Genomic DNA, 144,179 nt, shown 5'->3' on the forward strand with positions numbered 1-144,179 from the left:
TCATGCTACTAAACGCCCCACAGAAGAATGTTTTTTTGCTGAGGGAATTATTTGTGTGAATCAACATTGATTACTCTTGTTGCTAATTTCGCATATTCCCCGCACCCCGTGTCAATCAACACTGTTCGGTGCCTCAGTAGCCTGATCCAAGAAAAAGCCGGTTGGTTGTTGGCTAACGGCTTACGGAGCGCTTTTTTTCGAGTACACTCACGTTTGACAAACGCCGCATCAATATGGTTCTCCTCCAAAAACCTCAAGCTAATAAACGCCCTAAAGAAGAATTTTTTTTCTGAGGGCATTATTTGTGTGAATCAATATTGAATACTCTTGTTGCTCATTTTGCATATTTCGCGCACACCGTGTCATTCAACACACTGTTCGGTGCCTCAGTAGCGTGTTAGTTGTTTGCTAACGGCCTTCGGAGCGCTTTTGTTTTCTAGGACGCTTTCATGTTTGACAAACGCCGCATCATTATGGTTCTCCTCCAAAAACCTCAAGCTACTAAACGCCCTACAGAAGAATTTTTTTCTCAGGCCTTAATTTGTGTGAATCAATATTGAATACTCTTGTTGCTCATTTTGCATATTTCGCGCACCCCGTGTCATTCAACACACTGTTCGGTGCCTCAGTAGGGTGATCCAAGAAATAGCCTGTTAGTTGTTTGCTAACGGCCTTCGGAGCGCTTTTTTTTTCTAGAACACTTACGTGTTTGACAAACGCCGCATCATTATGGTTGTCCTGCAAAAACCTTAAGCTACTAAATGCCCTACAGAAGAATTTTTTTCGGAGGGCATTATTTCTGTGAATCAACATTGAATACTCTTGTTGCTCATTTTGCATATTTCGCGCACCCCGTGTCATTCATCACACTGTTCGGTGCCTCAGTAGCCTGATCCAAGACATAGCCTGTTAGTTGTTGGCTAGCGGCCTTCGGAGCGCTTTTTTTCGAGGACACTTACGTTATACAAACGCCGCATCATTATGGTACTCCTCCAAAAACCTTAAGCAACTAAACGCCCTACAGAAGAATTTTTTTCTGTGGGCATTATTTGTGTGAATAAACATTGATTACTCTTGTTGCTCATTTCGCATATTCCCCACACCCCGTGTCAATCAACACAGTTCGGTGCCTCCATAGCGTGATCCAAGAAGTAGCCTGTTAGTTGTTGGGTAGCGGCCTTCGGAGCGCTTTTTTTTTTCTAGGACACTTACGTTATTGACAAACGCCGCATCAATATGGTTCTTCTCCAAACACCTCAAGCTATTAAACACAATACAGAAGAATGTTTTTTTCTGAGGGAATTATTTGTGTGAATCAACTTTGAATACTCTTGTTGCTCATTTCGCATATTTCGCGCACCCCGTATCGTTCAACACACTGTTCGGTGCCTCAGTAGCGTGATCCAAGAAATACCCTGTTAGTTGTTGGCTAACGGCCTTCGGAGCGCTTTTTTTCGAGTACACTTACGTTATTGACAAACGCCGCATCAATATGGTTCTCCTCCAAAAACCTCATGCTACTAAACGCCCCACAGAAGAATGTTTTTTTTCTGTGGGCATTATTTGTGTGAATCAACATTGATTACTCTTGTTGCTCATTTCGCATATTCCCCGCACCCCGTGTCAATCAACACAGTTCGGTGCCTCCATAGCGTGATCCAAGAAGTAGCCTGTTAGTTGTTGGCTAGCGGCCTTCGGAGCGCTTTTTTTTTTCTAGGACCCTTACGTTATTGACAAACGCCGCATCAATATGGTTCTTCTCCAAACACCTCAAGCTATTAAACACAATACAGAAGAATGTTTTTTTCTGAGGGAATTATTTGTGTGAATCAACTTTGAATACTCTTGTTGCATATTTCGCATTTTTCGCGCACCCCGTATCATTCAACACACTGTTCGGTGCCTCAGTAGCGTGATCAAAGAAATAGCCTGTCAGTTGTTGGCTAACGGCCTTCGGAGCGCTTTTTTCGAGGACACTTACGTAATACAAACGCCGCATCATTATGGTTCTCCTCCAAAAACCTCAAGCTACTAAACGCCCTTCAGAAGAATTTTTTTTCTGAGGGAAATATTGGTGTGAATCAACTTTGAATACTCTTGTTGCTCATTTCGCATATTCCCCGCACCCCGTGTCAATCAACACTGTTCGGTGCCTCAGTAGCCTGATCCAAGAAAAAGCCTGTTGGTTGTTGGCTAACGGCTTACGGAGCGCTTTTTTTCGAGTACACTCACGTTTGACAAACGCCGCATCAATATGGTTCTCCTCCAAAAACCTCAAGCTACTAAACGCCCTACAGAAGAATTTTTTTTCTGAGGGCATTATTTGTGTGAATCAATATTGAATACTCTTGTTGCTCATTTTGCATATTTCGCGCACACCGTGTCATTCAACACACTGTTCGGTGCCTCAGTAGCGTGTTAGTTGTTTGCTAACGGCCTTCGGAGCGCTTTTGTTTTCTAGGACGCTTTCATGTTTGACAAACGCCGCATCATTATGGTTCTCCTCCAAAAACCTCAAGCTACTAAATGCCCTACAGAAGAATTTTTTTTCTGAGGGCATTATTTCTGTGAATCAACATTGAATACTCTTGTTGCTCATTTTGCATATTTCGCGCACCCCGTGTCATTCAACACACTGTTCGGTGCCTCAGTAGCGTGATCCAAGTAATAGCCAGATAGTTGTTGGGTAACGGCCTTCGGAGCGCTTCTTTCGATGAAACTGACGTTATCGACAAAAGCATCATCATTATGGTTCTCCTGCAAAAACCTGAAGCTATAAATGCCCTACAGAAGAATTTTTTTTTTCTAAGGGCATTATTTCTGTGAATCAACATTGAATACTCTTGTTGCTCATTTTGCATATTTCGCGCACCCCGTGTCATTCAACACACTGTTCGGTGCCTCAGTAGCCTGATCCAAGCCATAGCCAGATAGTTGTTGGCTAACGGCCTTCGGAGCGCTTCTTTCGAGGAAACTGACGTTATCGACAAAAGCATCATCATTATGGTTCTCCGCCAAAAACCTGAAGCTACTTAACAGCTTAAAGCAAATTTTTTTTTTCTGTGGGCAGTATTTGTGTCAATCGACGTTGATTACTGTTGTTCCTATTTTCGCATATTCCGCGCTCCCCATGTCATTCAACACACTGTTCGGTGCCTCCGTAGCGTGATCCAAGAAATATCATGGTAGTTGTTGGCTAACGGCTTTCGGAACGCTTCCATCGAGGACACTTACGTTATCGACAAAATCCGCATCCCTATGGTTCTCCTCCAAAAACCTGAAGCTACTAAACGGCCTAAAGCAGAATTTTCTTTTGTTGGCAGTATTTGTGTCAATCCACGTTGATTTCTCTTGGTGCAAATTTCGCAAATTCCGCGCACCCCATGTCATTCAACACACTGTTCGGTGCCTCCATTGCGTGATCCAAGACAAACCTGGTAGTTGTTGGCTAACGGCCTTCGGAGCGCTTCTTTCGAGGAAAGTGACATTATCGACATAAGCGTCATCATTATGGTTCACCTCCAAAAACCTCAAGCTACTAAACGCCCTACAGAAGAATTTTTTTTCTGAGGGCATTATTTGTGTGAATCAACATTGAATACTCTTATTGCTCATTTTGCATATTGCGCGCACCCCGTGTCATTCAACACACTGTTCGGTGCCTCCGTAGCGTGATCCAAGAAAAACCTGCTAGTTGTTGGCTAACGGCCTTCGGAGGGCTTCTTTCGAGGAAAGTGACGTTATCGACAAAAGCGACATCATTATGGTTCTCCTCCAAAAACCTCAAGCTACTAAACGCCCTACGGAAGAATTTTTTTTTCTGTGGGCATTATTTGTGTGGATCAACATTGAATACTCTTATTGCTCATTTTGCATATTTCGCGCACCCCGTGTCATTCAACACACTGTTCGGTGCCTTAGTAGCCTGATCCAAGAAATAGCCTGTTAGTTGTTGGCTAACGGCCTTCGGAGCACTTCTTTCGAGGAAACTGACGTTATCGACAAAAGCATCATCATTATGGTTCTCCGCCAAAAACCTGAAGCTACTAAACGGCTTAAAGCAAATTTTTTTTCTGTGGGCAGTATTTGTGTCAATCGACGTTGATTACTGTTGTTGCTCATTTCGCATATTTCGCGCACCCTGTGTCATTCAACACTGTTCGGTACCTCCGTAGCGTGATCCAAGAAATAGCCTGCTAGTTGTTGGCTAACGGCGTTCGGAACGCTTTTTTTCGAGTACACTTACGTTATTGACAAACGCCGCATCAATATGGTTCTCCTCCAAAAACCTCAAGCTATTAAACACAATACAGAAGAATGTTTTTTTCTGAGGGAATTATTTGTGTGAATCAACTTTGAATACTCTTGTTGCTCATTTCGCATTTTTCGCGCACCCCGTATCATTCAACACACTGTTCGGTGCCTCAGTAGCGTGATCAAAGAAATAGCCTGTCAGTTGTTGGCTAACGGCCTTCGGAGCGCTTTTTTCGAGGACTCTTACGTAATACAAACGCCGCATCATTATGGTTCTCCTCCAAAAACCTCAAGCTACTAAACGCCCTACAGAAGAATTTTTTTTCTGAGGGAAATTTTTGTGTGAATCAACTTTGAATACTCTTGTTGCTCATTTCGCATATTTCGCGCACCCCGTATCATTCAACACACTGTTCGGTGCCTCAGTAGCGTGATCCAAGAAATAGCCTGTTAGTTGTTGGCTAACGGCCTTCGGAGCGCTTTTTTTCGAGTACACTCACGTTATTGACAAACGCCGCATCAATATGGTTCTCCTCCAAAAACCTCATGCTACTAAACGCCCCACAGAAGAATGTTTTTTTTCTGTGGGCATTATTTGTGTGAATCAACATTGATTACTCTTGTTGCTCATTTCGCATATTCCCCGCACCCCGTGTCAATCAACACAGTTCGGTGCCTCCATAGCGTGATCCAAGAAGTAGCCTGTTAGTTGTTGGCTAGCGGCCTTCGGAGCGCTTTTTTTTTTCTAGGACCCTTACGTTATTGACAAACGCCGCATCAATATGGTTCTTCTCCAAACACCTCAAGCTATTAAACACAATACAGAAGAATGTTTTTTTCTGAGGGAATTATTTGTGTGAATCAACTTTGAATACTCTTGTTGCTCATTTCGCATTTTTCGCGCACCCGGTATCATTCAACACACTGTTCGGTGCCTCAGTAGCGTGATCAAAGAAATAGCCTGTCAGTTGTTGGCTAACGGCCTTCGGAGCGCTTTTTTCGAGGACACTTACGTAATACAAACGCCGCATCATTATGGTTCTCCTCCAAAAACCTCAAGCTACTAAACGCCCTTCAGAAGAATTTTTTTTCTGAGGGAAATATTGGTGTGAATCAACTTTGAATACTCTTGTTGCTCATTTCGCATATTCCCCGCACCCCGTGTCAATCAACACTGTTCGGTGCCTCAGTAGCCTGATCCAAGAAAAAGCCTGTTGGTTGTTGGCTAACGGCTTACGGAGCGCTTTTTTTCGAGTACACTCACGTTTGACAAACGCCGCATCAATATGGTTCTCCTCCAAAAACCTCAAGCTACTAAACGCCCTACAGAAGAATTTTTTTTCTGAGGGCATTATTTGTGTGAATCAATATTGAATACTCTTGTTGCTCATTTTGCATATTTCGCGCACACCGTGTCATTCAACACACTGTTCGGTGCCTCAGTAGCGTGTTAGTTGTTTGCTAACGGCCTTCGGAGCGCTTTTGTTTTCTAGGACGCTTTCATGTTTGACAAACGCCGCATCATTATGGTTCTCCTCCAAAAACCTCAAGCTACTAAACGCCCTACAGAAGAATTTTTTTCTAAGGGCATCATTCGTGTGAATCAATATTGAATACTCTTGTTGCTCATTTTGCATATTTCGCGCACCCCGTGTCATTCAACACACTGTTCGGTGCCTCAGTAGGGTGATCCAAGAAATAGCCTGTTAGTTGTTTGCTAACGGCCTTCGGAGCGCTTTTTTTTTCTAGAACACTTACGTGTTTGACAAACGCCGCATCATTATGGTTGTCCTGCAAAAACCTGAAGCTACTAAATGCCCTACAGAAGAATTTTTTTTCTGAGGGCATTATTTCTGTGAATCAACATTGAATACTCTTGTTGCTCATTTTGCATATTTCGCGCACCCCGTGTCATTCAACACACTGTTCGGTGCCTTAGTAGCCTGATCCAAGACATAGCCTGTTAGTTGTTGGCTAGCGGCCTTCGGAGCGCTTTTTTTCGAGGACACTTACGTTATACAAACGCCGCATCATTATGGTACTCCTCCAAAAACCTTAAGCAAGTAAACGCCCTACAGAAGAATTTTTTTCTGTGGGCATTATTTGTGTGAATCAACATTGATTACTCTTGTTGCTCATTTCGCATATTCCCCACACCCCGTGTCAATCAACACAGTTCAGTGCCTCCATAGCGTGATCCAAGAAATAGCCTGCTAGTTGTTGGCTAACGGCCTTCGGAACGCTTTTTTTCTAGTACACTTACGTTATTGACAAACGCCGCATCAATATGGTTCTCCTCCAAAAACCTCAAGCTACTAAACGCAATACAGAAGTATGTTTTTTTCGGAGGGAATTATTTTTGTGAATCAACTTTGAATACTCTTGTTGCTCATTTCGCATATTTCGCGCACCCCGTATCATTCAACACACTGTTCGGTGCCTCAGTAGCGTGATCCAAGAAATAGCCTGTTAGTTGTTGGCTAACGGCCTTCGGAGCGCTTTTTTTCGAGTACACTTACGTTATTGACAAACGCCGCATCAATATGGTTCTCCTCCAAAAACCTCATGCTACTAAACGCCCCACAGAAGAATGTTTTTTCGCTGAGGGAATTATTTGTGTGAATCAACATTGATTACTCTTGTTGCTAATTTCGCATATTCACCGCACCCCGTGTGAATCAACACTGTTCGGTGCACCAGTAACCTGATCCAAGATAAAGCCTGTTGGTTGTTGGCTAACGGCTTACGGAGCGCTTTTTTTCGAGTACACACACGTTATTGACAAACGCCGCATCAATATGGTTCTCCTCCAAAACCCTCAAGCTACTAAACACCCTACAGACGAATTTTTTTTTCTGAGGGCATTATTTGTGTGAATCAATATTGAATACTCTTGTTGCTCATTTTGCATATTTTGCGCACCCCGTGTCATTCAACACACTGTTCGGTGCCTCAGTAGCGTGTTAGTTGTTTGCTAACGGCCTTCGGAGCGCTTTTGTTTTCTAGGACGCTTTCATGTTTGACAAACGCCGCATCATTATGGTTCTCCTCCAAAAACCTCAAGCTACTAAACGCCCTACAGAAGAATTTTTTTCTGAGGGCATTATTCGTGTGAATCAATATTGAATACTCTTGTTGCTCATTTTGCATATTTCGCGCACCCCGTGTCATTCAACACACTGTTCGGTGCCTCAGTAGGGTGATCCAAGAAATAGCCTGTTAGTTGTTTGCTAACGGCCTTCGGAGCGCTTTTTTTTTCTAGAACACTTACGTGTTTGGCAAACGCCGCATCATTATGGTTGTCCTGCAAAAACCTGAAGCTACTAAATGCCCTACAGAAGAATTTTTTTTCTGAGGGCATTATTTCTGTGAATCAACATTGAATACTCTTGTTGCTCATTTTGCATATTTCGCGCACCCCGTGTCATTCAACACACTGTTCGGTGCCTCAGTAGCCTGATCCAAGACATAGCCTGTTAGTTGTTGGCTAGCGGCCTTCGGAGCGCTTTTTTTCGAGGACACTTACGTTATACAAACGCCGCATCATTATGGTACTCCTCCAAAAACCTTAAGCAACTAAACGCCCTACAGAAGAATTTTTTTCTGTGGGCATTATTTGTGTGAATCAACATTGATTACTCTTGTTGCTCATTTCGCATATTTCCCGCACCCCGTGTCAATCAACACAGTTCGGTGCCTCCATAGCGTGATCCAAGAAGTAGCCTGTTAGTTTTTGGCTAGCGGCCTTCGGAGCGCTTTTTTTTTTCTAGGACACTTACGTTATTGACAAACGCCGCATCAATATGGTTCTTCTCCAAACACCTCAAGCTATTAAACACAATACAGAAGAATGTTTTTTTCTGAGGGAATTACTTGTGTGAATCAACTTTGAATACTCTTGTTGCTCATTTGGCATTTTTGGCGCACCCCGTATCATTCAACACACTGTTCGGTGCCTCAGTAGCGTGATCAAAGAAATAGCCTGTCAGTTGTTGGCTAACGGCCTTCGGAGCGCTTTTTTTCGAGGACACTTACGTAATACAAACGCCGCATCATTATGGTTCTCCTCCAAAAACCTCAAGCTACTAAACGCCCTACAGAAGAATTTTTTTTCTGAGGGAAATATTTGTGTGAATCAACTTTGAATACTCTTGTTGCTCATTTCGCATATTCCCCGCACCCCGTGTCAATCAACACTGTTCGGTGCCTCAGTAGCCTGATCCAAGAAAAAGCCTGTTGGTTGTTGGCTAACGGCTTACGGAGCGCTTTTTTTCGAGTACACTCACGTTTGACAAACGCCGCATCAATATGGTTCTCCTCCAAAAACCTCAAGCTACTAAACGCCCTACAGAAGAATTTTTTTTTCTGAGGGCATTATTTGTGTGAATCAATATTGAATACTCTTGTTGCTCATTTTGCATATTTCGCGCACACCGTGTCATTCAACACACTGTTCGGTGCCTCAGTAGCGTGTTAGTTGTTTGCTAACGGCCTTCGGAGCGCTTTTGTTTTCTAGGACGCTTTCATGTTTGACAAACGCCGCATCATTATGGTTCTCCTCCAAAAACCTCAAGCTACTAAACGCCCTACAGAAGAATTTTTTTCTAAGGGCATCATTCGTGTGAATCAATATTGAATACTCTTGTTGCTCATTTTGCATATTTCGCGCACCCCGTGTCATTCAACACACTGTTCGGTGCCTCAGTAGGGTGATCCAAGAAATAGCCTGTTAGTTGTTTGCTAACGGCCTTCGGAGCGCTTTTTTTTTTCTAGAACACTTACGTGTTTGACAAACGCCGCATCATTATGGTTGTCCTGCAAAAACCTGAAGCTACTAAATGCCCTACAGAAGAATTTTTTTTCTGAGGTCATTATTTCTGTGAATCAACATTGAATACTCTTGTTGCTCATTTTGCATATTTCGCGCACCCCGTGTCATTCAACACACTGTTCGGTGCCTCAGTAGCCTGATCCAAGACATAGCCTGTTAGTTGTTGGCTAGCGGCCTTCGGAGCGCTTTTTTTCGAGGACACTTACGTTATACAAACGCCGCATCATTATGGTACTCCTCCAAAAACCTTAAGAAACTAAACGCCCTACAGAAGAATTTTTTTCTGTGGGCATCATTTCTGTGAATCAACATTGAATACTCTTGTTGCTCATTTTGCATATTTCGCGCACCCCGTGTCATTCAACACACTGTTCGGTGCCTCAGTAGCCTGATCCAAGATATAGCCTGTTAGTTGTTGGCTAACGGCCTTCGGAGCGCTTTTTTTCGAGTACACTTACGTTATTGACAAACGCCGCATCAATATGGTTCTCCTCCAAAAACCTGAAGCTACTAAACGCAATATAGAAGAATGTTTTTTTCTGAGGGAATTATTTGTGTGAATCAACCTTGAATACTCTTGTTGCTCATTTCGCATATTTCGCGCACCCCGTATCATTCAACACACTCTTCGATGCCTCAGTAGCGTGATCCAAGAAATAGCCTGTTAGTTGTTGGCTAACTGCCTTCGGAGCGCTTTTTTTCGAGGACACTTACGTCATACAAACGCCGCATCATTATGGTACTCCTCCAAAAACCTTAAGCAACTAAACGCCCTACAGAAGAATTTTTTTCTGTGGGCTTTATTTGTGTGAATCAACATTGATTACTCTTGTTGCTAATTTCGCATATTCCCCGCACCCCGTGTCAATCAACACTATTCGGTGCCTCAGTAGCCTGATCCAAGAAAAAGCCTGTTGGTTGTTGGCTAACGGCTTACGGAGCGCTTTTTTTCGAGTACACTCACGTTATTGACAAACGCCGCATCAATATGGTTCTCCTCCAAAACCCTCAAGCTTCTAAACGCCCTACAGAAGAATTTTTTTTTCTGAGGGCATTATTTGTGTGAATCAATATTGAATACTCTTGTTGCTCATTTTGCATAATTCGCGCACCCCGTGTCATTCAACACACTGTTCGGTGCCTCAGTAGCGTGTTAGTTGTTTGCTAACGGCCTTCGGAGCGCTTTTTTTTCTAGGACACTTTCATGTTTGACAAACGCCGCATCATTATGGTTCTCCTCCAAAAACCTCAAGCTACTAAACGCCCTACAGAAGAATTTTTTTCTGAGGGCATTATTCGTGTGAATCAATATTGAATACTCTTGTTGCTCATTTTGCATATTTCGCGCACCCCGTGTCATTCAACACACTGTTCGGTGCCTCAGTAGGGTGATCCAAGAAATAGCCTGTTAGTTTGCTAACTGCCTTCGGAGCGCTTTTTTTTTTCTAGGACACTTACGTGTTTGACAAACGCCGCATCATTATGGTTCTCCTGCAAAAACCTGAAGCTACAAAATGCCCTACAGAAGAATTTTTTTCCTAAGGGCATTACTTCTGTGAATCACATTGAATACTCTTGTTGCTCATTTTGCATATTTCGCGCACCCCGTGTCATTCAACACACTGTTCGGTGCCTCAGTAGCGTGATTCAAGAAATAGCCAGATAGTTGTTGGCTAACGGCCTTTGGAGCGCTTTTTTTCGAGGACACTTATGTTATTGACCAACGCCGCATCATTATTGTTCTCCTCCAAAAACGTCAAGCTACTGAACGGCCTACAGAAGAATTACTATTTTCTGTGGGCATTATTTGTGTGGGTCAACATTGAATACTCGTATTGCTCATTTTGCATATTTCGCGCACCCCGTGTCATTCAACACACTGTTCGGTGCCTCAGTAGCCTGATCCAAGAAATAGCCTGTTAGTTGTTGGCTAACGGCCTTCGCAGCGCTTTTTTTCGAGGACACTTACGTTATACAAACGCCGCATCATTATGGTACTCCTCCAAAAACCTTAAGCAACTAAACGCCCTACAGAAGAATTTTTTTCTGTGGGCATTATTTGTGTAAATCAACATTGATTACTCTTGTTGCTCATTTCGCATATTTCGCGCACCCCGTGTCATTCAACACATTGTTCGGTGCCTCAGTAGCGTGATCCAAGAAATAGACTGTTAGTTGTTGGCTAACGGCCTTCGGAGAGCGTTTTTTTTTCTAGGACACTGACGTGTTTGACAAACGCCGCATCATTATGGTACTCCTCCAAAAACCTTAAGCAACTAAACGCCCTACAGAAGAATTTTTTTCGGTGAGCATTATTTGTGTGAATCAACATTGATTACTCTTGTTGCTCATTTCGCATATTTCGCGCACCCCGTGTCATTCAACACACTGTTCGGTGCCTCAGTAGCCTGCTCCAAGAAATAGCCTGTTAGTTGTTGGCTAACGGCCTTCGGAGCGCTTCTTTCGAGGAAACTGACGTTATCGACAAAAGCATCATCATTATGGTTCTCCGCCAAAAACCTGAAGCTACTAAACGGCTTAAAGCAAAATTTTTTTCTGTGGGCAGTATTTGTGTCAATCGACGTTGATTACTGTTGTTGCTATTTTCGCATATTCCGCGCGTCCCGTGTCATTCAACACACTGTTCTGTGCCTCCGTAGCGTGATCCAAGAAATAGTCTGGGAGTTGTTGGCTAACGGCTTTCGGAACGCTTCCATCGAGGACACTTACGTTATTGACAAAAGCCGCATCCCTATGGTTCTCCTCCAAAAACCTGAAGCTACTAAACGGCCTAAAGCAGAATTTTTTTTTTGTTGGCAGTATTTGTGTCAATCCACGTTGATTTCTCTTGTTGCAAATTTCGCAAATTCCGCGCACCCCGTGTCATTCAACACACAGTTAGGTGCCTCCGTAGCGTGATCCAAAAAAAAACCTGGTAGTTGTTGGCTAACGGCCTTCGGAGCGCTTCTTTCGAGGAAAGTGACGTTATCGACAAAAGCGTCATCATTATGGTTCACCTCCAAAAACCTCAAGCTACTAAACGCCCTACAGAAGAATTTTTTTTTCTGGGGGCATTATTTGTGTGAATCAATATTGAATACTCTTGTTGCTCATTTTGCATATTTCGCGCCCCCCGTGTCATTCAACACACTGTTCGGTGCCTCAGTAGCGTGTTAGTTGTTTGCTAACGCCCTTCGGAGCGCTTTTTTTCTAGGACACTTTCATGTTTGACAAACGCCGCATCATTATGGTTCTCCTCCAAAAACCTCAAGCTACTAAACGCCCTACAGAAGAATTTTTTTCTGTGGGCATTATTCGTGTGAATCAATATTGAATACTCTTGTTGCTCATTTTGCATATTTCGCGCACCCCGTGTCATTCAACACACTGTTCGGTGCCTCAGTAGGGTGATCCAAGAAATAGCCTGTTAGTTGTTTGCTAACGGCCTTCGGAGCGCTTTTGTTTTCTATGACGCTTTCATGTTTGACAAACGCCGCATCATTATGGTTCTCCTCCAAAAACCTCAAGCTACTAAACGCCCTACAGAAGAATTTTTTTCTGAGGGCATTATTTCTGTGAATCAACATTGAATACTCTTGTTGCTCATTTTGCATATTTCGCGCACCCCGTGCAATTCAACACACTGTTCGGTGCCTCAGTAGCGTGATTCAAGAAATAGCCAGATAGTTGTTGGCTAACGGCCTTTGGAGCGCTTTTTTTCGAGGACACTTATGTTATTGACCAACGCCGCATCATTATTGTTCTCCTCCAAAAACGTCAAGCCACTGAACGGCCTACAGAAGAATTACTTTTTTCTGTGGGCATTATTTGTGTGGATCAACATTGAATACTCTTATTGCTCATTTTGCATATTTCGCGCACCCCGTGTCATTCAACACACTGTTCGGTGCCTCAGTAGTGTGATCCAAAAAAAACCTGGTAGTTGTTGGCTAATGGCCTTCGGAGCGCTTCTTTCGAGGAAAGTGACGTTATCGACAAAAGCGTCATCATTATGGTTCACCTCCAAAAACCTCAAGCTAATAAACGCCCTACAGAAGAATTTTCTTTTCTGAGGGCAATATTTGTGTGAATCAACATTGAATACTCTTATTGCTCATTTTGCATATTGCGCGCACCCCGTGTCATTCAACACACTGTTCGGTGCCTCAGTAACCTGATCCAAGAAATAGTCTGTTAGTTGGTGGCTCACGGCCTTCTGATCGCTTTTTTTCGAGGACACTTACGTTATTGACAAACGCCGCATCAATATGGTTCTCCTCCAAAAACCTTAAGCAACTAAACGCCCAACAGAATATTTTTTTGGGCATTATTTGTGTGAACGACATTAAATACTCTTGTTGCTCATTTCGCATATTCCCCTGACCCCGTGTCAATCAACCCTGTTCCGTGCCTCCGTAGCGTGATCCAAGAAATAGCCTGTTAATTGTTGGCTAACGGCCTTCGGAGCACTTTCTTTTCGAGGACACTAACGTTATACTAACGTCGCATCATCATGGTTCTCCTCCAAAAACCTCAAGCTACTAAATGAGTACAGAAGAATTTTTTTTCTGAGGGCATTGTTTGTGTGAATCAACATTCAAAACTCTTGTTGCTCATTTTACATAATTCGCGCCTCCCGTGTCATTCAACATACTGTTCGGTGCCTCAGTAACCTGATCCAAGAAATATCCTGTTAGTTGTTGGCTAACGGCCTTCGGAGCGCGTTTTTTCGAGGACACTTATGTTATTGACAAACACCGCATCAATATGGTTCTCCTCCAAAAATCTCAAGCTACTAAACGCCCTAAAGAAGAAATTTTTTTCTGATGTCATTATCTGTGTGAATCAAATTTAATACTCTTGTTGCTCCTTTCGCATATTTCGCGCACCCCGTTTCAGTCAACACAATGTTCGGTGCCTCAGTAGCGTGATCCAAGAAATAGCTTTTCAGTTGTTGGCTAACGGCCTTCGGAGCGCTTTTTTTCGAGGACACTTCCGTTATTGACAAACGCCGCGTCAATATGGTTCTCCTCCAAAAACTTCAAGCTACTCAACGCCCTACAGAAGAATTTTTTTTCTGTGGGCAGTTCTTGTGTGAATCAACATTGAATACTCTTGTTGCTCATTTCGCATATTCCCCGCACCCCATGTCAATCAACACTGTTCGGTGCCTCCGTAGCGTTATCCAAGAAATAACCTGTTAATTGTTGGCTAACGGCCTTCAGAGAGCTTTTTTTTTCGAGGACAGTTACGTTATTGACAAACGCCGCATCATTATGGTTCTCCAAAAACCGCAAGCAACTAAACGCCCTACAGAAAAATTTTTTTCTGTGGGCAATATTTTTGTGAATCAACATTGAATACTCTTGTTGCTCATTTTTGCATAATCCCCGCACCCCGTGTCAATCAACACTGATCGGTGCCTCCGTAGCGTGATCCAAGAAATAGCCTGTTAGTTGTTGGCTAACGGCCTTCGGAGCGCTTTTTTTCGAGGACACCTACGTTATACAAACGCCGCATCATTATGGTTCTCCTCCAAAAACCTCAAGCAACTAAACGCCCTACGGAAGAATTTTTTTCTGTGGGCAATTTTTGTGTGAATCAACATTGAATACCCTTGTTGCTCATTTCACATATTCCCCGCACAACGTGTCAATCAACACCCGTTCGGTGCCTCCGTAGCGTGATCCAAACAATAGCCTGTTAGTTGTTGGCTAACGGCCTTCGGAGCGCTTTTTTTCGAGGACACCTACGTTATACAAACGTCGCATCATCATGGTTCCCCTCCAAAAATCTGAAGTTACTAAATGAGTACAGAAGAATTTTTTTTTTTCTGAGGTCATTGTTGTGTCAATCAACATTGAATACTCTTGTTGCTCATTTCGCATATTTCGCGCACCCCGTGTCATTCAACACACTGTTCGGTGCCTCAGTAGCGTGATCCAAGAAATATACTGTTAGTTGTTGGCTAACTGCCTTCGGAGAGCTTTTTTTCGAGGACACTTAGGTCATGACAAACGCCGCATCATTATGGTTCTCCTCCAAAATCCTTAAGGTACTAAACGCCCTACAGAATTTTTTTTCTGAGCCCAATATTTGTGTGAATTTACATTGAAAACTTTTGTTGCTCATTTCGCATATTTCGCCCATCCCGTGTCATTCAACACACTGTTCGGTGCCTCAGTAGCGTGATCCAAGGAATAGCCTGTTAATTGTTGGCTAACGGCCTTCGGAGCGCTTTTTTTCGACGGCACTTACGTTATACAAACGCCGCATCATTATGGTTTTCCTCACAAACCTGAAGCTACTAAACGCCCTACAGAAGAATTTTTTTGTGTGTGGGCATTACTTGTGGGAAACAACATTGAATACTCTTGTTGCTCATTCCGCATATTCGCCGCCCCCCGTGTCAATCAACACACTGTTCGGGGCCTAAGTAGCGTGATCCAAGAAATAGACTATTAGTTGTTGGCTAACTGCCTTCGGAGCGCTTTTTTTCGAGGACACTTACGTTATACAAACGCCGCATCATTATGGTTCTCCACCAAAAACCTGAAGCTACTAAACGCCCTTCAGAAGAATTTTTTTTCTGTGGGCATTATTTGTGTGAATCAACATTGAATACTCTTGTTGCTCATTTCTCATATTCCCCGCACCCCGTGTCAATCAACTCTTTTCGGTGCCTCCGTACCGTGATCCAAGAAATAGCTTGTTAGTTGTTGGCTAACAGCCTTCGGAGCGCTTTTTTTCGAGGACACTTATGTTATTGACAAACGCCGCATCATTATCGTTCTCCTCCAAAAACCTCAAGCTACTAAACGGCCTACAGAAGAATTTGTTTTTTCTGTTTGCATTATTTGTGTGAATCAACATTGAATACTCTTGTTGCTTTTTTCGCATATTACCCGCACCCCGTGTCATTTAACACTGTTGGGTGCCTGCTTAGCGTAATCCAAGAAATAGCCTGTTAGTTGTTGGGTAGGGGCCTTCGGAGCGCTTTTTTTCGAGGACGCTTACGTGTTTGTCAAACGCCACATCATTATTGTTCTCATCCAAAAACCTCAAGCTACTAAACGCCCTACAGGAAAATTTTTTTTCTGTGGGCATCATTTGTGTGAATCAACATTGAATACTCTTGTTGCTCATTTCGCATATTCCCCGCACCCCGTGTCATTCAACACACTGTTCGGTGCCTCAGTAGCGTGATCCAAGAAATAGCCTGTTAGTTGTTACTAGCGGCCTTCGGAGCGCTATTTTTCGAGGATACTTACGTTATTGATGAACGTCGCATCAGTATGGTTCTCATCCAAAAAGCTCAAGCTACTAAACGCCCTACAGAAGAATTTTTTTTTCTGTGGGCATCATTTGTGTGAATCAACATTGAATACTCTTATTGCTCATTTCGTAAATATTCCCCGCACCCCGTGTCATTCAACACAATGTTCGGTGTCTCAGTAGCGTGATCCAAGCAATAGCCTGTTAGTTGTTGGCTAACGGCCTTCGGAGCGCTTTTTTTCGACGACACTTACGTTATACAAACGCCGCATCATTATGGTTTTCCTCACAAACCTGAAGCTACTAAACGCCCTACAGAAGAATTTCTTTGTGTGTGGGCATTACTTGTGTGAAACAACATTGAATACTCTTGTTGCTCATTCCGCATATTCGCCGCACCCCGTGTCAATCAACACACTGGTCGGGGCCTAAGTAGCGTGATCCAAGAAATAGACTTTTAGTTGTTAGCTAACTGCCTCCGGAGAGCTTTTTTTCGAGGACACTTATGTCATGACAAACGCCGCATCATTATGGTTCTCCTCCAAAAACCTCAAGCTACTAAACGGCCTACAGAATTTTTTTTCTGAGGCCAATATTTGTGTGAATCAACATTGAAAACTCTTGTTGCTCATTTTTTTTTCGAGGACACTTATGTTATTGACAAACGCCACATCATTATGGTTCTCCTCCTACAGAAGAATGTTTTTTTTTGTGGGCAATATTTGTGTGAAGAAGCATTGAATACTCTTGTTGCATATTTCGCATATTCCCCGCACCGAGTGTCATTCAACACTGTTTGGTGCCTCAGTATCGTGATCCAAGAAATAGCCTGTTAGTGGTTGGCTAATGGCCTTCGGAGCGCTTTTTTTCGAGGACACTTACGTTATTGATGAACGTCGCAACATTATGGTTCTCCTTCAAAAATCTCAAGCTACTAAACGCCCTACAGAAGATTTTTTTCTGTGGGCAAAATTTGTGTGAAGAAGCATTGAATACTCTTGTTGCATATTTCGCATATTCCCCGCACCGAGTGTCATTCAACACTGTTTGGTGCCTCAGTATCGTGATCCAAGAAATAGCTGTTAGTTGTTGGCTAATGGCCTTCGGAGCGCTTTTTTTCGAGGACACTTACGTTATACAAACGCCACATCATTATGGTTGTCCTCCAAAAACCTCAAGCTACTTAACGCCCTACAGACGAATTTTTTTTCTTTGGGCATTATTTGTGTAAATCAACATTGAATACTCTTATTGCTCATTTCGCATATTCCCCGCACCTCGTGTCATTCAACACTGTTCGGCATCTCCAAGCGTGATCCAAGAAATAGCCTGTTAGTTCTGTCTAACGGCCTTCGGAGCGCTTTTTTTCGAGGACACTTATGTTATTTACGAACGTCGCATCAATATGGTTCTCTTCCAAAAACCTCAAGCTACTAAACGCCCTACAGACGAATTTTTTTTCTTTTGGCATCATTTGTGTGAATCAACATTGAATACTCCTGTTGGTCATTGCGCATATTCACCGGACCCCGTGTCATTCAACACACTGTTCGGTGCCTCAGTAGCGTGATCGAAGAAATAGCCTGTTAGTTGTTGGCTAATGGCCTTCGGAGCGCTTTTTTTTTCGGGGACACTTACGTGTTTGACAAACGCCGCCTCATCATGGTTCTCCTCAAAAAACCTCAAGCTACCAAACGCCCTACAGATTAATTTTTTTTTCGGTGGGCATTATTTTTGTGAGTCAACATTGAATACTCTTGTTGCTTATTTCGCATATTCCCCGCACGCCGTGTCATTCAACACTGTTGGGTGCCTGCGTAGTGTGATCCAAGAAATAATGTAATAGTTGTTGGCTAAGGTCCTTCGGAACGCTTTTTTTAAAGGACACTTATGTTATTGACAAACGCCGCATCGTTATGGTTCTGGTCCATAAACCTTAAGCTACTAAAAGCCTACAGAAGAATTTTTTTTTCTTTGGGCAATTTTTGTGTTAATCAACATTGAATACTCTTGTTGCTTATTTCGCATATTCACCGCACCCCGTGTCATTCAACACTGTTGGGTGCCTGCGTAGCGTGATCCAAGAAATAGCCTGTTAGTTGTTGCGTAACGGCCTTTGGAGCACTTTTTTGCAAAGACACTTACGTGTTTGACAAACGCCGCATCATCATGGTTCTCCTCAAAAAACCTAAAGACATAAACGCCCTACAGAAGAATTTCTTTTCTGTGGGCCTTATTTGTGTGAATAAACAATGAATACACTTGTTGCTCATTTCGCATATCCCCGCACCCCGTGTCATTCAACACTGTTCGTTGCCTACCTAGCGTCATCCAAGAAATAGCCTGTCGTTGGCTAACGGCCTTCGGAGAGGTTTTTTTCTACGACACTTACGTTATTTACGAATGTCGCATCATTATGGTTCTCCTCCAAAAACCTCAAGCTACTAAACACCCTACAGAAGATCTTTTTTCTGTGGGCAATTTTTGTGTGAATAACCATTGAATTCTCTTGTTGTGATTTCGCATATTTCCCACACCCCGTGTCATTCAACATTGTTCGGTGCCTCAGTATCGTAATGCAAGAAATAGCCTGTTAGTTGTTGGCTAACGGGCTTCGGAGCGCTTTTTTTTCGAAAACACTTAGGTTATTGGCAAACGCCGCATCATTATGATTCTCCTCTAAAAAACTTTTGCTACTAAACACCGTACAGAAGCATTTTTTTCTTTGGGCATTATTTGTGTGAATAACCATTGAATACTCTTGTAGCTCATTTCGCATATTCCCCGCACCCCGTGTCATTCAACACTATTCGGTATCTCCCAGCGTGATCCAAGAAATAGCCTGTTAGTTCTGTCTAACGGCCTTCGGAGCGCTTTTTTTCGAGGACACTTACGTTATTTACGAACGTCGCATCAATATGGTTCTCTTCCAAAAACCTCATGCTACTAAACGCCCTACAGACGAATTTTTTTTCTTTGGGCATCATTTGTGTGAATCAACATTGAATACTCCTGTTGCTCATTGCGCATATTCCCCGGACCCCGTGTCATTCAACACACTGTTCGGTGCCTCAGTAGCGTGATCGAAGAAATACCCTGTTAGTTGTTGGCTAATGGCCTTCGGAGCGCTTTTTTTTTCGGGGACACTTACGTGTTTGACAAACGCCGCCTCATCATGGTTCTCCTCAAAAAACCTCAAGCTACCAAACGCCCTACAGAAGAATTTTTTTCGGTGGGCAATATTTGTGTGAATAAGCATTGAATACTCTTGTTGCTCATTTCGCATATTCCCCGAACCCCGTGGAATTCAACACTGTTGGGTGCCTGCGTAGCGTGATCCAAGAAATAGCCTGTTAGTTGTTGCGTAACGGCCTTCGGAGCATTTTTTTTCGAGGACACTTACGGTATTGACAAACGCCGCATCATTATGGTTCTCCTCCAAAAAGCTCAAGCTGCTAAACGCCCTACATAAGAAATTTTTTTCTGTGGGAAATCTTTGTGTGAATCAACATTGAATACTCTTATTGCTCATTTCGCATATTCCCCGCACCTCGTGTCATTCAACACTGTTCGGTATCTCCCACCGTGATCCAAGAAATAGCCTGTTCTGTCTAACGGCCTTCGGAGCGTTTTTTTCGAGGACACTTACGTTATTTACGAACGTCGCATCAATATGGTTCTCTTCCAAAAACCTCAAGCTACTAAACGCCTTACAGACGAATTTTTTTTCTTTGGGCATCATTTGTGTGAATCAACATTGAATACTCCTGTTGCTCATTGCGCATATTCCCCGGACCCCGTGTCATTCAACACACTGTTCGGTGCCTCAGTAGCGTGATCGAAGAAATAGCCTGTTAGTTGTTGGCTAATGGCCTTCGGAGCGCTTTTTTTTTCGGGGACACTTACGTGTTTGACAAACGCCGCCTCATCATGGTTCTCCTCAAAAAACCTCAAGCTACCAAACGCCCTACAGAAGAATTTTTTTTCGGTGGGCATTATTTTTGTGAGTCAACATTGAATACTCTTGTTGCTTATTTCGCATATTCCCCGCACGCCTTGTCATTCAACACTGTTGGGTGCCTGCGTAGTGTGATCCAAGAAATAGCGTAATAGTTGTTGGCTAAGGTCCTTCGCAGCACTTTTTTTAGAGGACACCTATGTTATTGACAAACGCCGCATCGTTATAGTTCTGGTCCATAAACCTTAAGCTACTAAACGGCCTACACAAGAATTTTTTTTTTGGGCAATTTTTGTGTTAATCAACATTGAATACTCTTGTTGCTTATTTCGCATATTCACCGCACCCCGTGTCATTCAACACTGTTGGGTGCCTGCGTAGCGTGATCCAAGAAATAGCCTGTTAGTTGTTGCGTAACGGCCTTTGGAGCACTTTTTTGCAAAGACACTTACGTGTTTGACAAACGCCGCATCATCATGGTTCTCCTCAAAAAACTTCAAGCACTAAACGCCCTACAGAAGAATTTCTTTTCTGTGGGCCTTATTTGTGTGAATAAACAATGAATACACTTGTTGGTCATTTCGCATATCCCCGCACCCCGTGTCATTCACCACTGTTAGTTGCCTACCTAGCGTCATCCAAGAAATAGCATGTCGTAGGCTAACGGCCTCCGGAGAGGTTTTTTTCTACGACACTTACGTTATTTACGAACGTCGCATCATTATGGTTCTCCTCCAAAAACCTCAAGCTACTAAACACCCTACAGAAGATTTTTTTTCTGTGGGCAATTTTTGTGTGAATAACCATTGAATTCTCTTGTTGTCATTTCGCATATTTCCCACACCCCGTGTCATTCAACACTGTTCGGTGCCTCAGTATCGTGATGCAAGAAATAGCCTGTTAGTTGTTGGCTAACGGGCTTCGGAGCGCTTTTTTTTCGAAAACACTTAGGTTATTGGCAAACGCCGCATCATTATGATTCTCCTCTAAAAAACTTTTGCTACTAAACGCCGTACAGAAGCATTTTTTTCTTTGGGCATTATTTGTGTGAATAACCATTGAATACTCTTGTAGCTCATTTCGCATATTCCCCGCACCCCGTGTCATTCAACACTGTTGGGTGCCTGCGTAGCGTGACCCAAGAAATTGCCGGTTAGTTGTTGGCTAAGGCCCTTTGGAGCGCTTTTTCTTTCGAGGTAACTTATGTCTTTGACAAACGCAGTTTCATTATGGTTCTCCTCCAAAAACTTCAAGCTACTAAACGCTCTACAGAAGATTTTTTTTTTCTGTGGGCAATATTTGTGTGACTAAGCACTGAATACTCTTGTTGAACATTTTGCATTTTCACCGCACCCCGTGTCATTCAACACTGGTCGGTGCCTCAATATCGTGATCCAAGAAATAGCCTGTTAGTTGTAGGCTAACGGCCTTGGGAGCGGTTTTTTTCGAGGACAAACGCCGCATCATTATGGTTCTTCTCCAAAAAGCTCAAGGTACTAAACGCCCTTCAGAAGAATTTTTTTTCTGTGGGCAATATTTGTGGGAATCAACATTGAATACTCTTGTTGCTCATTTCGCATATTCCCCACACATCGTATCATTCAATACTCTTCGGTGCCTCCTTAGCGTGATCCAAGAAATAGCCTGTTACTTGTTGGCTTACGGCCTTCGGAGCGCTTTTTTTCGAGGACACTCAGGTTATTGACAAACGTCGCATCATTATGGTTCTCCTCCAAAAACTTCAAGCTACTAAACACCCTACAGAAGAATTTTTTCTGTGCGCAATATTTGTGTGAATAAGCATTGAATACTCTTGTTGAACATTTCGCACATTCCCCACACCCCGTGTCATTCAACACTGTTCGGTGCCTCCGTAGCGGGATCCAAGAAATAGCCTGTTAGTTGTTGGCTAACAGCCTTCGGAGCGCTTTTTTTCGAGGACACTTACGTTATTGATGAACGTCGCATCATTATGGTTCTCCTCCAAAAATCTCAAGCTACTAAACGCCCTACAGAAGATTTTTTTCTGTGGGCAATATTTGTGTGAAGAAGCATTGAATACTCTTGTTGCTTATTTCGCATATTCCCCGCACCGAGTGTCATTCAACACTGTTTGGTGCCTCAGTATCGTGACCCAAGAAATAGGCTGTAAGTTGTTGGCTAACAGCCTTCGGAGCGGTTTTTTTTCGAGGACACTTACGTTATACAAACGCCGCATCATTACGGTTCTCCTCCAAAAACCTCAAGGTATTTAACGCCCTACAAAAGAATTTTTTTTTTCTTTGGGCAATAATTGTGTGAATCAACATTGAATACTCTTGTTGCTCATTTCGCATATTCCCCGCACTCCGTATCATTCAACACTGTTGGGTGCCTGCGTAGCGTGATCCAAGAAATAGCCTGTTAGTTGTTGGTAAGGGCCTTCGGAGCGCTTTTTTTTCGAGGACACCTACGTGTTTGACAAACGCCGCATCATTGTGGTTCTCGTCCAAAAGCCTCAAGCTACTAAACGCCCAACAGAGGATTTTTTTTTTCTGTGGGCAATATTAGTGTGAATAAGCATTGAATACTCCTGTTCCTCTTTTCGCACATTCCCCGCACCCCATGTCATTCAACACTGTTGGATGCCTGCGTAGCGTGATCCAAGAAATAGCCTGTAAGTTTTTGGCTAACGGCCTTTGGAGCGCTTTTTTTCGAGGACACTTATGTTATTGACCAACGCCCCATCATTATTGTTCTCCTCCAAAAACGTCAAGCTACTGAACTGCCTACAGAAGAATTACTTTTTTCCGTGGGCATTATTTGTGTGTATCAACATTGAATACTATTGTTGCTTTTTTCGAATATTCCCCGCACCCCGTGTCATTCAACACTGTTGGGTGCCTGCGCAGCGTGATCCAAGAAATAGCCTGTTGGTTGTTGGCTAACGGCCTCCGGAGCGCTTTTTTCGAGAACACTTACGATATTGACAAACGCCGCATCATTATGGTTCTCCTCAAAAAACATTAAGCTACTAAACGCCCTACAGAAAAAGATTTTTTTCTTTGGGCATTATTTGTGTGAATCAACATTGAATACTCCAGTTGCTCATTTCACATATTCCCCGCACCCCGTGTCATTCAACAAACTGTTCGGTGCCTCAGTAGGGTGATCCAAGAAATAGCCTGTTAGTTGTTGGCTAACGGCCTTCGGAGCGCTTTTTTTCGAGGACACTTATGTGTTTGACAAACGCCGCATCATTATTGTTCTCCAAAAACCTCAACCTACTAAACGGCCTACAGAAGAATTTCTTTTTTCTGTGGGCATTATTTGTGTGATTCAACATTGAATACTGTTGCTGCTTTTTTCGCATATTCCCCGCACCCCGTGTCATTCAACACTTTTGGGTGCCTGCGTAGCGTAATCCAAGAAATAGCCTGTTAGTTGTTGGGTAGGGGCATTCGGAGCGCTTTTTTTCGAGGACACCAACGTGTTTGACAAATGCCACATTATTATGGTTCTCTTCCAAAAAGCCCAAGCTACTAAACGCCCACCAGAAGAATTTCTTTTCTGCGGGCCTTATTTGTGTGAATAAACAATGAATACACTTGTTGCTCATTTCGCATATCCCCGCACCCCGTGTCATTCAACACTGTTGGGTGCCTGCGTAGCGTGATCCAAGAAATAGCCGGTTAGTTGTTGGGTAAGGCCCTTTGGAGAGCTTTTTTTTCCAGGTAACTTATGTCTTTGTCAAACGCCGCTTCATTATGGTTCTCTTCCAAAAACTTCAAGCTACTAAACGCCCTAAAGAAGATTTTTTTTTCTGTGGGCAATATTTGTGTGAATAAGCATTGAATACTCTTGTTGAACATTTCGCATATTCCCCGCACCCCGTGTCATTCAACACTGTTCGGTGCCTCCGTAGCGTGATCCAAGAAATAGCCTGTTAGTTGTTGGCTAACGCCGTTCGGAGCGCTTTTTTTCGAGGACACTTACGTTATTGACAAACGCCGCATCAATACAGTTCTCCTCCAAAAGGCTCAAGGTACTAAACGCCCTACAGAAGAATTTTTTTTCTGTGGGCAATATTTGTGTGAATCAACATTGAATACTCTTTTTGCTTATTTCGCATATTCCCCGCACCCCGTGTCATTGAAAACTCTTCGGAGCCTCAGTATCGTGATCCAAGAAAAACCCTGTTAGTTGTTGGCTAACGGCCTTCGGAGAGGTTTTTTTCGAGGACACTTATGTTATTGACAAACGCAACATCATTATGGTTCTCCTCCTACAGAAGAATGTTTTTTTTTGTGGGCAATATTTGTGTGAATAAGCATTGAATACTCTTGTTGCATATTTCGCATATTCCCCGCACCCAGTGTCATTCAACACTGTTTGGTGCCTCAGTATCGTGATCCAAGAAATAGCCTGTTAGTTGTTGGCTAATGGCCTTCGGAGCGCTTTTTTTCGAGGACACTTACGTTATTGATGAACGTCGCAACATTATGGTTCTCCTTCAAAAATCTCAAGCTACTAAACGCCCTACAGAAGATTTTTTTCTGTGGGCAAAATTTGTGTGAAGAAGCATTGAATACTCTTGTTGCATATTTCGCATATTCCACGCACCGAGTGTCATTCAACACTGTTTGGTGCCTCAGTATCGTGATCCAAGAAATAGCTGTTAGTTGTTGGCTAATGGCCTTCGGAGCGCTTTTTTTCGAGGACACTTACGTTATACAAACGCCGCATCATTATGGTTCTCCTCCAAAAACCTCAAGCTACTTAACGCCCTACAGACGAATTTTTTTTCTTTGGGCATTATTTGTGTAAATCAACATTGAATACTCTTATTGCTCATTTCGCATATTCCCCGCACCTCGTGTCATTCAACACTGTTCGGTATCTCCCAGCGTGATCCAAGAAATAGCCTGTTAGTTCTGTCCAACGGCCTTCGGAGCGCTTTTTTTCGAGGACACTTATGTTATTTACGAACGTCGCATCAATATGGTTCTCTTCCAAAAACCTCAAGCTACTAAACGCCCTACAGACGAATTTTTTTTCTTTGGGCATCATTTGTGTGAATCAACATTGAATACTCCTGTTGCTCATTGCGCATATTCACCGGACCCCGTGTCATTCAGCACACTGTTCGGTGCCTCAGTAGCGTGATCGAAGAAATAGCCTGTTAGTTGTTGGCTAATGGCCTTCGGAGCGCTTTTTTTTTTTCGGGGACACTTACGTGTTTGACAAACGCTGCCTCATCATGGTTCTCCTCAAAAAACCTCAAGCTACCAAACGCCCTACAAAAGAATTTTTTTTTCTTTGGGCAATAATTGTGTGAATCAACATTGAATACTCTTGTTGCTCATTTCGCATATTCCCCGTACTCCGTATCATTCAACACTGTTGGGTGCCTGCGTAGCGTGATCCAAGAAATAGCCTGTTAGTTGTTGGTAAGGGCCTTCGGAGCGCTTTTTTTTCGAGGACACCTACGTGTTTTACAAACGCCGCATCATTGTGGTTCTCGTCCAAAGGCCTCAAGCTACTAAACGCCCTACAGAAGATTTTTTTTCTGTGGGCAATATTTGTGTGAATAAGCATTGAATACTCCTGTTCCTCATTTCGCATATTCCCCGCACCCCATGTCATTCAACACTGTTGGGTGCCTGCGTAGCGTGATCCAAGAAATAGCCTGTGTGTTTTTGGCTAACGGCCTTCGGAGCGCTTTTTTTCGAGGACACTTATGTTATTGACCAACGCCGCATCATTATTGTTCTCCTCCAAAAAAGTCAAGCTACTGAACGGCCTACAGAAGAATTACTTTTTTCTGTGGGCATTATTTGTGTGAATCAACATTGAATGCTATTGTTGCTTTTTTCGAATATTCCCCGCACCCCGTGTCATTCAACACTGTTGGGTGCCTGCGTAGCGTAATCCAAGCAATAGCCTGTTAGTTGTTGGCTAACGGCCTTCGGAGCGCTTTTTTTCGAGGACACCTATGTTATTAACAAACGCCGCATCAATATGGTTCTCCTCCAAAAACCTTAAGCTACTAAACGCCCTACAGAAGAATTTTTTTTCGTTCGGCATTATTTGTATGAATCAACATTGAATACTCTTGTTGTTTTTTTTCGCATATTACCCGCACCCCGTGTCATTCAGCACTGTTGGGTGCCTGCGTAGCGTGATCCAAGAAATATCGTGTTAGTTGTTGGCTAACAGCCTCCGGAGCGCTTTTTTTCGAGGACACTTACGTGTTTGACAAATGCCGCAACATTATGGTTCTCCTCCAAAAACCTTGAGCTACTAAACGCCCTACAGAAGAATTTTTTTTTCGTTGGGAATTACTTGTGTGAATCAAGATTGAATACTCTTGTTGCTCATTTCGCATATTCCCCGGACCCCGTGTCATTCAACGCTGTTGGGTGCCTGCGCAGCGTGATCCAAGAAATAGCCTGTTGGTTGTTGGCTAACGGCCTCCGGAGCGCTTTTTTCGAGGACACTTACGATATTGACAAACGCCGCATCAATACAGTTCTCCTCCAAAAGGCTCAAGGTACTAAACGCCCTACAGAAGAATTTTTTTTCTGTGGGCAATATTTGTGTGAATCAACATTGAATACTCCAGTTGCTCATTTCGCATATTCCCCGGACCCCGAGTTATTTAACACACTCTTCGGTGCCTCAGTAGCGTGATCCAAGAAATAGCCTGTTAGTTGTTGGCTAACGGCCTTCGGAGCCCTTTTTTTCCGGAGACACCTATGTTATTGACAAACGCCGCATCATTATGGTTCTTCTCCATAAACCTCAAGCTACTAAACGGCCTAAAGAAAATTTTTTTTTCGTTGGGCAGTATTTGTGTGAATCAACATTGAATACTCTTGTTGCTTATTTCGCATATTCACCGCACCCCGTGTCATTCAACACTGCTGGGTGCCTGCGTAGCGTGATCCAAGAAATAGCCTGTTAGTTGTTGCGTAACGGCCTTTGGAGCACTTTTTTGCGAGGACACTTATGTGTTTGACAAACCCCGCATCATCATGGTTCTCCTCAAAAAACCCCAAGCACTAAACGCCCTACAGAAGAATTTCTTTCTGTGGGCCTTATTTGTGTGAATAAACAATGAATACACTTGTTGCTCATTTCGCATATCCCCGCACCCCGTGTCATTCAACACTGTTCGGTGCCTCCGTAGCGTGATCCAAGAAATAGCCTGTTAGTTGTTGCGTAACGGCCTTTGGAGCACTTTTTTGCGAGGACACTTATGTGTTTGACAAACCCCGCATCATCATGGTTCTCCTCCAAAAACTTCAAGCTACTAAACGCCCTACAGAAGATTTTTTTTTCGTTGGGAATTACTTGTGTGAATCAAGATTGAATACTCTTGTTGCTCATTTCGCATATTCCCTGCACCCCGTGTCATTCAACACTGTTCGGTGCCTCCGTAGCGTGATCCAAGAAATAGCCTGTTAGTTGTGGGCTAACGCCGTTCGGAGCGCTTTTTTTCGAGGACACTTACGTTATTGACAAACGCCGCATCAATACAGTTCTCCTCCAAAAGGCTCAAGGTACTAAACGCCCTACAGAAGAATTTTTTTTCTGTGGGCAATATTTGTGTGAATCAACATTGAATACTCTTTTTGCTTATTTCGCATATTCCCCGCACCCCGTGTCATTGAAAACTCTTCGGAGCCTCAGTATCGTGATGCAAGAAAAACCCTGTTAGTTGTTGGCTAACGGCCTTCGGAGAGGTTTTTTTCGAGGACACTTATGTTATTGACAAACGCAACATCATTATGGTTCTCCTCCTACAGAAGAATGTTTTTTTTTTGTGGGCAATATTTGTGTGAAGAAGCATTGAATACTCTTGTTGCATATTTCGCATATTCCCCGCACCCAGTTTCATTCAACACTGTTTGGTGCCTCAGTATCGTGATCCAAGAAATAGCCTGTTAGTTGTTGGCTAATGGCCTTCGGAGCGCTTTTTTTCGAGGACACTTGCGTTATTGATGAACGTCGCAACATTATGGTTCTCCTTCAAAAATCTCAAGCTACTAAACGCCCTACAGAAGATTTTTTTCTGTGGGCAAAATTTGTGTGAAGAAGCATTGAATACTCTTGTTGCATATTTCGCATATTCCCCGCACCGAGTGTCATTCAACACTGTTTGGTGCCTCAGTATCCTGATCCAAGAAATAGCTGTAAGTTGTTGGCTAACAGCCTTCGGAGCGGTTTTTTTCGAGGACACTTACGTTATACAAACGCCGCATCATTATGGTTCTCCTCCAAAAACCTCAAGCTACTTACGCCCTACAGACGAATTTTTTTCTTTGGGCATTATTTGTGTAAATCAACATTGAATGCTCTTGTTGCTCATTTCGCATATTCCCCGCACCCCGTATCATTCAACACTGTTGGGTGCCTGCGTAGCGTGATCCAAGAAATAACCTGTTAGTTGTTGGTAAGGGCCTTCGGAGCGCTTTTTTCGAGGACACCTACGTGTTTGACAAACGCCACAATAATATGGTTCTCCTCCAAAAACTTCAAGCTACTAAACGCCCTACAGAAGATTTTTTTTTCTGTGGGCAATATTTGTGTGAGAAAGCATTGAATACTCTTGTTGCTCATTTCGCATATTCCCCGCACCTCGTGTCATTCAACACTGTTGGGTGCCTGCATTGCGTGATCCAAAAAATAGCCGGTTAGTTGTTGGCTAACGGCCTCCGGAGCGCTTTTTTTCGAGGACACTTACGTTGTTGACAAACGCCGCATCATTATGGTTCGCCTTCAAAAACATTAAGCTACTAAACGCCCTACAGAATTTTTTTTGGCATTGTTTGTGTGAATCAACAATGAATCTTATGTTGCTCATTTCACATATTCCACGCACCCCGTGTCATTCAACACACTGTTTGTGCCTCAGTAGCGTGATCCAAGAAATAGCCTGTTAGTTGTTGGCTAACGGCTTTGGGAGCGGTTTTTTTCGAGGACGCTTACGTTATTGACAAACACCGCATCATTACAGTTCTCGTCCAAAAGTCTCAAGGTACTAAACGCCCTACAGAAGAATTTTTTTTCTGTGGGCAATATTTGTGTGAATCAACATTGAATACTCTTGTTGCTCATTTCGCATATTCCCCGCACCCTTAGTCATTCAAAACTCTTCGGAGCCTCAGTATCGTAATTCAAGAAATACCCTGTTAGTTGTTGGCTAACAGCTTTCGGAGCGTTTTTTTTTCGAGGACACATGAGTTATTGACAAACGCCGCATCATTATGGCTCTCCTCCAAAAACCTCATGCTACTTAACGCCCTACAGACTAATGTTTTTTTCTTTGGGCATTATTTGTGTGAATCAACATTGAATTCTGTTGCTGCTTTTTTCGCATATTCCCGCACCCCATGTTATTCAACACTGTTGGGTGCCTGCGTAGCGTGATCCAAGAAATAGCCTGTAAGTTTTTGGCTAACGGCTTCCGGAGAGCTTATTTTCGAGGATACTTACGTTATTAACAAACGCCGCAACAATATGGTTCTCTCCAAAAACTTTAAGCTACTAACCGCCCTACAGAAGAGTTTTTTTTCTTTGGGCATTATTTGTGTGAATCAACATTTAATACTCTTGTTGCTTATTTCGCATATTCCACGCACGCCATGTCATTCAACACTTTTGGGGGCCTGCGTAGCGTGATCCAAGAAAGAGCCTGTTAGTTGTTGGCTAGGGGCTTTCACAGAGCTTTTTTTCATGGACACCTACGTGTTTGACAAATGCCGCATCATTATTGTTCTCCTCCAAAAACCTCAAGCTACTAAACGCTCTACAGAAGAATTTTTTTCGTTAGGCATTTTTTGTGTGAATCAACATTAAATACTTTTGTTGCTTATTTCGCATATTCCCCACACCCCGTGTCATTCAACACTGTTCGGTGCCTCAGTATCGTGATGCAAGAAATAGCCTGTTAGTTGTTGGCTAACGGGCTTCGGAGCACTTTTTTTTCGAAAACACTTAGGTTATTGGCAAACGCCGCATCATTATGATTCTCCTCCAAAAAACTTAAGCTACTAAACGCCGTACAGAAGAATATTTTTTCTTTTGGCATTATTTGTGTGAATAACCATTGAATACTCTTGTAGCTCATTTCGCATATTCCCCGCACCCCATGTCATTCAACACTGTTGGGTGCCTGCGTAGCGTGATCCAAGAATTAGCCGGTTAGTTGTTGGGTAAGGCCCTTTGGAGCGCTTTTTTTTAGGTAACTTATGCCTTTGTCAAACGCCGCTTCATTATGGTTCTCCTCCAAAAACTTCAAGCTACTAAACGCCCTACAGAAGATTTTTTTTCTGTATGCAATATTTGTGTGAATACGCATTGAATACTCTTGTTGAACATTTCGCATATTCCCCGCATCCCGTGTAATTCAACACTGGTCGGTGCCTCAGTATCGTGATCCAAAAAATAGCCTGTTAGTTGTTGGCTAACGGCCTTGGGAGCGGATTTTTTCGAGGACACTTACGTTATTGACAAAGGCCGCATCATTACGGTTCTTCTCCAAAAAGCTCAAGGTACTAAACGCCCTACAGAAGAATTTTTTTTCTGTGGGCAATATTTGTGGGAATCAACATTGAATACTCTTGTTGCTCATTTCGCATATTCCCCGCACATCGTATCATTCAATACTCTTCGGTGCCTCCTTAGCGTGATCCAAGAAATAGCCTGTTACTTGTTGGCTAACAGCCTTCGGAGCGCTTTTTTTCGAGGACACTCACGTTATTGACAAATGTCGCATCATTATGGTTCTCCAAAAACTTCAAGCTACTAAGCGCCCTACAGAAGAATTTTTTTCTGTGGGCAATATTTGTGTGAATAAGCATTGAATACTCTTGTTGAACATTTCGCATATTCCGCGCACCCCATGTCATTCAACACTGTTCGGTGCCTCCATAGCGTGATCCAAGAAATAGCCTGTTAGTTGTTGGCTAACGGCGTTCGGAGCGCTTTTTTTCGAGGACACTTACGTTATTGACAAACGTCGCATCATTATGGTTCTCCTCCAAAAATCTCAAGCTACTAAACGCTCTACAGAAGATTCTTTCTGTGGGCAATATTGGTGAAGAAGCATTGAATACTCTTGTTTCTTATTTCGCATATTTCGCGCACCTCGTGTCATTCAACACACTGTTCGGTGCCTCAGTAGCGTGATCCAAGAAATAGCCTGTTAGTTGTTGGCTAACGGCTTTGGGAGCGGTTTTTTTCGAGGACGCTTACGTTATTGACAAACGCCGCATCATTACAGTTCTCCTCCAAAAGTCTCAAGGTACTAAACGCCCTACAGAAGAATTTTTTTTCTGTGGGCAATATTTGTGTGAATCAACATTGAATACTCTTGTTGCTCATTTCGCATATTCCCCGCACCCTTAGTCATTCAAAACTCTTCGGAGCCTCAGTATCGTGATGCAAGAAATACCCTGTTAGTTGTTGGCTAATGGCTTTCGGAGCGTTTTTTTTCGAGGACACATGAGTTATTGACAAACGCCGCATCATTATGGGTCTCCTCCAAAAACCTCATGCTACTTAACGCCCTACAGACGAATGTTTTTTCTTTGGGCATTATTTGTGTGAATCAACATTGAATTCTGTTGCTGCTTTTTTCGCATATTCTCCGCACCCCGTGTCATTCAACACTGTTGGGTGCCTGCGTAGCGTGATCGAAGAAATAGCCTGTTAGTTGTTGGCTAATGGCCTTCGGAGCGCTTTTTTTTTCGGGGACACTCACGTGCTTGACAAACGCCGCCTCATCATGGTTCTCCTCAAAAAACCTCAAGCTACCAAACGCCCTACAGAAGAATTTCTTTTCGGTGGGCATTATTTTTGTGAGTCTACATTGAATACTCTTGTTGCTTATTTCGCATATTCCCCGCACACCGTGTCATTCAACACTGTTGGGTGCCTGCGTAGTGTGATCCAAAAAATAGCCTAATAGTTGTTGGCTAAGGTCCTTCGGAGCGCTTTTTTTAGAGTACACTTATGTTATTGACAAACGCCGCATCGTTATGGTTCTGGTCCATAAACCTTAAGCTACTAAACTGCCTACAGAAGAATTTTTTTTCTTTGGGCAATTTTTGTGTTAATCAACATTGAATACTCTTGTTGCTTATTTCGCATATTCCCCGCACCCCATGTCATTCAACACTGTTGGGTGCCTGCGTAGCGTGATCCAAGAATTAGCCGGTTAGTTGTTGGGTAAGGCCCTTTGGAGCGCTTTTTTTTAGGTAACTTATGTCTTTGTCAAACGCCGCTTCATTATGGTTCTCCTCCAAAAACTTCAAGCTACTAAACGCCCTACAGAAGATTTTTTTTCTGTATGCAATATTTGTGTGAATACGCATTGAATACTCTTGTTGAACATTTCGCATATTCCCCGCATCCCGTGTAATTCAACACTGGTCGGTGCCTCAGTATCGTGATCCAAAAAATAGCCTGTTAGTTGTTGGCTAACGGCCTTGGGAGCGGATTTTTTCGAGGACACTTACGTTATTGACAAAGGCCGCATCATTACGGTTCTTCTCCAAAAAGCTCAAGGTACTAAACGCCCTACAGAAGAATTTTTTTTCTGTGGGCAATATTTGTGGGAATCAACATTGAATACTCTTGTTGCTCTTTCGCATATTCCCCGCACATCGTATCATTCAATACTCTTCGGTGCCTCCTTAGCGTGATCCAAGAAATAGCCTGTTACTTGTTGGCTAACGGCCTTCGGAGCGCTTTTTTTCGAGGACACTCACGTTATTGACAAATGTCGCATCATTATGGTTCTCCAAAAACTTCAAGCTACTAAGCGCCCTACAGAGAATTTTTTTCTGTGGGCAATATTTGTGTGAATAAGCATTGAATACTCTTGTTGAACATTTCGCATATTCCGCGCACCCCATGTCATTCAACACTGTTCGGTGCCTCCGTAGCGTGATCCAAGAAATAGCCTAATAGTTGTTGGCTAAGGTCCTTCGGAGCGCTTTTTTTAGAGTACACTTATGTTATTGACAAACGCCGCATCGTTATGGTTCTGGTCCATAAACCTTAAGCTACTAAACTGCCTACAGAAGAATTTTTTTTCTTTGGGCAATTTTTGTGTTAATCAACATTGAATACTCTTGTTGCTTATTTCGCATATTCCCCGCACCCCGTGTCATTGAACACTGTTTGTTGCCTGCGTTGGGTGATCCAAGAAATAGCCGGTTAGTTGTTGGGTAACGGCCTCCGGAGCGCTTATTTTCGAGGATACTTATGGTATTGACAAACATCGCATCATTATGGTTTTCCTCCAAAACCTTAAAGCTACTAAACGCCCCACAGAAGAATTTTCTTCTGTGGGAAATATTTGTGTGAATAAGCATTGAATACTCTTGTTGAACATTTCGCATATTCCCCGCACCCCGTGTCATTCAACACTTTTCGGTGCCTCCGTAGCGTGATCCAAGAAATAGCCTGTTAGTTGTTGGCTAACGGCCTTCGGAGCGCTTTTTTTCGAGGACACTTACGTTATACAAACGCCCCATCATTATGGTTCTCCTCCAAAAACTTCAAGCTACTAAACGCCCTACAAAAGAATTTTTTTCTGTGGGCAATATTTGTGTGAATAAGCTTTGAATACTCTTGTTGAACATTTCGCATATTCCCTGCACCCCATGTTATTCAACACTGTTGGGTGCCTGCGTAGCGTGATCCAAGAAATAGCCTGTTAGTTTTTGGCTAACGGCCTCCGGAGCGCTTATTTTCGAGGATACTTACATTATTAACAAACGCCGCATCGTTATGGTTCTCCTCCAAAAACCTTAAGCTACTAAACGCCCTACAGAAGAGGTTTTTTTTTCCTTTGGGCAATATTTGTGTGAATCAACATTTAATACTCTTGTTGCTCATTTCGCATATTCCCCGCACCCCGTGTCATTGAACACTGTTGGGTGCCTGCGTAGCGTGATCCAAGAAATAGCGTATTAGTTGTTGGCTCAGGTCCTTCGGAGCGCTTTTTGTCGAGGACACTTACGTTATTGACAAACGCTGCATTATTATGGTTCTCCTCCCAAAACCTCAAGCTACTTAATGCTCTACAGAAGAATTTTTTTTCTGTGGGCATCATTTGTGTGAATCAACATTGAATACACTTTTGCTCATTTAGCATATTCCCCGCACCTCGTGTCATTCAACACTGTTGGGTGCCTGCGTTGGGTGATCCAAGAAATAGCCGGTTAGTTGTTGGGTAACGGCCTTCGGAGCGCTTTTTTTCGAGGACACTTACGTTGTTGACAAACGCCGCATCATTATGGTTCGCCTTCAAAAACATTAAGCTACTAAACGCCCTACAGAATTTTTTTTTTGGCATTGTTTGTGTGAATCAACAATGAATCTTATGTTGCTCATTTCACATATTCCCCGCACCCCGTGTCATTCAACACACTGTTTGTGCCTCAGTAGCGTGATCCAAGAAATGGGCTGTTATTTGTTGGCTAACAGCCTACGGAGCGCTTTTTTTTCGGGGACACTTATGTTATTGACAAACGCCGCATCATTATGTTTCTCCTCCATAAACCTCAAGCTACTAAACGGCCTGCAGAAGAATTTTTTTTTCTGTGGGTAATATTTGTGTGAATCAACATTGAATACTCTTGTTGCTTATTTCGCATATTACCCGCACCCCGTGTCATTCAACACTGTTGGGTGCCTGCGTAGTGTGATCCAAGAAATAGCCTGTAAGTTTTTGGCTAACGGCTTCCGGAGACCTTATTTTCGAGGATACGTTATTAAAAAACGCCGCAACAATATGGTTCTCTCCAAAAACTTAGAGCTACTAACCGCCCTACAGAAGAGTTTTTTTTCTTTGGGCATTATTTGTGTGAATCAACATTGAATACTCTTGTTGCTTATTTCGCATATTCCCCGCTCGCCGTGTCATTCAACACTTTTGGGGGCCTGCGTAGCGTGATCCAAGAAAGAGCCTGTTAGTTGTTGGCTAGGGGCGTTCACAGCGCTTTTTTCATGGACACCTACGTGTTTGACAAATGCCGCATCATTATTGTTCTCCTCCAAAAACCTCAAGCTACTAAACGCTCTACAGAAGAATTTTTTTCGTTAGGCGATTTTTGTGTGAATCAACATTAAATACTTTTGTTGCTTATTTCGCGTATTCCCCACACCCCGTGTCTTTCAACACTGTTCGGTGCCTCAGTATCGTGATGCAAGAAATAGCCTGTTAGTTGTTGGCTAACGGGCTTCGGAGCGCTTTTTTTCGAAAACACTTTGGTTATTGGCAAACGCCGCATCATTATGATTCTCCTCAAAAAAACTTAAGCTACTAAACGCCGTACAGAAGAATATTTTTTCTTTGGGCATTATTTGTGTGAATAACCATTGAATACTCTTGTAGCTCATTTCGCATATTCCCCGCACCCCATGTCATTCAACACTGTTGGGTGCCTGCGCAGCGTGATCCAAGAATTAGCCGGTTAGTTGTTGGGTGAGGCCCTTTGGAGCGCTTTTTTTAGGTAACTTATGTCTTTGTCAAACGCCGCTTCATTATGGTTCTCCTCCAAAAACTTCAAGCTACTAAACGCCCTACAGAAGATTTTTTTCTGTGGGCAATATTTGTCTGAATACGCATTGAATACTCTTGTTGAACATTTCGCATATTCCCCGTATCCCGTGTAATTCAACACTGGTCGGTGCCCCAGTATCGTGATCCAAAAAATAGCCTGTTAGTTGTTGGCTAACGGCCTTGGGAGCGGATTTTTTCGAGGACACTTACGTTATTGACAAAGGCCGCATCATTACAATTCTCCTCCAAAAGTCTCAAGGTACTAAACGCCCTACAGAAGAATTTTTTTTTCTGTGGGCAATATTTGTGTGAATCAACATTGAATACTCTTGTTGCTCATTTCGCATATTCCCCGCACCCTGTGTCATTCAAAACTCTTCGGAGCCTCAGTATCGTGATGCAAGAAATACCCTGTTGTTGGCTAACGGCTTTCGGAGCGTTTTTTTTTTCGAGGACACATGAGTTATTGACAAACGCCGCATGATTATGGCTCTCCTCCAAAAACCTCAAGCTATTAACGCCCTACAGACGAATGTTTTTTTCTTTGGGCATTATTTGTGTGAATCAACATTGAATTCTGTTGCTGCTTTTTTCGCATATTCCCCGCACCCCGTGTCATTCAACACTGTTCGGTGCCTCCGTAGCGTGATCCAAGAAATAGCCTGTTAGTTGTTGGTAAGTGCCTTCGGAGAGCTTTTTTTCGAGGACACTCACGTTATTGACAAACGTCGCATCATTATGGTTCTCCTGCAAAAACTTCAAGCTACTAAACGCCCTACAAAAGAATTTTTTTCTGTGGGCAATATTTGTGTGAATAAGCTTTGAATACTTTTGTTGAACATTTCGCATATTCCCCGCACCCCGTGTCATTCAACACTGTTCGGTGCCTCCGTAGCGTGATCCAAGAAATAGCCTGTTATTTGTTGGCTAACGGCGTTCGGAGCGTTTTTTTTCGAGGACACTTACGTTATACAAACGCCGCATCACTATGGTTCTCCTCCAAAAACCTCAAGCTACTTAACGCCCTACAGACGATTTTTTTTCTTTTGGCATTATTTGTGTGAATCAACATTGAATACTCTTGTTGCTTATTTCGCATATTCCCCGCACCCCGTGTCATTAAACACTGTTGGGTGCCTGCGTAGCGTGATCCAAGAAATAGCCTGTTAGTTGTTGGCTAACGGCCTCTGGAGCGCCTTTTTTCGAGGATACTTACGTTATTGACAAACGCCGCATCATTATGGTTCTCCCCCAAAAAGCTCAAGCTGCTAAACGCCCTACAGAAGAAATTTTTTTCTGTGGGAAATCTTTGTGTGAATCAACATTGAATACTCTTATTGCTCATTTCGCATATTCCCCGCACCTCGTATCATTCAACACTGTTCGGTATCTCCCAGCGTGATCCAAGAAATAGCCAGTTAGTTCTGGCTAACGGCCTTCGGAGCGCTTTTTTCGACGACACTTACGTTATTTACGAACGTCGCATCATTATGGTTCTCTTCCAAAAACCTCAAGCTACTAAACGCTCTACAGAGGAATTTTTTTTGTTTGGGCATCATTTGTGTGAATCAACATTGAATACTCCTGTTTCTCATTGCGCATATTTCCCGGCCCCCGTGTCATTTAACACACTGTTCGGTGCCTCAGTAGCGTGATCGAAGAAATAGCCTGTTAGTTGTTGGCTAACGGCCTTCGGAGCGCTTTTTTTTCGGGGACACTTACGTGTTGGACAAATGCCGCCTCATCATGGTTCTCCTTAAAAAACCTCAAGCTACCAAACGCCCTACAGAAGAATTTTTTTTCGGTGGGCATTATTTTTGTGAGTCAACATTGAATACTCTTGTTGCTTAATTTGCATATTCCCCGCAAGCCGTGTCATTCAACACTGTTGGGTGCCTGCGTAGTGTGATCCAAGAAATAGCCTACTCGTTGTTGGCTAACGGCCATCGGAGCACTTTTTATCGAGGACACTTACGTTATACAAACGCCGCATCGTTATGGTTCTGGTCCATAAACCTTAAGCTACTAAACGCCCTACAGAAGAATTTTTTTCTGTGGGCAATATTTGTGTGAATAAGCATTGAATACTCTTGTTGAACATTTCGCATATTCCCAGCACCCCGTGTCATTCAACACTGTTGGGTGCCTGCGTTGCGTGATCCAAGAAATAGCCGGTTAGTTGTTGGCTAACGGCCTCCGGAGCGCTTTTTTTCGAGGACACTTACGTTGTTGACAAACGCAGCATCATTATGGTTCGCCTTCAAAAACATTAAGCTACTAAACGCCCTACAGAATTTTTTTTGGCATTGTTTGTGTGAATCAACAATGAATCTCTCGTTGCTCATTTCACATATTCCACGCACCCCGTGTCATTCAACACACTGTTTGGGCCTGAGTAGCGTGATCCAAGAAATTGGCTGTTATTTGTTGGCTAACGGCCTTCGGAGCACTTTTTTTTTCGGGGACACTTATGTGATTGACAAACGCCGCATCATTATTGTTCTCCTCCAAAAACCTCAAGCTACTAAACGCTCTACAGAAGAATTTTTTTCGGTAGGCATTATTTGTGTGAATCAACATTGAATACTTTTGTTGCTTATTTCGCATATTACCCGCACCCCGTGTCATTCAACACTTTTGGGTGCCTGCGTAGTGTGATCCAAGAAATAGCCTAATAGTTGTTGGCTAAGGTCCTTCGGAGCGGTTTTTTTAAGGACACCTATGTTATTGACAAACGCCGCATCATTATGGTTCTCGTCCATAAACCTCAAGCTACTAAACGGCCGACAGAAGAATTTTTTTTTTCTGTGGGCCTTATTTTCCTGAAAAGCATTGAATACTCTTGTTGCTCATTTCGCATATTCCCCGCACCCCGTGTCATTCAACACTGTTGGGTGCCTGCGTAGCGTGATCCAAGAAATAGCCTGTTCGTTGTTGGCTAACGGCCTTCGGAGCACTTTTTATCGAGGACACTTCCGGTATATACAAACGCCGCATCATTATGGTTCTCCTCTAAAAACCTTAAGCTACTAACCGCCCTACAGAAGAGTTTTTTTTCTTTGGGCATTATTTGTGTGAATCAACATTTATTACTCTTGTTGCTCATTTCGCATATTCCCCGCACCCCGTGTCATTCAACACAGTTGGGTGCCTGCGTAGCGTGATCCAAGAAATAGCCTATTCGTTGTTGGCTAATGGCCTTCGGAGCACTTTTTATCGAGGACACTTCCGGTATTGACAAACGCCGCATCATTATGGTTCTCCTCTAAAAACCTTAAGCTACTAAACGCCCTACAGAAGAGTTTTTTTTTCTTTGGGCATTATTTGTGTGAATCAACATTTAATACTCTTGTTGCTCATTTCGCATATTTCCCGCACCCCGTGTCATTCAACACTGTTGGGTGCCTGCGTAGCGTGATCCAAGAAATAGCCTATTAGTTGTTGGCTCAGGTCCTTCGGAGCGCTTTTTGTCGAGGACACTTACGTTATTGACAAACGCTGCATTATTATGGTTCTCCTCCAAAAACCTCAAGCTACTTAACGCCCTACAGAAGAATTTTTTTTCTGTAGGCATCATTTGTGTGATTCAACATTGAATACACTTTTGCTCATTTAGCATATTCCCCGCACCTCGTGTCATTCAACACTGTTGGGTGCTTGCGTTGCGTGATCCAAGAAATAGCCGGTTAGTTGTTGGCTAACGGCCTCCGGAGCGCTTTTTTTCGAGGACACTTACGTTGTTGACAAACGCCGCATCATTATGGTTCGCCTTCAAAAACATTAAGCTACTAAACGCCCTACAGAACTTTTTTTTGTCATTGTTTGTGTGAATCAACAATGAATCTCTTGTTGCTCATTTCACATATTCCCCGCACCCCGTGTCATTCTACACACTGTTTGTGCCTGAGTAGCGTGATCCAAGAAATGGGCTGTTATTTGTTGGCTAACGGCCTTCGGAGCGCTTTTTTTTTCGTGGACACTTATGTTATTGACAAACGCCGCATCATTATTGTTCTCCTCCAGAAACCTCAAGCTAATAAACGCTCTACAGAAGAATTTTTTTCGGTAGGCATTATTTGTGTGAATCAACATTGAATTATTTGTTGGTTATTTCGCATATTACCCGCAACCCATGTCATTCAACACTTTTGGGTGCCTGCGTAATGTGATCCAAGAAATAGCCTAATAGTTGTTGGCTAAGTCCTTTGGAGCGCTTTTTTCCGAGGACACTTACGTGTTTGACAAACGCCGCATCATTATGGTTCTCCTAAAAAAACCTCAAGCTACTAAACGCCGTACAGAATAATTTTTTTTCTGTGGGCCTTATTTTCCTGAATAAGCATTGAATACTCTTGTTGCTCATTTTGCATATTCCCCGCATTCCGTGTCATTCAACACTGATGGGTGCCTGCGTAGCGTGATCCAAGAAATAGAATGTTCGTTGTTGGCTAACGGCCTTCGGAGCACTTTTTATCGAGGACACTTCCGGTATTGACAAACGCCGCATCATTATGGTTCTCCTCTAAAAACCTTAAGCTACTAACCGCCCTACAGAAGAGTTTTTTTTCTTTGGGCATTATTTGTGTGAATCAACATTTAATACTCTTGTTGCTCATTTCGCATATTCCCCGCACCCCGTTTCATTCAGCACTGTTGGGTGCCTGCGTAGCGTGATCCAAGTAATCGCCTGTTCGTTGTTGTCTAACGGCCTTCGGAGCACTTTTTATCGAGGACACTTCCGTTATTGACAAACGCCGCATCATTATGGTTCTCCTCTAAAAACCTTAAGCTACAAGACGCCCTACAGAAGAATTTCTTTTTTCTGTGGGCAATATTTGTGTGAATCAACATTGAATACTCTTGTTGCTTATTTCGCATATTCCCCGCAACCCGTGTCATTCAACACTGTTGGGTGCCTGCGTAGCGTGATCCAAGAAATACCCCGTTAGTTGTTAGCTAAGTTCTTTGGAGCGCTTTTTTCCGAGGACACTTACGTGTTTGACAAACGCCGCATCATTATGGTTCTCCTAAAAAAACCTAAAGCTACTAAACGCCCTACAGAAGAAATGTTTTTCTGTGGGCATTATTTGTGTGAATCAACATTGAATACTTTTGTTGCTTATTTCGCATATTCCCCGCACCCCGTGTCATTCAACAATGTTGGGTGCCTGCGTAGCGTGATCCAAGAAATAGCCTGTTAGTTGTTGGCTAAGGGCGTTCACAGCGCTTTTTTTCATGGACACCTACGTGTTTGACAAATGCCGCATCAATATTGTTCTCCTCCAAAAACCTCAAGCTACTAAACGCTCTACAGAAGATTTTTTTTTCGTTGGGCTTTATTTGTGTGAATCAACATTGAATACTCTTGTTGCTTATTTCGCATATTACCCGCACCCCGTGTCATTCAACACTGTTGGGTGCCTGCGTAGTGTGATCCAAGAAATAGCCTGTTCGTTGTTGGCTAACGGCCATCGGAGCACTTTTTATCGAGGACACTTCCAGTATTGACAAACGCCGCATCATTATGGTTCTCCGTGAAAAAGCTCAAGCTACTAAACTCCCTACAGAAGAAATGTTTTTCTTTGGGCATTACTTGTGTGAATCAACATTGAATACTTTTGTTGCTTATTTCGCATATTCCCCGCACCCCGTGTCATTCAACAATGTTGGGTGCCTGCGTAGCGTGATCCAAGAAATAGCCTGTTAGTTGTTGGCTTAGGGCCTTCGGAGCACTTTTTATCGAGGACCCTTCCGTTATTGACAAACGCCGCATCATTATGGTTCTCCTCTAAAAACCTTAAGCTACTAAACGCCCTACAGAAGAATTTCTTTTTTCTGTGGGCAATATTTGGTGAATCAACATTGAATACTCTTGTTGCTTATTTCGCATATTCCCCGCACCCCGTGTCATTCAACACTGTTGGGTGCCTGCGTAGCGTGATCCAAGAAATACCCCGTTAGTTGTTAGCTAAGTTCTTTGGAGCGCTTTATTTCCGAGGACACTTACGTGTTTGACAAACGCCGCATCATTATGGTTCTCCTAAAAAAAGCTGAAGCTACTAAACGCCCTACAGAAGAATGTTTTTTCGTGGGCCTTATTTTCGTGAATAAGCATTGAATACTCTTGTTGCTCATTTTGCATATTCCCCGCACCCCGTGTCATTCAACACTGTTGGGTGCCTGCGTAGCGTGATCCAAGAAATATCCTGTTCGTTGTTGGCTAACGGTCATCGGAGCACTTTTTATCGAGGACACTTCCAGTATTGACAAACGCCGCATCATTATGGTTCTCCTTCAAAAAGCTCAAGCTACTAAACTCCCTACAGAAGAAAAGTTTTTCTGTGTTCATTATTTGTGTGAATCAACATTGAATACTTTTGTTGCTTATTTCGCATATTCCCCGCACCCCGTGTCATTCAACAATGTTGGGTGCCTGCGTAGCGTGATCCAAGAAATAGCCTGTTAGTTGTTGGCTTAGGGCCTTGGGGGAATTTTTATCGAGGACCCTTCTGTTATTGACAAACGCCGCATCATTATGGTTCTCCTCTAAAAACCTTAAGCTACTAAACGCCCTACAGAAGAATTTCTTTTTTCTGTGGGCAATATTTGTGTGAATCAACATTGAATACTCTTGTTGCTTATTGCGCATATTCCCCGCACCCCGTGTCATTCAACACTGTTGGGTGCCTGCGTAGCGTGATCCAAGAAATACCCCGTTAGTTGTTAGCTAAGTTCTTTGGAGCGCTTTTTTCCGAGGACACTTACGTGTTTGACAAACGCCGCATCATTATGGTTCTCCTAAAAAAACCTGAAGCTACTAAACGCACTACAGAAGAATATTTTTTCCGTGGGCCTTATTTTCGTGAATAAGCATTGAATACTCTTGTTGCTCATTTTGCATATTCCCCGCACCCCGTGTCATTCAACACTGTTGGGTGCCTGCGTAGCGTGATCCAAGAAATAGCCTGTTCGTTGTTGGCTAACGGCCATCGGAGCACTTTTTATCGAGGACACTTCCGGTATTGACAAACGCCGCATCATTATGGTTCTCCTCCAAAAAGCTCAAGCTACTAAACTCCCTACAGAAGAAATGTTTTTCTGTGGGCATTATTTGTGTGAATCAACATTGAATACTTTTGTTGCTTATTTCGCATATTCCCCGCACCCCGTGTCATTCAACAATGTTGGGTGCCTGCGTAGCGTGATCCAAGAAATAGCCTGTTAGTTGTTGGCTAAGGGCGTTCACAGCGCTTTTTTTCATGGACACCTACGTGTTTGACAAATGCCGCATCAATATTGTTCTCCTCCAAAAACCTCAAGCTACTAAACGCTCTACAGAAGAATTTTTTTTCGTTGGGCTTTATTTGTGTGAATCAACATTGAATACTCTTGTTGCTTATTTCGCATATTACCCGCACCCCGTGTCATTCAACACTGTTGGGTGCCTGCGTAGTGTGATCCAAGAAGTAGCCTACTCGTTGTTGGCTAAGGTCCTTCGGAGCGCTTTTTTTAGGACACTTATGTTATTGACAAACGCCGCATCATTATGGTTCTCCTAAAAAAACCTCAAGCTACTAAACGCCGTACAGAAGAATTTTTTTCTGTGGGCCTTATTTTCCTGAATAAGCATTGAATACTCTTGTTGCTCATTTCGCATATTCCTCGCACCCCGTGTCATTCAACACTGATGGGTGCCTGCGTAGCGTGATCCAAGAAATAGCCTGTTCATTGTTGGCTAACGGCCTTCGGAGCACTTTTTATCGAGGACACTTCCGGTATTGACAAACGCCGCATCATTATGGTTCTCCTCTAAAAACCTTAAGCTACTAACCGCCCTACAGAAGAGTTTTTTTTCTTTGGGCATTTTTTGTGTGAATCAACATTTATTACTCTTGTTGCTGATTTCGCATATTCCCCGCACCCCGTGTCATTCAGCACTGTTGGGTGCCTGCGTAGCGTGATCCAAGTAATCGCCTGTTCGTTGTTGGCTAATGGCCTTCGGAGCACTTTTTATCGAGGACACTTCCGTTATTGACAAACGCCGCATCATTATGGATCTCCTCTAAAAACCTTAAGCTACTAAACGCCCTACAGAAGAATTTCTTTTTTCTGTGGGCAATATTTGTGTGAATCAACATTGAATACTCTTGTTGCTTATTTCGCATATTCCCCGCACCCCGTGTCATTCAACACTGTTGGGTGCCTGCGTAGCGTGATCCAAGAAATACCCCGTTAGTTGTTAGCTAAGTTCTTTGGAGCGCTTTTTTCCGAGGACACTTACGTGTTTGACAAACGCCGCATCATTATGGTTCTCCTAAAAAAACCTGAAGCTACTAAACGCCCTACAGAAGAATGTTTTTTCCGTGGGCCTAATTTTCGTGAATGAGCTTTGAATACTCTTGTTGCTCATTTTGCTTATTCCCCGCACCCCGTGTCATTCAACACTGTTGGGTGCCTGCGTAGCGTGATCCAACAAATAGCCTGTTCGTTGTTGGCTAACGGCCATCGGAGCACTTTTTATCGAGGACACTTCCGGTATTGACAAACGCCGCATCATTATGGTTCTCCTCCAAAAAGCTCAAGCTACTAAACTCCCTACAGAAGAAATGTTTTTCTGTGGGCATTATTTGTGTGAATCAACATTGAATACTTTTGTTGCTTATTTCGCATATTCCCTCACCCCGTGTCATTCAACAATGTTGGGTGCCTGCGTAGCGTGATCCAAGAAATAGCCTGTTAGTTGTTGGCTAAGGGCGTTCACAGCGCTTTTTTTCATGGACACCTACGTGTTTGACAAATGCCGCATCAATATTGTTCTCCTCCAAAAACCTCAAGCTACTAAACGCTCTACAGAAGAATTTTTTTTCGTTGGGCTTTATTTGTGTGAATCAACATTGAATACTCTTGTTGCTTATTTCGCATATTACCCGCACCCCGTGTCATTCAACACTGTTGGGTGCCTGCGTAGTGTGATCCAAGAAGTAGCCTACTCGTTGTTGGCTAAGGTCCTTCGGAGCGCTTTTTTTTAGGACACTTATGTTATTGACAAACGCCGCATCATTATGGTTCTCCTAAAAAAACCTCAAGCTATAAACACCGTACAGAAGAATTTCTTTTTTCTGTGGGCAATATTTGTGTGAATCAACATTGAATACTCTTGTTGCTTTGCGCATATTCCCCGCACCCCGTGTCATTCAACACTGATGGGTGCCTGCGTAGCGTGATCCAAGAAATAGCCTGTTCGTTGTTGGCTAACGGCCTTCGGAGCACTTTTTATTGAGGACACTTCCGGTATTGACAAACGCCGCATCATTATGGTTCTCCTCTTAAAACCTTAAGCTACTAACCGCCCTACATAAGGGTTTTTTTTCTTTGGGCATTATTTGTGTGAATCAACATTTAATACTCTTTTTGCTCATTTCGCATATTCCCCGCACCCCGTGTCATTCAGCACTGTTGGGTGCCTGCGTAGCCTGATCCAAGTAATCGCCTGTTCGTTGTTGGCTAACGGCCTTCGGAGCACTTTTTATCGAGGACACTTCCGTTATTGACAAACGCCGCATCATTATGGTTCTCCTCTAAAAACCTTAAGCTACTAAACGCCCTACAGAAGAATTTCTTTTTTCTGTGGGCAATATTTGTGTGAATCAACATTGAATACTCTTGTTCCTTATTTCGCATATTCCCCGCACCCCGTGTCATTCAACACTGTTGGGAGCCTGCGTAGCGTGATCCAAGAAATACCCCGTTTGTTGTTAGCTAAGTACTTTGGAGCGCTTTTTTCCGAGGACACTTACGTGTTTGACAAAAGCCGCATCATTATGGTTCTCCTCAAAAACCCTGAAGCTACTAAGCGCCCTACAGAAGAATGTTTATTCCGTGGGCCTTATTTTCGTGAATAAGCATTGAATACTCTTGTTGCTCATTTTGCATATTCCCCGCACCTCGTGTCATTCAACACTGTTGGGTGCCTGCGTAGCGTTATCCAAGAAATAGCCTGTTCGTTGTTGGCTAACGGCCATCGGAGCACTTTTTATCGAGGACACTTTCGGTATTGACAAACGCCGCATCATTATGGTTCTCCTCCAAAAAGCTCAAGCTACTAAACTCCCTACAGAAGAAATGTTTTTCTGTGGGCATTATTTGTGTGAATCAACATTGAATACTTTTGTTGCTTATTTCGCATATTCCCCGCGCCCCGTGTCATTCAACAATGTTGGGTGCCTGCGTAGCGTGATCCAAGAAATAGCCTGTTAGTTGTTGGCTAAGGGCGTTAACAGCGCTTTTTTTCATGGACACCTACGTGTTTGACAAATGCCGCATCAATATTGTTCTCCTCCAAAAACCTCAAGCTACTAAACGCTCTACAGAAGAATTTTTTTTCGTTGGGCTTTATTTGTGTGAATCAACATTGAATACTCTTGTTGCTTATTTCGCATATTACCCGCACCCCGTGTCATTCAACACTGTTGGGTGCCTGCGTAGTGTGATCCAAGAAGTAGCCTACTCGTTGGCTAAGGTCCTTCGGAGCGCTTTTTTTTAGGACACTTATGTTACTGACAAACGCAGCATCATTTTTGTTCTCGTCCATAAACCTCAAGCTACTAAACGGCCTACAGAAGATTTTTTTTCGGGCAATTTTTGTGGGAATCAACATTGAATACTCTTGTTGCTTATTTCGCATATTCCCTGCACCCCATGTGATTCAACACTGCTGGGTGCCTGCGTAGCGTGATCTAAGAAATAGCCTGTTAGTTTTTGGCTAACGGCCTCCGGAGCGCTTTTTTTAGAGGACACTTACGTTATTGACAAACGCCGCATCATTATGGTTCTCCTAAAAAAACCTCAAGCTAATAAACGCCCTATAGAAGAATTTTTTTTCTGCGGGCCTTATTTTCATGAATATGCATTCAATACTCTTGTTGCTCATTTCGCATATTCCCCACACCCCGTGTCATTCAACACTGTTGGGTGCATGCGTAGCGTGATCCAAGAATTGCCTGTTCGTTGCAGGCTAACGGCCTTCGAAGCACTTTTTATGGAGAACACTTCTGGTATTGACAAACGCCGCATCATTATGGTTCTCCTCCAAAAAGCTCAAGCTACTAAACGCCCTACAGGAAAATTTTTTTTCTTTGGGCATTATTTGTGTGAATCAACATTGAATACTCTTGTGGCTCATTTAGCAAAATCCCCGCACTCCCTGTCATTAAACACTTTTGGGGGCCTGCGTAGCGTGATCCAAGAAATAGCCCGTTAGTTGTTAGCTAAGTCCTTTGGAGCGCTTTTTTCCGAGGACACCTACGTGTTTGACAAACGCCTCATCATTATGGTTCTCCTCAAAAAACCTCAAGCTACTAAACGCCCTACAGAAGAATTTTTTTCTGTGGGCCTTATTTTCATGAATATGCATTGAATACTCTTGTTGCTCATTTCGCATATTCCCCGCACCCCGTTTCATTCAACACTGTTGGGTGCCTGCGTAGCGTGATCCAAGAAATAGCCTGTTCGTTGTTGGCTAACGGCCTTCGGAGCACTTTTTATCGAGGACACTTCCGGTATTGACAAACGCCGCATCATTATGGTTCTCCTCCAAAAAGCTCAAGCTACTAAACGCCCTAGAGACGAAATGTTTTTCTGTGGGCATTATTTGTGTGAATCAACATTGAATACACTTGTTGCTTATTTCGCATATTCCCCGCACCCCGTGTCATTCAACAATGTTGGGTGCCTGCGTAGCGTGATCCAAGAAATAGCCTGTTAGTTGTTGGCTAAGGGCGTTCACTGCGCTTTTTTTCATGGACACTTACGTTTTTGACAAATGCCGCATCATTATTGTTCTCCTCCAAAAACCTCAAGCTACTAAATGCTCGACAGAAGAATTTTTTTTTCGTTGGGCATTATTTGTGTGAATCAACATTGAATACTCTTGTTGCTCATTTCACATATTCCCCGCACCCCGTGTCATTCAAGACTGTTGGGTGCCTGCGTAGTGTGATCCAAGAAATAGCCTGTTAGTTGTTGGCTAAGGGCCTTCACCGCGCTTTTTTCGTGGACACTTACGTGTTTGACAAATGCCGCATCATTATTGTTCTCCTCCAAAAACCTCAAGCTACTAAACCCCCTACAGAAGAATTTTTTTCGTTGGGCTTTATTTGTGTGAATCAACATTGAATACTCTTGTTGCTTATTTCGCATATTACCCGCACCCCGTGTCATTCAACACTGTTTGGTGCCTGCGTAGTGTGATCCAATAAGTAGCCTACTCGTTGTTGGCTAAGGTCCTTCGGAGCGCTTTTTTTTAGGACACTTATGTTATTGACAAACGCCGCATCATTATGGTTCTCCTAAAAAAACCTCAAGCTACTAAACGCCGTACAGAAGAATTTTTTTTCTGTGAGCCTTATTTTCCTGAATCAACATTTAATACTCTTGTTGCTCATTTCGCATATTCCCTGCACCCCGTGTCATTCAGCACTGTTGGGTGCCTGCGTAGCGTGATCCAAGTAATCGCCTGTTCGTTGTTGGCTAACGGCCTTCGGAGCACTTTTTATCGAGGACACTTCCGTTATTGACAAACGCCGCATCATTATGGTTCTCCTCTAAAAACCTTGAGCTACTAAACGCCCTACACAAGAATTTCTTTTTTCTGTGGGCAATATTTGTGTGAATCAACATTGAATACTCTTGTTGCCTATTTCGCATATTCCCCGCACCCCGTGTCATTCAACACTGTTGAGTGCCTGCGTAGCGTGATCCAAGAAATACCCCGTTAGTTGTTAGCTAAGTTCTTTGGAGCGCTTTTTTCCGAGGACACTTACGTGTTTGACAAACGCCGCATCATTATGGTTCTCCTTAAAAAACCTGAAGCTACTAAACGCCCTACAGAAGAATGTTTTTTCCGTGGGCCTTATTTTCGTGAATAAGCATTGAATACTCTTGTTGCTCATTTTGCATATTCCCCGCACCCCGTGTCATTCAACACTGTTGGGTGCCTGCGTAGCGTGATCCAAGAAATAGCCTGTTAGTTGTTGGCTAAGGGCGTTCACAGCGCTTTTTTTCATGGACACCTACGTGTTTGACAAATGCCGCATCAATATTGTTCTCCTCCAAAAACCTCAAGCTACTAAACGCTCTACAGAAGAATTTTTTTTCGTTGGGCTTTATTTGTGTGAATCAACATTGAATACTCTTGTTGCTTATTTCGCATATTACCCGCACCCCGTGTCATTCAACACTGTTGGGTGCCTGCGTAGTGTGATCCAAGAAGTAGCCTACTCGTTGTTGGCTAAGGTCCTTCGGAGCGCTTTTTTTTTAGGACACATGTTATTGACAAACGCCGCATCATTATGGTTCTCCTAAAAAAACCTCAAGCTACTAAACGCCGTACAGAAGAATTTTTTTTCTGTGGGCCTTATTTTCCTGAATAAGCAATAAATACTCTTGTTGTTCATTTCGCATATTCCCCGCACCCCGTGTCATTCAACACTGATGGGTGCCTGCGTAGCGTGATCCAAGAAATAGCCTGTTAGTTTTTGGCTAACGGCCTCCGCAGCACATATTTTCGAGGATACTTACGTTATTAACAAACGCCGCATCATTACGGTTCTCCTCCAAAAACCTTAAGCTACTAAACGCCCTACAGAAGAGTTTTTTTTTCTTTGGGCAATATTTGTGTGAATCAACATTTAATACTCTTGTTGCTCATTTCGCATATTCCCCGCAACCCGTGTCATTCAACACTGTTGGGTGCCTGCGTTGTGTGATCCAAGAAATAGCCTGTTAGTTGTTGGCTAACGGCCTCCGGAGCGCTTTTTTTCGAGGACACTTACGTTATTGACAAACGCCGCATCATTATGATTCGCCTTCAAAAACATTAGGCTACTAAACGTCCTACAGAATATTTTTTGGCATTGTTTGTGTGAATCAACAATGAATACTGTTGTTGCTCATTTCACATATTCCCCGCACCCCGTGTCATTCAACACACTGTTTGTGCCTCAGTAGCGTGATCCAAGAAATGGCCTGTTATTTGTTGGCTAACGGCCTTCGGAGCGCTTTTTTTTCGGGGACACTTATGTTATTGACAAACGCCGGCATCATTATGGTTCTCCTCCATAAACCTCAAGCTACTAAAGGGCCTGCAGAAGAATTTTTTTATGTGGGCATTATTTGTGTGAATCAACATTGATTACTCTTGTTGCTTATTTCGCATATTACCCGCACCCCGTGTCATTAAACACTGTTGGGTGCCTGCGTTGTGTGATCCAAGAAATAGCCTAATAGTTGTTTGCTAAGGTCCTTCGGAGCGCTTTTTTTTAATACACTTAAGTTATTGACAAGCGCCACATCATTATGGTTCTCGTCCATAAACCTCAAGCTACTAAACGGCCTACAGAAGAATTTTTTTTCTTTGGGCAATTTTTGTGTGAATCAACATTAAATACTCTTGTTGCTTATTTCGCATATTCCCCGCACGCCACGTTATTCAACACTGTTGGGTGCCTGCGTAGCGTGATCCAAGAAATAGCCTGTTAGTTTTTGGCTAACGGCCTCCAGAGCGCTTTTTTTAGAGGACACTTACGTTATTGACAAACGCCGCATCATTATGGTTCTCCTCCAAAAAGCTCAAGCTACTAAACGCCCTACAGGAAAATTTTTTTTCTTTGCACATTATTTGTGTAAATCAACATTGAATACTCTTGTTGCTGATTTCGCATATTCCCCGCACCCCGTGTCATTAAACACTTTTGGGGGCCTGCGTAGTGTGATCCAAGAAATAGCCCGTTAGTTGTTAGCTAAGTCCTTTGGAGCGCTTTTTTCCGAGGACACTTACGTGTTTGACAAACGCCGCATCATTATGGTTCTCCTCAAAAAACCTCAAGCTACTAAACGCCCTATAGAAGAATTTTTTTTCTTTGGGCCTTATATTCATGAATATGCATTAAATACTCTTGATGCTCATGTCGCATATTCCCCGCACCCCGTGTCATTCAACACTGTTGGGTGCCTGCGTAGCGTGATCCAAGAAATAGCCTGTTCGTTGTTGGCTAACGGCCTTCGGAGCACTTTTTATCGAGGACACTTCCAGTGTTGACAAACGCCGAATCATAATGGTTCTCCTCCAAAAACAAACTACTAAACGCCCTACAGGAAAATTTTTTTTCTTTGGGCATTATTTGTGTGAATCAACATTGAATACTCTTGTTGCTCATTTCGCAAAATCCCCGCACCCCGTGTCATTAAACACTTTTGGGGGCCTGCGCAGCGTGATCCAAGAAATAGCCCGTTATTTGTTAGCTAAGTCCTTTGGAGCGCTTTTTTCCGAGGACACCTACGTGTTTGACAAACGCCTCATCATTATGGTTCTCCTCAAAAAACCTCAAGCTACTAAACGCCCTACAGAAGAATTTTTTTCTGTGGGCCTTATTTTCATGAATATGCATTGAATACTCGTGTTGCTCATTTCGCATATTCCCCGCACCCCGTGTCATTCAACACTGTTGGGTGCCTGCGTAGCGTAATCCAAGAAATAGCCTGTTCGTTGTTGGCTAACGGCCTTCGGAGCACTTTTTATCGAGGACACTTCCGGTATTTACAAACGCCGCATCATTATGGTTCTCCTCCAAAAAGCTCAAGCTACTAAACGCCCTACAGACGAAATGTTTTTCTGTGGGCATTATTTGTGTGAATCAACATTGAATACACTTGTTGCTTATTTCGCATATTCCCCGCACCCCGTGTCATTCAACAATGTTGGGTGCCTGCGTAGCGTGATCCAAGAAATAGCCTGTTAGTTGTTGGCTAAGGGCGTTCACTGCGCTTTTTTTCATGGACACTAACGTTTTTGACAAATGCCGCATCATTATTGTTCTCCTCCAAAAACCTCAAGCTACTAAACGCTCGACAGAAGAATTTTTTTTTCGTTGGGCATTATTTGTGTGAATCAACATTGAATACTCTTGTTTCTCATTTCACATATTCCCCGCATCCCGTGTCATTCAAGACTGTTGGGTGCCTGCGTAGCGTGATCCAAGAAATAGCCTGTTAGTTGTTGGCTAAGGGCCTTCACAGCGCTTTTTTCGTGGACACTTACGTGTTTGACAAATGCCGCATCATTATTGTTCTCCTCCAAAAACATCAAGCTACTAAACCCCCTACAGAAGAATTTTTTTTTCGTTGGGCATTATTTGTGTGAATCAACATAAATACTCTTTTTGCTCATTTCACATATTCCCCGGACCCCGTCTCATTCAACACACTGTTCGGTGCCTCAGTCGCGTGATCCACAAAATAGTCTGTTTGTTGTTGGGTAACGGCTTTCGGAGCACTTCTTTCGAAGACACTTAGGTTATAGACAAACGCCGCATCATTATGGTTCTCCTCCGAAAACCTCAAGCTACTAAACGCCCTACAGCAGAAATGTTTTTTCTGTGGGCATTATTTGTGTGAATCAACATTGAATACTCTTGTTGCTCATTTCGCATATTCAGCGCACACCGCGTTATTAAACAGACTGTTCCTGGCCTCCGTATCGTGATCAAAGAAATATCCTTGTAGTTGTTAGCTAAATATTTCGGAGCGCTTTTTTCGAGGGCACTTACGTTATTGGCAAAGGCCGCATCATTATGGTTCTCCAAAAACCTTAAGCTACTAACCGCCCCACAGAATATTTTTTTTTCTGTGGGAATTATTTGTGTGAATTAACTTTGAATACTCTTGTTGCTCATTTCGCATATTTCGTGCACCCCGTGTCATTCAACACACTGTTCGGTGCCTCCGTAGCGTTATCCAAGAATTAGACGGTTAGTTGTTGGCTAACGGCTTAAAGAGCGCTTTTTTTCGAGGACACTTACGTTATTGACAAACGCGGCATCATTATGGTTGTCCTCCAAAAACCACAAGCTACCTTTAAACCTTACAGCAAAAATTTCATTATATCTGTGACCAATATATGTGTCAATAAACATTGACTACTCTTGTTGCTATTTTCACATATTTCGCGCACCCCGTGTCATTTAACACACCGTTCGGTGCCTCCGTAGCGTGATTCAAGAAATAGCCTGTTAGTTGTTGGCTAACGGCTTTCGGAGCGCTTCGTTCGAGGTCATTACGTTATCGACAAACGCGGCATCAATATGGTTCTCCTCCAAAACCTCAAGCCACTAAACGCCCTAGAGAAGAATTTTTTTGTGGGCATTATTTGTGTGAATCAACATTGAATACTCTTGTTGCTCATTTCGCATATTATCGCACCCCGTTGTCATTCAACACTGTTGGGTGCCTCCGTAGCATGATCCAAGAAATCGCCTGTTAGTTGTTTGTTAACGGCCTTCGGAGCGCTTTTTTTGACGACACTTACGTTATTCACAAACACCGCATCATTATGGATCTTTTAAAAGAACTTCAAGCTACTTAACGCCCTACAGCAGAAAGGTTTTTTTCTGTAGGCAATATTTGTGTCAATCAACATTGAATACTCTTGTTGCTCATGACGCATATTCCGCGCACACCGCGTCCTTCAACAGACTGTTCGTGGCCTCCGTAGCATGATCAAAGAAATATCCTTGTAGTTAGCTAAAGGTTTCGGAGCGCTTTTTTCGAGGACACTTATTTATTGACAAACGCCGCATCATTATGGTTCTCCAAAAACCCCAAGCTACCTATACACCCTACAGCAAAAATTTTATTATATCTGTGGGCACTATATGTGTCAATGCACATTGACTACTCTTGTTGCTAATTTCGCATATTTCGCGCACCCCGTGTCATTCAACACACTGTTCGGTGCCTCCGTAGCGTGATCCAAGAAATAGCCTGCTAGTTGTTGGCTAACGCCTTTCGGAGCGCTTCTTTCGAGGACACATACGTTATCGACAAACGCCACATCATCACGGTTCTTGTCCGAAAACCTCAAGCTTCTAAACGACCTAGAGAAGAATGTTTTTTGTTGTGGGTATTTTTTCTGTCAATCAACATTGAATACTCGTGTTGGTCTATTCGCATATTCCCCACACCCCGTGCCCTTCAACACACCGTTCGGTGCCTCCGTAGAGTCATCCAAGAAATATCCTTGTAGTTGTTGGCTAAAGGTTTCGGAGGGCTTTTTTCGAGAACACTTGCGGTATTGACAAACGCCGCATCATTAGGGATGTTTTCCAGAAACTTCAAGCAACCTAAACGCCCTACAGCAGACTTTTGTTTCTGAGGGAATGATATGTGTCAATGAACATTGACTACTCTTCTTGCTCATGACGCATATTCCGCGCACACCGCGTCTTTCAACGGACTGTTCGGGAGCTCCGTAGAGTGTTCCAAAAATAGCCTTGTAGATGTTGCTTAACGGCCTTTGCAGCGCTTTTTTCGAAGCCACTTACGTTTTCGACAAACGCCACACTATTTTGGATCTCCTCCAAAATCCTCAAAATAACTATACGCCCATCACCCGAAATTTTAATATATCTATGGACATTATATGTGCCAATAAACATTGAATACTCTTGTTGTCAATGCGCATATTCCGCGAACCCCGCGTCATTCAACAGACTCTTTGGTGCCTCCATACCGTGATCCAACAAGTAGCCCCGTAGTTGTTGGCTATAAGGTTTTCGGAGCGCTTTTTTCGAGGCAACTTACGTTATCGACAAATGCCGCATCATTATTGATCTCCAAAAACCTCAAGCTACCTATACGCCCTACAGCAGAAATTTCATTATATCTGTGGGCATTGTTTGTGTCACTGAACATTGACTACTCTTGTTGCTCAATTCGCATATTCCGCTCACCCTTTGTCATTCAACGCACTGTTCGGTGCCTCCGTAGCGTGATCCAAGAAATAGCCTTGTAGTTGTTGGCTAACGGTCTTCGGAACGATTTTTTCGAAGACACGTTATCGACAAATGTTGTATTATTATGGTACTCCTGTACAAGCTCAAGCTACCTATACGCCCTTCAGCAAAATTTTTTTTATATCTGTGGGCATTATATGTGTCAATGAACATTGACTACTCTTGTTGCTCAATTCGCATATTCGGCGCACACGGCGTTAAAAAACAGACTGTTCGTTGCCTCCGTAGCGTGGCCCAAGAAATAGGCTGGTAGTTGTTGGGTAACGGCCTTCGCAGCGCTCTTTTCGAGGACACCTACGTTACCGACAAACGCCGCATCATTATAGATCTCCAGCAAAAACCTCAAGCTACGTGAACGCCCTAGAGCAGAATTTTTTTTATATCTGCGGGTATTATATGTGTCTATATACATTGACTACTCTTGTTGCCAATTTCGCCTAATCCGCGCTCCCCGCTCATTCAACGGAATGTGCGGTGCCTTCATGGCGTGATCCAAGAAATTGCCTTGTAGATGTTGGCTAACGGCCTTCGCAGCGCTTTTTTCGAACACACTTACGTTGTCGACAAACGCCACATCATTATGGTTCTCCTCAAAAAACCTCAAGCTACCTAAATGTCCTACAGCAAAATTTGTAATATATCTGCTGGCATTAAATGTGTCAATGAACATTGACTACTCTTGTTGCTCAATTCGCATAATCCGTGCTCCCCGCTCATTCGACGGACTGTTCGGTGCCTCCAATGCGTGTTCCACTACATACCCTGGTAGTTGTTGGCTAACGGTCTTCGGAGCAGTTTTTTCGAGGACAGTTATGTTATCGACAAACGCCGCATCATTACATAGCATTGTACCTTGTAGAAGTTCTTTTATTTACTCCCTTTGCTTTCTTTGGAAACGTGTGTTTGTGCGTGGCAGACTGGGCGCTCTACCAGCGTGAGATAAATCAAATATATTTACAAAAAGAGGCTACTAGTTAGCACTAGTCTGAACATAATGACCATGGTGGCTTCATTCAAGCGTTGCTTATACTTTGATACGATTTACCCATTGGAGTTGAAAGTCAAAGTATCAGGTTGAGAAGTGAACAGCCTTGAAAATTCGACTAATTTCGTAATTGAGCTTTCGTTTCTCTTAACACAGTCCAGAAAACAGTATTCATATTCTGCAATTCCGTGGGGTTGTATGAAAAACAGATTTCCTATTTGGAGGTAGGAATAACGTCTTCCTAAAAACTGCCCCATTTATAATAGCAGATAGTGTGCTCCATTTGCTTTTGCACATGCGCCAATTATTGTGTTCTTTTTGAAAAAGAAGTTGAACGTGAGCGCGGGTTTTTGTCGTCCCCTTACGTGTTCTTCGACCGATTTTTGAACTGTTGTTTCTGTAGGGTAAGACGATTGATGTTCCGGTCATCTTTCGTATCAGCTCGACTGGCGCTAGTGCGGCCGGTATATTTTTCCGACTCTTCCAAGTCTAGATGTTGCCTGTTATCATCGACGTTCTCCACTGGCGATGCCACCGGATGTTCTCCAGCAATAACTGCAAAGGCCCTGAACGAAGCTCTTATGCCGGCAATACACAGAACATCCGAAGAAGGTGCTGCAAAGCACATTCTTTACAGGTACGGTGGCTGATGTCGGCGCGGATGGTGCGCTCAATATTTATAATACCCCCGGGATAGATTTCATGCTAGGGACATGAGCGTTTTTGGGGCAGCCTTTTTGGGGTTTCATGTAGCAGTTTGAGACGCGGTTGTTGTGGGCTTTTTGGGGTAATATTAAACACAAACGACTCGCACTGCGTCTTAACCTTCTTTACGATAATCTCGAAATCAGCCATACAAATCCACATGCTTGTAAATCTGGGGCCACGAAACAGCGGTGCGTTGCACTTCCGTGAGTACTGGCCGTTCTGCTGAAGTCGCCGAGGGTGTACTACAAACGGTTTAGGTAGCCCGCTGAGAGGTTCCTGGCGCCGTCTTTCAGGGTTGTCCACAGGTTGCCCGCGTGTCACTTTGTAGTACTGCGCAGTATTCAGTCTTTATGGAGCAGTTAGTTTCGTAGTGCTGGATTGGACAGTGCCTCCTGCAGCAAGAACGTACGAGTAAATAGGTATAATTTGAACGAAAGACGTATGTCAGCCCTACGGCAAAGCACAAAAATCGGCACCTTTTACACGTGGCGAAACTCCTGGTGTCGTTGTGAGTTGTGTAGAAAAATTATATACAAATACGGCGGGGCAGTGGATTGTGCCCGTCTTTAGGTAGCGGCTGAAGTTAGTGTGTGTTATGCAGCTGTATAAAACCCTCTAGGGACTGGCTGTAGCATCTAGTGTCGAATGACTGGACTCGACATTCGACAAGTAAGAACCAACGAATAAATGCTAGCAATGTGAACTCAATACGAGCACGGGCACATCAGCGAACCCACGAATCACAGGTTGCTAAGGATGGTTTATGCCCTGTAAAGCGGATCATGTCGCTAAGGTTGGTGCTCTCAATACGTTTGGGAGTGAGGTTACACTTTCATTGCGAACAATGTTTTGCCGCTTGCTGTTTTGATTTTGCGGTTAATTACAAGTAGGTATAAACCGGAGTAAGCGGTTGCATATAGCATCTCAAAGCACAACTTGTCATAGAGCTGCGAGAATAGGCGAATAAATTCGATGTGAGAAAGAGGATACCCATTTCTCACAAGTGCGACGCTTTCAATGCGGCATCTGCAATGTATTTTTATGACGAGTCGGGCTGCATATGTAGCTGATGTTATTACTGTGGAATTTTTTATGTACACTAGGTGTTCAAATCGATGGGAGGGTCAGTATTTGTCTTTGTTGAAAGCTCCTGCGTCATTATGCAGCAGTTTGGGGTTCTGATCGACTTGCTGTGGACGATATTACCGAAGCGTTCGACACCGTATGCAGGTGCGAGAACATTCGCAAAAACTGTAAAGACCATTAACAAAATTTACATTCCTGGAGACATAAAAAAACACTGAGCTTCGTAAATTAGGAATGTTTTTGTAGCAGCATCTTATGACTGGCAGTGATCGCACCAGCGCTTATGAAGATCAATCTTTCTAACTCCTGGTAGGACTTTTGCAGCGGCTGCTCAACTACCTATTTATTTGTTAAATAGACTTTGCTGCTTTTTCAAGTCATGTAGCGAAGGGCCTCTCGGGATCCCCGTGCTTGGCTCTTTGCTAAAGGGTAAACTGAAGAACAAAAAAGTTTGAGTTTCGTTTGTATGAAATACTGTTGATTTTGAGGACTCGGGTGCACAGGACGCGTTGAATCGCAGACGTAGTGGTTGCGAAGCATGTTGTTCTTATAACGGTGGAACTTCTGTTGACACTGAGATGTGGGCTTTCAATTTTTTCGGATTACCGGAAGTATACTAATATAGTTTATGTACCTGGCTAGAGCAGTGATAGGGCATCATAAAAATATTTGTAACTGGCTGTTATAAATAGCATCCCACAGCTCCACTCAGTCTGCACTAAAAATAACTTCCACCATAAATGTCAGAACGTGAACGTAGCACCGCCATGAAAATATCCTGCAGAAGCAGTATCTGGTCTTTTTCCGTCAAGTAACCTATTAAAGCCCGTTATTCTCTGATACAAATGGCAAGTCAAGCCGTCTTGCTCATTAGTACGATGCTGGTAGCACGTAGCTGCTCGTTGTTGGAGGTATCGTTGATAACAAATATTGAAAATATCAATGTAGGGACACTGAAAAGTCCCAACAGAAAGTTTTAGTGCAGGCACATTTATTTGTACGAATAAAATCACATATCATACCTCCAAGCCAGGACCTTGAAAAGTTTGAAAGAAGCACAATACCCTATTCCGCGTCAGCCGTTTCTAGTTTCTGATTTGCTTTTACGCAAGCCTTGATGATAATGAACCCGTCTGTATAAAAAAATTTTGAAAATGTGAAGCACCTTTGTGCTTTCAAAACAAGAACCTTACGCACTTCTGTCAGTTTCGAAGAAATATACAGCAACTATTCGAGAGCACCTCATGACGGAATTCTGCATATAACGTTGAGGTTTCTTTGTTGGTTATCACGTTACTGTAAACACAACCAATATCATTGTTTGTATACTACCCACGCGAAGAAAGCAATACGTATGGCGTTTGCAGTTTGTGGAGATTGAAACACAGAAACCGTGTGCTCCTCAACACAATAGTTTTTACTCGAAAGAAAGGTTTGTGTTAAAAATATTTCAGGGGTGTTTTGCTTGAAGTTTATTTTATAATTTATTTTTTTTCAGCAATGTCTTGTAGCGCAATACCGAAGACGCTTAGCAGATAAGGTAAAGCAAACATGATAGCAACGAACAACCAATACGAAGAAAAATAATTACGCAAATTTTGAAGCACAGTAAATACGAGTATAACATATAACTCAAAGTGCTAAATACTCGTACCAGTGCCTAAAAATTATGTAGAATATATATTATTTTTGATACATCAACAAAATGAAAAAAAAATATTTGTTAGCAGAAAAGCCATAACTAAAGAAATAGTTCAATAAATTTCAAATCCATCCTGATCCTGAATAAACAATTTGCTAAAATATTATGTAGAGCTCAATTATCTCAAGGCACCGTATAAAGCAGAGTAAAATGAAGTATTGTAACCAACCAATAAAAAAATTGGCCTCGTATCTGCTCCTTTCGTTGCAAATGTCGTCAAAAGACGAAAGTCTTTGTAGACATTTGCAAGGAAATTCCCCCCTTTGCTTTCCCCCTCACCTCTCATTGTGTTACTTTACCGTCGCAATCATTAGAAGGTAAAGACACTAAAGGTTGGAGCAAGGTAATTTGAATTTACCGCGTTCCACTGCTACAGGCCGGGTTCTTCGATGCCAGCGCTGCAGTACAGCGGAGACGTGCGTGAATGAAGGCGGCAGACTAGAAGGTTTATAGAGCCACGTGGCCATGCTCCACGGGCATTCCAAGCAGATTGTGGAACCTAGATAGTGACAAGCAGATCGTGGAACCTAGCTAGTGGAACCTTTCGTTGCTGTTGCCGCGTGATTTTTCATATGCGCCAGGAGGCGGGGGTTTTCTGCAGTAGATGTAGAATGTCATTTGCTATAGAAAAACCAAGCATCCATGAATTTTTAATAAAGGAATACTGTAACTATCCCCTGTGTACTAATTGCTTGTGTTATATTTGCGTAACGTCTTGTTCTTGTTCAAGAAAGTTGACTAGTATGAACATAGAAACCGGGCTTAGACGTTTACGTGTGGCTGTGAGTATATAAGACTATTGCGCAATATCGTTTTTACTGCGGCCGGGTGGCTGAATCGAGTCACAGACAGACGGACAGACAGATAGACAGACAGACATACAGACAGACCAAAATGTCTCGGTTTAAGTAGCCCAAGAAAGACTATCGTATTTAAAAATCAGTTAACAGAGAAATTTTTCTTTAATGCTTTGTGGAAATTGGACGCGCCACGCAGCATTAGGCACACGTGGGTGGTTTTGGGCGTATTGCACGGCTTTGGCGGCGTTTGGCTCGTGGTGCATCTGGCGTGTTTGGGCGCGTCGCGCGGCTTTTGCACTGCAAAATAAAAAAAGGCAACGGCAGACGTTCGGACATTCGTATATGAAACGGATCTATTGAGATGCATATGCATTGAAGTTCTGTGGGTATGGGAAAACAATTGCGATCTTGAACATGGCTTTTGTTGACAACTGTGATCATAAAGAAGGCGATTTACAAATGCGTGACTGGAACATTGTGAGTGATTCTGCATTGTGGTGCAGCGACGCTCATTTCGTAAGAGTATAACAAGTGCAATAACGATACAGCTCTGGGTCTACCCGTGCAAAGGGGAATGCAACTGAACCTATTGCGGCCTTCTCTTCAAATGGACCGATGAAGCATCGCGTACATCAGAAATTATTGGCCCACGTAGGGCCAATAACTTGGCTCTCGTGAGAATTAAGGAACGCCGAAAAGGCATTTAAATAATTGCTGAAATATTATAAGTATTCCTCCTATTTTTGATTATAATTTTTTCTTATCTTGGCCTTACTGAAAAGGAACCACTAGAATTGGATGGCTTAATTCGGTAGGCCTACAAACCCGCTCGACAAACACTACCGGGAGCATCTACTGCCACATAAGAGAACACAGGCGTATACAATAAGGCCGCAGAGTCATGGAAGGATGTCGCATCGGCCACCTCGTTGCCTGTCTCAAAGTGTAGAAAGCAGAGCCCGTTTTAAAAATCTTCAATTCGAGCTTCGAGCTTGAATTACTCACTGAAGCCATGACATGAAATAGCTTTATATTTCGGCCCCTTCTCTAAATAGTGCAGCTTACCTATCATTCGAAAGAAGTGAGCAGGCAACACACGCATTTACAGAAATATCCAATTACGCCAGCCCCACTGTTTGTTGATGCAGTGCAGTGTAATCATGCGGTCGCGTTTATTTCGCGGTGAATAGTTTCTCTACGTTACCCCCCCTCACCCCCCCCCCCACGGCTCTCAACATCATGTGGAGGAAAGAGCAGCAGTACAAATTTCACTCACGCATTTCCAAAAATTCAGAGTCCACTCCTTCCGTAACAATATTTTCGAATTCAAAAAGAGCCACTCTACACCATGCAAGAGGCCATATCTCGCTTCACTTTTCCCACTATGATGCGGATTGTTTTTTATATGGGGATGTTAAATTTACGGAAGGAGAAGAAGCCAGGTACGTGACGTCAGGCAAAGACAATGTATTGAAGGGACCAATAACTGACATTATACATAAATCATTATTAACCTTATCTCCCTTAAAGAGTGAACGTCCTACAAAACAAAGTTTGCGCCCCAAATGTTCTCGCACCCACATGTGGGGGTTGCTGAAATGGGTGAGCTGGATCGATGCGCCGTGCTCGGTGCGCTAGTCGTTGTGCTTGAGCGGTGTGCTGGCCGCGACATTAGTCTGGAGCGCTGCTGCTGGCCGAAGCGAAGAGGTGGTTCATTGAAAGACTTCAGAGCCTTTTCGACAATGCTACTCGATGCGGCTCGAAGAGACCTGGCGTTGATCGGCGCAAAGATCTCCTGCGAGTTCACACTCATCAGAGGGCTTCAACGAAGAAAGTGGGGCTCGGAGCGGAGGTTCCCCGAAAGTTATCGTCCGGCAGGTCGCTCCTAGAGCCTCATTGATGAAGATGTCCTCAAAAATTTTGGCATGTTCCCAAGAAGGAATTCGCCAGAGATAAATCGGTTGTTTAAATGCGTTTGGACTTCGAAATAATAAATTATTTCAGGCAAGAGGCTGTAAAAGAAAACGTAGTTTTGAATAAAACCAGAATTACCCTTTAATAAGCACCGTTCAGCAATTGAAACGAACTAAAGCAGAGAAAGAAATTTGAATGCAATTAAATACATCCGTTTTTGCAAACCCCGTATTTGATGCACAAATAGAGAATAAACGTTGAATCGATAAAGTCAACCGCACAACGCTCAAATGGGTCCTTGAAAAGAGTTGTCTAGCTGTTGAGAAACGGCGACAGTCGAGAAAAAAAATGTTTGATTGTTTCAGGGACCTGGCACCGCACACACAGTTCTGTAGGTGAAAGTTTGATCTGAAAAGATCGAAATTCAGCCTCGGAATCCTGCAGCGCAGCTCAATAAAGGTCACCTCGCATTGCCGAGAACCACAAAAATGATCATTCCACCCGAACTTTAAATGTTGGTACTCTTCAAATGATAAAAATGAATATGAACAAGTAGCGTCTAAATGCCAATATCGTCTTAATCGTGCGGATGCAAATAGAGCCAGATAAGGAATACCGAATTGAATGGGAGTCGTTCTTCCTGCTCGTCTATGTTGTTGTTGTTGCGCCTTTAGATATGGCACATACCCAATCAGGAGATAGCCCAATCAACTGAGGATGGTTAAATAAATGCAATTCTTTAATTCCCAGACGCTTAGAACAGATAGTTTAGAGCGGTTGGAAAGGGTTTCGAAAAAAATGAAAAATAAAATGCCAACCCCGTCTTCTTCCTCTTGTCTTCCCTTCACCGCGCGATCCCCGCTAACCAACGCACGCGCACTTCTTTGTCACTTCTATTCCGTAATCAATGCCTCCTCCCACTTGTTCAAGGTCTTGTTCTTGACCCAGTAGAATCGCTTTGGTTACCAGTGGACTCAAGTATTAGAGGTGTAATGTCGACAAAAGTGCCACCTCTAATTGAGCCAGATCAACCGATCAACACAAGATGCTCACGTCCCAAACATCATAGAATATTTCCGCCTGTTCCGCAAACAATAACTCTCCGCCTAAGCAATCCTACCAGTGGCTGAGAAATGGCAATATCGCAGCTTCACATTTCCTCACACCGCAGTTTACTCATACTTCGCAATGGGCGCCCCTGACTATATGCCGAAATCCTCTAAAAACACTGCGAAGAATGAGGCACTGTACCGCACAAGTGCAATTGCAAATGGGGAATTGCAACCACTGGGCTGTTCAACTGGTATCGCCTGAAGCAGCCCACAGGTAGGTCAGCCATTCTGCAGAAGCGCAACAGTGTCCAGATAATAAGCCATTGACTAAGCCGTTGACGAAGCCTTTGGTAAATATTTCTGCATATACTCCTCTCGGCTTTCACTAAAATATTTGTCTAGTGTTTGTCCCAAATTGGCAACATACAAAGGGCTGTTTTGTTTATAGAACAATTTCAAAAGCACCGACGTTCACTCCTCAAACTTCTTCTCAGAGAGGAAAGGCACTGGTTTTTTTTCACCGAGAATAACGCTTAATAACCGCAAATCTACGGTGTAAGCAATTTATTTACAATCCAAATTTTATGGCTGATAATTTAGCTTTTATTATAGTGTCACGCTCGAAACTGTACAGCGCTAGACTAGTCGCGACCAATCCCCAAGCGGGGTATGCGTCAAGGGGTGGAGCAGAAGAGGAAGTAGAGGACGAACCGCACTCGTACTGACCGCAGGATCGGTGGCCGCCTCCTTCAACGCTCTTATTCCTATTCACGGCTTTAATTAAACCCTTTGCACCGTAACAGTTTGTGGTGGAGGTGCTGGGTAACCGTGGAAGGAAGACGGAGCCACTGGAACTTCGCCGAAGCCGCCGAGTCGCCGGTCTCTCCCCGCTGCGTGTACCTCTGACTGGGGCTGCAAAAACAGTCCAAGCCATGCCGATGGCCAACTGGCAGCCGTACAGGGAGCCACGTTCGTTCTCTGGGAACGAAGGGGACGACGTCGACGAATGGCTCGTGCACTACGACCGGGTGGGCAAGTTTAACCACTGGGATGCGGCCGCCAAGCGGGCAAACATCGAGGTATTCTTGACGGGCACCGCGCTGACGTGGTTTGAAAACCACGAGGCGAAGCTAACCACTTGGGACCGCCTAGTGGAGGATATGAAGAAGCGCTTTGGGGATTCGTTGGCAAAAAAGAAGCTAGCAGAGCAGACGCTACATCAGCGAGCACAAGTGGCTGGGGAGTCTTGCATGACCTACATCGAAGAAGTATTGAAATTGTGCCGGATTGTGAATCCCGCAATGTCTGAGGAAGACCGAGTTGGCCACATTCTTAAGGGTATCGCTGAAGACGTGTATGCTTTCCTCATCAGTAAGGAGAGCCTGGACAAAGTAGACAACGTCATACGACATTGTCAGGCATTCGCAGCCCTGAAGACCCGTCGCATAGCACCAAAGTTTGGTCGCTTGCCAAACGTCACCACTATAGCCAGCGTAGACGACACCCAGGCCATGGACTTGTCATCGACGATAAGGCAAATAGTTCGGGAAGAACTGCGCCGACATGACGAATCGGTGCATCGCATCAACACTACTTGCGACTGCCATCCGCCATGCGATGCCCTGATGCGACGTGTACCGGTCGGCTACTACGCTCCGCGAAATGACGCTCCCCGACGTTCATGGGCCCCTACAGAATTTCATCCGTCCGTGAACACTGCTAGCTTTGACGATCACCGTGTCCACCCTTCCCGGAACTCTGATAACTGCGACAGCCATCGTTACTCATTTGAAGCAGCTGAAACGAATACCTGGTCCTCACCACGCGGTGTGCACTCACGCCGTGATGACGAATATTACGGTGAAGGTCGACGGGCCTACAGACCTCACACACAGCCCACTACGTTCATGCAGCCCGACAGGATTCGACGCCCGCAGCCTGCCTGCTACTGGTGTGGGATTCCGGGCCACATTGCAAGGTTTTGCCGTCGTCGTCGCGAAGAGCAAGCACAGAATTCCCGGTATGCTGCTTCAGGACCTAACCACATTGTCGACAGTCACTGGTCTCAGTTCCCGTTTTCCGCTAACAATTTTCGGACCAGTTCGCAGCGCAATGCTTCTCCGGCCACCTCCGATCGCAGCATAACACCACCCGCTGGACGACAGCGCCGATCCCCATCGCCTGGTCGCCGCGCTGCATCCCCTTCGCCGGGAAACTAGCCGGCGCGACCGATGGAGGTGAGGTCGCCGGACAGCCTTCGATAGATAAACAACCTCTGCCAGTATTTATGATGACAAACAAAGTTCAAGTGCTCGTGGACGGTGTTTCTACAGTGGCTTTAGTTGACACTGGTGCAACGGTTTCAATTATGAGTAATGCGTTTAAAGATCGCCTGGGACGTAAAGTGATGTTCAAGTGGGACAAGGGAACCTCGTTTCGTGGAGTCGGTGGGGAGCCGCTGCACCCTCTTGGTGTGTGTACAGTCGATGTTTGTATCGGAGGACGGACGTTCAAAGCGGAATTCGCAATTCTTGCCAAGTCAACCCATGACGTAATTTTGGGCATCGACTTTTTGAGGGATTGCGGTGCCACTGTCGATTGCGCGACGGGCGAACTTTCTGTTAGGAGCTTATGGTTCTCTGCACTCGATGACCCGCATATCAATGAAAATACTGATACTCTGCGTGTTTCTGAGGACACAGTTATACCTGCGTGGTCCCTGGTGATCGTACCAGTGAGTGCTATAAGTGACGCCGGCATATTTGACGCTGTAGTGGAGCCACTCTCCCCGAACTGTGCAAAGAAAGACCTTCTGGTGCCCCGTTGTGTTGTATCTGTTGAACGGGGACGTAGCTATGTGTGCGCTCTCAACTGTTCTTCGCAGAGCGTGGTGTTACCGCAGGATATGAAACTGGCCGAGTACGAGACAAACGACCACATTTCAGTCGCCGCTTTGTGTGCTGGTGATGAGGCTGCTCCTGCTGACATTATTTTCCCGAACTCGAAGCTTCTCAGCATGGTTAATAAGTCGCTCTCCTCGGATGAGCGAAACGCGTTGGTCGACATCCTTTCTCGACATGCCTCTGTCTTCGACTTCGCTCCGGATGTCTCTCAGGCGGCACTTCCAGCCTCCCGCACTCGTCACACTATAGATACCGGGTCGGCGCACCCCGTTCGACAGAAACCTTACAGGGTGGCACCATCTGAACGAAAGGTAATCTCTGAGCAAGTCACAGAGATGTTACAAAAAGGTGTCATACGTGAGTCGGCCAGCCCCTGGGCAGCGCCTGTGATCCTCGTACAAAAGAAAGATGGTACCTGGAGGTTTTGTGTGGACTACCGACGTTTGAATGCCATCACCAAAAAAGACGTCTATCCGCTGCCCAGAATTGATGATGTCATAGATTGCCTGCACTCTGCATCTTATTTTTCGTCAATAGATTTAAAATCCGGATATTGGCAGATCCCCATGGACCCAGACCACCGAGAAAAAACAGCCTTCGTCACTCCGGACGGTCTTTTTGAATTTAACGTGATGCCATTCGATCTCTGCAATGCGCCAGCGACATTTGAACGGTTCATGGACACAATTCTGCGCGGCCTGAAATGGGACATATGTTTGTGCTACCTCGACGACATAGTAGTCTTCGGGCGAACTTTTCACGAGCACAACGCACGACTCGAGACAGTCCTCAGCTGCTTAAAAGGCGCCGGATTGGTGTTGAACTCCAAGAAATGTCATTTTGGTGAGCGTCAAACCCTGGTTTTAGGACACCTTGTTGATAAGGATGGCGTGAGACCGGACCCTCAAAAGATCGCCGCTGTTGAGAGATTTAAACCACCCCAATCAGTGCGAGAGCTCCGTAGCTTCTTGGGGCTTTGTTCATACTTCCGTCGTTTTGTGCCCCGCTTTGCAGATTTGGCGTCTCCCCTCACTAGCTTCTTGCACAAAGATACTGCCTTTACCTGGACCGCCGAGTGTGAAGCTTCGTTCTCCCAGCTTAAATATCTCCTCACGTCGGGCCCTATCCTTCGCCACTTTGACCCTGGCGCTCCCACCGAAATACATGCGGACGCTAGTGGTGTTGGACTTGGTGCAGTGCTCATCCAGCGGCATAACAGTGCTGAGCATGTAATCGCTTACGCCAGTCGTTGCCTCAGCAAAGCTGAGTGCCATTACACAGTCACCGAGCAAGAATGCCTGGCTGTGATCTTCGCGATCAGCAAATTTCGTTCGTACGTGTACGGCCGTCCCTTTACAGTCATCACCGACCACCACGCGCTGTGCTGGTTGACCGGCCTCCGTGACCCTAACGGCCGACTAGCAAGGTGGGCCTTAAAGCTCCAAGAGTACGACTTTGTTATTGCCTACAAGAGTGGTCGTCGGCACGCAGACGCTGATTGTCTTTCCCGGCTGCCAAATGCGTGCACTGATCGGGAAGAAGACCATTTCGACGACTGTTTGGCAGCTGTAGACACAGAATTCCCCGATGTTGCTACATTCCGTTCAGAACAGCAGAAAGACCCAAGCATCCAGCACCTCTTCGCTGCTGCTGCTGATCCTACGACTCCCCGGCGCTACTCAATGCATGATGGGCTACTCTACAAGATTAACTACATGCCTACGGGAGCGCGTTTTCTTCTTGTCGTGCCAAAACCTTTGCGTGCTACAGTTCTACGCACCATGCATGACGATGTTACAGCCGGTCAGATGGGTTACGTAAGAACATTACACCGTACCCAAGAAAGATTCTTCTGGCCGAAAATGCGCCGTGAAGTTCAACAATATGTCTCGAGTTGCCTCCGATGTCAGCACTACAAGCGCCCTACGAGCATTCCATCTGGGCTACTCCAACCTATAACACCTTCTTGTTTCCCCTTTCACCAAGTCGGCATTGATTTAATCGGACCGTTTCCACGCTCTTCGACTGGTAATCGCTACATCATTGTCTGCGTCGACCACCTGACGTGTTACGCAGAAACTGCGGCTGTCGCAGCCGCGAAGGCAGACATCGTTTCGACATTCCTGCTCCGTTTCGTCATCCTTAGGCATGGTGCTCCCCGCGTGATTATCAGCGACCGTGGACGCCAGTTCGTCGCTGATGTTGTGGAAGACTTGCTGCGTCTCTGTTCAACTCACTTTCGTCACTCGACACCCTATCACCCCCAGACAAACGGCTTGACCGAGCGTACCAACAGGACTCTCACCAACATGATTGCGATGTATGTTGACTCTCGCCACAAAAACTGGGATGAGATTTTGCCATTCATCACATACGCTTATAACACGGCCCAACATGAGACCACTGGCTACAGCCCGTTCTATTTGCTCTACGCCCGTACACCTCCTAACACCCTGGATACAATATTGCCCTTCTCTTTAGGTCACGACCCATCCGTTTCGCGCACCCTCTGTCTCGCTGAAGAAGCTCGTCGCCTCGCTCGTTTACGTACCCTGGCCTCCCAGGGCCGCTCAAAACGCCTTTACGACAGTCGGCACCGTGCTGTTTCGTACGCTAAAGGCGACATGGTATTGTTGTGGACGCCTGTACGCAAACGGGGACTGTAGAGCAAGTTCTTGTCGCATTACACGGGACCATACGTTGTCGTCGGTCGGTTGAGTGATGTCACCAACGTTATCTCGCGCGTAACGACACCTGGACGGAGAAGCTGCAAGACTGAACTCGCCCACGTCGCCCGGTTGAAGACATTCCACCCTCGCCTGTGACTTCCTCGTGCCTCGCCCGACGGGCTTCGTCTGCGAAGGGGGAAATGTCACGCTCGAAACTGTACAGCGCTAGACTAGTCGCGACCAATCCCCAAGCGGGGTATGCGTCAAGGGGTGGAGCAGAAGAGGAAGTAGAGGACGAACCGCACTCGTACTGACAGCAGGATCGGTGGCCGCCTCCTTCAACGCTCTTATTCCTATTCACGGCTTTAATTAAACCCTTTGCACCGTAACAATAGGAAGAGCAGTAGTATTACTATTTCAACCAGTGTAAAGAGAACAATACTCTATGACAAAACTCAAACTGCAGATGCCTTGACAGAAATCCTTGAAAAGTTGTGGATTCGCAGAACCTTGCATGAAATAAAATACGCACAATGGACAATCCCAGTTCTTTCGAGCTACGTTGGAAGAGCGTTAGAAAGAATTCAGAGGTTGATACAGCAAAAAACAGTCATGTCTAAGAAATAAAGTTTTGCCACGCAGAATAACACTCGTTTGAAACGTGCCTGCCGCGTTGTTTCGCATTGTACACAGCATTCGGTTCATAATAGTATAACTGAAATTTCATAATCCTTTGCGCCCCAGCCCACACAAACGTGTGGGTCAACAAATTCGTTTACCAAGTGGCACCTGTTTCGGTTTCGGTTTCAGATCCCTGGTAGTCGCTGTGAACGTTTCCCAGACTTCATTGATTTCGGTGGTTTATTTATTTCGCCACCATGGGGCGACCAATCGCACATTAAAAATGGCACCCCACCAAGCGGGATCACGCTGGCCGCCTTTAAGAGGAAAACTGAAAGTTCTTGCTATTCTCACATTTTCTGAATACCAAACTTAAGACAACTTCCAGGACTTGGAAAAACATGATCGCTTAAAAACAAACCCGTTTCTTTGTGTGCGTTTCGTCATCACGCTTGAAAAATGCACCCACACTTTATTGGCTGGGCTAGAACTACAGCGCTAAAAATAGATTTTTCGTGCTTTCTTGTTGTCTCATTTATTCAAAGTTTTGTGCTGGCTCGTTGGTAACGTTTTCCTGCACCAAATAGGTACTCCTGAAAACAATATAAAAATCCGTAAATAACACATAAAAATGCAGTTTTTGTGTCCGTGGTGCAGTTTTTAAGGTATTGTTACTAGCCGCAGATTATACGAATAGAAGACGAGTCCACACTTATGAGTGGGTTGGTGTACTGTGTGAAATACTCTGAGCTTACTATTTTCACTTGTCGAAGCATCATTTGGAAAGGGTACACACAAAGTGTAATTACTTGTGGCCGTTTTTAAATCTTTTTGTTGGGCTGGAAAGGACTAAGACAATCACAAATAATTTCTTTTGTTTGCTCACTAGTCTTTACGTTCGAGTGAATTTGCTCCACAACGTTAGGATGAAATATGAAGCCCATTGAGAGTTTTTTTCCAATACGCATGCTGTGTATGCTGACTTTACTCTGTTCCGAATTTTCTCACCTAAAATACTCTTTATAATTTCTGCAGGGTAGCTTTCAAGTAAGTGTTTTGGCAGAAAAAAATAAATTTATTATGACATAAGTGAAAGAGTTAATTTAAAACTAAAATACTACAACCCGCTCAAACAGTTTCAGACTTGGGATCTTTCCCTTAAGTATTGTTTGTAAAGGTAGATGAACTTATGTTGCCATATATTCAAAAAGGTGTAACTCACAGCGGCTAATATTTAGCGTTTATAGGTTTGTTACCAATGTGTGCACACGCCTGGCTATCTTTTTGTATGCTTCAAAGTGAGCACACGTTTTTTTTTATAATTCATTATGGGCAATATTGTTTGAAAGCAAAACAGTGATATCTTGTTTCAAAGCAAGGCTAATCATGCCTGAAGTGGAACGTTTTAGGCCTAATATGATGGTACGAATAAATAAGTATTAAAACACAAATTTGCGCACAGCACATTTTTCGTTGTTGCCTGCACGTTAGTTTGTTGACTCTTACAACGTATAATGTGTTCTAGAGTAGTTGATTCATTATTTCACGTTCATTATTTGAAATATTGATACTAACAATGCATTGGGTTTATTTATCTTTTGATTTGACTCACTGGCCGGGCCCGGCTGTTTTATCTGTGTTCCAAGCGAAGCGCTGGTTCCATTCTGCATTTTTACGCCGCACTGGTAATCTCACTCTCAAAGAAGAGTGTTTGGCTCTAACGTCACTTTCCTAGAATAATCTTCTTTGTTCTACAATGCTATGGATGTAAATCGACGTTGACAGAAACACTCGCGCCAAAGGATAGAAGCGTGCAGAGTATACTCCGCGGTATTCGAAACGCCGCTGCTCGCTCACGCACATAACTTTGTTGACTGATGCTTCCCTATCCTTTCTGTGTACCAGGTAACTATTCAGAAAATTTGTGCGACGACCGCGCTGCAAACTTTTCAACGCGCCAGCTGCTTTGGCATCCACGAACATATATCGCATGATACCTCCTACCTAAATCATCTAGTCTGTGTCGCCGGGCACCACGTGTTACTGCAGTGGATCGGTGCCCATTGCGGCATATAGGCAATGAAAAAGAAGATGAGGCTGCCAAAAGAGGGTTGTGACTGCGGAACGTGAAGAACATTTTCGTCACGAAGCACCATGCCTCTAGACTAGCAAAGGAGCTTGTCTAGACGTAAATCATCTAGTCTGTGTTGCCGGGCACCACGTGTTACTGCAGTGGATCCGTGCCCATTGCGGCATAAAGGCAATGAAAAAGAAGATGAGGCTGCCAAAAGAGGGTTGTGACTGCGGAACGTGAGGAACATTTTCGTCACGAAGCACCATGCCTCTAGACTAGCAAAGAAGCACAGTCTGGTCTCTCCCGGAAAACCAGCCCCCATTCCTCTACCATGTCGACCCCACTTTGGCACTAAGGTTAACAGAGCGACTTCCACGTCGGCTGGAGACTTTGCTCCATCAATTACGTCTCAACGTAGCGCTCACACATACCCACCGTAATAGCCTTGGCCTAACCTTGAACCCCTATTGTGACAACTGCCGTTCACCAGAAGCCGTTGAGAATATTTTACTGGAGTGCCGTACGTATGCTCAAGCAAGGAACAACCTCGCAAACAAGATCGAGTGCTTGAACAGTTGCCATACTTTAAAAGCAATTCTGGGACCATGGCCATCTCCCTCGTCTCAGCGTAAAGCGCTATCCGCATTATTTGAGTACCTCAATGACATCGGCGTGGCTGAGGTGACATAGGGCCACACCATCCTTGCAGTGTGCAACCGTTTTTAGACTTTTCACGTGTCGCACTGACGGTCGCCAACTCACACACTACCTCCTTTTTTTCCTTCTTTTATTTTCTTTTTCTTCTGTCACTTCCGCCTTTCTTCCTATGCAACTTTATTTCCTCCTGCCGTATCCCCGCCGAGCAGCATGTCGGCGTTAACATGCCGGCAGACCTCTCTACATTCCTCTAATAAAGAGCTTACTCTCGCTCTCTCTGTGTGTGTGTGTGTTTGGAATTCATTTGTTCCGGTACACACATTACACTTGGCTGGTTAGCATGCAGTGTTTTGTACAAATCGTCAAAATATTAGGAAGGTCTTGTCAGTTCCATTGGAATATGCTTTCTCATCCCATTATGATGTGTTAGAGCCACTGAGTGTGAGTATTTACGTGGGGTCTTTTGGGGCCTGTACTCTTGGGAGGGGTTTCTAACTTTCGCTGGAGGTTTAGATGGAGGGACCTCTTTCTTTCGCTGCGAAACAGACAGGAAACGTCCCACATCTATGCTATCATCAGATTTGGAAGGCATACCCGAGGGACCGGACCCCCGTGACTTGGCACCATTCCTGGGGCCCCTCGTTCGAGCTGCGATAGCCGAGGTCGTCAGAAGCGCCTCTGATGGCACAGGCGGTGCCGCGGGGTAGCGAACTACTGCGGTTTCCTCCGTCTCCATAGCATCCATGCCCTCGCGTGTGCTTCGGGCCGGTGGAGAAGAAACAGTGGATGCAGCAGCGTCCCCAACGATCGTGGTTGCCACGGCAGCCACTGCGGACTGAACAGGCGGTGTGGTGGCGGGTTGGGCGGCCGGAGGCAACCCGAAGGGGAGCGAGCGGGACCAGGTGGGACTCGAGGTGCAGGACCCCTGTGATTCCAGACAGCGCTCCCTCCCCCCCCCCCCAAGCGAGTCACGTCGGCATACCTCTCCAAGGGGAAAGAGGCCAACCTCTTTCGCGACTTTGGGAAGGGGATGTTTTCTGCGGCCTTTATGTTTAACCTTTTTTTCCTCAAGTTGAAACTTCTCGCATTATCCGGGGTACGCAGCGTGTGGATACTGACAGTTAATGCAAGAGAATTGTTGTGAGCTGCAATTATCCGTGGGATGATCACGTTGGGCGCACTTGGCACAGGTTTTTTGACCCCGACATGAGTTAGTACCATGCCCAAACCGCTGGAACTTAAAAAAGACCGTGAATTCGGGATGTACGCTCAGACGGAGCGCCTGATGAAACCAGCATTGATGTGGTCGGGAAGGAAGGAATGGTTAATGTAAGGATGATATGTGTAGTGCGTACAAAATTATCGTCTCTTAAGGATATGCATCCAACAGCCATCACACCTTGATGTTTCAGGCCTTCAAGGAGATCGGCGTCAGTCTTGTTTGCAAGATCAGGCTCAGACATCACGCCCTGCGAGCTGATGAGGTTGCGGTGTGGCGTGACCTTGATGTCAAGGTCGGCGATTCGGGTCTGCTTCAGACGTTTTGTGGCCTGGTGTTGACTATGTAGCTTGACCAAGATCTTGCCGGCTCTTTGCTTCTTAGCTTTAGAGGATTCCCCTATGATACGCTGTGGGGAACTTCGAAATCAAGAACACAGACTGTGAAGCAATAGGCCTGGCTTGTTCAAAATATTGCATTATCAAGAAGTGGGGGTAGTTACCATGTTTTGAGATGGTCATGGTAGAAATGGGTGGAAGGGATACTTCGGTGCGACCCCTTTTAGGGGGCCGATCATTAGGTTTAGGTAATTTAGAAAAAACATACAGAATGTATAAAATCATGGGACGGGGGTACGCTCTTCGTAAGCCTTACCATGATAGCTGAAGAGGTCCCGAAGCTCGCTGCATGGTACACAGACATGAAGTCCATCCGCCGGAGCTCGACCTGGGCTCCAATGGCCACAGTTCTTGGTTTCTGCCCTTCACGGTACCACTCGTAGCCAAGGTAGATTAGAGCGTGAGTATGACGGCTCGGAATGCGCGGTGTCGCCAATACTGTCTCCAAGATTACTCTAGGTGCCCCGTGCGGGGCGCTTCTAAGCTGAAGAAAGTTATGACCAGGTGAAACGGTCCGCATATACGCACAGCAGGAGGCCACCTCGTAACGCGAAGTGGAACATTCCCATCATACGTCAACATAGATGGCACCATGTACGGTGCCACTTTTGTCGTTTTGCCTCACCACTCCCGTGACGTACTTCTTGGATTGGACTTCTTCACGCACAACGGGGAATAACTGATTTACAGACCAAGTCGATAACTTGGTCTGTAAGGATCGCCGATGATCATGTCACCCTGCCACCCCAGGCAAGATTGATGATCACCGTATACTGTAAACTTGCTGCTTCTGACGTCGACGATATCATAGACAGTGACCAAACGTTGCTTCTCAACCGAGGTGTCTCCACAGCAAGAGGCATTGCGCGCTTTAAGCAATGCACATCCGATGTTTTGGTCACACATTTCACTGAAGATTACCAGCATCTAAACGAAGGCGCTGCAGTTGCGTTCCTCTAAGAAATGCAAAAAGCAAGTCAAGTAATCGCGGTCGCCCACGTTGAACGCGCATGCCCAGATGCTTCCAAGCGGCCGCATTCTTTCGACGTAAAGCCGTGCTGCCGCAATTAAATAGGGACCGATTACTGGATTTGCTGCTTCGCTACAGCGCGTGTGTTCCGCCAAATGCAAAATTACGTGAGGCACCCCTAGCGAAGCACCGAATTATTACCGAAGATGGAGCCCGACCTACCCGACAGTCACCGTTCTGCGTCTCTTCACACAATCTGGATGCCTTCCAGACTCAGCTCGAATACATGCTCACGACGGCATTATACAGCCATCGAAGAGCCCCTGGGCTGTGTTGCGGATTTATAATTTACCGCGAACGTTAACAGTAATGATGATGATAGAGACGCCGACAAAGAAGTGGCTCGTTCACGCGCCTGGTGATGCGTGCGGGCACGTTCGCTCGTGATTGGGGTTCGGAACATGGCTTGGTCCACCGTGCACGGCTTTGCGTCACTCTCTTCACAGGGCTAATAAACGCTGAAGATTCTCTTTTCGTACCATTGGTGCCGAAACCCGGGAAGCAAGCCAGCGCTGCGGCGAGCCTTCTCCTGACGAGCTGGGTACGCCTTTCTTCTGCTACGACCGGCATGGGACGTATCAAGAACAAGCGCGCGTCACGGCGGGCTATGAACACGAAGATCATCAGCGAGGTGGACCAGCTGCTACAGTCTCAGCAGTTGGACCTTTTCGGCCTTTGTGTCATTCACGGACGTCTCCGAGCAAGCAATTCAGCATTGTCTGCGCTCAACGCTGAACTCGAAGCACACCTGACCGACGACCAGGCAGCCGGAGACTGCGCTTCGGTCATGGAGTATGACGACGCAGCGACTAGCACTCTGGCTTTACTCGAGCATCACATAAGGTGTTGAGGTCACCTTCGACGCTCCAGACTGCTCTTCCATTGGAAGACGCCAGCGGAGACCGCCGGGCTGCGACGTCTACCGGACAACCCATGCCATCGACTCGTGAGTTTGGATCACGTCTCCCGAAGCTAGAAGTGTTGCGCTTCGACGGAGCGATAACGCGGTGGCAACCTTTTTGGGACATGTTTCGACATTCCGTCCACGAGAATCCCCGGCTGTCAAATATTGACTGCTATCATTACTTGCTTTCGCTTCTTGACGGAGCTGCTGCTGAAGCCGTTGGTGGCCTGCAAGTGACAGAGTCCTGCTATCAAGATGCTCTTGATATTTCGAAAAATCTTTTTGGAAATTCCGAAGTGACAAAGCAGAAGCATTTTTAAAATCTGCGGAAGCTCCGACCTGTCGACTCAGCTAGCAACGTGGCCGCTTTGAGGAGGCTGTACTACCACGTGCAAATGAACCCGCGAGGACTGAAAAGCTTGGGCGTTGGAATTTGTTCTTATACGGCTATGTTTAATGAATTGCTTTTAAAGGTGATACCTGGGGACATTATAGTCGATTACTTCAAACAGCAGAGCCTTGCAGCCAGCGCCACTTCCACGAGCAGTCAGAGTTCTTCTGCTCAGGACGTAGAACATCTGCTGTCTTTCCTGCGAGTGGAAGTGGAGTGCAGGGAAAAAAGCTCCCCGATCAGCAAGCCTCAAAGAAGTGAGGAGGCCGACCGAGGGCCCAAGAAGCAGCAGTCTATTCCGACCGCTGCCGTCCTGCACAAGGCACAGACTTCGTCTTGCTTCTTCTGCTCCGCCAAAGATCACAGAACGGAAGAATGTCCGAGCGACATCCCTTTGGCCGACAAGCGAATCCGCCTAGCAAGTGACGGGCGATGCTACAGATGCCCGGCAAAGGGGCATCTCGTGCGGAGTTGCCAGAAGAAGGTCCGGTGTGGGACATGTAAGCGGCGCCACGCAACCACAAAGTTCACCACGGACCCCGGTCGGAAACCGTTGGAATCGGCTGCAAAAACGCGACATGCAGCGATGCACGTCAACACGCGCAAATCAGCCAACCCGCGACTCTCTAGCGACTTCCTACTACAGACGTTCCGGGCATAGATTATGACTTCGTCCCATTGCTGCTACGTACGTGGAGTTTTTGATAACGGCAGCCAACGCACTTTCATTAGACAAGGTGTTGCCTCGAAGTTATAGTTGGTTGCGATTGGCGAGATGAAACTGGTCATCAGTGCTTTCGGACGCTCTGGATGTGCTAGTCAGAAGTCGTCGCAGTGACCCTTCGGAATCAGCATGATAGCGCGTCTGTGGACATAGGAGCAATCGTCGTGCCTTTCATCTGTGAAGAGATGGCACAAGCACCGAAGGACAGCGCGCTTCTTCAACGCCTGATTGCCGAAGGGAAACCACTAGCTGACGCCATCGCATTTCCAGGCGTCGAGCACGAACAAGGAATGAGCCTACTTGTTGGCTCAGACCAGATCTGGAAGCTAATGCCGAAATCAAGCGAGGTGCAGTGGGAACAGAAAAATCCTTCACTAATTGCCATCCAAACGAGCATGGGATTGACCCTACAAGGACCGGTGTCCCTGGAAGAGAGTGAAAGCCGCAAAGGCAGCAGCATCGTCTATGTTCTCCGCACGAACACGCACGAAAAGGAAGACCTCACTTTCTTGTTTCAGCGGTTTTGGGAAATTGATGCCATCGGGATCATGAACTGTGCAAGCTCTTACCACGATGAAGACGTCTTGTGCAAGTTCAACGAATCAATTGAGTATCGAAATGGGCGCTATGAAGTAGCGCTCCCATGGAAGCCCACACCAGTCGCCATGGCCGACAATCGCAAGGTTGCCCTGTCGAGACTACATGGATTAGTTCGACGTCTTTCGTAAAACGAAAAAGTGATGAGGGCTTACGACAAGGCCATAAGGCAATATCAGAAGGATGACCACGCCGAAAAGGTTATGAGAGGTGCGCCTTCCCCAGAGCATGTATACCATATGCCGCACCGTGAGGTCATCCGCGAAGCGTCAACAACCACTCGCCTTCGTGTCGTTTTGGACGCGTACTCACATGCTGCTGGAGTGTCTTCCTTGAACAGCCACCTCGAAAAAGGACCGAATCTCAACGCGGACCTTCTGAGAATGTTGATGAAGTTTCGACTGTTCGTGATTCGGATCACAGCCGTCGTCCAAAAAGCCTTTTTACAGATTGGCATCCGAGAAGAAGATATATATGCGTTACGTTTCTTGTGGTTCGAGGAGGTACCATCCGCTACCAAGCCTTTACCAAGAATTGAAGACATGAGAATGACTCGAGTCTCTTTCGGGAGCACGTCTAGTCCATTTCTGCTGTCTGCAACATTGCAATACCACTTCAGTCATGTCGACAGCAGGTACCGAGATACGGCGGCAAGGCTGCAGAGAAGCTTCTACCTAGACGATCTAGTTTTTGGAGCTGCCAACTCGCACGAAGCTATAAATCTGTATGAAGAGACTAACAAAATAATGGGTAAAGCTTGTATGACGATGCAGAAATGGACAACAAACTGCCACCTGCTACGAGAAAAGTGTTGCCAGGATGACGTAAACTCTGCGACAAAAAGAACTTCCACAACAAAAGTTCTTGAATTAAACTGGAACTCGATTGACGATAGTATTAGTATAAATCTTGATTTGGTTGAGGAAGCACTCAACGCAACAACGACAAAACGAAACGTACTGCAAGCCGCATCCCGCATTTTTGACCCGTAGGGATTGCTAGCCCCATTCACCATCAGAGCAAAGATTTTGTTCCAGAAGATCTGGATACAAGGGCTAGATTGGGAGCAGACCCTACCATGCGGGATATCGAAAGAATAGAAGAAGTGGTGTGAGGAACTACCAAACGTTAAGGCTTTTTGTGTTCCACGACAGCAGCTAGCCGAAGTCAGCCTGCGTGATCGCTTAACCCTGCACGTGTTCAGCGATGCGAGCCCTTGTGCATATGAAGCAGTGGCATATTTGAGAGCCCAAGACAGCTCGGGCAACGTTCGCGTTCAGCAGCTCATCTCTAAAGTCCCAGTTGCTCCACTCAAAACTGTCAATTTACCTCTTCTTGAGCGTATAGCCACTCTCCACAGAGCTCGGCTCACTAGACTGCTGCCGGAAACATTACCCTTTAGTGAAGTCGAATATTTCTGTTGGAGGGATTCCAGAATTTTCTTGATTTGGGTGTGATCTACAGCAACTAAATTGAAACCATTTATTTGCAATCGTGTCATTGAAATACAAGGTCTAACAGATCCGGCCCACTGGAGACACTGTTTTGGGAAAACAAACCCGGCTGACCTAGTGACAAGAGGAATTTCTGCTAACGACATGAGAGTCAGCCGTCTTTGGTTGCATGGCCCAGACTGGCTGTCTGGCCCGCAAAAAGCATGGTCAAAAGAAAATTACTCATCCGAAGACCGAACAGAAATAACGGACCCTCTTTCTGAAGCGAGGAACCGAGATGAAGTAGCTGTTTTTGCGTGTCAGTGTGCACCGCAGCAGGAGCCTCTTTTCGACCTGAAGAAGCAAAGCCACTGGACACGAGTGGTGAGAATTACCGCCTAGATCAGAAGATTCGTGCACAATTGCCGCGACCAGGCCAACCGTCAGACAGAAGGAGCTCTCACTGTTGAAGATATGAAAGAGAGCGAAAATACGTGGTTTAGGATTGCTCAAAGTGCAGTATTCGGCAACGAGCAATCTGCGTTGTCCACTGTGAAGCCCATCGACAAGACATCCGCCGTTCGCGACCTCCATCCTTTTGTGGACAACAATGGCGTACTGCGAATCAGAACCCGCCTACATAATGCCACGACCTCAAAAGAAGTTAGATGCCCAACTGCTACCAGGAAATCACCGTGCTACTCATCTGATTGTTGATAACGCACATAGGGGACTTTTGCACCGTGGAGTCAGTGACTGTCTCGCTGAAATACGCGAGAGGTTCTGCGTGGTTCGAGGTCGACAGTGCGTGAAAAGAGTTCTCGGACGCTGCAAAGTGTATGCGCGTTTGAAGCTGCAACCTGATACAGCTCCGGTCGCACCACTGCCGAGTGACCGAGTCAACAGGCTGCGTTGGTCGTACTCGTGAAGAAAAAACACGCCACATTAAGGTTCTTCGTTGACTACCGGTGACTGAACAAAATCACCAAAAAGGACGTGTACCCCTGTCACGAATCGAGACGCCCTCGACCACCTCTGCCATGCGAAGTGCTTTTCATCGATGGATCTCAATATCGGCTGCTTGCAAATTGAAGTGGACGAGAGAGACCGAGAGAAGACTGCATTCATAACCCCGGACCGCCTACACGAGTTCAAGGTGATGCCTTTTTGTCTCTGCGCGGCGCCAGCAACTTTTCAGAGTCATGGACACTGTGCTGGCTGGCCTGAAGTTGCACACTTGCATCGTTTACCTTGATGGCTTTGTGGTATTTGCCAGATGTTTTGGCGAACATCTTGCAAGGTTGGAGTCGGTACTTAAGGCTATTCGTACGTCTGGGTTAACGCTGAACCCTGAAAAGTTCCGTTTCGTTTACGAGAAACTCAAGTTCTGGGGTCACGTCGTCAACGTCCAGGAGTACTACCTGACCCAGCAACAGCGTCAGGCATTGCGATCTTCACAAGGCCGAAAGACAAGAAAGGCGTCCGAAGATTTTTCGGACTGTGCGCACATTATCGGCGCTTCGTCGCAAACTTCGTACGCTTTGCCAACCCACAAACACGTTTGACGAAAGATATCACGCTTGTTAGTTGGGAACACGACCAAGAAAAAGCACTCTGGGAGCTGCAAAAATGCCTGCAATGCCCCCCCCCAACGCACCGACCGTCGGCTGAGGAAAAGGATCGCCGAACTCAACAAAAAGATAGAAAAGCACTGCAGTGTGCAGTGCGGCCAGCAATGGAACCAGGCATGTAACGATTCAGATGGCATGATGCACACGGGCCAGTCGTGAAACATGCTACGACACCTCCTGGACGAGACCACGACCAAGAGCACCCAACACAATAACCTTGCCCGGGAGTGGACGAGGTCAAGAAAATACTGGACGCCAAGTACCTCCCGACCACCCCAGCGAGGACCATTAGGGTTACTCGTAGAGCAGAACGCGGGGGTAGACAACGACATAAAACCCTGGGAAGTGCGCCATGTTCTGCAGAACCACAACAGAAGATTGGCGGCAGGACCTGACAGGGTCACTAAGAAGGCGCTCATTAACCTAAACGTCGCGGCAGAGGAGGCGCTGAAGGTCGCGGGTTTGATTCCCGGCTACGGCGGCCGCTTTTCTGATAGAGGCAAAAAGCAAAAACGGCCGTGTGTGCAAGATATCAGTGCACGTTAAAGATCTCCAGGCGGTCAAAATAATCCGGTGCCCTCCCCTACGGCGTGCCTCATCGCCTGCGTTGCGATGGCGCTTTAAACCCCGCATTCAGAGGAGGGCCTGAGGCGCCACTTCAAGGAGTTCTGGCGTGCAGGCCAACCCCCAAAGCAGTGGAAGATGGCCAAAACGTACCTCTACCCAAAACCCAGGAGCCCCGAGCATAGAGAACCTTTGGCCCATTTCACTCACGTCGTGCGTGGGGAAGGTGTTGGAGCACGTACTCGTGAACCGGTTGCAACGCTACCTAGAAGACGCAGAGCTCAACCCCAACTCCCTCATGGGATTCAGATATACGCTGAGTAGGCAGGACGCCATGATCCTGCTAAAACACGAGATCCTCGACGACGACACGACGACCAGAGACAACCGAGCGGTGCTTGGCCAGGACCTGCAGAGTGCGTTCGACAATGTCTGACACTCGGCTATCCTAGGACAAGTCTCTAAACTCAACATGGGACGACGGACGTACGACTACATTATGGACTTCTTGACGAACAGAACGACCAAGAACTGCGCGGGAGCCCAGCAGCTGCCCTAAATGAAGGTCGGCAGCATTTGCATGGCGCAGGGCTCGGTGATTTCCTCGCTGCGGTTCAACCTGGTGATGGTCAGCGTGGCCAATTGGTTGGAAAGGGTGGCGGCCATCCGCCACACCATCTACGCCAACACCGGCACGCTGTGGGTACCGGGAGGCAGCGACGAACACATCGAGACAAGTTTGAAAGAGGCCATAGACGCAATCGAACAGCTGGACGGATCGGGCCTCGTGTGCTCTCCGACCACGTGGTTGTTACTGATACTCCCACCGAAGGGCGTTAGGAAACGCAAAAGAAACGACCAGTCAAGCATCGTCCTACACACTGCAAACAGACATGTCATCCCGGAAGTCGACCAACTCAGGATGCTGGGCATGCTTATCGAACGAACGAAGGTCAACGGTGCCACGGTAACCAAGCTGACGATGAAAGCCGACGCGGCCATGTGCATTCAGAAGGGGAGTCATGAAGGAGGAGAACCTGATCAGGCTTGTCCAGTCGTTCGTCATAGCCACATCGCGAACGTCGCTGCGTTTCACAACTGGAGGGCGTGCGAGAAAGATAAGATTAAGACGACCATACGTAATGCGTACAAGACGGCTCTCGGACTCATCAGAAGTACGAACACGGATAAGCTCGCGGCGTTGGGGGGTGCACAACTCCCTTGACTAAAGTCGCGGAAGCCGAGAAGATGGCGCAGTGTGAGCGCCTGTCGGGCACCAGTACGGGACGGTACATCCTCCGACGCCTGGGGTACCTGCCCAAGGAGGGAGGACAACCAGCAGGGAACCGCTGTCCGAGGTAACGCGGGGACGGCTCGTCGTCTGTCTGATCCCTCGGAATATGAACCCAGAACCTAACAAAGAACGAAGGACCACTCGGGCCAAGGCCCTGGTAGACCTACACGCAAGCGACTACGAGGCAGTGTACGTGGATGCTGCGACACACCAACGAGAGGAAGACGTATACGCGGCGGTGGTGGTGACAGCCGTGACGAGAGGCACGAAGAGAGAGGCTAGCGTTCACGCCATGAAAACACATTAGGCCGAGGAGGTAGCGGTTGCACACTCCCTAGCATACCCTGGGTGCATGACAGTTTTCTGCGACTCGAAAACGGCGATCCGCAACTATACCAAGAACAGAGTGTGCGGTTAGTCAGCGCGCATTCTACGGAAGGCCGAAGCCAACGGCAGCTTCAGTAGAGGCATTGTGGTGCTCAAGTGGTTCCGGGCTGACATGGGTAGAACCATGGTGGGCCAGGGGGCAACCCGAACCACAACGAGACGGCCGACGATGTCGCGCGAGGAATTGCACACCGCACAACGAACAGCGACCAGGCCGCCTCGGATGACTAGCTTTAGACTACGACGGAAACAAGGATACGATGACAAGTTACAACGACGTTGTGCGGTAGTAGAGACTTTGTCGACGAACGATGCCGCTTCCCCACCCGAGCTTTACCCGGGAGGAGGCCGTATAACACAAACAATTACACACGGACTCCGCGATCACCCCGGTGTTCGCGAAGTACATATGCCCAAAGGCGTACGAAAGTGATGTGCGCAAACTATGTGAGTGTGAGCGGGCCACGCTGGTCCATCTCATTTGGGACTGCAGAATCAACGCGACGAAGGCAGCAGAAGCAACGACGTTCCCACCACCCTTAGAGGTGGCAAAGTCGACTTATGACTACGACATGCAACTCCAGGCAGTCCAGCAGGGCTTGGCGGCCCTACGTTTGCAGCGCCCGAGCGAACCCACAGAGGAGAGGGGGAGCGCCGGCTCTCTCTGACCCGAGCGGGGAAGCAAGGGCGCAGGCCCTAGGGTCCAGCCGGGACTACGACCAGGCCGGGTCTTGGATAGGATGAACGTCTCTTGAGATGGTCGTCCGAAACCGCTCTGAAGGCGACTAAATAAAGTTGCTCTCTCTATTCCATAAATAACGTTTCTTTGCTTCAGTGCACATTTCTCAAATCACGTTGTTGAAGTTTTAGCTTAATTCTGTATGCTCTTTATAGGCCACGTGATGTTGAAATCGATTATATTGCCAAATTACGTGATGACATTCTTCGGGTAAAAAAATGCAAGATGTTACTGATTGGTGACTTGAAAGCTTCCAGGCATAAAATATGGGAGTGGTTGCAGAGAGAATATGAAACCAACAAAGAAATATACTATTTTTTTATTATACTCACACGTGATTTAGTTCAGATATTTATTAACCCACACGTATCAAGGGTACATTCAGTACTGTATGGGAATTTGCTTTCATTCACCGCGATTATTAGGAGAGTATGGTAGCAGTATGTTTACAAGAAGAATTCAGAACGTTGGATTCGGAACAGGTGTTAGTAAGAGTTAATGGAGAATACCTCAGTAACCTCTGATTTGCTGATGACATTGCCTTGCTAAGTAACTCGGGGGACGAATACCAAAGCATGCTTCCTGCAATGAACGAACTGAGTAGACCCATGGGCCTCAAAATTATTGTGCAGAAAACCAAAGTAATGATCAATAACCTCGGACAGCACAGCGGTTTGAGATAGGTGGTGAGGCAGAGGAAGTGGTAAGCGAATATATCTACTTAGGCCAAGTTGTGCCGCAGATCCCAACCATGAGGCAGAGATAATTAGAAGGATAAGAATGGGTTGTTGTGCATACGGCAGACTGTCTCAGATAATGAATAGCACCCAACCATTGTCGCGGAAGAAGAAAGTGTTTGACAGCTGCATCTTACCAGTAGTCACCTACGGGGCAGAAACTTGGAGGGTTCAACTTAAATTGAGAACGACTCAGCGCGCAATGGAGCGGAATTTGATAGGTGTAATAATAAGGGACAAGAAGAGAGCGGACTGGGTCATGGAACAAACGCGTGTTAAGGACATATTAGTAGAGATTAAGAAGAAGAAATAGTCGTGGGCAGGGCGTGTAATGCAAAGGCAAGATAACCGTTGGTCATTAAGGGTAACAGAGTGGATCCCTACAGAAGGCAAGCGCTGCAGTCGGCGGCAGAAAGTTAGGTGGGCAGATGAGATCAAGAATTTTGCGGGGATAAATTGGTCAAAGTTGGCACAGGACCGGGGTAATTGGAGAATAATGGGAAATGCCTTTTCCCTGCAGTGGGCGTAGATAGGCTGGTGATGATGTAGGTGATGATGACTGTAGCAGTGGAACAAGGCTTGTCAGACCATCATCTTGTATGTACCTCTCTGCAATTCGGTAATACTGATAAAGATTCGTTAAGTTCTCTCTACAAATATTCAAAAGCTAACGATGAATGTATTATTGGACATTTATTAATATATAAATGTCCAATAATATATTTTATATAATACTATAAAATTGTGAATTTATTATTTTGTCGGCTATGACATATGGGCCTTGTAGAACTCGTTTAGAAAAGCGGTTGGTACTGCCTACAAACTTTTGTTACACGTAAGTGAAAAAACGTTCATAAGCACACGCGCTGCATTACGCGCGAAATATTACACTTTAGGCAAAGAAATATACGCTTGAACAAACGGCCCGCACAATCGTCTCTTGTCCAATAAAACAAAAGCCATTTTGCGTGTGAGGTTAGTAGTTGCATAGAATAATATGTTTAAACTTTGTTGTTTAATTCTGTTATAAACGATCCTAACAAATTTTAGAATTTCGGTATTGAAACTTGAAACAGGTTGAAGAAATTGTACCAGAAGGCCATGTTTTTAAGATTTGAATGTAGACGCTCAATATTGCCACCAATATTTAAAAAGTGTGTTCTCTCCTTTTTGGGCATGTGCGCTCACGCAAACAGAGTATCGTCATTTCGAAATTATCTTGATTTCGTACTCTTGTGTGTTTTATAGGCTTTGACAAATTATAACTAAACAAACCATATTGCCCCTAGGGCAATCCAAACGAATTTTTTTCGCAGGTATGCAGAGTCACTAGCAAAATTGCTTGTGGTATTACGCACTTCTCTAATGTATGGGGAGGTCCCGTCTGACTGGATGATAGCTCTGGTCATGCGTATTTTTTAAGAAAGTTGACCGTCTGTGTTTTATAAGTTACCGCCCGATACGATTAAAACATCATTTTGTTGGCAGCTAATAGCACATAATTCCACTCGCAATCTTGAATACTTAGGCAGCCTTATTTATCTAACAAGTTTCCAACACGGCTTTGATAACACAGTTATTCATTTCATTTCTTTGTGCACATGCTCGACAACACCAGTGAATGCGATGCAATTTTCGTGGAGTTTAACAAAGCTATTGATATAGTACCACATAAACAACTAATTCTAAGGGTGCAACAGATTGGCCTCCCCGAAATTCTGGCAACGTGGTTTGAGACCTATCTAAGAAACCGCAAGAACTGGTCACAATAGATGGGATAGAATCTGACTACTTTGACTTTAGTTCAGTAGTTCCGCCGAGACGTGTGCTGGAACAATTGTATTTATGTCTAGATAACCGATACTGTTGATGTAAATACCCCTGGAGTACAAATACGATTGTTCGCAAATGACGCATTTTTGTTGAGAGAGGGTTCATGCTCTATAATCAGTCTGAACATAATACCAACATTACTAACACACTTGAATGAGGCAGTCAGTGGGGAATGACATCAAATGCAGAGAAAACATTGTATCTTCGCGCAACACGAAAGCAAGTGCCGAATGAATACCAATACAGATTTGGAACATCGCCGTTGCAACAAGAAACCAGTCATATATACCCCTTTCTATTAACCAGATTTTATAGTGCAAGACACTTATTACATAACAAGAAAAAATATCATACACCCCTCCGTCTTACGACAACCACTAAGACGAAGGCTTCCCGCGATGAAATATTTCGTTCGCCAATAGAACAGGGCGAGCACGTTCTACTCTAAAGGAAGGTAGAGCTTGTCTAGATTACGCACTGCAACTCTCTGTTGAGCTCTCCGTAGCCCTAACGTTCGGATTTGCGGTGTACACCGCGAAAGTACACCCAATTGAGCAACTGCAAAGACGCCTATTCCGTAACAAGAGCAACTGACGTACTCGGGCCTAGCAATGCGTTTTTTTACTTTATTTCACAAGCGACGATTCATCATCTACTTCATTGAATGTTGGCTTTCCTCAGGGCATATTGGCGAACAAGGATTTTATTGATGTCGTTAAACCTTTACTTTGAAATCGTCCCGATAATGAAATCATGAGGAATTTTAATGTTAATATTTTCGGTATCTCACTGGACGTAAGATAATACATGCTTTTGTTTATGGTGAAGGAGATAGCTTTGAATAAATTTCAGTGTTATCCTGAATAATCCTTAAGACGCAAGCTTACGAAAAAGGGTAATTTGATAATTCAGTCAAACCGGTCGGTAATGTCGATGAAAACAGATAGCACAATTTTCCATCTGTCGATTTTTCTTCCGTTTTTCTGTTCAGGCAACTAGAGCAAGGTCGGTTCAAAAGCCATGACGAAAACGGAATCGCCGTTTAGTTTTTGTATTAATTTTTAAGGTAAAAATATACTTGATCTTTGCATAATTTTTCAACAGCTTTTCTGATGAATAGAAGAACTGTGATCGGTCGGTGATTTGAAATAATGTTTGTGTCGCGCTTTTTAAAGACAGAGAATATTTTTCTCCTCCTCGCTTCTTTTTGGAAAATGCGGGTGTTCAATATGTGGTGAGCGATATGCGGAAAAGTATTGGAAACTGTGTGGCTCTAATGGCTCTAATTTAGCTTCCATGTATATTGCCGTGTGCCGAACTAGCATTCGTAAGATAAAAAATTGTGTAAATTATCTAACTTGGAGAACTAGATAATAAGAAGATAGGGTCGGGACCGTGCCGCGGATTATCTAAAGTAGGCGGGTCAGATGAGCTTGGTGGGGCAAAAATGATGATATCATTTGCTATTTCATTACTACGGCTGATGGTTTTGCCGTCCTGAGTTATAATTGTAATCCGTTTTTTTGTGTGAAATTGTTGTGCATAATCGCGTTGATTAGCCCAATGCTTTATGAACGAGTTGGCTATAAAGCAGCATTGCCTAATAAATGTAGCTGTCAGCAGGGGGTCCCATGTTCCTGTGTTATATTGGAAGTGAAATGGAATGTATTTTATCTGCATGGTGTTTAGGCTGTTAATGTTGCATTTTAATGAGTTGTCGCATAGTAATACACAGTGATCGATCCGCGATTGAACCGTATTGAAATAAATTGACCGTCTTGGATACATTGGCAGCGGCGTACGAATGTTGTTAAGCTTAGCTATATAATTTGCGTTCTTACGCCACTATCGTTCACATGAGGTATCCATTTACGATTTTTATAACATTGCACACCGACAAACACAAGCGCAGGAAGCCGTTCGAGTATTTATTTTTTATTTATTTATTTATTTATTTATTTATTTATTTATTTATTTTATCCCCCGCCGGCCAAGAGGCATTGAAGACGGGAGTTGGTTTTTGAAAAAAAGGATTCTCAAATTGAGTAAAAGGTGAAAGGGCATATAGGATTCAACCTTATGTGAATAAGCACTTTCGGCTGATAGCAAAGGACACCAAAGCAGAATAAAATTGTATACTGTACACATTACAAGTAATCTTAGTATACTATGCTAGCTACGGAACACATTAGAACCCACTAGAACAGAAAAAAGTTATTACCGGGCGGAGGTATTTTGCACCAATCCGAATTTTCTATTTACATAATTTATGCTCGGTACCGAAACTGAGGCGGCGTATTCTAATTCCGGAAAATTATTCGGGATATCCTACGTCGTCTTTTCCTACCATGTTCCTTAAAACGCGCCATATACAATAGACTGTTCTTTTCTGCTATAATTATGGCCCCATGGTAAGGGCGACTGGATGAAACGCTAATATGGACAAATTAAGTGTATGCCAAAAGCGTGCTTATGTATAATTGCGAATACTTCATTCAAGGCCCATACAGTATAACATTTTGTGATGCTTGGATTATGACCAGTTTCCTTGATTTATTCTTTGCGGCTCGCTTGCACATACCGGTCTGCTAATCGAAACACCAATGCTGATTATCTAACATTAATTAATTTGGAACAGTGCCGATACCTTTATGACACGAGAACAAATGACCCATGGATTACCCACTTTCGCCATACGAAATATGGATCACGGTCTGAGTCGTTTAACATTGCCTTCCTTATAAATAAGCTATCTACACTTGATATCGATGATATAGCAGGCTTGACTCGACGCCTTTTCATGTATTTCTTATCCGACGCAACTGGGAACTTATGCCGGTCAGCTACGTCGTGTGTTTGATCTTGTGCTAATATTGATTACGGTATGAATTCCATTCCTAACGGAATATGCTCAGTTTAAAAGACGGAACATGCGCTCTGCTTTAACGGGTAGCAATGTTTCCGAGCACCATTGCACCTTGCGTTATGTTCGTTTTCTTGGGCCACAGTTGATGTTTGGGACATTTTGTCTCGTATTCATTTTCCAGTATTTATCGTATTTTTAGACAACTCCGAATCGTTGTACACCTGTTAAGTTGGCAGTCAAACTTGTAATTTTCCATAATATTATATGTAGTCTTTCGTCCTATCGTATTTTTATTGCATTTTATAAAATTATAGTATTTTATCGTTTTATGTGTAATATTCTTTTATTTTGTTGATTGCAATGTTATTGGACTATCGTCAACTTATCGCATTGCGCATGCACTCAACTGTAGTGGCCAACTTCGTTTCTGTACTCTTTATCTAAATCAAATCGTTTATTTTCCTTTCTTTTACAAAACATTTTATCTAGTTTGCCGTTATCGCTTTCTGTGTTCTTTTGTTGCAATACTTAAGCTGATATCTGGTGTTATGTCATGTACCTCACTTGCTTCTCTTTTTATGCCCAAATATGGGCCCCACATTACTGTACCGCTGCTGAACCGAACTGTATGGGGGGAGGAGGCAACGGGCTTTGTCAAGATGATAGTGCGCAGCTTATTTCCGCCATCCTCCCTTTCTTCCTCTCAAATAAGAATAAAAAAATATTGATTGATTGATTGATTGATTGATAGATTGATTGATTGATAGATTGAATGATTGATTGATTGATTGATTGATTGATTGATTGATTGATTGATTGATTGATTGATTGATTGATTGATTGATTGATTGATTGATTGATTGTAGTGAGGTCATTCATGTAAAATCAAAATATGAGGTACACCCGAATACACTCGTCATTCTAGGGAACTACACGAGTTGGCTGCAACAAACTGGGTACGGCCACAGAAAAATTATTCAAACACTTCAACTGTTCATGATAAAAATAGGTTTCCTTATTTTCAGGAGGAGTAGATTAGTAGGAAAAGTAGGAGTAGATTAGTAGGAGAAGTAGGAGTAGGAGTAGAGAAGTAGGAGTAGATAAAGCCAAAGGCTTTAGCAAAATGAAAGGTAATACAATTGGAGCGACTGTCAAGAATGCAATGAAACTGGTTTTCAAGTACAATAATTGTGTTTCACAGGAAAATCACTTTCAGGCACCATGTTGTGCATCCGGGAAAAATGAAATGGATTTCAGAAATGTTACTATGCTTCTCTACAAAACATTTTTTAGGACTTTACAGGGAATGCCCGTAAGCTGTAAAGGGCGTGTAATTTAAAGGAGATACTTTGCTACCGGATTTCCGAACGGCAACCACCTTACCGGTTTTCAGTGACTTGGTGAGGACCCGCTGTCAGTGGATTGTTGAAAAACTTGGGAGAGAAAAATTGAAGTATACCAGGCCTTGCCTTGAAGAAATTTAGAAGTTATAAGGTCGGAGAGGGTTTGGAGAGGGCTTAGCTAACGGTTTTATATTATATATTTCATGATTGTCAATTATATTTGCATTCATCAATGAATAATCGTATAGCTTTGGGGTAGGTATAGATGTACTGGAAAAAACAACAGAATTACTAGAAAAAAATTGTTCACTGTAGTCGGACAATCATTGTTAGGAATTGATTCGTTATTATTTTGGTTTAGCAGTTTAATGGAAAAAGTCGTGTTTGAACTAATTACGCGTCAAAATTGTTGGGGATTGTATTGAAGCAGGCTTAGTAGGGTACTACAGATAAAGTTGGATTTGGCATTTTTGACAGCGGATACATAAGAATTGTTAGCACCTTTGTAGGCCTCCACCAAGCGTTCGAGGGCAGCAATTTCGTTTTACGGTAAAGGCGCTTCTTGGGGTTCGTTAGACATTATTACAATAGACCTTATACAATAGAGCTCTTGCGTGAGAAGAGATTTTGTGCAGCGAGAGGTATGAGTTCGTTAGATGCATACCTATCGCAGGAATAAGCTCTAGTTAGCTTCAACAGTACGGTTGTCGAAATTGTCCAGAAAAATGTCAACAAAGTAGACAGTTGACTGGTATTGGCACCAAAACTTGCTTTCTTAAAATCACGATTTTGCTTAATTGTTTAACGGGTGTCTAGAGCAGGTACTGCAATGTCGAAAGAAAGGACAAAACGATCAGATAAACAGGGAAAATATGTCATGCATGAGGCTAGGCCGGCTAATGAGGTCAGTACGAGGTCTAGTACTGTTGATGTACTGTCCTTTCTCGTTGGCTGGGTAATGAAGGTTGAGCAAAGGTTCAAGTTATCTCTACTTTGTGTGTATATTGAATTGAACATGCGTGATTCGTAGGGCCACGTGATATGAAGAAAATTGCTTAAGGACAAAATTAGCGCAACAAACGAGGACAGAGAAAACGAAGAACAACGATACAGATGCGCTTTTTTTCTCTTCGGTTTCCCTGTCCTTGCTTGTAGCGCTCATTTTTTCCTTAAGCAATGAACCAACTAGCACAACAGCCTTTTTTATTAAGGAAAATTAGTCACCCAGCAAAAAAATAGGGGCGTTTGAAAGCGCGGTACTACGGTATTACGAACATCGTGTAAGGAGGATGTGAGGTTTGGCGGAGCGTTAGGAGGGTGATAACATGTAAAAAAAATGAATTTCTGGTGCGCCCCCTGAACACACGATAGGATAATTTCAATATCGATTTCAACAGCTATGTAGTAAGAATCGTATTCATTCAAAACTGTAGGCATCACACCGCCAACTTTCCGAAGGGTACGGTCACAGCGATAAATTGTGTAGCGAGACGCATCGTAAAAAAAATCCGCTTTCCGAATGTTATCATTAAACCAAGTTTCGGTTAACGCGATAATGTTCTGTCCCCACGTTTCTACGATGGAGCTAAAAGCGTCAGGTTTGTTAAGCACGCCCCTGACGTTTGCAACAATTACAGAGAAGTGTGACGAGGGCAGCCGTCGTCCACATCCCCTCGCGTTTTCCTATCGTGTTTCTAGTTTTCCTGTTTGGGCAGCGTCTAGGGGATTCTTCCGTGACGCTTTGGGTTGGTGTGCTTGAGGGTGGGAATAGGTACTGGTTTCTGCTACAGTATCGGTTAGAAGGCTATATACGTAGCAAATGTTCGTTGACATACAGTTTGGTGTAGCGCACTTTGTATTTCGGGAATTCGGTGGAGTCTTAGTGAATTTAGACAGTTTTTAAAGCAAAGCTTTTTACCTCTAACCTCAAGGGTTCCTTCGCGACCTTATGTGTCAACACAAAACTCCCACTAACAAATAAAAGATGTCACTGGCACAGCCAGGAATCGAACCTGGAGCAACTAATTGAGCAACAAAGCGAGAGGCCGCTGCCTTACCAATTGAGCTACGAGCCCATGCCGATACGGGAAATACAGTGGTGCACTCGCCAAGCACATCTGATGGTTTGCCCCCTGTATTCTCGCTGAATGCCAGGTGATAGCGTCGCGCGACCTCGTGCCCCTTTGTACGTGTGGCGGCCGTGTGCGGGCATTGCGAATGCGAAACAGTTACAAAAATTAAAGAAACCTAACACTAACGCATGGCATCTCACTTCTACTCCGCAAATGTGTATATACATGTAGCCTCCAGTGTTCACCACAAAATTACAGACCTTTCTCGTCCGCCCTCGCACCAAACGCAACGTCGAGGAAAACGTTCAAAACTACGTCATGACCAGGCCATTATTCCAAGCCCCGTCATCAGGATCCCGTGACTACATCTACAGGCCAACACCAAGAGTGACGTTTCCTGGCAGCGCCTTCAACAAAGCCTTCATAAAATCATACACATGATCTGGCGAGTTACGAGCAAGAAGCCAGCCTTTAGGAAGCCGATACCTTTCAATTTATTCAAACCTTTGTCCTCACGAGAATCAGCTACGTCACCCGCCACCCGTCTGCTTGTCGTCAAGGAGGACATAAATATTCTTGATATAATGATTAGAAAGGTGGTGGAGCAGGCCATTGGTCTTCCCATGAGTGTGTCCGCGGACAGACACCTTATGATGGGGTTCCACAAAAGGGTGGAAAAGCTGATAGAGGTCCATCTTGTTAACCATAAGCTCCGATTGAGCAGACATGCATTGGGTCGCCGCATTCTTCACCAGATAAGCTGGGAAGCACAGAATGTCACGCCGCGTGATGTACTCGCGGACTGTTGGCGACAAAAATAGAGAGGCTCCCTTGCTTACAAATATAAACCCTTCACATGACGCGGGTCGCCGAAAAGCACGGGTGGAGCGGTCAACACAACCCTATGTGGTGATCATGCAGTTATCCACACATACGCCTCCCAACATCCAGGGTAGCAATATGCAATCCTCTGACTACCTCCTGAACCAACCGCAGTGAGTGTGCCTCATTCAAGACCAATGACATGACGGCAGCAGAAGAGACAGCCATCGCCTTGGCTTTCGCTCAACCAGTGGTTCGGAAGGTAGTCACCGATTCCCAACAATCCTACCGAAATTACAAGTCCGGGTGGGTGTCCCGTACTGCGCTGCGTGTGCTAAAATACCACTCCCCAACCGGTTCCATTAGGATCATCTGGACGCCGCCTGCTTACGCTTCCAAGGAGGGCAACGAATACGCCCACCAACAAGCCTGTGCTTTTACCCCCCAGGCTGCGGAGGTGCACGAGGACAATCACCCGCTTGTCACGTTCAGGGACATCATCGGCAAGCATTATCGCGTTGAGAGAGAGAGACCCTAACCTAGCCTTATCCTGACCTTTTCAGAGGACAACAAACAACCCTAAAGCTACGGCGGCTCATACAATGCGGCTCCTTCCCACACGACGCGTTTTCACTCAATGTACCCGAATTGCTACGACGCTAAATGTAAATTTTGCTCACAAGTAGGGACACTGCGCCACATAATCGGTCTGTGCAACTTTACCCCTGAGCACCCTGCTATCTTCCAGTCAACTTCCCTACAAGAGCTATGGGAGAGGCTCCTGTCCTGTCCGTCTCTGCCTACCCAGCTTCGACCGGTGGGGAGAGCACAGGCGGCGCGGACTGCATATGAGCTACAGTGAAGAAAACACTCCGTGCGCCACCCTCTGGGCCGTTCAGAAATGTGAATAAAGTATTTCCAATCCCACTCCTTTTTCCCCCTGGCCCCGATCTCGTCGCCTCACGCGATAGTGTAACAGCGGGTATTTGCTTCATTTATTTTATTAAAAAAATACTTTCCAGTCATGTTCTACACCAATACAACTCAACCAACCACCGTTTATGCATCATGCATCGATTTACTATAGCAAAGAATATCTCTTTGAAGTTATAAAGGGTGTGTTTAAGGGCATTTCACTTGTCGACAGTTTCACTATTTGTAAGGACGCGCGGGCCAATTTAGGTGACGACGCGTGGGTAATCGTTGCGGGTGCCGGTTACAGCTTTGGTTTTCAACCACGATCGCATGCTGGCTTGGCACATTTTTTTCGGTTCTTGCGAGTCGTAGGCGAAAATTCTTCGGACACTGAAATCCCAGATTCTTTAAATTTAGTGCACGCTGATAGCACTTTATCTCTGCTTTTGAAGGAGAGAGAGAGAGAGAGAGTAAACTTTGTTCAGTTTGACATCTGTCTTGCTTAGACGTAGGCCGTGAGCCCTTGGCCTCTAGTACCGTACTCAGCCAACAGGAACGCCCACAGTTGATCTTCCTGGCTGGAGCTGATCAGCACGGTCTCGCACTGGCCACTGTTAGTGATTGTGCGGCCATTTCTGATCGCTGCGGATATTGCCATACCATGTGCTTCAGGTCCACTCGTTGCAGACATCTATGACACTCAGGGGAGTAGCGCCCTGGATAGCAATAGCTATACACAAGTGGGTATAAATACGCATGGGTCTGTAGAAGTCGCCGGACCACGGAATGCCGCTAACTGAGGGTTGGGTGTGCTGGTGGGAAGCGGTCCCGGCCTAAACGGTAACGACATTTAACGTCGCTGTATGACAACAACCTATCCCGGCTGACATGGGAACGACGTCCGCATCGGAAGTGCCGTCCGCTCAGTCGGTAAAACTTCGAGTGCCTTAGTGCGCAGAATCCTTTTCTGCAAGGCTGGAGTGGGGGGGGGTCTAAACTAAGTTGATTTTGCCTGTCTGTTTTTTTTTAGGTGAGGACCAGAAATCAGCATTGCGGATGCCTCCCTTTATATGTGTTCACGTGAGAAATATAGAATTGCTGATTTGGAGTCGCTAATGATTGTCTTGATTTTTGTGGAGGAAACCATAGCTATAGCAATGGCTGCCTCTTGTCCAACCACCGAGTCTCTTGCGCGGAGAAAGCAGAAGGCGATGGTGTTACCCTGATTGTTGACCACCGCTATGGCCATTGCCTCGCGACCAGCGTAATCGGCCGCGTGCGCGTAGGCTACGCTCTCGACTTTCGCAAAGCGTCTTTGCAGGGCAATGGCTCTGGCCTCTCGCCGCTCCTTGCTATGTATAGCATGCATGTCACGCGGGAGTGAAGGGACAAGAATGTTTTCCGTTATTGTTGGCGGGATCTGGAAACTAGTAGACGCGCTTTGGGGGTGAACTATACCCAGCGAATCGAGTACGTGGCGCCCTGTTGTGCTGTACGGCAGCCGTATTTGTTGCTCTAGCCGTTGAACCCCGATAAGCTCATCCAGACTATTTGTAAGGCCCAGGGCCTCAAATCGCTCAATGGGCGTGTTTAGTGGGAGGCCGATGGGCCGCTTGTAGGATCTGCGGTGGAAAGCGTCTATTTTAATTGCCTCTGCCCTGTGTAGCCTGAGGTACGGAGTGGCTTACGTCACCCGACTTACTACAAATGCCTATACGAACCGTAGGAGGTTAGCTCCTTTCATTCCATGGTTGCGAACAGCTACCCTGAATTTTAGCCTGGCTGTTTGGTGCACAACGTTTTTGAGCGCTAGCAAGGATTCGGAAATATGTCCATACACTTGTATTCAAAGTCCCAGAACTCCAATACTCCAGACGATGGGAATGCTGTGCGAACCGGCGGCAAAAATTTGCACTGAAGGGGGTGAGGAAGTAGATTTACTTTCTCTACTGTTGGGACGGTAGATAAGAAGTTCTGATTTTTCGCTGAGCAGCGGAGGCCCCGGGGTGCAACGTATTTTTCGATGGTGTTGATGGCTTGCTTGAGAGTGTCCTCAATATGACTGTCACTACCGCCGCACACCCACAGTGTTACATCGTCGGCGTAAACACTATGCTGGAGCTCTCCTATGCTATCGAGGAGACTGGGCAGACCGATCATTGCAACATTGAAAAGAAAATGGGAAAGAACCGAGCCCTGGGTGGTTCCCGTACTGCCTAGATGAATTTTGTCTGAGTTAGGTCCGCCAATCATGATATTTGCTGTTCTATCAGTGAGCATGTTGTAAACGCAGTTGTACACGCTCTTCTCGGCTCCCCCCGGCTGTTGAGACTCTCTAGGAGTGCCGAATGTTTGACGTTATCGAAGGCTTAACGAGGTCGACCCCGAGGACGGCACGGGAATCTGTTGACGAGGATCGCGCTCCGTCAATAACGTCGTGTTTCAGTCGAGGCATCACATCCCGTATCGACCGTTTGGGGCGGATTCTAATCATGGTGTGCGGGTATAAAGATTTGTTTTTTCGATGTAGGCGTTTATCCTATTTAAGATTACATGTTCTGGGAGTTTTTCTACACACGACGTGAGAAAACTTGGACGAATGTTTTCAATTTGGAGCTTTTTGTGCCTTTGGGGATGGTGGTGACGTTGCCATTTTTCATTGAGCGGGGATGTGGACCACGGCCAAACACATAACAAAGTAGCGCGTATGAGTTTGGATGGAGTCGTCATCTTAGTTGCGGAGAATCTTATTTGTTATGCCGTCCGGCAACGGCGCGAGCTGATCCGGAGATCTGTAATCGCATCCCGCTCCTCGTTTAATGTGATTGCACTGTCGAGGAAGGTGTTGTCACTGCCGAGTAAGGGGAAAGCGTTTCAGCAGCCAAAGGGGCAATGTAGCAATCCTTAAGGGCCTGGAGACGCTGTTTGTTCGTTCCGTTATATTTGTGGAGGATTGTGTCGTTGCGTGGTCTTTTTTCATCAGGGTCTAGTAGACAATGCAATATCCGCCATATCTTACCCACACCGATCTCTCTCTCCATGCGATCGCAAGCCGCGTGCCAATTTTCTCGTAAGAGTTGCTGAGTATAGTATTTGCTTTCCCTGTCACGTCGGGCAAGCCGACGACACAAGTTGCGATGAAGTTTATATTTGCGGAGTCGCCGTCGTAGACTGTTCTTGGCCTCCAACATGTGAAGAAGCCATGGGTCTGCCTGAAGCAGGTCAGGCTCTCCGGGTATACTTTTGGTAGCTGTGTCGGCATTTCGACGTAGTTGCTCCGCCCATGCCTCAATATCGACTATCTGTGCCGCTCCTGAATCGATTTTAGAGTCAGAGTGGAAATCACGTTCTTCTGCACGGATTTTTTGAAACGCGTCCCAGTCGAACAGTCGAAGCGTTTTTCCAAATTTACGAGTAGCGCCACAGCAAATGCTTGTGAGAGCTACGATGTAATGGTCGCTACCACGATTTTTTTGCGTGTTAACCCACGAGGCGTCTCTCCGCATGTTTTAAGTGATGCATAGGTCCGGCATCGTGTCTCCACTCACACTATTGCCGATACGGGTTCGGTACGATGGGTCTGTAACAAGGCTCAGACCATCTTTTTGGGCCTCTAGCCAAGGGCTACGACACTTAACGGTGTCCCGTTTGTATCACCACTCCGTATGGTGGGGATTAAAGTCACCTACAATGAGCAGAGTGTGGGCATGGGAGATTTCAATAGTTTTCCTTGGGAGGTTAGTGAATTTGGAAATATTCTTGCTCGGGCCATATACATTCAGGATAACATGCTCCATTTGCCCTTTTTTGGGTTGGAATTAACTCAACAAGAACGTGAGTCGCCGAGGCCGTGTCCGCGCCGCTGTCGTTGCGAATGGCTGTGAGATTGCGCCAAACTAGGGTAGTGAGAGCCGGTTTTTATTTTGATGACGTTACGGCTGGGTCTTCCTGCATGTCGAAAAAGGATTTGTAATTTTGGAGCCTGGCAAAAGGTCCAGTTGCTTAGAGTCAAATTACATCAGGAAAGGCGTCCGAGTGGTTAAGTTTCATATGAAGTTCTAGGTTCGCTCACTTGTGCCGAAACCGTCGGCGGTTCCACTGGCTGACGATAACTCTGTCAGGTTTACGGGTGGTCTGATTAAGGGAATTATGCATGATCAGCGGTATTTTTGAAACTGTCCGCCGGGTGTGGACGGAAGTAAGGTTTCGCGGGTTTGAAGTGTCCCGCTCCCCCTTCGCGCATCGATCTCAGAGAGGCGTTTTTGAGGGCTGTGATGCGTGAGTGATCTTAGCAGTGATTGATCTTAGACTGGTGATCTTAGCATCAATGGTGTCGGCGAATTTGGCAAGCATGTTGTCGCATTTGGCATTGAAGTTCAGCAAAGGGTGTCAGGGAGCTGCTCCCCAAATTTCCGGAGCATGGTCTGAGGGACATTGAATCAGATTATCAGCCCGGGGGTTCGGTTGGATTTTAGGGTTGTGACTCAGTCGCCAAGCATTTTGGTGGGGAAGAGGTGGCGCGGACTGTACTTATCGCTTTTCGTAGTTACGCTCCACGGTTTGCGAGGCCACCGGTGGGTCAGAGCTGCCGGTAATGTCCGATGCAGTTACGGAGGTAGGCTCCAGGAATTATGCGGCCCCTGGGTCGACGCTAGTGGTAGCTTGTGGGGGGGGGGGGCGTTTGTGCGGTATCAGTGGCGTAGGCGTGATTAGTTGGGGCTGGACTGCTTTTGAGTCGAGCTAGCTCTGGTTTGAGCACTCGGTTCTCCAAGAGAACCATCTGTACTGTTTGACGGATTCGGGTCAGTTCGGAGCGCGAGTTAGTGTCTAAGTCGCAAATGTTTGGTACCGGTGTGCCGTTACCATTCCGCTCATTTCTACCGTGGGAGACTGTGGCTGCCGAGCTGACCTTGTTTTTGTGGTTGTTGTTTTTGGCCTTTTTGCCGCCGCGTGACTTGAGTCGGGATGGTCACCGCTGGAGGCTCCGGCCCTCTTTGCTCGGTTGGCGACGACGCTACGATTATCGCTAATGGCTGCGTCCCTGCGCAGAGGTATCCCGGGTTCCCCTTCGGCAGCCTGTGTCTCACCTGGTCTGTATCTGTTGTTCCGGCAACCGGGGGAAGGTGTTCGAGCATTCCCCGGCATTCGTCCATCGCCCCACTGGATTTAGGGTTGCGTGAAAATTGCCTCCGTCAGTATTCCAGTGCTCTTGTTGCTGGCGGTCTTGCTGGTGATTCCTGCGCTGCTTGACTCACTTGCGCTTCTGCAGTTCATAACGAATTCGATAGCGGACTCGGCATTTTTTTTCCACAGTTGGGTGGTCCTTGGCGCCGAGTGCGCACTTTCGTGTGCACCGGTGGACCTGACGGGTGGACCTGACTCGTCTCCGCAGAGCTTGCATATCTTCTTATCCGGGGCTAAGCAGACATCCACGCGGTGTCCTAGTCGGCCACATCCATCCGAGATTTCATGGAGCTTCTTTTTAAGGAAGCAGCGGTACTCGACCCCGCGGTAGTAGATGTAGTGCGGGACCGCCTTGCCCTCCAAAACGATAAGTACCGAGTTGGTCCGGGCGAAGCGTCTTTGCCTGAAGAATGGTGGAAATTTGTTGTATACCAAACTGTTAGTGATGTCTGCGGCAGTGTCGTGGTCTGAGATATTATCATTTACACCCTTGACGGCGTCTTCCGGTGGTGCCGCGTACGCGGTGACCTCGTACGTCTTTCCTCCAATGTGGAGTGCCTTCACGTCGGTGTATTTTTGGGGCACGTTGCAAGCTTGGTGTGCTCGCAACCAGGGTATTTTTCTTCGAAATAATGAGGAGGAGATCCTCGACTGCCTCGTCGTAGGTAAGGCTTGTGGCACGCAGCACCCCGTCGCGAAGCCCCGCGTGGCGGACTTTGATAATATCGAGGCCCGTTCTCGGCCGGAGCACTATCTTGATGCCTTCTTTGCAAGTGCGGTTGACGGCGCACCCGATACTGATTTCGTAGGAACTGTAGCGCTTGCAGCATTCGACATGGCTCATGAGAGCCAAAGGCGCCTTGCTCGAGAGGATGTTCTGCTGTTGGGCGTAGCTTGCCGAGGACGCGAGAGCCTCGCCGGCGGTCGCTTGCTAGCCAGCCAGCTTCCTCCGTGAAATCTTCTGGTGAGGTTGGCTCACCCTCTACTTCGATGCCGTCCATCGCGCTGCGGCGGCTCTCGGGGGAAGTCGCCTGAAGCCTGGATTGATGCCGGGGATGGGGTGGAAGTGCATAGTGCAAGGCCACCGCCGTCGTTCCACCTAGGTGCACCAAAGCTGCGGTTAGCGTTAGCGCTGGCTCCAGCCTAGAAAATGGAAGCCGGTACAAAAACGTCGGTCCGTGGTCCAAACTTCCAGGTGTTGGTGTCCCTCAGTGCCCGAGACTTTCGGGCACTCCTTGTGATTGGTTTCGCGAGGTTATCTCGAGTGGTTTTGCCCCAAATAGCGTGTAAAATTATAGCTTACATGGAACGCATGCGCTCCCTGTCTCTAGAAAAAATAAAATTTCTGGGTCTGAAGTGAAAAAAATTTATTACAAAAGGTCGGGGTTTGGATGCAGATAGCGTCCCTATACTTTGGGCTCCTTCGAGCTTTGAGATGGGTATTTTGATACCACGTACGAAATGCAATGCGCAAAGGTCATTATTCTCTGTATCCTGTCATGTTCCTTTCAAATCTAGAATACCGCGAATAACAACGTATTTCCGTCTGGGTTGTCTAACTGCGTCTGCAAAATCTCGTCTTGGATGTCAGCTAGGCGGTAGAGCTTTTATTGAAGCGATATCTTTTCTGAAGTGTATTTATTGCTTTTGAGTCGTGCTTTTAAGCTTCGAGGCGAATGCATATATCTTAGAAAATACTCTTTATTGTTTTATAGTGACATTTTATTGCCTTAACATCCGAGATGAGATCGGCTTGGCTCGCAGTTTGATCAATCATTCGCTCATTCATACTTTTGTGCACTTCAATTATGGCGGCGAATCAGCAGGAGTTTCTTGGTAATCTACGTCGGTGCTGGTATTGGGAAAAGTACGCTGGCCAGGGTAATATCTGCGTCACCCGAACAAAGCAACAACAAACTCACATCTAAGCATTCTTTCAAAATATTACACAGCACATGTGGGCATAGGAGCGTGACTAAGAAAAATTTGTACTATTTTTAGCATTCATGCGAGTATATGTACACACCTGTGAGGTGAAGAAGATCAAAACGTTAGCCAATGCTTTCGCACTGGCTGCTCCATTGCCCACTGAAAGTGGAAATAGATTTGATGGGCTTTAGGTAGTCTGTCGCTCCAGGGGTCTCTGTAGAGTGGGTGCACTTCTGCGCAGAATAAAAGGGCCATGAAGATGCTTTAATGAATGTGCTGGCAGTACTGTATGGGAAGACTGGTGCCATATCGGCGTTGGCCCCAAAAAACAGGGACGAGCCACGGCAGGGTGTTGCAATTACCAATGAATCTGACAGGGTCAAAACAACCTGTGGGATAAGAATACAAAATGTTAGCTATGGTTGCGCAATGGCTGCTCCAAGTGTCCCAGGTCACATAGTCGTAATTTAGCTTGTAATATATCCAAAAATATATATTTTGTTTTAAATGCGTTCAGCTTATACTGGTGTGCACGGAACGAACTCAACACGTTTTGAAACTACACATTAGCTGTACATTTTACGAATGGTATATTACCCACTGAAAAGAACACAGTTGTATGCTAAGATTACAGATCAGTGTCCTGGGTTCCAAAAGCAGCTGCTATAAATCTATTATAGCGCAAAAAAGTCACCTAAACATTGCGAAGCAGGTGTTTCATCACACAGTCGAGATCGGCAATGCTCGCTCGTCCTCAAGCAAATGGTCCTCCCTCGTTACACATGGTCCCTGAGAAAGCAGGTGACTGGAGAACCTACGATGATAACCGCTCCTTCAACGTGGCCACTGTACCCGACAGGCACCCCCTACCAAATATACAGGCCTTAACGGATACCATCAGCAATTATACCATATTTTCAATGCTTGACCTCGAAAAAGCACACCACCAAATTTATATAGCCCCGAATGATGTCAAGAAAACTGCCATCATTTCACAATGTGGCCTTTAAAATTCACCCGGCTGCCTTTCGGGTTGCGAAATACGACTCTGACTTTTCATTGCTTTATAGATATAGTCCTCCGTAGCTTACCTTTCATCTTCGCTTACATACATGACCTTCTTGTCGCCGGTTCATCATCATATAAGCATCTGCCTCATCTGCGGATAGTTTTCGAATGCCCAGCTGAGCATGGCCTCATACTTAACAGTGAAAAATGCGAGTACGGGTTTCTGTCGTTGGAGGTTTTCGGTCACCTCATTGACTGCAATGGAATTAGCCCTCTACCATACAAAGTGAAGGGTCTTAGCCTGAGTTCTTTCGCCAAATGCGCCTTTTCCTATTACCGCTAAATTGTTACCGACGTTTTGTCCCAAACTGTGCTGCCATTGTGTAACCTCTCGAAATTTTTTAAATCTTCGAAGTCTACCAAGTGCAGGTTTGAATGGCCAGAAACTGCCGATGGCGCATTGACTACAATAAAGGAGCGCCTGGCCTCTGCTGCTTTCTTTGTTTAATCATGCCGCAGCATTCCTACGAGACTGAGGGTAGACGCTTCCCACTGTGCTGTTAGAGGTGTACTTCAGCAACACATCCGCAATGCCTGGTAACCACTGGGTTTCATTCGAAGAAGCTTTTTCCAACTGAGCAACGCTACAGCACTTTTGGACGGGAGCACCTGGCGACATACCTTGCCGTTGAGCATTTCCGTTTTTTTTCTTGAGGGCCCTAGCTTCGTCATCTTCACTGATCACAAGCATCTTCCGAATGCCTTAGTCTCATCGAAGACTACATATTCTCCCCGAGACTCGCGACATTTGGCATATCTCGCAGAGTTAATGACGGACAATCAGCATGTGAAAGTAAGTTAACAACATCCCATCCAACACCCAAAGGCGTATTTCGGCAATACAACGCTCCGGGTTCAGTACTCAGGAGTAGGCTCAAGCCCGATGAGATGACAAAGAGCTCCCCAGTCAGTGTTCTTCAAACAGTTTTTCTCTGCAACTCCTGGACATTTTCTGACCTGATTCGGGAATAAGCATCATTTGCCCCATTGACCCTGTTTCAGGTTGCACACGGGCGTACCTTCCTGCTTCTCTCAGGCGCACTGGTTTCAACTCGATTCACCGTCTCTCTCATCCTAGAGTTAGTGCCTCACGGCGTTTGGTTGCCAAAAAGTACGTCTGGCCTGGCATGAAAATTGACGTACGCGCATTGGCTTGTTCCTGCCTCGCTTGCCAGCAACGCAAGCTCTCTGGGTATGCCACACACACTCTGGATCCTTTTGCCCTGCCGGACTCTAGGTTCTAGACAATTCACGTCGACCTTGTTCCACAGCTACCAACATCTTTGGGCTAACGGTACATCTTGACAGTGATCGACCGTTTTACTCACTCGACAGAGGTGGTTCCAATCGACGGTATTACGGCTGAGGATGTTGCTTACGTGCTTATGGCCACGTGGATGCCTCGTTTTGTCCGGCCTTCGGAGACTATCACAGACCATGGCCGCCAATTTAAGTTTACACTCTTCAACCGTTTGACATGCCTACTTGGTGTAACTCACCAAAAAATAACAGCCTACCATCCCGAAGGCAAAGACTAACCTCCCGAGGAAGGCAAACCTCCCGAGAGGTTTTATCGTCAGCTAAAGGCTTCAATGATTGCTGACTAATCACCTGAACAGTGGACAGTTCAGCTTCCTGTTATGCTTCTAAGATTACACAAAATCATCGAACATCTTGGTAGCGCCCCCTCGGAAATGGTCTATCACATGTTCTTCCGCTTACCGGAAGACCTCTTGGTCCCTCCGCCACGGCAAGATAACCTTTTCTCTACTTGCTCGTGCTACGTAAACGAGTTAACCCGGTGTTTCCGCTATATCCGTCCCGAACCATCACGGTGGTGTTCCACTAAGCACACTTTTATTCATCCAAAGTTTCCAGGCACAAATTACGTTTCCATCCGTGGCGACAGTGCCCGCCGGCCACTTCAACTGCCATACACCGGCTCGCATCTTGTGATTTCAAGCTCTGAGAAGACGTTTACAGTTCTCGTCAACGGTCGTTACACCCTTATTTCAATCGATCGCTTGAAGTCCGCATTACCCGAAGCTTCCCTTCCTACATTCCCCTCCACCATTCATTCCGCCCCAATCACCACCACTCTCCCTTCCCTTCACCCCGTCAACCTCACAACACAAAGACTGTGCGTTTTGCTGTGCAGCTTTTAACAAGCACTCCTCCTCAAGACTCCGTCTGAGTGGGAGGGGGTTTATAGTGGTGCCCCAGCGGCTTGGGTCATCTGCCGCCGCAGCCGGGCGCTGCAAGACTGATGGCGCTGGGGCTGAGTGACAAACAAGAAGTGCCGGCCACGAGCTGTTGGTGCGCAAGCAGCCACAAACTTAACGAGCGTGGAAGAAAACGGGGCGCAAGAGTTTTGTGCACGGCATAGAAATCGGACGTGTATGAGCTTGTCTCTCTGTCGCGTTCCCGAATACGGTCTCCCGTATTGCGCTTGAAGTACGGCTCAAATTACTCTGATCAATGGGGTAGAAAGCTGCCTGACTGCTGGCTCTTAAGAACTTGCAGATTGTATGCACCCACTGCAGCTAACTGAGGCTATATATTGTCATGCTGGGTATACGCGGTTTCGAGAAACTTGCTTCGTTAGATTATAAAAAATTGTTTTCCTGTTTCTACTGTGTTGGGATGCTAATTGAAACCCTTTTGCTCTGCAGCTATAACGTTTTCCAGGGTTCCTTTCAATAAATATTTTTATCTTAGCCTAACACATGCATGTTTTCACCATTTACAGTTACGATATTAGAGTTTCTTCTTTAAAGCACCGCTGGCGTACAACGCTTTGCTGGTTGTCAAAATGGCTATGAACGTAGGTGGCTAAGAATTATTTCGTAGTACTAATATATCGACAATTTTAATTTTATAGAATTCTAAAATTAAAATTGTCTATATAAAATTATAAAATTAAATTTATAGAATTACCCCTGCACTCATCATTATGGTGCATTGTTGCGGCTCGACTGTCTAAAACATTCTCAACAACTTTATCAGTGTAACTTGGCACTCTTGCTTTAGTGGTATTAGGAACAATGTGCTTATGTTACTAATGTTACAGAGCATGGCTGTGGTGAGTGTTTTTTTATCGATGAGTGAAAGTTAATTCAGCGACTTGCGGTTGGTGCAATAAATTCACACTTTACACTCGCCAACTCATTCTGTGTCTGCTCAATAAGCCTGTCTTCTGGCGCTGAACCAGGGTTCCACTAATGCGAACAGATGCTACAGAAACAATCGTAACTGGATGGGGCTACACTATGACCAATGCAGACTGTAAGAGACTTCAATGAATAGCAAGAATGGAAGCCCTTGATCTCCCCTTACAGGCTTACATATTTATCAGTACACAGCGTTTGACCCAAACGTTTTGTTAGGCCCCCAAACAATCATTATTACACTGTGTATCTCCAGTTAAACAATTCTATTGTTACAAATGCAAATTTATCATTCCCGGTCTCGTGCGGCCTACTCTAGTACATTAAAGTGTATTCATGTTACTGCATTCTTTTTACATTGAGCTTCAAATAAAATATGCGCCAGGCACTGTAAATGTTCCATAAGTTTGCATTGGTACGGGCCGTCACATCAAGTGTGCGTTCGCCTTGATAACACCAATGAATACACGCCGAAGAATAAAAAGAAAAATGGCGTTGTTCTGCTTGCGGTAACAGCTTAGCAGGCGGTTGCACGGGAGGGGTCGTCCTGTGCAGCGTTCCTTATTTCGCCGCTTTCTACCATAATATATTTGCAGATCCGCCCGCTAGTGTACGCTCCTGCAGTATTACAAAAATACCCGGCTGTCCACATATACCTAGTGCTGGCTCTACCACGCTCGCTGGTATTTTCATCTCAAGCATCGTCATGCCGGAACTAGGATGAGACATAGAGCTCGTTTTACCCAGTGCGGAATCTTGAGTGAACATCTGTTTGAAATGACGTATCACATCAAGGGTTGTAGGCTAGAATATACAAGGTGATGCCACCGCTTCTTATATCCATTCATTCCAGCTAAGTAGTATTTGCGCATTGCAGTTGGTGGAATCGGGCGCAACAGCAATCCTGCCCCGGAGTGACCCGTCGGCCCTTTCAACGCTGAAAGCCAAACTGGTTACATGAAACGTTGGGAAGCCTGTATACATACATAAGAAACTTTATTTGCACCAGTCGAAAGCACACAGTAACCTTCGTGCCCCCCTCCATCAGTCAGCTGGGATCCCTTGAGACAAGGCGGCTTCTAAGGCGAGACCGATGACTTTCGATCACCAAAGACCGATGACCGATGATGATCGAAGCCTACTACCTACAACCCTCAAGACATAAAGCCTACAACCCTCAAGACATAAACTTAACCCAAGTAAGAAAAGACCGAGTCTACGTCACAGAATCACTTCCTTGGTTGATAAACAATTGCATCGCCAGTGTGCCCTCTAGTTTTATTAACATGAAACTATATGGCTATATATCCAGTCTTTGTTGGTGGTTTCTAAAATAGAGAGTGTATAAATACGTTTGCCTGCCATGCTATGTTTTTATCTTTCCACTCCTTCTTGGGCCTAATTAAGGTATGTAGTATTGTCTAAATAAAAATAAAATAAAGTGTTTGTACGCCTAACCATCAATTATGTTCTGCCTAAGCCTAAGATGGACGTATTGCTTCGGCCGTTTTTAGGGTAAACTAATCATTGTGGCCGGGAACAGTGATTTCTTTTTAGCGTATCTATTGAACCTATTGAGTATTGCGTGTTGGATTTGTCTACCAACACCTAATAAAATTGCTATAGATCTTAGGTACTTTAGTTGCAATATTTTACTGGGTTTTGTTTTCTATTTCATTCGCTAATTTACAATGCCTGAACATTTAAGCCTTATTCCCAGCACAGTGTAATCTACCGGGTCATGACTCCGACAGGGCTGCCGTTCAGGTTGCCCAGCAACTTTTAGAGACGGTTGTCCTTCTTGGGCTCATGCACCCGGCCACAGCGAAACAAAAACTGCCCAATAGTCTTATATACTCGCTACCAAATCAATAAGTGTGTTTCCTGTTTAATGTGGATACTTGTCAACATTGTTGAAAAAGAACAAAACATTACCCAAAATAAACACAGAAAATATTGCGTAAGGTGTATTCATAGTGTTCCTTTATAAATATTAAATGCTTGAGTTTTTCGAAATAAAATACTACATCCACTGCAAAAAACAATTACTCCTTCTCCTGCTGTCTCCCGCGCGAATAAAGGCTCTGGCGGTGTTTTTTAAAAATTAAGGGGTGACAGATACGAAAGGTTCTACTAGATAGGGTCCATGTTTTTCTCGGAACGTGCGTGAACTAGGGAAACGCGGTTATGTTAATGTTGAAGTAGGGTGCCTCGATTCCCGGGCGTGTCCGCCGTATGGCATTTGGGACATGGAGGCATCTCGCATGGAGCAGTGGAACGGGGTAAATTTAAACTGAATTGAGCAAACCTTTAGCTTGTTTACCTTGGGAGTAGTGGGACGGAAAACAACATGGGATGTAAGCGGGAAGGAGAAGGGAGGCACTTATTTGGCAAATGTCGACAGAGACAATCCTCATTTGTGGATATTTGCAACGAAAGGAGCAAATAGGTGGCCATTTTGTATTCATACCATCTTGAATTGGGGCTAACCGGGTGCGGAGGCAATAACGGGCCTCGCAATTCCCCGCCCCTAATACGACATTCAGTCTTTTCATTATCTTTACCAGTGTATGATTTAAGCCTTTGTTCTACGTTTGTTCCTCTAAATCTCTTGCAAATTTATTCTATTAGATCTCCATCGAAGTTTTAAAATTGGTAAAGTAACAGTTATGCCAATTTGTGGCTGTTTTGAGCGGAGCTGGGTACATGAATAAACTCTTCATCTTGTTGTTTGCCCTTCCCCGGTATTATTTCTACGAGAAAGCGTTTTACTTAAGTTGTGCCGTCTTCAATGCTGCGATATAGCACCTGCAAGTATCGAATAACGATTCTCGCCACCATCTATTTCTTTGTTGCTTCATCAGCCGAGGCCCCATTCTCAACTTAAATGCACAGTTTACAGTGATGAAGTTTGGCGGCGCAATAGGTGTACTGGATAGAAATGAAACTGACGGTGTAATCTGTAGTTTCGGCCTTTACAAACTGCTCCAAATTGCGGCTTTGCGCTGAATGTACTAACGGTTCCACTGCCAGTATAAGGGTAACGGTTTTGCTGTGCTACAAAGTTTCTTGGCTGAGTGTTTTTAGGTTGGCCCCATTTCTGTCCACAAACGTTGGCCTCAGGTATGGTTGAGTAGTTTGAATTAGGCTACCCTCCTTCTCATACTACGAAGCTAATGCGCGGTCTGGCGGTCTTTGAAATGGCCACTTCAGCGCTGACGGCTGCAATTCTGTCGGTTTCCGTCTGTGCAACTTTGGTGTGTAGTGCTTGGACGTCGTACTTTGTGCGGCCAACAATGTTTTTCTTTCAGAATTGTTGGTTGTTTTTCATGCAGAATTGATTCTCTACCGCAAATTAGTCTTTACGGAAATGTAATACATGAATATAAGGTGTAACATTTGTCACAGGCGATTTAGAGGTTGCTGACGTTTGCTAGGGACAGCCGCAAGATTGTCTCGCATTGCGGCAATATTTTGGGTGGCTGCCAAGTTATTACAGTTTGCGCCCGTGAGGAACGCGGTTTCTGACAATAGAGCTTTATTTTTTTTGCACCATCTCTATTATCTTTTTGTATTATTAATATTTATTTGGTGAATTTTTTGTAGTTTACTTTGTTGGGCTTTCGTCTTGTTCTGCTTGTCCATGGTCTATGAGGCAGCGTAGCCAGCTTTCTTTCCATCGTTGATTTACTCGTGGCGGTTGTTTTCCGCTGCGAGACATCTACATTTATTGGCGTTGTTGGTGAACTTGGGCGATGGAGCTTCGGTCCCGAGACTACGATCTCAACCACTACTGTTGCCACGCCGAACGGTCTCTTGCACCAGAGGCTCTGCTTAGCTTCTTCTCAATCTGTCACAGGTCAAGAAGGAAGAAAAAGAAGAAGTATACTTGGGCCACTCACTTTTTTGCCGCGCTTCTCGCCATCCTTGACTATAGAAGATGTGTCCCAGCGACAGCCACTGTGTGTTTGTTTATGGTTTTTTACTTTTTTTTTATAATTTGCCACTGTGGCAATATATTGAAGGGGCTTGAAAATCTGTTCTGGCTTCTTACCACGCCTGCGGGCGAATGTATTCATTAAAGCGCCATTTGTCCACCACCGACGGCTCTCTGGTGCGTTCTTACGGCCCCTGTTTTTGCGCACCTTGCTGTCTGCTGTGAGGGCTTGTCCGGGCTGTTGTCCTGCTCTCCCCCCTGCATCACATCACTTAACCACACCTCTTCTTGTGCAAAAACCATCTATATTTGACTCGCAGCAACACTAGTTGCGGGTAGTATCATTGCCTACGCAAACAATAATGAGCACGTTTCTAATGCTCAGCCATCTCGCTTGCAGGATTGAGATTTTCTTCTACACGAGACCCTTGTTATACCTTCGGCACTGTCGTATTCAGATATGTCATGATTAAACAATTTGGTATGTCTTTTGACGGCCACTCCTACGCGACACTTCTAAGGTCTTGTCGGTGGTGGGGTGCTCTTCATTGCATTGAGTTTTGCTGCATTCTGAAGGTACATCCACCCATAATGTTCTTGGTTGTGTGTATGCGAAGGGGTTATTCTTCCGTTTTTTGCACGCGAGCTTATCGCACTGATGTACGAAATCAATCTTGATCACTTGCAGCTCCTCCCTTGGTGACAGAACGGTCTTCATCTCTTCTCCACGCCAGATGTGGTTTGCGAGACATCCGCCGTTTCCTGCACAGCTGCTCTTGTGTTGGTATCTTTGGGTTCGTTGAACAAGCGTGAGCTGCGCTTTGGCCACGAGGGCGCAGCGGTTTCAGGTTCGTCCTTGCAAGGGAGGCACCACCAGGTTGATGACAGGTTGTGAGCAACCATATTTCTCTATAGTTTTTCAGGTTAGGTGGGCTTATGTTCTAGTTTGACGCTGTTCATTGTTCGACGGCATTCCTCGCGCGAAGGTCACCCATAAGTAATGACCTGGAGGCGGCCGACCACCACTCCACAGTCCACCGACGTTCTAAATATGGTTAACTGGGTGTTCCCTGGAACCCCCGAGATAGAAAACCTGACTGAAAAGAACTGCCTCAAGTTCGTGTCACATTCTTTTCACCAGACTGGAGAACAACCAGGTCAAATGTTCACGGCTCCTCTAAAGCTCGGCCTCCTCTGGGTGCCCCCCGGGAATGAGATTACATTTTATTGAAATATTGCACAGGGTTCATAGAGGGGGTCATTGTCAATATTCCAGAATGCCGGGTGTTGGGACTACATAAACAAGACTTCCGTTGAATCGTTGGTCATGTTCGAGGAAAAGCTGGCCTCGGTTCCCTCAATTCCTATGAGACATGAGTTTCAAATTTGAACAAGGCATTAACAGAGACAAGCTAGCAGGTTCATGGTAAAGGTTATCATCGCCACTGAAACGGTAACAAACTCCCCGCACAAAACTCCACAGGCTCCCTTTAGATTAAAAATAAAGAAAATATTTTCGGACGATCCTACATCCGCATGTCTCTCCCATAGCTGACATGTTCCAGGAATATGCCAGTGTGGAAGAAATAAGTACGTCAATACTTCGCAAATTATGCCGCGAGCTGGAGTCGTGTTCTTTTACACCAGCGTTCTCATACCCTGCCCTTCACAACGCGACGTAACAATGAGCCTTTTGTACGGGCGTGCAAAGTCGTCCGACCGCCGACAACACTGCGACAGCCCACACCCTGGATTTCCGCCTTGCGGTGCACCCGCTGGTGCCAATCCTTGAATACCTCGGCTAAAAAGCTGGACTGATATTTTCTAGCTTTTCTAAAAAGCTACTCAGCCGAAGAGAATTTTGTCGATTCACTCCCACTGTGTCTACCAGCAATCATGTGAGACGCAACTTCATGTCTCGGTGAAACAATGCGGACCTTTGCACCGAATCGAACTCTCTTGCATACAGAATCATGCGAAGGACAATTTACATTTTCAGTCATCTATCTTGAAGCAAACACACACTATCAAAATTCTCCCAATTGATGCTATGTAGCAAGAGTACTGCCCCTAAGTTGTTACTGCAAACATACGCACGTACCGCGGTAAACAAAGCGTAATTATTCTACTGTAGCAATTGGGTTGCGGCCAGCAATAATTACAATTTTCCTGCGGGTCTTCCTGGCTACGTAACGTATTTGACTGGTGCCTAATTTTGAGAAAACCTAAGACATTTCTTTCGAGCTCCCGATATGCAGCGAAATAGTAATAATATTGTCATTACAGCTTCGTGTTGCAACAACAGTTTAAGTGCAGAAAACGATCATTTATGGTATGCGCATTATACTTTTATGACAGGTTCTGATGCGTCTTTTTGTTCGGTTTTATTGGTATTGGGCTTTTCTCGAGTAAATATAGTTTAGCTGTTCGCTAGCGCTTTGTTTTTCTCGTTGGTGTCGTTCATGTATATTCGCTTTCCGAAGCGGTGAAAAAGTTAGTGCTTTCGCCATACGAAACAATGTGACACTCTTGCTGGAGGGACGCTTAGCGTTGTCACCTAACAGCACTTCGATCTCGGATTTTTACGTCTTGAGTGAGGCCTTTCGTTGTAGATGGTGCGAAAAAACAAGCTTAACTCGATGAACAACGATGAAGAATCACTATAGAAAGTGATGCGACCCATGCATGATGTGGAGGTGGTATACATAAATTTGTTTATGGCAGCTCGAATCCATATTACGGTGGGGATTTTCTCTTGGGTGATGAAACAAAGGGGCACACGCGATTACCCCCATCAGCTGCTTTCCTTGTCATCTTGCCATTTAGGGAACAAATTGTTGTGTGGTGCCCGCCACAACTGCACCTTTGGGGTCAAAAAGGGGATTTTTAACGAACAAGAGAAACGTACGAGTTTGATCAGATGACGATGAGGGGCTTATTACAATGGTCTTTCGAAAACCAGTGATCACTGAACCCGCAAAGAACTGCTATAGTCTATTGCAGAATCAGCAGAGCACCGAGCGGGCGAATTTGCGTCCGTTTCGAGCCAACCTACTGCTGGCAAAGTCGTTGCCTTTTGCAATGTGCCTTAACAGGTAATATGCAGAGACACAAGGATTGGTTTGGCTACATTTTTATCCTGATATTATGCAAGGCCCAAAGGTTCATGATCATGAATTACATCAGTTGTGGAGGTGAGACACAACGAAGCACTAAGTCTAAAAAAGGTGCCGCGCAAAATATTTTCAAAACCAGGTCATGCAGCGATAGAAAAGAAGACCAAGCAAGGATAATGTTTAATTTAGGAATGAACCAGACTGCGAGAACATTGAATCATGTCTTACTAGATGTTCTTTATACCTCGTGAAGAAGCGAGTGGAAAATCACGATTCCCCACCCTGTATGTCATTCTAAAATCGTATTCATTTTAAAAGAGACATCACTCAAGCATATTCGCCAGTACAAAAAATTTTACTTTTCTGACTTCTTTTGCTTTGACCTATAAATTTTTGAGGCCTAATAAATTCTACAACTAACGGAACATGAATCGAACACCACAAAACCGGACGTACTGTTGATGTGAAAACTTATTTTCTTTTTGACCCTGCTCTTTTTTCTTACCACCGCGACGAAGATCAGAATTTAAAAGTCCCAAACACACTCAACAGCGCAACCAGCTGTAGGCATGTCTCCGTCCAAGAGCCTACCCAGGCTGCCCGGAGCGGCCACAGTTTTCCGATGTACTGGGGTCTGCCTTTATTTACTTCATAGCAAGGGCACGTAAGAAACGAGCCATCCAACAGTATATTCAGTGGGAAAGTCAACTACCCTGTTGTAGCCGGATGTTGGTTGCTTTAGTTAGGGTTACCTGCTTTAGGCTGGTTGCTTTACTTCAACCATTCAATGAAGCGATCCTCGCTTTGTGCATCTGACTTTGCCACTGCATATATACCGTATATGATATTGTCACGTAGCCAAGGACGAAGCAGTTGTTTGGAAAAGAAACAACTTTATTGGAGCGAACTTGTGCTCCCCTAACAACTGAAAAGAATACAGAGGCGGCGAAGCAGTGGTCAACAAAGTGACGTACGTGCGTCGGCGAGCGTCGCAGAATCGAATGCCCGGGCGTCTGCTCTGCAGGCTTTTTATCTTTCGGCGCGCGTGGTTCTGGAACCATCCATTCGCATCGAGAACATTGTAGATGCAAGAAGATTATTCCGGGCTGTTCACGTAAATCGGAATGCTCTCCCTATCACAACAGATAACACATGCGGCACAGAAAGAAGGAATGGAACACGCGCTTCCCTTGGCACGGAGATAACACAGACCGGCGCAGCCGGGCGGTAAAAGCAAAACACAAATAAACAAACCCAATGTATGGTTCGCGGCATTACCCCCCCTCTAAGAGTGCATCGACCCGATGCTAACATAAGCGACAGTCCGAAAATAAAAATAAAAGTTCGTCATCGTCCGTAGAAAGGTTTTAAGCGAACCACGTGGACGACTTCGGGCCGCGTACGTCGTCGTGATGTGCCGGAGTCACCATCGGGGATCACTTCGTAGGTAAGTTGGCCAACACGTCGTAGAATCTTGTAGGGTCCGAAATACCGTCGCAGGAGCTTCTCACTGAGTCCGCGTCGTCGGATGGGAGTCCAAACCCACACACGGTCCCCTGGGCGGTACTCGGCGTCTCGGCGTCGGAGGTTGTAGCGGCCGGCATCCACCAGCTGCTGGTCCCTTATACGAACTCGAGCGAGCTGGCGGGCCTCCTCCGCACGTTGAAGGTATCCTTGGACGTCGGCGTTGAGGTCGTCGTCTTCTAGATGCGGAAGCATGGCGTCGAGCATCGTAGTCGGTCGTCTTCCGTAGACAAGCTCGAACGGTGTCATCTGCGTAGTTTCCTGCGTCGCTGTATTGTACGCAAACGTGACATACGGGAGGACTTCGTCCCAAGTCTTATGTTCAACGTCGACGTACATGGACAGCATATCCGCAATCGTCTTGTTCAGACGTTCCGTTAGTCCGTTCGTTTGGGGGTGGTACGCCGTCGTTCTTCGGTGATCCGTGTTGCTGTAGCGTAATACTCCTTGCATCAGCTCCGCAGTAAATGCCGTTCCGCGGTCTGTGATTAGGACTTCCGGGGCTCCATGTCGCAGCACAACTTGGCTTATAAAAAACTTTGCCACTTCTTGTGCAGTCCCCCTCGGAAGAGCGGCGGTCTCTGCGTAGCGCGTCATGTAGTCTGTCGCTACGACAATCCACTTGTTCTGTGATCGTGACGTAGGGAACGGGCCTAAAAGGTCCATTCCAATCTGTTGAAATGGTCTCGATGGGACGGCGATCGGTTGTAGAAGTCCGGCGGGTCTTGTCGGCGGCGTTTTTCGTCGCTGGCAGTCACGGCAGCTCCGGACGTAGTGGGTGACGTCAGAGGTAAGGCCGGGCCAGTAGTACCTCGCCTTGATTTTTCCAATAGTGCGGGCTGTGCCGAGATGTCCGGAAGACGGGTCGTCGTGGCACGCTTCCAAAATTTCGTCACGAAGGTCCGCGGGGATGACGAGAAGGTAATTCGCTCTTGTTCCGGGGCTGAAATTCTTCTTCACGAGGACGGAGTTACTCAGGCTGAATGCTGGTAAGCTGCGTTTGAAGGTCCTAGGAACGGCAACGTCGCATCCCTCGAGGTACTCGATTATGACGCGTAAGTCGGGGTCGGCACGCTGCTGGGCGGCTAGGTCGTTCTCCGTCACGATCCCGAAGAACGCGCTGTCTTCATCAGAGTCTTGTGGTGGTGGGTCGACGGGGGCGCGGGACAGGCAGTCGGCGTCGGAGTGTTTCCTGCCGGATTTATAAACGACTGTAACGTCGAACTCCTGCAGACGCAAGCTCCACCGCCCAAGACGGCCAGAGGGGTCCTTCAAATTGGCGAGCCAACACAGCGCATGGTGGTCTGTTACAACCTTGAATGGCCTTCCATACACGTATGGGCGAAATTTTGAAATCGCCCATATAATAGCCAGACACTCTTTCTCAGAGGCAGAATAGTTTTTCTCCTCCTTCGACAGACCACGGCTGGCATAGGCGATTACCCTTTCGCAGCCGCTTTGCTTTTGGACAAGGACGGCACCCAAGCCTATATCACTGGCGTCCGTGTGCATTTCCGTTTCGGCATTTTCGTCGAAATGAGCGAGCACGGGCGGGCTTTGCAGGCGTTTTTGCAGCTTGCAGAATGCTTTTTCTTGGTCGTTTTCCCAGCTGAAAGGGGTGCTGTCTTTCGTCAAGCGCGTGAGTGGCTCTGCAATGCGTGCGAAGTTTGCGACGAAGCGCCGGTAGTATGCGCACAGCCCGAGAAATCTTCGCACGGCCTTCTTGTCTTTCGGCCTAGGGAAGTTCGCGATAGCTGAAGTTTTTGCCGGGTCAGGTAGGACTCCCGCGGCGTTGACGACGTGGCCCAAGAACTTGAGTTCCTCGTATGCGAAACGGCACTTTTCAGGCTTCAGCGTCAACCCCGACGTACGAATGGCCTCGAGTACAGACTCCAACCTTGCAAGGTGTTCGTCGAAAGTCCGAGCGAATACCACTACGTCGTCGAGGTATACGAGGCAGGTGTGCCACTTAAGGCCAGCTAGCACAGTGTCCATGACTCTTTGAAACGTCGCTGGTGCTGTGCACAGCCCAAACGGCATCACCTTGAACTCGTATAGGCCGTCTGGGGTTATAAATGCCGTCTTCTCTCGGTCTCTCTCGTCCACTTCAATTTGCCAGTAGCCGGTCTTCAGGTCCATCGATGAGAAGTACTTCGCGTGGCAGAGGTGGTCGAGGGCGTCGTCGATTCGGGGGAGGGGGTACACGTCCTTTTTCGTGATTTTGTTCAGTCGTCGGTAGTCAACACAAAACCTTAATGTGCCGTCTTTTTTCTTTACGAGCACGACGGGCGCAGCCCAGGGGCTTTTCGATGGCTGTATAATGTCGTCGCTGAGCATGTCGTCGACTTGAGTCCGGATGGCTTCCCGTTCGTGTGAAGAGACGCGGTACGGTGACTGTCGGGTAGGGCGGGCTCCATCTTCGGGTATTATTCGGTGCTTCGCTAGAGGGGTCTGACGTAGTTTTGCGCTCGACGAAAAACATTCGCTATAGCGACGCAGCAAAGCCAATAATTTGTTCCGTTGTTCTTGCGGTAGCGCCGGATTCACGTCGAAGGGCTGCGGGAGCTTGAAGGTTTCTACGGGGGTGCGTTCAAAGTCGGCGACCGCGATCACGTCACTTGCTTCTTGCGTTTCTTCGAGGAATGCAATTGCCGCGCCCTTGTTTAAATGCTGGTACTCCTCGGTGAAGTTAGTAACCAAAATGTGGGATTGGTGTTCCTTGAAGCGCGCAATGCCTCTTGCGACAGACACACCGCGGTCGAGAAGCAACCTTTGGTCACTCTCCACGATAGCGTCAACGTCAGGAGCAGCATCCTCACAGTAGACGGCGATCATCAAGCTTGCGCGGGGTGGCAGGGTGATGTGATCGTCGGCGATCCTGACAGCAGCAAGGTGATCGGGGTTCGGCTGCGGCGTCGTGGAGTGATCGGAGGAAAATGTTATCGACTTGGTCTGCAGGTCAATTATTGCGCCGTTGTCCGTCAAAAAGTCCATTCCGAGAATCACGTCGCGGGAGCAGTTAGGCAGAACGACGAACGCCGCAGGGTACGTTGTGCCGTCTATGGTGACGCGCGATGTGCACGTTCCACTTGGCGTCACGAGGTGGCCTCCTGCTGTGCGTATGTGCGGACCGTCCCATCTGGTCATAACTTTCTTCAGTTTAGACGCAAATGGTCCGCTCATTACCGAATAGTCAGCTCCCGTGTCTACGAGGGCGACTACGTCAAAGCCGTCGATGGACACCTTGACGTCAGATGCAGTCTTCCTCGAGTTCCGGGTTCGTCGGGGAGTCGTATCTCTGCTTGTACGTGTTGACGGTCGGGTACTGTGCATCGTCGTTGTCGTCGTCTTCTCAACGGACGTCTCGGTCAGGTCGGGTACGCGTCGCGCCGTGTAGCTGTCGTCGTGTTCAGGAGTCTCGTCAGGGCTGGGTCGGGTCGTCGGGATGAGGGCATGTCGTGAATGATGGTCTTCAGCGAGTCGCTGCGTCGTTGGAGGGTTTTCATTTTTCCGCCGTTGTGCAACTTTACCTCCCGAAGTTGCTGCTTTTAGTTTCCCCCGCGTGGGCTGGGGGACCTTCCACGTGAGAAGTCAGCAGTGCTGCGGCGGTTTGGTGACTGAGACGGGTAGGGCGACGGTGAACGGTTGAAGCGGGCTGGTCCTCGGTTGGTGTTGGAGAGGTATTCTTCGATCTCAGCAGGGCGCTGGCCGTATCGGGGGCGTGGGGCGTCGACGGAGAACCCTCGCAAACCGAGCCTCTTGTAGGGACAGCGACGGTAGATGTGGTCGGCCTCTCCGCAGTGGTAGCACAGCGGGCGATTATCGGGCGTTCGCCACACGTCGGTCTTCCTTGTCGTCTGGTATTGGTCTACAGGGCGTCGGGCGGGCGGCGTTGGACGGCGGTATGGCTCAGCCTCTTGACGACGGGTTGGAGCAGGGCGGGGTTGACGAACAGCCGAGGAGTAGGTCATGGCTTGTGGTTCGCGGGGTGCTTCCGACGGCGTAGAAGTTCCCAGTGCGTTTTGGACTTCTTCTCGGATTACGTCGGTCAGGGAAGCCACTTGAGGTTGCGGCGTCGTTGGAAAAAGCTTCCGAAGCTCCTCCCTGACCACTGCTCGGATGGTCTCTCGCAATGTATCGGAGCTTCCATCTGCAGCACCGATGGTCTCCGAGAACAGCGCGTTGACAGGGCGGTCGTACTGCCTCGTTCGAATTTCTAGCGTCTTCTCCATCGCGGCCGCCTCAGACGCGAATTCGGCCACTGTCTTCGGAGGGTTACGGCCTAGACAAGCAAAAAGCTCTTGCTTCACTCCTCGCATTAGAAACCTGAGCTTCTTTTCCTCGGTCATTTCAGGGTCCGCACGACGAAAAAGTCGCTTCATCTCCTCAACGAAAATCACGACTCCTTCGTTGGGGTGCTGCGTTCGAGTTTCAAGCAAAAGCGCAGCTCGCTCTTTTCTCACCACGGTAGTGAAGGTCTTAAGGAACTCCCTCTTGAATTGAGTCCAGTTGGTCAAAGAGCTCTCATGGTTCTCGAACCAAGTTCGAGCAGCATCTTCTAAGTAAAAGAAGACATGCCGGAAAGTTTCTTCGTCGTCCCACCTGTTGAAGATGCGGACGCGCTCCAACTTCTCCAACCATTCTTCGGGGTCTTCAGCGGGGGCTCCCCGGAACGATGGCGGTTCTCGGGGCTGCTGCAGGATGATTGGCGACGTTGTTTCTTGCACCATGGTGTTGGTTGCAGCGTTCCTTCTCTTGGGCCCTTCTGGCAGAAGACCGAACTCGGGCGGTAAATCTTGCAGGCGGGGGCTGGCTCTTGTTGGACTGGCTTGGCGGCTTTTCGAGGTTGTAGTGGGCATGAAGGGTGCGTACCCAGCACCTCCACCAGATGTCACGTAGCCAAGGACGAAGCAGTTGTTTGGAAAAGAAACAACTTTATTGGAGCGAACTTGTGCTCCCCTAACAACTGAAAAGAATACAGAGGCGGCGAAGCAGTGGTCAACAAAGTGACGTACGTGCGTCGGCGAGCGTCGCAGAATCGAATGCCCGGGCGTCTGCTCTGCAGGCTTTTTATCTTTCGGCGCGCGTGGTTCTGGAACCATCCATTCGCATCGAGAACATTGTAGATGCAAGAAGATTATTCCGGGCTGTTCACGTAAATCGGAATGCTCTCCCTATCACAACAGATAACACATGCGGCACAGAAAGAAGGAATGGAACACGCGCTTCCCTTGGCACGGAGATAACACAGACCGGCGCAGCCGGGCGGTAAAAGCAAAACACAAATAAACAAACCCAATGTATGGTTCGCGGCAATATAATCGAAGATATTATATTGTCGCGTTTCATACCTATAGCTATATTTAACGAACCACGAGGTTACCATCGAGAAGCATTTCAGGAATTACTGGAGGATAATATAACATCATGAAAAGATTTAGGGTGCTCTGGAAACGTTCACGGTAATTGTAGCCACAGCATTGTACAAAATAGGTGAGCACAAAAAGTAAATATTGAGAAAAATATGCTTGACCGAGTAAAGAATAGTATAACCAATTTGAAGAAGAACCGGAAGCGAAACAACCTACTTATAAATGATGTAAAAACAGTACCAAAACCGCTGTCGAAGGACCACCAACGCTTTATTCGATCGTATGTAATAATATGGTGGGTGCAATTTTTAGAACCGTCAAAAACACGCCTATGAGAGTTACGAAATAAGCCGATAATCATGATCTTGTATTTTGAAAAGTATGAAACTACTGTGAAGACACAACTTTTTCAGAATCTGCGGCATTAATAAGTGCCCAAACTCTTTTGATAAAAAACCCCTTTTGTTGACCTCTAGAATAAAACAGAAAAAAATTTACCAAAACAACACTTCATCTTTGACAGCTGTGGAAAAACAATTGAACTTGTTCACCACAAAACCAAAATAAACACAATAATATTATGATTTCACAATTCGAGCAGAGATAGTGCTTCGATCGACAAAAAGTAGATCAGGCCGGCAATAGAAATACCGACAAAGAGTCAGCAATATGCACTTTAATTTGTAGCTCTCCTTGCTCGTAGCCCAAGAAATAAATCAGGAGCACTGAAAACCATAGGACGGATTTAATAGTTACATATATTTGTAATGCAGACATCTGGCAAAGCACTGCCATGAGATATTCGGATAATAAGATAAAGAATGTATCCCAAAGACAAAATCTCAGTGGGAGACGGCACGAACATTTTTGGGGAAACCATACCGGTAATGGGGTAGCCCGTACCTCTCAGATAAAGTGCGATCAATAGTTTATGGGATGACATGTTTAATGAAGTAGTTACTGCATTCCACCTCCCACTAGGCACGAAAAATATTTTTTTCAGAACCACAAGAAAACGATAATAGGAGTACTGCAACAAAAAATGACCGTCGTCAGTTCGATTTTAATTTTTCAATAAATACTTGGCAAATATAAATTTGTTAAGCTGTGCCAGTAGTGGGAACCACTTCGGAGAATTGAATTTTTTGTAATACGTAGCGGAATGTTTCAAGCAACCGATACGCGTTCACGTGGTTACCACTTCGAATTTGAACGCGTTTGTGACAAGAGGCGTTCCTGATCAGGATACTCAAATACTCCTATGCACTAATTCGATCATGCTATTATACTCCTGACCCTAAGCCGATGTTTCAGTGGTAACGTCATTTCAAAAGGTGTACTTTTTAATCCTCAAGAGCTGGCCACATTAGCATTATACATAGTTTTTCTGCGTTATTTTCTGCCGTTTTTCTCTCTTGTCAGTCTAAGTGAGGCACTATCGGCGAAGCATTTTGATTTTCGAACATGGCAAAAGGTGTTAAAACTTTCTACCAGCCCTGTTGCGCAGCTTCAGGAGTCGTTGTTTGTCTAGTATAATATAACGCATAGGAATACGTACGAACAGCGAGGAACATCTGAAAACATGGATGATGCCACCATTTCTGTTTAACAAAAAGATTATCTTCGCAATTGGCTTGCAGCTTTGCAATACCATAAAAAACGCAAGCAGCGCTTTTATCAAATTAAAATAAAAGTTTTGCACTGTCATCGCATGCCAAATTTTTTCAAACGCTTTTATCACGACAACATGCATTACGCGTAATTGACAGCGACAGTCATCCGAAGAAAAAGTTTATTCACAGACTTATAATCACATTTTTTTCTAGCAACAATGACATTTTACGACATTTTAGTCAGCTTGATAATCTCTCACCCATTGATAGAATTTCTAAAGGTCAGAAAACGAAATCACAGAAAAACGCCAAAATATTGGCATGGCCCATCGATTCACCGACAGCCTAGAAAGGAGCTCTACACTGAAGACTATCAATGCCGCCAATCCCACCACAGCACGGAACCAGATGCGCGTGTTCTGGCGCATGGAAGTGAAAGAAGACGAAACTCGTTTGTGTGTGTCCCCCTCGGTACTGGCATCGCCATTAGCTCTGTGATTTAAGCCTAATTCTGGCATTAAACTAATTGCTTACGAGTAGCAAACCCCTACATAACGCTACATTTTTGGTGGAGGGTGCGGGTTGTGACCCCGTATGCGACAAGACGACAGCGTTGCTCGAGACGAAGCGTCTCGCATGGAGCTGACTCCTGTTCACCAACGCAGCACTTGTCGACTCCAAGGTGCTTCACCCGAATTCGGACTGCTGCCGGCGACAACCAGGGCAGCGAAAACACACATCATGACCTCAACTACGACGCAGACTGACTATGCCGTCCAAGGTCAGTTTGTCATCCATCAGCCGCGAACGCCACCAATATTTAATGGCAATCTTTGAGGACGCAGAAGACTGGCTTGACCTCTATGAGCGCGTCGCGAGCTTTAATGGATGGGATGCACTGATGAAACGGCGACAAGTGTATTTCTCGCTCGACCACCACGCGAGGACGTGGTTCGAGAACCACGAAAGGGAGTTCCCAACCTGGGACGAATTCGCACTCGGTTTCTGGCTGCCTATGCCAGAGGCGACCACAGGGAAAAGGCCGAAGCTGCGCTATACACAAGAAATGAGCGTCCCAATGAGAGCGTGACCATGTATTACGAAGACATGTCCCACCTTTTCGGGCGTACTGACCCAAAAATGGCCGAGGACAAGAAGCTCCGTCACCTTATGCGAGGCGTTAAGCAGGAGCTCTTTGCCGGGCTAGTGCGCAACCCTCCGCGTACCGTTCTCGAGTTTATGAATGAAGCGTCGACCATGGAAAGGACGCTGGAGCAGCGCTCCAGACAGTACGACTGCCGTCAAAGCTGCACGTCGGTGAACGTACTCTCCGCTGCCTTGGCCACCAGCCCAGACTCATTGCGTGAGCTCATTCGTTCGGTAGTTCGGGAAGAACTTCGCCGACATCAGCTGCCACCGGCTTTGCAGACATATGACTCGCTATCACAACTAGTTCGAGAGGAAGTGCGGCAAGCGGTTCAGGAACCAGCTGAACTCGACATGCCAGCATCTCGCAGCTCCGCTACATACGCAGCCGCTCTCCAGCAAACCTGCCCGTACGCCGCTCCGAACGTCGCCGTCGCAACGCCTTCTCCGTACGCCACTCGGAACTTCGCCGCCCCAACGCCTGCCGCCACCTATGCCGCGTCTGGTGACGGCGCCATGGCCCCTCGCCAGCCGGGATATCGACACACCCCGGCGACCATTCGGAAGAGGGATTTGTGGCGTGCACCTGATAGCCGGCCACTGTGTTTTCATTGTGGTGAAGCCAGCCGTCTGTACAGGTACTGCCCATACCGCCGTGCCGGTCTCCGCGGTTTTCATCCCAACGCACCCTGCCCGCGAAACGGTGAATGGCCACCTGAAATTCAGGAGTACCTGCTGGCACAGCATAATTGGTCGGCGTCTAGTCGTGAGGAAACAAGGCCGTCGTCGTCACCTTATCGTTACCGGTCGCCAAGCCCTCGTCGCCCCTCCAGCTCACCCGGGCGCCAGTCGCAGAGCACGCGTCGGGAAAACTGAGACAAGCGGCCTCTGGAGGTGGGGTCGCTGAACGGGAAGCCGCGATGCCTCCACGATGCTCTCGACGACGTACCGCTATAGAACCGACGCAGAGAGAAACCGACCGAAAACGACCCACATCGAATCTTGCCGTGACTATGGACGGTTATGACGTTACCGCGCTAGTGGACACAGGTGCCGACTACTCGGTAATCAGTAGCAAAACGGCCGAGGAGCTCAAAAAGGTTCTCACGCACTGGAACGGACCCCACATTCGCACCGCGGGTGGTCATCTGATCGCGCCTACAGGTCGTTGCACAGCTAGGGTCGGCATGCGTGGCTACACCTACGTCGCTGACGTCATCGTACTTCCAGAGTGTTCCAGGGATGTAATACTAGACATCGACTTCCTACAGGCAAACGGCGCCGTCATTGACCTGCAAACATCTACAGTGACATTCTGGACAGCAGGAGCCATCGCTACAAACGACGCAGAAGGGGAAGTCCGCGTCCTCCGCGTAGTCGACGACAACGTAGTGGTGCCACCCCGCAGTAGTGTCGTCGTCTTCGTGAAAGGGGACGTGCCCGAATGTTGCGAACGATTAGTGGAAGGCAAGACGAACTTGCTTTTAGAAAAACAAATCTGTGTTGCAAGGAGCCTTGTCCACCTGCGTGACGGCTGCACAAGTGTTGTGCTAACAAACTTTGGAAACAGGCTCCAACACGTCGCAAAAGAAACCGCCATCGCCTCGCTGTACGACTTTGTTCAGTTGACAGAACTGCATGCACAGGGGTCAGCCCGGACCGATGTATCGGCCCCGAAAGACGGCGTGGGATTCATTAATATCAACCCAGACCTCTCGCCAGAACAGAAAAAGCAGCTGACAGACCTCCTCGGGGATTTCCGTGAGTGTTTTTTAACTGCTTCAAAGGTCGGACAAACCCCTGTTGCCAAGCACCGCATCATTGTAGACGAAGCAACAAAGCCGGTATGCCAACACCTATACCGCGTATCCTACAAGGAGTGTGAAACCATCCAGAATCAAGTAAAATAAATGCTACAAGACGATGTCATCCAACCATCGAAAAGTCCGTGGGCATCCCCTGTGGTGCTAGTCGAGAAGAAAGACAAAACTCTGCGCTTCTGTGTCGATTACAGGAAACTGAATCGTGTTACAAAAAAGACGTCTATCCGTTCCCGCGCATAGACGATGCCTTGGGCCGGTTGCGCACTGCCACATTTTTCTCGTCCTAAGATCTTAAAAGCGGATACTGGAAGGTCGAGGTTGACGAGAGAGACCGCGAGAAGACCGCGTTTGTCACACCCGATGGGCTATACTAGTTCATAGTCCTCTCATTCGGTCTATGCTCAACACCCGCTACGTTCCAGCGAATGATGGATTCTGTCTTGGCCGGTCTCAAGTGGCACTCATGCCTCGTTTACCTTGACGATGTCAAAGTGTTCTCCGCAACATTCGAAGAACATCTACACAGGTTGCGACTGGTCCTCGAAGCCATCAAATCAGCTGAATTAACTATAAAACCTGGAAAATGCAACTTTGGCTACAAGCAGCTTCGGTTTCTAGGACATGTTATTAGCTCCGAAGGAGTCTCCCCAGATCCTGAAAAGACGGCAGCTGTTGCAGGTTTTCCGAGACCGGCTGATAAAAAGGCCGTTAGGCGCTTTCTGGGCCTTGCTGCGGATTACAGGCGCTTCGTCGAAAATTTCTCGGATATTGTGGAACCACTGACACGACTGACCAAGGATGACGTCCCATTTGCGTGGCATGAGGAAGTAGCCGTCAATGACCTGCGAGACCGGTTACAAACAGCGCCAATACTTGCCCATTTCGACGAAAATGTGGATACGGAAATCCACACTGACGCCAGTAACGTCGGACTCGGCGCCGTCCTCGTTCAATGGCAAGACGGAGCTGAAAGAGTTCTAGCCTACGCCAGTCGAAGTCTTTCGAAAGCTGAGTCGAATTACTCCACGACTGAAAAGGAGTGTCTTGCCGTCATCTGGGCCATCATCAAGTTCCGACCGTATCTTTATGGCAGGCCGTTTAAAGTTGTCAGCGATCAACACTCGTTGTGCTGGCTTGCAATCCTGAAGGACCCATCTGGACGCCTCGCTCGATGGAGCGTCTAGTTGCAAGACTATGACATGACAGTAGTGTACAAGTCGGGACGTAAGCACAGTGACACAGACTGCTTGTCCCGGGCGCCCATCGATTCAGCGAGCCCAGAAGCCGACGACGATGTTCCCTTCTTTGGGGCCGTTACCGACTCCCAAATGGCCCAACTCCAACGCGCCGACCCTGAACTACTGCTGCCTATACAGCATTTACAAGGCATCGATGTCCGTGTTCCACGTGCATTTATCCGGAAGATCTCGTCATTCCGTCTTCGGAACGGCGTGCTCTACAAACGGAATTTTGGGGATACGAAGGACTCGTTCCTACTGGTCATACCAAATGTCATGCGACCCGAAATTTTGTACGCCTGTCATGACGAAACCTCGGCAGGGCATCTGGGTGTTAGCCGTGCTCTAGCGAGGATTTGTCAGAAGTGCTATTGGCCCAAATTGTTGCACACAGTTCAGCACTATGTAAAGACCTGCCGCGACTGCCAGAGAAGGAAGACTCCACCTCTGCAAGCGGCAGGGCTACTTCAACCGATCAAGCCACCTAATGCGCCTTTTCAACAAGTCGGCATGGACTTGCTGGGGCCATTTCCAACGTCGACGAAGGGTAATCGATGGATCGTGGTCGCGACTGACTACCTCACACCGTATGCGGAGACAGCGGCTGTCGTACGAGCAACCTCGGCTGAGGTAGCACAGTTTGTTGTGCACAACGTCGTTTTGAGGCATGGGGCACCACAGGTCGTCATAACAGACAGAGGTACAGCGTTCACGGCGGACCTCATGCAGTCCGTTATGATGCTGACGCACACCACCCACAGGCAGACTGCTGCATGACATCCGCAGACCAACGTCTTGACGGAGAGGCTAAACAAGAACCTCGCCGACATGCTTTCCATATATGTAGACGTGGAGCACAAAACTTGGGACGACATTTTGCTATACGCCACGTTCGCCTACAACACGGCAGTTCAGGAGACCACAACAATTACTCCTTTCCAATTAGTTTACGGCCGCACCGTTACTACTACCTTTGATTCCATGCTACCGGTTCATGAAGACGAAGAGAACATCGACATTGATAACTTCGTGCAAAAAGCAGCGGAAGCACGCCAGCTAGCACGCCAGCGGATCTAACGTCAGCAGTGCGCCGACGCAGCTCACTACAATCAGCACAGGCGGTTGGTGTTTTACGAGCCTGGAGACGCTGTCTGGGTTTGGACACCAGTGCGCGCGCGCGGACGTTCAAAAAAATTACTGCGTCGGTACTTTGGCCCATATAAGGTCCTGCGCCGCCTAAGTGACGTCAATTACGAAGTTATACCGGACAGTAGCGCTTCTTCCTCGCGACGCAGGACAACTTCCGATGTCGTACACGTCGTGCGAATGAAGCCTTACTATGACAGAAACTGATCTCACCCTCATCAACAAGAGCGAGGAATTTTGGCTGACGCCAAAACTGCCGTATTACCAGTTTGACGGCAACCCGCTGCGCCATCTCGTTTTGCTATGATCGTCTACAGCCACAGCCTAGCATCGAGACGATGCTATCTTAGAAGAGGGGGCAATGCCATGGCCCATCGATTCAGCGACAGCCTAGAAAGGAGCTCTACACTGAAGACTATCAATGCCGCCAATCTCACCACAGCACGAAACCAGATGCGCGTGTTCTGGCGCATGGAAGTGAGAGAAGACGAAACTCGTTTGTGTGTGTCCCGCTCGGTACTAAAATCGCCATTAGCTCTGTGATTTAAGCCCAATTCTGGCATTAAAATAATTGCTTACGAGTAGCGAACCCCTACTAACGCTACAATATATTTAATCACAACAACGGAGATAACAAAGAAATTAAGACTTACAGACCTATAAGCTTCTTTAGGTTATATACAAGCTGTTTACTAAAATTGCCAAGATAGTAGTTAGCCACATAACGGTCAGCCTAGACGTCCAACGACCCAGGGAGCATGCTCGGTTCAGAAAAAGATACTCTAAAATAGATCACATCAGTGTCATCGACCAAAAAATGGAAAAATGGTCACAGTTTAAGAAACCACTTTACGTGATATTTTTAAACTATAAAAAAAGAGTTCGATTCAGTAAGACCCGCAGCAGTGATGGACGCCGCAAAGGACCAAGGAATAGAGAATACCTACCTACGACTCCTAGACGACATATACGAGGAATGCTCTAGCGGAAGTGCACTTAACAAGAAAGTGATAAATCCCCAACCTGAAGGAGAGTCAAACAAGAAGTTACCATCTCACTTAAATTGTTCACACCATGCCTTGAGAGTGTACGGCACGGCTGGCACGGGAAATCGCCCCTATGAAAGGGGCGGCTGCAAAAACCCAGGAACTTTTCAATCGAAACGATGGCTCAGATGTACAGCAATCACGGTGTGAACGGGAGGCACTGTGTTCGAATCCTGGTACTATCGAGAGCCCACCGGTCTTTTTAACGGGTACAGGCGCCGAATGTCGAGTGCGGACCCATGAAAGCTAGATCCACCCCTGGAAAGTTGCATTTGCCATAGCGAAAATTCCCTGACCCTTGTCCATCTGGCGGGAACCATGGCCATCATGCTGCGTTGCGCCATTGCTTGGGATGAAAGATTCTGGCCGCATGTCCTGCACAAGCATGGGCGAGTTCGGTGTCCACAGTGGCTGTCGAAGGTCCCATTTGCATTCGTGTGCCTTGGTGGCGCCGGAACAGCTACCGGTAAAATAGTCTGGCGCTCGGCGCCTGTGTGGGGTTACAACGCCTGGGAAGTTCACACGGCTTTAACGGGAAATCGGCCGTATAGAAAGTCGCGGCTTCGAAAACGCAGCAACTTTTGTGTTTGAGTATTTTGACCCCGATTCGAACATACGGACCCGCAAACAGTATTTAAGGCACCGCAAAATTCAGCCACACGTTGGCCAACCTCCTACTTCTGAGGGTGTCACAGAAGACTCTCGACATTTAAACAATGCACTCGGTCTAACATCTGCGGCGTAGTCCGCCGCAAGCCTTACTGAACAAGATAACGGGCTTTTTACGTTACGGCTACGGGTTGATGCAATTTTTATAACGGCTACGGCTAGGGGTTGATGCTCCGGGTCGATGTAATTTAAGAGGGTTGGGTCAGTCCTGGCGAGAACTATACCCTCCAGTGTGTTTATACTGAGCAACCTTATACCTCTGGCAGCCACGACACTTTTAGTTGCGCCATCCGAAAAAGCCACATGGAAAAATAACAGAACTTCCAGGCACCCCCAGGAGTCGAGCGTGAAACCAGATATAGAAATGGAGCGGGGGCACGTCGTCTTACCCACCACACTACGCTCAAGCAGCAGACACAAAGGCTCATGCTGTACTCAAGGAGCGCTGTGGCGGATATAGCACGTGCACCCGTTCAAAGCCCTCGTGTGAAGTGTAAACTGCATCATGTATCATAACGGCGTGAGCAAATAATGCTAAGGCCGTACCGTATTCCTGGTTTTGTATCCCCGTAAGATTACAGTTGCTTTGAGAGCAAAAGTATGCAAGAGCGTAAGAAACACTCACCAATGGGACGTCGCTTGTATTCACGCACGTAACTCCACAAAGAGTGAAGCGAGACAAGTTAAATTCCCTTAACCACACTCTTACTCACTTCAAATAGATATTATTTGCTAGAATTAAATCATTGCATGATCCACGAATGGTGTTTAGTTTGGTCTTATTGGTGAAGCGCTTGAGTGGAAACTATTTTTTCATAACATTAAAGGAACATAAAACCCGGTGTTGCCAAAAAACTTGCTTCTCGGTCTCTGCCACCACGGACGGAGGCGACTTGATCAGCGGCATTGACAGGGGAGAAATTAATTGTCATGCTTTGGTGGTTGATTTCTGCAATTTTTTATGCGCACGCATGTAACTCCATGCGCACGCACAAGACACGCACGCGTCCTCTACGCGTGCCGTGGGCGTAGGGCACAGTGCCTCGGGGGGCCAGGTAACGCTATCACGTGGCATTCAGCAAGAACGCATGGGTTAATCCAGCAGATGGGATAATCTAGCATCTGTCTCTCCCGTATCAGCGCAAGCTCAGCGATTGGACGTGCGGATCATTGGCTACGCGCTAGGCGTTTCGGCGGCCTTGTCCGTCCGCGGCGAGCAGTTTCCTTTAGTGTCTTCGTTCTACAGGTTTCTGCGGCTGACGATACCATCAGAAGACTCCATGAAGTTCTGTTTTTTTCCTCATTGTGACCTTGGTGGGAGGCCATCGCGGATTTATGACTTTCGCGCGCCTCTCCACGAAATAGGCGTGCTCAAGGACATTGCAGGAATAGGGGCCTTGCAAATGGGCCATGTCTGGCTGATAAAGCTGAAGACGCAGGAAGGACACGAACGGCTTCTGGACGCGGGAGTACTGAAAGTGAAGGGGCGTTTCAGCACCGTCATAGACACCATTAAACAAGAGGGTCTCATCAGGCCACACTGGGTGTCCTTTCACGTCACCGATGACTCGATACGCAGGGTGTTCGCCGATTTTTTGAAGTGAAAGACTTGCGTCAGGACATGTGGGGGGCATCCGTTTTAGAGAAGGCAGAGTTGACGACGCTCGTCAGCCACATGACTCTGCAGGAGGAACTCAACGACAATTTGCCCCCGCCAGAGCTCCCCCCCACCCCTGGTGAAGTTCTAAGCAGGCTCCGTTCTTGTCGTCGTGCCGGGTCGTGCGCGTCAGTGTCTGCGATGCAAGCGTGCAGGATACATTGGAAAACAGTGCGAACCGGGAGGTGTTCAAAATGTAAGTTTTTTGGTCACGTCTCAGACGAATGTGTAAGGATCTACGCCAATATCACCGGGGCTAGTAAGAACCGGAAGTAGAGATGTCAAAACTGGTAACGACAAAGCGCGATCGCCTTGCCTAGAGGGCCAAGAGGGACGCGCGCACCTCGCGTCAGCGCCGTCCCAAGACAGCCAGAAAGTCTTCATTTCGGCCAGAAATCCCGCAGTGAAAACCACATTGGAAGAAGTCGATGCCCGGAGCTCGCCGACACCGCTAAGAGCTCGGTGAGCGCATTACTCTGATTTTCTGAAGCATTGAAAATTCTCTGCGTCGGAGCTCTCGCAAGATGGTGGCCGACAAAAATACCTGCGTCGTTTGCTCTCGAAAACTCACGAGCAGGCAGCAGTCCCTTCAGTGTTCGCATTGCGGGAAACGAGCCCACTGTAAATGCATTACCGTGCCCGAAAAGGAACTGCAACTTGTTGTGTGCGGCGAAATTCCTTTCACCTGCTATTTTTGCGAAAAACAACGCCCGCCCACCGAAGACGTCGCCCCGGCAGACGGGGCCATTTCGGCTGCCCGGCCCCGGCTACCACCCGACGAGGAATCGCGCTCTCCCCAACCGGGCGACCTTGAGAACCGCCTTTGCGGTTTACGCGAGCTCCTGTTTAGCGCGCTGCAGGGGATTTCTCTCCTCACAGACGAGGTGAACGCACTGCGCCAGGAGAACGCCCGCCTGCACAAAGAGACGGTAAAGAACTCCAACACGCCGGCTGGTGCAATCACCTCTCTCCAAGACGACGTGCGTGCGCTGCGCTGGGAGCTCGGAAAGCGAAAGCCACATTATCCCCCCGATCCACCCGCCAAGCAAAACACCGCCGTACCAGCTTCTTCAACCCACGGCCTTCCCCCCGCCGGCCACCCCGCACCCGGGGGGCATTAACGCAGGGACAACAGCGCTTCTGAAAGCGCCTCGCCCCCTGCCACTCTGCTTCCGGCCACTCGAATTGGGCCTCCTCGAGTCAAGAGCACCAAGGTGATACACGCACATCTGTTCGTGATGTTGCCGTCGGAGCGAACAATACCTCACACATCCTGAGTGTTCCCCGGCGACCCATCAAAAAAGCTGTGCTTGTGTCCCGCTTGCACCCTGACACCTCTGCGGCTGACGTTACGAAGCTCGTTAAATCAGCCGTTATCGACAACAGCGCTGAGTGCACGCAGCTGAAAAGCAAGTATACCTCCTACGCCTCCTTTCACGTTATCGTCAGTGCGAATCCTTCGCGGATGTGAACGACGCTACTGTCTGGCCTCTCGGATGTTCGTTCCGCCCTTTTACAGGGTTGCTCCGCGAGGACCGTGAACCACGCATTAATAACACCCACTCCGAATCAGTTTCACAGTGTACTACCAAAATGTTCGCGGGCTACGCACAAAATCTAAGCCATTTTACGACAACGTTGCCTTTAGTAATTACGATGCGTACTGCATCACTGAGACCTGGTTACTGCAACACATTGTTTCTGCCGACTACTTTACTGCAGAATACACAGTTTTTCGTAATGACCGAGATTTCGCAACAGGGCAAAAATATGGCGGAGGAGTCCTCATTGCTCTGAAAAAATGTTTCTGCGCGTTTAGACGGCCGGACCTTGAGCTGTACAGTGAATGCATTTGGGTTGAGGTGAAAGTGAAACGTGCAAAAAATATTCTCCTTGGCGTGTACTATTTACAGCCGGCTCTAGTAAATTCTTTGTTCGCATCAGCTCTACAGTGTTTATCTGAAAAGCTAGAACCAGAAAAATATAATATTCTTCTCTTTGGCGGCTTTAATGCTTCCGGTTCTTGGTGGGACCCTGCAGAAAATTTTGGTGGGAATTCGAAAGCAGTCTATTTGTTTAATTTCTTTTCTTTGAATGACATCCAGCCAGCTTTTTTGCATCAAACCCCTGCTGAAAATGTTGTAGACGCTGTATTTACGAACTTTACCTCAGTCGTTGTTGAAAATTTCCCCGATCCTGCTGTTGCCGTTGATGCGTTGCACCCTCCTTTTGCAGTTACAGCTCACGCATCTGTGGCACGCGAAAGGAGTGGGACCATTCCAAGGAATGACTTTGCTCGAAACGATTACACGTTTCTTTACCAATCTCTTGACAATACTGATTGGTCCTATGTGTACAACGCGCCCTGTTTTGATGCAGCTGTCTGTGAGATAACCAAAATTGTGCAAAACGCTAAGGACCAGCAAAATCGCCCCAGTAAGTTTCCCTTCTGGTTCAGTCACGAGCTGCGTGACGCGCTTCAACAAAAACGTCATTTCCACCGCTTGTTTAAGGCTCACAATGACCTGTGTTTTCTGGCAAACTTCAAAGAATGGCGGTTATAAGCGAAGAAGTTACTTGCCCAGGACAAAAAGAACTTTAGTGACTACACCAAAACTTCTATAACCCACTCCCCTCGTGAGTTCTGGCGGTATATTAACTTCCGTACACGTCATGCACGCGATAGCATAACCATTCAAGATGGCGACAAGTTTGTGTCTGACCTGGAAGGCGTATGCGAACTCCTTGCACGTCAATTTTCTTCTACCTACTCTACATCGTCTGACAGCGGCAACGAACTGTGCTTCCAGTCTCATGGGCCACTGTTGCAAATCCCGACCATTACTGAGAGTGATGTCGTGCGCGCTATCTGCAAACTCCCCTCAAAAAAGTCGGCGGGCTGCGACAGCAATCCATGCTTCATTGTGGAAGGCTGTTGCGTCGTGTTTGCCTCTGCCACATCATACGCATGTCACTTCTAGAGCAACATTTTCCGTCAGACTGGAAATTAGGCGCTATCTTCCCTTTGCACAAGTCTGGCAGAGCCACTGTCCCGGAAACTACAGGCCTATCTCTCTATTGCCTTCCTTTTCTAAAGTCTTCGAAAAAGTCATGCACGGTTACTGTCTAGCAGCAATGCGTTCATTATTCATCCCAACCAATACGGCTTTATACCTGGTAGGTCAGTAGAATCAAATCTCGCATGTTTCCTAAACGACATGGGCCCCCCAGTGCTCTCTCGTCAACAGATAGAGACCGTATATTTCGACTGCAAACAATGCCTTCGATGCTGTTAATCACGAGCTACTGCTTCGCAAATTGTTCGCATACGGCTTATCCAGTGAGTTCTGTCAGTGGTTCGGCAGTTACTTAAAAGGCAGGTCCAATTGCGTCTGTTATGAAGGCGTCACCTCCCGGCCTTTCGCCATGATATCAGGGGTACGTCAAGGGTCTACACTGGGGCCTCTTCTCTTCAACATTTTTGTTAATGACATCCACTCTGTCATTAGACACTGTTCGCTCTCCCAGTATGCCGATGATATGAAGCTGTATTGCGTGGTCTCCTCACCGGATGATCGCCTCCTGCTGCAACATGACATCAGTGCAGTTTCGGCATGGTGCGACAGCAACTACTTAAAGCTTATTCTCTCGAAAACTATTGTGATATCTTACACTCTTAAAACTTCCCCGCTCACTTTCCCGTACTATTTGCTCGGTTTTGCCATAAAACGCGCCACTGTAGCGCGCGATTTGGGTGTATTGATGGACGCAAAACTACTCTTCAACTCGCACGTGAACCATCTGACGAACTCCTGTCTCCGAACACTTGGCATGATTTCCCGAACCACCAGTGAATTCACGAACCCATCATGCTTCGCATTCCTTTATCGCGCCCTAATTTTGCCGAAGCTAGACTTTGCAAGCGCAATCTGGAATTGTTGGAGTCCTTCATCGTCTCTTCGACTAGAAAGGGTTCAGAAGCGCTTCACCAGAACCGTATTTTATCAATACTCACCAGTGAGCAACTATCCGCACGTTGAGGTTCTCGAGCTCCTGAACCTTGATGAGCTATGTATTAGGCTTTCCAGGCGTGACCTGATTTTGCTTTTCAAGTGCATTCATTCTTAGTTTGGCTGCCCTTGCCTTGTGAGCTCTGTTCTCCTGCGAGTGCCAAGCAGGCCACAGCGGCCGCATGGCTGCTTTCATGTTGACAATATTCTGAGCTTAGTACCAGCTAACCGATGCCAACATGCCTTTAACTGCCTTTTTTCTATCTGTCATTGACATTTTTTTGCAAAGACATGGCTCTTTTTAAACGCTCTTTGAAAAATTTTCCATCTTGAATTTGAATTTTGCACTTCTCCCTCTTTTTTTGTGTGTTGGAGCGAAGAGAATCATCACGATTGTGCTTGTATTTGTCGTTTAGTGACACACAATCTCAATGCTCTTGTTGCTCAGAACATCTCTCTGTCTCTTTGATAACTCTCCTTCTTTGGGTATATATACTCATATAATTGTACTGTTACTTCCCTTTTCATATTCGGTCTTTTGTATGCCTTATATGTCTGTATTCTCTGCATCACCCGAGAAGGCCATTCGCTATTGGTGAGCATTTCAAATAAATGAAAAATAAATAAATAAATAATGCAGCGCAGCCTTGTGGTAGCCGCGGTTTTAACCCGCGAGATTAGGTGATGGCGCTCCAGCAGTTGGGCATGCGATAGCTATGGCCGATGCTTCCTTGTTTTGGATGGAGAGGTTTGACGCCTAATTTCTCTCACCACGACCTCACCACGATTTGTGTGTCTGCGCATGCGTGCTAGACTTCACCGCGCCAATACTAATATTCTTGAGGCGATTTCTGAGTGAACACTTATGTTTCTTCCTTTCCTGCACAACCCACGTTAGAATGGCTGTTACGACCCATATTCTAATTTTTTACATCGGAATCATACCAAAGGCGAAAACAAGACAACACTGGCTATCAGCGTAACATGACGTTTACTATAGGCTGTAGCGTCGGTTGTAGTGAGGGACGTGCGGCGTCGAACCTTGCCCCCCATATCACGGAAGTATCGGCAATAGATTTGAGATGCCAAGCCACCGCAGGGCCGTCACCGAATCTCGCCTGTCACGCCGGATTCTATCGCTCGTCACGCCGGTTGATGTGACCTGTTTTGACGATATGGCAGCGGCTTAGACAGCTTTGGCCGCGGCAACGGCGGAGAACGAAGTACGCTAAGTGAACAAAGGTGACGACCAATTACCCCTTGAAACTACACGCGTATGTTAGGAGCAAACTGCCAAAGGGTCACAGTTGCAGCCGCAGACTAGTGACGGGGTTTCAAGTACAGCTGAGACCGAGAGTGCGCGGTCATTGATGGCTGAGTGAGCCAGCACTGGTGTGTTTCCACATGGACACAGCATAGCGCAGGGTATCTGGAGTAGGACGAGAACACGAAGGCACTAAACACCGCGCGTTGGGACGCGTCAGCAAATCGACTCCGGGATACGACATTCAGCGAAGAGCGGCGCCTCGCCCGCTAAGAGACAGAGTGAATTATATCGACGAAAAAGGGCAAGTTTGAATCGCTCGAAGCAGGGCCACAGTCCGCGACGAGTTGTAAGCAGCAGTGAGTCGTCTTTTCAGCAGAACGAAAACCATGCTGCCTGTATAACGCTCACAATCAATGATAGCCGATACGCCCCCTAGAGTATCGACGCTAAATTTACGCTCTTGGTACAAGGAAGCATCAAGTTTATGTTGGGAATCTAATGAGAGAGAGAGAGAGAGAGAAAGCTCTTTATTAGAAGAAAGCAGAGAGGTCTGCAGGCATGTATTCGCCTACATGCTACTCTGCGGGGATGGGGTGGAGGAGGTAAAGGCCCTAAAGAAAGTAGGGCGAAAGAGAGGGGAAAAAAGAAGAGGTAAAAAAGAAGGCTACATGGAGGGAAGCTAATGAAGCAAAAGAAAATCGATATGCCGGCTGTACAAGGAGCTAAAATTAAATCTTACCGGCATAAGAAAACCATGGTGCTGCGTTTTCTTAATGCATATTACGTGTGCGTCAGATGCGGCTGGAACAGCCGGAGGTTGCCGTTTGTTTTTACAACGGGTAAAATCTGCGTAGCTGAAAGTGTTAGGGCCTGCTCAGTAGAGCGTTTCGTCTGATGCCTGCTCAGATGAGCGTTTCGTCTGATGTGATTTCCTGTATCACCAACAGCCTTCAAAGGCTCTGTGTGTTTATGTGCCAACAAAAACCAAGGGACGTCGTATTTTTTGGAAGATATAGTTCAATTGCTCGAGTGTGACAGTAACATTTTTTTCTCGGTAACTAACTCTGTTTGTAGACAAGGGGACCAGTTTAACGCTGCGCCCCTTCAGATCCAAGTGCTGATTTTTTAGACAACACGATGATGATGGTTGGGAGTTTATGGCGCAAGGCCGACTAAGGGCAAAGACCGCCAATGAAAAGGTATTTAATGAGAACAAGGTAATAAAAACATTTAGCAAATATATATGTGAAATGACATAGAAGGAAATGTAGATGACTGGTGCAAAGGGCCAGGGTGACAACATGCACGGTAGGTGATGAGGTGTAAACACTGGACATCGCTGAGATACTTAAAGGTACGCTTGTGAGTAATTACGGGGTCGTTCCCTAAAAAGTACTATGGGTGTAGAGGAATGTGTTGTCTGTATAGTTGTGCGAAGTGTGTGTGTGTATTGTTGTTTATAGTCCCTTGCATTGTATAAGGATGTTGATCATGGACAGGCCCTCTCCACACCTGCTGCACAGAGCTCTTGGAGACCCAGTTAGCAGGTGCAAGTGCGTTGCATGTGTGTGCCCTATCCGTATTCTAGCCAAGGTGACTTCTGTGTTTCCGTTGCGCGTGTCGGTGGTGTATGGTCCCAAGTGTGGTTTTATTACGTGTAACTTGTTCTCTGTTTGTTCACTGCAATGCGTTTGCCATGTTTTTCGAAGTTGTTATCTGATGTGTGGCTTCACGTCGGTGTAGGGTAATGTTGTTATGTCTACTTCATTCGAGAGTGTAGCAGCAGCAGCCCTTCGACCTGCGGCTTCGTACCCGGCTATACCACAGTGGCCAGGGACACAGCAAAGGGCCAGTTCAAATTTGGGGACATACACAGACGTAATACCGTTGACTATCAGATTTTAAACGTCATTTTTCGAAGACTTTGTTGATGGCAATACTCACACAACACTAAAGGAATCTGTATAGATAATGGATTGTGGGATGTGGCTTTGATGTATGTGATTGACAACAAGAAGTACACCATTAGCCTCTGCCGTAAAGATATTAGTATGACTATTCAGAGTTTTAGGGACATTAAGGTCGGGCCCATGCGCCGTGCAGAACACAGAGGTGGCAGTTTTTGAGGCGTCCGTATAAAATTCTGTACATTGATTATTCTGCCGAAAATACAAAAAGTACTTCAGGATTCCACATCTTGGAGCACGGTTTTAATCTATATGTGTAAGAGATGTGTCGTATTATACAGGGCGGAGATGCCATATTGTCATAAAATCTGCTACAGAAGGTTGGATGGTGTTTAAAAATGAGACAGCAGGCACTGACGCTTCCTCTCTAACTGTGTAAGAGAAGGGCGCAAAGAACGATGGTCGATTTAAAAGGAGTTCATTGATAGATGTATCATGAAAAACTGATTTAAAGTATTGTGAGGCATGGGTGAAAATTTAAAAGCATAAAAGAGATCTGTGTATGCTCGCTGACGTAGTAGGTTCCACTTGTTACACTCCACATAAAGGCTTTCTACCGGGCTAGTGCGGAAGGCGCCACATGCCAGGGGAAGCCCCAGATATAGCACTGTGTCCAGAATTTTGAGGGATGTTTTACTTGCTGACCCATAAACAACCCTTCCATAGTCCTTTCATGAACCTATCAGGCAACTAAAAACCCGTAAAAGAAGTTTGTCACCACCATACGAAGAGTGGGAGAGAACCTTGAGTATATTCATTTTCTTCAAAAATTTATGGTTAGGTTGTTTTATATGCGGAATGAATGTGAGCTTTTCGTCAAGGGCTACACCTAAAAACTTTTGTACATTTCTGACTGGAATTGATACACCATTGAGTTTTATGTCTGGATCCTGCCAAACGCCACGCCTTTTCGAAAACAACACACAAATACACTTTCCTGGATGCAATCTAAAACCGTTGCTATTAGCCCAGTTAGCTAGCTTGCTAACACCATGCTGGACTTGGCACTCGCAGACAGAAAGGTTACAAGACCTAAAGGATAATTGTACGTCGTCAACATAGATTGAGCATGAGATTGATGGTGGCAATGCCTTTCTGAGTGAATTCATTTGTGCTACAAAGAGAGTGCAACTCAAAACTCCGCCTTGCGGCACGCCGTTTTCCTGCACATGAACCCTAGAGAGTGCAGTTCTAACTCGCATGCGAAACGTTCTTGCAGACAAGTAGCTGGCAAGTGTGTTGAGCATGTTACCCGACATGGCGAAGGATTTCAGGTCATTTAGGATGCCGTACCGCCACGCGGTATCGTACACTTTTTCAAGATCGAAGAATACTGCCATACAGTACTTCTTGCGGAAGAAAATATCTTTGATATATGAGTATAATGCAACAAGTTGATCGTTGGTAGATCGCTCCGCCCTAAAGCCAGCCTGGCAGCTCTCGAGAAGACCGTTATACTCTAAGAAGTACACGAGGTTCCTGTTTATCATCTTCTCTGAGAGCTTACACAGGCAGCTTGTGAGGGCAATGGGAGGAAAACTGGCGGGAAAGGAAGGGTGCTTCCCTTCTTTTAGGAAAGTCACTACTATGGCCTCCCTCCAAGAGAGTGGAATGCCGTCCGGAAGAAATATTTGCTTGTAGAGCTGAAGAAGTGTTTCAAGTGTGTCTGCATTTAAGTGTTCACTCAATGTGTATGAAATCCTGTCTACACCTAGTGCTGAAGGTTTGCAAGTACCGAGTGCGACCTTCAGCTCATGAAGTGAAAAGGGGTGGTTATAAGATAAGTTCGACTTCTTACACTCTCGCAAGGACTTCTTCGCACATGATGCTTTGCAATTATTGAAAGTGTGCTGAGCTGGACCCGTGTTCTAGGTGTTCTGCAAGTGTGTTGGCCTGGTCTTCGAGTGTGTCCCTTGTTGTGCCTACTAGGGGCAGTCTGTGTGCCTGTTGTCCTTTTATATCGCGTATTTGTGTCCAGACTTTGTGAGTGTCGGTGTATGAGCGGATGGAAGTCAGGAAGGCACTCCAATTCTCCCTTTTCGCCTCACGAAGCGCATGCTTCCCAAGAGCATTTGCCGGTTTAAAAGAAATTAGGTTATCTGACGTGGGATACTGGCGAAGGACACCCCACGCTATGTTCTGGGCCTCTCGCGGCGCCTACAGTCCTCATTCCACCACGGCCTCCTTTGGTTGCGCGGAGCACTGGAGGCGTGGGGAAGAAACTTTTCGGCAGCGTCGAGGATGTGTGCCGTGATGAGTTGAGCTGCTTCCTCCACGTGAAGGTGTTTTATGGATGTGTGGTGTAGTTTAGATATTTGTCTGAATATGCTCCAGCTTGCTTTTGATACATTACGCATTTTTGGGAAGATGGACTGTTCTGGCCTATACCTATATACGTTAATGAAGTGGGGAAATGGTAACTACCATATTGGTCCATGCCCACACCCTACTCAAGACATGGAAAGAGAACTGCGGAACCAATAGCCAAGTCAAGATGTGAGTATGTGTTGTGACCTAGGTTATGATATTGCTGAGAACCATACATTGTGTTTGTTTATTTGTGTTTTGCTTTTACCGCCCGGCTGCGACGGTCTGTGTTATCTCTGCGCCAAGGGAAGCGCGTGTTCCATCCTTTCTTTCTGTGCCGCATGTGTTATCTGTTGTGATAGCGAGAGCATTTCGACCTAACGTGAACAGCCCAGAATAATCTTCTTGGATCTACTATGTTCTCGATGTGAATCGACGTTTCGAGAACCACGCGCGCCGAAAGATAAAAAGCCTGCAGTGCGGACGCCGGGGCATTCATTCGACGACACTCGCCTGTGCTAGTCACTTTGTTGACCGCTTCTTCGCCGCCTCTATTATTTTGAGTTGCTAGGGGAGCACAAGTTCGCTCCAATAAACTTGTTTCTCCTTCAAGACAACTGCATTGTCCTTGTCTTCGTGGCAGCTGGTGAAGGTGCTGGGTACGTACCGTTCATGCCCACTACAACCTCGGGAAGCCGCCAAGCCAGTCCAACAAGAGCCAGCCCCCGCCTGCTGGATTTACCACCCGAGTTCGGTTTGATGCCAGAAGGGCCCAAAAAAAGGAATGCTGCAACCAACACCATGGTGCAAGAAACAACGTCGCCAATTGTCCTGCAGCAGCCCCGGTAACCGCCATCGTTCCTGGGAGCCCCCGCTGAAGACCCCGAAGAATGGTTGGAGAAGCTGGAGCGCGTCCGCATCTTCAACAGGTGGGACGACGAAGAAACTTTCCGGCATGTCTTCTTTTACTTAGAAGATGCTGCTCGAATTTGGTTCGAGAACCATGAGAGTTCTTTGACCGACTGGACTCACTTCAAAAGGGACTTCCTGAAGACATTCACTACCGTGGTGAGAAAAGAGCGAGCTGCGCTTTAGCTTGAAACTCGGACCCCAAAGAAGGGGTCGTGATCTTCGTTGAGGAGATGAAGCAACCATTTCGCCGCGCGGACCACGAAATGAGGGAAGAAAAGAAGTTACGCTTCTTGATGCGCGGTGTGAAGGAGGAGCTGTTTGCTGGACTTGTCTTCAACCCGCCCAAAACCATCGCTGAATTCGTGACTGAAGCCAGCACGATTGAGAAGGCTCTCAAAATGCGTGCTAAGCACTATGACCGGAACTTTGTTGGCGCGGCCAGTGCGAACTACATCGACAACATGCGGATTCCGGCTGATAGCCTACGCGAGACCATCCGTGCAGTAGTGAGAGAGGAGCTGCGGAAACTTTTCCCGACGACGCAGCATTCCCAAGTCGCTTGCCTAACTGACGTGATCCAGGAAGAAGTTCAAAACGCTTTGGGAGCTTCTGTGGCATCCGAAGTACACTGCGAGCCCCAAGCTATGACGTACTCCGCGGCTGTTCACCGACCCCGCCCTGCTCCAACACTTCAAGAGGCACGTCGTCAAGAGGCCCCGCCCTACCGCCGCCCAGTGTCGCCCGCCCGACCCCCGGTAGCACAAACCCAGACGCCGAGGAAGACTGACGTATGGCGAACACCGGATAATTGTACTCTGTGCTACCACTGCGGAGAGGCAGACCACATCTACCGTCGCTGCCCATACAAGCGACTCGGACTACGTGGTTTCTCCTTCGACGCACCTCGCCCCCGACCCGGCCAGCACCCATCTGAGATTGACGAATACCTGTCGAAAACCAGCCATGGACCAGCCCGTTTCAACCGTTCGCCGTCGCCCTACCCGTACAAGTCGCCGGACCGCCGTAGCAGTGCTGACTTCGCACGTGGAAGGTCTCCCAGCCCACGCGGGGGAAACTAAAGGCGGCAACTTCTGGAGGTGAAGTTGCCCTACGGCGAAAAACTGGAAACCCTCCAACGACACACGGACGCGCTGAAGACAGTGATTCACGACATGCCCTCATCCCGACGACCCGATTTAACCCTGACGAGACTCCCGAACACGACGACAGCTGCACGGCGCGACGCGTACCCGACCTGACCAAGACGTCCATTGAGAAGACGACGACAACGACGATGCACAGTGCCCGACCATCAACACGTACAAGAAGAGATACGACGCCCCGACGAACCCGGAACTCGAGTAAGACTGCATCTGACGTAAAGGTGTCCATCGACGGCTTTGACGTAGTCGCCCTCGTAGACACGGGAGCTGACTATTCGGTAATGAGCGGACCATTTGCGTCAAAACTGAAGAAAGTTATTACCAGATGGGACGGTCCGCACATACGCACAGCAGGAGGCCACCTCATGACGCCAAGTGGAACGTGCACATCGCGCGTCACCATAGACGGCACAACGTACCCTGCGGCGTTCGTCGTTCTGCCTAACTGCTCCCGTGACGTGATTCTCGGAATGGACTTTTTGACGGACAACGGCGCAATAATTGATCTGCAGACGATCTCGATAACTTTTTCCTCCGATCACTCCACGACGCCGCAGCCGAACCCCGATCACCGTGCTGCTGTCAGGATCGCCAACGATCACATCACCCTGCCACCCCGCGCAAGCTTGATGATCGCCGTCTACTGTGAGGATGCTGCTTCTGACATCGACGCTATCGTAGAGAATGATCGAAGGTGGCTTCTCGACCGTGGTGTCTCCGTCGCAAGAGGCATTGCGCACTTTAAGCAACGCCAATCTCACGTTTTGGTCACTAATTTCACCGAAGAGTACCAGCATTTAAATAAGGGAGCTGCAATTACGTTCCTCGAAGAAACGCAAGAAGCAAGTGACGTGATCGCGGTCGCCGACTTTGAACGCACACCCGATGACACCTTCAAGCTTCCACAGCCCTTCGAAGTGAATCCGGCGCTACCGCAAGAACAAGGGAACAAATTATTGGCTTTGCTGCGTCGCTATAGCGAATGTTTTTCGTCGAGCGCAAAACTACGTCAGACCCCTCTAGCGAACCACCGAATAATAACCGAAAATCGAGCCCGACCTACCCGACAATCGCCGTACCGCGTCTCTTTACACGAACGGGAAGCCATCCGGACTCACGTCGACGACATGCTAAGCGACGACATTATACAGCCATCGAAAAGACCCGGGGCTGCGCCCGTCGTACTCGTAAAGAAAAAAAGACGGCACATTAAGGTTTTGCGTTGACTACTGGCGACTGAACAAAATCACGAAAAAGGACGCGTCCCCCTCCCTCCCCCCATTGACGACGCCCTCGACCACCTCTGCCACGCGAAGTACTTCTCATCGATGGACCTTAAGACCGGCTACTGGCAAATTGAAGTGGACGAGAAAGACCGAGAGAAGACTGCATTTATAAACCCAGACGGCCTATACGAATTCAAGGTGATGCCGTTTCGGCTGTGCACAGCACCAGCGACGTTTCAAAGAGTCATGGACACTGTGCTAGCTGGCCTTAAGTGGCACACCTGCCTGGTATACCTCGACGACGTAGTGGTATTCGCACGGACTTTCGACGAACACCTTGCAAGGTTGGAGTCAGTACTCGAGGCCATTCATGCGCCGGAGTTGACGCTGAAGCCTGAAAAGTGCCGTTTCGCATACAGGCAACTCAAGGTCTTGGGCCACGTCGTCAACGCCGCGGAAGTCCTACCTGACCCGGCAAAAACTTCAGCCATTGCGCACTTCCCAAGACCGAAAGACAAGAAGGGCGAGCGAAGATTTTTCGGGCTGTGCGCATACTACCTTCGCTTCGTCGCAAACTTCGCACGCATTGCAGAACCACTCACGCGCTTGACGAAAGATAGCACCCCTTTTAGCTGGGAAAACGACCAAGAAAAAGCATTCTGCGAGCTGCAAAAACGCCTGCAAAGCCCGCCAGTGCTCGGTCATTTCGACGAAAATGCCGAAACAGAAATGCACACGGACGCCAGTGTAATAGGCTTGGGTGCCGTCCTTGTCCAAAAGCAAAGCGACTGCGAAAGGGTAATCGCCTATGCCAGCCGTGGTCTGTCGAAGGAGGAGAAAAACTATTGTGCCTCTGAGAAAGAGTGCCTGGCTATTATATGGGCGATTTCAAAATTTCGCCCATACGTCTATGGAAGGCCATTCAAGGTTGTAACAGACCACCATGCACTGTGTTGGCTCACCAATTTGAAGGACCCCTCTGGCTGTCTTGGGCGGTGGAGCTTGCGCCTGCAGGAGTTCGACATTACAGTCGTTTATAAATCCGGCAGGAAACACTCCGACGCCGACTGCCTGTCCCGCGCCCCCGTCGACCCACCACAACAAGACTCTGATGAAGACAGCGCGTTCTTCGGCATCGTGACGGAGAGCGACCTAGCCGCCCAGCAGCGTGCCCACCCCGACTTACGCGTCATAATCGAGTACCTCGAGGGATGCAACGTTGCCGTTCCTAGGACCTTCAAACGCAGCTTACCAGCATTCAGCCTGAGAAACACCGTCCTCGTGAAGAAGAATTTCAACCCCGGAACAAGAGCGAATTACCTTCTCGTCATCCCCGCGGACCTTCGTGACGAAATTTTGGAAGCGTGCCACGACGACCCGTCTTCCCGACATCTGGGCACCACCCGCACTATTGGAAAAATCAAGGCGAGGTACTACTGGCCCGGCCCTACCTCTGACATCACACACTACGTCCGGAGCTGCCGTGACTGCCAGTGAAAAAAAACGCCGCCGACAAGACCCGCCGGACTTCTGAAACCGATCGCCGTCCCATCGAGACCATTTCAACAGATTGGAATGGACCTTTTAGGCCCGTTCCCTACGTCACGATCACAGAACAAGTGGATTGTCGTAGCAACAGACTACATGACGCGCTACGCAGAGACCGCCACTCTTCCGAGGGGGACTGCACAAGAAGTAGCGAAGTTCTTTATAAGCCAAGTTGTGCTGCGACATGGGGCCCCGGAAGTCCTAATCACAGACCGCGGAACGGCATTTACTGCGGAGCTGATGCAAGGAGTAGTACGCTACAGCAACACGGATCACTGAAGAACGACGGCGTACCACCCCCAAACGAACGAACTAACTTAACGTCTTAACAAGACAATTGCAGATA

The sequence above is a fragment of the Haemaphysalis longicornis genome, unplaced genomic scaffold (genome assembly GCF_048455015.1).
Source record: "Haemaphysalis longicornis isolate Haplotype H1 unplaced genomic scaffold, Haemaphysalis longicornis Haplotype H1 scaffold_11, whole genome shotgun sequence".
Lineage (NCBI taxonomy): Eukaryota > Metazoa > Arthropoda > Arachnida > Ixodida > Ixodidae > Haemaphysalis > Haemaphysalis longicornis.